Consider the following 144,179-nt stretch of genomic DNA (forward strand, 5'->3'; position numbering starts at 1 on the left):
CCTCTCTTCTCTACCTGCTTCCCATGGCAGCCAACAATTTGATATAGGTTGTACATGTACAATCTTTTTCAACTTATTTTCATATCAGTTATGTTGTGAAAGAAGAATTAGAACAAAGAAGGAAAAAACAACAAAAAGAAAAAACATAAAAGAAGTTTTAAAAAGTGGTCATAGTATGCTTTGCTCTGTATTAAGGATCCATAGTTTCTTCTCTGGATATGGATGGCATTTTCCTTAAGGGATCTCTCAGGATTGTCCTTCAGCACTGAGCTACTGAGAGAAGTTGCCTCCATTGTAGTTGATCATCTCACACTGTTGTTAATGTAAACAATGTTCTTCTTGTTCTGCTCTCTTCAGTCAGTATCAGTTCATGCAAGTCTATCCAAGTTTTCTAAAGTCAAACCTCTCATGATTTCTTACAGAACAAGAGTATTCCATAACATTCATATTCCATAGCTTGTTCAGCTATTTCCCAATTGATGAGCATTATAAGGAATATTTCACAAAATTTCATAAATACATCTATTAGACTTAGCTTTACAATGTCTTCCTCTTTCCTTATCACTTCTAGTTAGATCTATTTTTGCTTTTGTTTTGTCTGAGATCAAGATTCTACACCTTTTTTTTTAAAATTTCAGCTGAGGCATAATATATTTTGCTCCAGTCTTTTACCTTTACCCTGTGTGTATCTCTCTGTTTCAAATGTGTTTCTTGTAAACAACATATTGTAGGATTCTGGTTTTTAATCCATTCTTCTATCCACTTCTGATTTATAGAAGAGTTTCTGATTTATAGAAGAGTTTATCTCATTCACATTCACAGTTAAGATTACAAATTCTGTATTTCCCTTCATCCTTTCTTTACCTTCTTTGTACTTTTCTTTCTCCTTTCCTCTTTTCCCTCCTCACCAAGGTTTTGCTTCTCCCATTCTGCTCTCCAGCCCTCTTCTCTTTTCTTCTCCCTTTTATGTTTCTTTAAAAAAACTTTTACTTTAATAATTTATTTTAACTTTGTCCTTTTCTTTTAGTAGCTTCACCTTCTTTCTTTCCCCTTCCCCTCTACTTCCCTGTAGGGTAGTATTAATTTCTAAATCCATTTGGGAATTCATGTTACTCCTTTGAGCCAAATCTGTTGAGAGTGAAATATTTACTCAGTGCTCATACCTTCCCTTCTTTCCCTATACTATGAGATCCTTTGTGCCTCATCATGTGGTGTTATTTATCCTATAATGCTTTCTTCTCCCAGCATGATCATTTTTTTCATGTCTTGTTTTATACCTGTCTGGTACCCACATCATCTGTCAAAGTATATTCCTTTTATCTGTTCTGATAGAAGTACATTTCTCAAGGATTGATTGATAGATGGTTGTATAAGCTTCATTACATCATATTCACTTCATGCCAATACTCTGTTCAAATACCCTTCCCTCAACCATCCCTTCCACCTGCCCTTCTCCTCCTTCTTATTCTAGCATTCTTTTTTCTTTTCCCATGTCCTAATTGTTTTATAGCTGTCTTATATCTACTTCCTCTATCAAAGTATACTACTTTCAGCTTTCCTGATAGAAGTACAATTCTCAGGAGCCATACTCATCCTTACATCATAATCAATCAATTTAAATCACAGCCTCTTTTCAAGGACAATCCCTCCAATTATCCCAATATAAATACAACTCTCAAGAGCTAAGAGTTTGACCACATAGCAGTCAATTTATAACCATATCCTTTGTCTGAGTATGTTCCTTTCAACTGTCCTAAGAGAAGTACAGTTCTTAAAAGTTACAAGCATTGTCTTGCCATATAAGAATGTAGACAGTTTAGTCTTATTAACTAACATTTCCCCCCCACCCTCTTCCATTTACCTTGTTATACACCTCTTAAATTTGTATTTGAGAATAAACTTTTCTGTCTAGTTATGGTTGTTATTAGATAAATTTGAAAGTCCTCTATATTTCATTGAAAGTTCATCTTTTCCCCGAAAGAATATGCTGAATTTTTCCCTTGCCCATTCTTGATTGTAATTCAAGCTCCTCTGCCTTCTGGAACTTTTACTTTAATATCATATTCCAAACCTTCTGATTTTTTACTACTGAAGCTAAATCCTGTGTAATCTTGACTAGGACAATCTGGTATTTAAATTGCTTCTTTTGGGCTTCTTGCAGTATTTTCTCCATTAATTGAGAATTCTGAAATTTGGCTACAATAATCCTTGGAGTTTTTATTTTGGAATTTTTCAAGGGGGGGGGGTGATTGGTGGACTCTTTCAAGAACCAGTTTATCTTCTTGCTCTAGGATATTAAGACAGTTTTCCACAATAATTTCCTGCATGATAATGTTCAGACTCTTTCTGATTGTGGCTTTCAGGTGTAAATTATCTCTTCTGGATCTATTCTGTTTTTCTAAGAGGTACCATATTTCCCTATATATAAGATGTACCTTACTTTTGGGACCTGAAATTTGAAAAAAATAATTGTATTACATAAAATTATTGAACTCAAGTTTTATTCATCATGAAATTCAAGCTTTCAGGCATCTTTTGGGCAAGTCTGGTGTATGGACACATACTTAGTCCATTCCATTTCATGAACCTGAAACACCAATTGTGTTCTCCTTTAAAATCAATTACCTCTTTTTCATCAGCAGTTCCTCTGGCCTCATGCTGAACCATCTTTGTGGACATAGAAATTCCACCTACTCTTTGCTCTTCAATCCCTGGCTTCAATTCCCTCTCTAATTCAGGCCATTTTGCGGACTTGCCTCTCATGGCCATCCTCTGCCATGCAATTTTCAGTAGGGTTTCTTCTTCCTGTAGCCAGATTCAGATTGTTTTCTCAGTTGGAGGAGGACCAAAATAATGTTCAGCAGCATGATTTCCAATCACTTTTGCAAACTGGATCACTTTGAACTTGAATTCTGCACTATATGAAAATCTTTTCTGAGCTATTTCTGGACAGAATGTGGCAAAATGTAACCTAATATAACAGTAACAACTACAAATCCATGAGTGCAAAGACAACAAACATGAAAAATCAGGAAATGCAAGTAGAAAAATCTACAATCACTGAATTAAGATACTCCTAGTTTTTAGAACCCAAATTTTTTGAAAAAGGATACTTCTTATACATGAAGAAATATGTTAATTTACATTTTTCTATTTTTTTCTGCCTTTCAGTTTTGTTTGATAGAATCTTGGTCTCCTACAGAGTCATTTGTTTCCATTTGCCCAATTCCAGTTTTTAAGGTTTTATTCATTTGTTAGCTTTTTTGTTTTCTTTTCTAGTTAATTAACTTTATTTTTCAGCAAGACAATTTTACTTTTAAAATTCTTTTCTTCAGTTAATTTATTATAATTTTCCTTCATGACTCTCATTTCTTTCCTTCATTTTTCTTCTTCCTATTTTCTTTGGATTTTAAAATCCTATTTGGGGACCCGACGCCACTCCTTGTCTGCGCCAGCGGGGCCGCTGCTGGACTGCTGCATCTCGCATGGGGGCCGGGCGGACGGACAGACGGACAGAGCGTCCATGCGGACAGTGATCGCGGCCAGACTGTGTCTGGGGCTCCTGCTCCTGGCGCTGCTGATCCCCACGCAGGTTTATTCTCAAAATGGAACTGTCGCACCAAGCATAAACAACACTACAACGAGCATTACTGTTTCGGTAGTAACTAAACAGTCACATAACAAGACAGCCACTACTACTAAGGGAAGTAGAAATTCACTGCAGGCAACTGCCAGCGTCTTCCTCCTCTCACTCTCTCTTCTACATCTCTACTATTAAGAGACTCAATCAAGCCAATAGCAATGCTTCCCTAACCCATCTTCCTGAACCATCTGAGATGGCTACATCTACTAGTCAGTGTGACACAGAAGGAAACAAAACCAACACTCAGTGTCTTGACCCCACCCACTCTAATTCCACATCTTTAAATTTATTGACACATTGGTTCCAGAGAAGGTCCCAGGCTAATTTTCCCGTTGAATAAATAATATGAGAAGGTTTTATATGATTTCATGGGAATGACTGATGTTGGACTTTTTAGTTCAGTGTTTAAACCAGTTGGAACTTTCAAGAACAAGACTGGAGAGAGATGACATCCACTTACAAGATTAAAGATGCACTAAATATGATCAACAAGAACTCTACTTTGGGAATAAAGGGTAGATTTTTTTGTCTCGATCCAGAAAAGGAAAAAGGTTGTGGAAAAGAGACTTGGTTTTCATTTTGGTTCGTTAGCCATAAAATGATTATATGGTATAAACAGCTTCCATGTTTCTATTTAAATGGATGGTGGAAGAAGCATCATCAGGCTTTGGGTAGTAAATCCTTCGTGTGTTTCAGCAGTACTAATTTAATGCCTATATACTCTAGATAAGTTTTAAAACATTAAGGTATCACTATTCTCATAAGAGATAAATTATTTACTCTGGGGCTTTGGATTTGACATAGCATTTAAATTGCTATATCACAAATGACATTTGCCAATGCAATGATGGATTGGAATCTCCCCACAGTGAAAGCAAAATGAGTAAAATTGGCTTTCCTAATATTCTGTAGAAAACTAGACATTCCCATTATTTCCTCATCTAATAAAATGTTAGATTTCATTAGCTACTTTGATTTTCTTAATTCCAAAGACCTTTGAAGTACACGACCTCTTGAATAACTTTCAAATGCTGTTTTTTATTTCTGCATATGTCAAATAACTAACAGTTTTGAAGATGATCTATTGTGAAGGTTGATTATTTCAAAATTTCAAAATTAAGAGGCAAACGTGTAAAAAGCCAAACAGCAAGGTAAATTGAGTATTTGGAATGTAAGGATAGGGAGCTTACTTGCATCATTATAAGTTCACAGGATCTTTTATACTATTTCTGTAAATACTTTTTTAAAAAAAATCTTTGTGAATCAGAGTAGCTTACAAGACTTGTCATTCAATATTTTTAGATATAGAACCTTGTATTAAGCCTAAAGCTGGCCTCGTTCAGGGAAGCAAATACTTTTGCTTTCCTGCTTTAAAAACAAAACAAAACAAAACAAAAACTGCTGCAATGTTGAAATCTTTTAAAGAAATCCTTTTTTTTCTTTTGTTCACATGGTCACACACTGTTGCTTAGATTTGACATATCCAATATGACTATAATGTTCTGACTTCATAAAAAAAAAGCAAAGAAAGTTTGCTATCCTTAGTAGCTAACCAAGGAACTTCCTAATGCAAAAAGCATCACAAGCTACTGTGTGTGTGAATGAACACTCCTTTCTGCTCTATTTTCTATGCTGTACTTTGTTTGGGGTTCTTGTATATCGTGTTTGTGTCTTCATGCTTTGATTCATAGTAACTACTCTTGTTATGGAATTGATTTGCATTGAACACAAACTATAAATAAAAAGTAATAAACCCCCCAAAAAAATCCTATTTGGACTCTTCCAAAAGGGTTTTCTGGAATTGAGACTAGTTCATCAATCCCTTAGAGGCTTCACATATTGGCATTTTGTCCCTGCTTTTCTTTTCTGAGATGGGGTTTTTATCATCCCTATAAGAATACTAGCTGGCAATTGTTAGCACTTTTGGGGGGTGGGGTTGGTCCTTTTGTCAATTGGGCTCTGTACCTGTGGTATAGGATGTATAGTTCCAACCTTTTTTTTTTTTTTTGCTGGGATCCAGAGTTCTGGTCCATGGATTTCTGGTATTTCTGGTTTGCTCCTTGTGCTAGGGTAGTCCCATGCTGAACCAGCTTCCCAGGGCTTAAAACTGCTCTCTAAGCTGGGATTGGGATCCTCATGGCTGGTGGAGCTGCACTAAATTCTTAGCTGTACTGTGGCTTAAAAAGCTCTTGCTGTTGGGGTGGCTAGGTGGCATAGTGGATAAAGCACCAGCCTTGGAGTCAGGAGCACCTGGGTTCAAATCCGGCCTCAGACACTTAATAGTTACCTAGCTGTGTGGCCTTGGGCAAGCCACTTAACCCCGTTTGCCTGGCAAAAACCTAAAAAAAAAAATCTCTTGCTGGCTTCCAGCTCTCCTACCTGTCCTGGGCTATACTGCCATTTTACCCATGTGACAGACCTTTTCCTGAAGTTCCTCCAAAATATCTTACTTTCAATGCTTTTTTTTTGGTGGGTTCTGTTGCTTTAGGATCTGTTTAGAGTCATTTCACAAAAAACTCTAGGAGTTTCCTAGCTTCATGCCACCCCAGAAGTCCAGATCTTGTCTATTCGCAATCTTCAGTTCAATTTAAAAAGCACTTATTAAGCACCAACTATGTTCAACTACAGACTTACTAACTAAAAGTTACATAAAATTTAAGCTAGAGCAGAAATTTGTATCACTAGTCAATTGTTAGGGAATTGCTTATCCAGGGGGCACAAACAATTATAGTTTTTATTAAGGATCAGTGGTTTTATAAACTCTCTAAACTAGCAGAAATTCCATGTCATACCAGAATTTCTTCCTTCAGCTACCTGAAATGGAGTTCCATCTTCTCTCTCAAAGTTGGAAATGATAGGCACTAGAATGATGAGTCTCCAAGAGAGTACCCTGAGAAGTGAAGTTCTGAGTTTCTTTTTTTGTTTTTGCCAGGCAATGGGGTTAAGTGACTTGCCCAAGGTCACACAGCTAAGTAATTATTAAATGTTTGAGGCTGGATTTGAACTCAGGTCCTCCTGACTCTAGGACTAGTGTTCCATGCACTGTTCTACCTAGCTTCCCCTGAAGTTCTGAGTTTCTTAAAAATTCTGCTCCACCCTTCATCCTCTACCAGCAGAGCCTTCATCTCTACCAGTCAGGAAAATGTCCCATAACAATAGGCTTTGAGATAGGAATTCCATTCTTTTCCTGAGCAGAAACTCTTTGTTGTCCTTTGCAAAGATCAACAGGGACAAATCCAAAACCTATGGTGTATACTTATATAGTATAAGTCTTCAGGATATATCTACCAATATAAGTGTAAAGAAAGAATAACAATAGAATTGCTCTCTTGACATTCCTTGACATTCACTCAGATCAGTTCCTAAAATCAGCTCCAATGAAGCTAACTCTTTTACAGGTGGTGAAAGAGGATGTCAAAGACTAACTAACAAACTTAAATTTGTAGTCTAGTGTTGCGATGAGCAGATTGCTCAGCCCAGGCATTTTATGACTTGCAATGAATAGGAGTAAGGGGTTAAAGTTAGCCCTTTGCAAACTATGAAGGAGGTTGAGGGAGGGATTAGAGAAGACTAGGAAAAATGGCATAGAGCTATGACAAGGGAAAACAATCAAATCAGAACTATGGACTGAACATATAACAGTGACTTCAGTACAAGGTCTTTATTTGTCAAGAAAAAGGAAACTCAGATTATCTTCAATAGGAAATAGCTCTCTAACTAGGGGGACAGAGATCTTGTCCTGGTGTCAAGAGGACTTGAAGTCAAATTCTGCTTCAGACACTAGCTGTATGACACTGGGCAAGTCATTTGCGTCATTTTTCTCAATTACAAAATGAGAAAAATAACAGTACCTACCTTGAAAAGTTGTTATGGGGATCAAATGAGATGATATCAATAAAGCACTTAGCACAGTGCCTATCATATAGTAGACACTTAATAAATGCTTCTTTTCTCTCCTTTTAAAATAAAATTTTATTTTTACCAATTATTTGTAAACAAAATCTTAATATTTATTTTTTAAAAATTTTGAGTTTCCCCTTCTTTCTTTTTATAATTAGATTTTATTGATTTTGAGTTTTACAATTTTCCCCCAATCTTACTTCCCTCCCCCACCCCCACAGAAAGCAATTTGTCAGTCTTTACATTGTTTCCATGTTGTGTGATGAGAGAAAAATCATATCCTTAAGGAAGAAACATAAAGTATAAGAGATAGCAAGATCAGACAATGAGATATCAATTTTTCTTCTAAATTAAAGGGAAAATAGTCCTTGAACTTTGTTCAAACTCCATGGTTCTTTATCTGTATACAGATGGTATTCTCCATTGTAGACAGCCCCAAATTGTCCCTAATTGTTGCACTGATGGAATGAGCAAGTCCATCAAGGTTGATCATCACCCCCATGATGCTGTTAGGGTGTACAGTGTTTTTCTGGTTCTGCTCATCTCACTCAGTATCAGTTCATGCAAGTCCCTCCAGGCTTCCTTGAATTTCCGTCCCCCCTGGTTTCTAAAAGAACAATAGTGTGTTCTATGACATACACATACCACAGTTTGCTAAGCCATTCCCCAATTGAAGGATATTTACTTGATTTCCAATTCTTTGCCACCACAAACGGCTGCTATGAATATTTTTGTACAAGTGATGTTTTTACACTTTTTCATCATCTCTTCAGGGTATAGCCCCAGTAGTGGTCTTGCTAGATCAAAGGGTATGCACATTTTTGTTGCCCTTTGGGCATAGTTCCAAATTTCTCTCCTGAAAGGTTGGATGAGTTCACAGATCCACCAACAGTGTAATAGTGTCCCAGATTTCCCACATCTCTTCCAACAATGATCATTGTCCTTTCTGATCATATTGGCCAGTCTGAGAGGTGTGAGGTGGCATCTCAGAGAAGCGTTAATTTCCATTTCTCTGATAAGTAATGATATAGAGCAATTTTTCATATGAATATGGATTGCTTTGATCTCCTCACCTGCAAATTGCCTTTGCATATCCTTTGATCATTTGGGGAATGGCTTGTTGTTTTTTTAATTTGACTCACTTCTCTGTATATTTCAGAAATGAGTCCTTTGTCAGACATACTAGTTGTAAACATTGTTTCCCAGTTTACTACATTTCTTTTGATCTTGGTTACAGTGGTTTTATCTGTGCAGAAGCTTTTTAATTTAATGTATTCGAAATCATCTAGGTTTTTTTTAGTGATGTTCTCCATCTGTTCCTTAGACCTAAACTGCTCCCCTTTCCATAGATCTGACAAGTAAACTAGTCCTTGATCTTCTAATTTGCTTTATAGTATTGTTTTTTATGTCTAAATCCTGTATTCATTTGGATCTTATCTTGGTAAAGGGTTTTAGGTGTTGGTCTAATCTAAGTTCCTTCCATACTAACTTCCAATTTTTCCAGAAATTTTTATCAAAGAAAGAGTTTTTATCCCAATAGTTGGACTCTTTGGGTTTATCAAATACCACATTACTGTAATCATTTCCTGCTATTGCACCTACTCTATTCCACTGGTCCACCACTCTATTTCTTAGCCAATACCAGACAGTTTTGATGACTGATGCTTTATAATATAATTTTAGATGAGGTAGGGCTAAACCTCCTTCTTTTGTACTTTTTTCCATTAAATCCCTGGAAATTCTTGACTTTTTATTTCTTCATATGAATTTACTTACAACTTTTTCTAACTCATTAAAGTAATTTTTTGGAATCTTGATTGGTAGGGCACTAAACAGGTAGTTTAGTTTTGGTATTATATTAGCTCTACCTATCCATGAGCAGTTGATATTTACCAAGTTATTTAGATCTGATTTAATTTGTGTGAGAAGTGTTTTATAATTGTCTTGAAAAAAGGTTCTGAGTATTCCTTGACAAATAGACTCCCAGGTATTTTATATTGTCTGAGGTTACTTTGAATGAGATTTCTCTTTCTAGCTCTTCCTGCTGTATCTTGCTAGTCATATGTAGAAAAGTTGAGGATTTATGAGGGTTTACTTTATAAACCAGCAACTTTGCTAAAATTGCTCATTGTTTCCAGTAGTTTTTTTGGATGATTTCTTGGGATTCTCTAGGTAGACCATCATGTCATCTGCAAAGAGTGAGAGTTTTGTCACTTCCTTCCCAATTCTAATTCCTTCAATTTCTTTTTCTTCTCTAATTGCTGAACCTAACATTTCTAATACTATATTGAATAGTAACTGTGTTGATAATGGGCATCCTTGTTTCACCCTTGATCTTATTAGGAATGCCTCTAGCCTCTCCCCATTGAATATAATGCTTGTTGATGGTTTCAGATAGATACTGCTAATTATTCTAAGGAACAGTCCATTTATCACTATACTCTCTAGTGTTTTTAGTAGGAATGGGTGTTGTATTTTGTCAAAAGCTTTTTCAGCATCTATTCATATGATCATATAATTTCTGGTAGGTTTGTTGTTGATATAATTGATTATACTAACAGTTTTCCTAATATTGAACCAACCCTGCATTCCTGGGATAAATCCTACTTGATCATAATGTATTATCCCAGTGATAACTTGTTGTAATTGTTTTGCTAAGATTTTATTTAAGATTTTTTGCATCTATTTTCATCAGGGAGATAGGTCTATAATTTTCTTTCTCTGTTTTAACTCTTCCTGGTTTAGGTATCAGCACCATATTGGTTTCATAGAAAGAGTTAGGCAGAGTTCCATCTTCCCCTATTTTCCCAAAGAGTTTATATAGAATTGGAACCAATTGTTCCTTAAATGTTTGGTAGAATTCACTTGTGAATCCATCAGGCCCTGGAGATTTTTTCTTAGGGAGTTCAATGATGGCTTGTTAAATTTCTTTTTCTGAGATAGGGTTGTTTAGATGTTTAATCTCCTCTTCATTTAACCTGGGCAACTTATATTTTTGTAAATATTCATCCATTTCACTTACATGGTCAAATTTATTGGCATAGAGTTGGGCAAAAGAATTCCAAATTATTATTTTAATTTCCTCCTCATTGGTGGTGAGTTCACCTTTTTCATTTAAGATACTAGAAGTTTGGGTTTCTTCTTTCTTTTTTTAATCAGATTGATCAGAGGTTTATCAATTTTATTGTTTTTTTTCATAAAACCAACTTTTGGTTTTATTTATTAATCCAACAGGTTTTTTGCTTTTGATTTTATTAATTTCTCCTTTAATTTTTAGAATTTCTAATTTGGTATTTAATTAGGGATTTAAAATTTGTTTCTCTAATTTTTGTAGTTGCATATTTAGCTCATTGATTTTCTCTTTCTCTTATTTATTCATGTAAGCATTTAAATATCCCCTGACAGATGCTTTGAGTGAATCCCATAGGTTTTGGCATGTTGTTTCATTATTGTCATTATCTAGGATAAAATGATTAATTCTTTCTATAATTTGTTTTTTGGTTCAATCATTCTTTAAAATGAGGTTATTCAGTTTCTAATTGTTTCAGATTGCATATGACTTTTATTGCATTGTGATCTGAGAAAGATGTATTCGCTATTTCTGCCTTTCTACAGTTGATCATTAGGTTTTTATATCTTAGTACATGGTCAATTTTTATATAAGCGCCATGTATTGTAGAGGAAAAAGGTATATTCCTTTCTATCCCCATTCAGTTTCCTCCATAAGTCTATCATATCTAGCTTTTCTAACAATCTATTTACCTCCTTAACTTCTTTCTTGTTTATTTTTTTGTTCAATTTATCTAGATCTGATTTCGGGAGGTTGAGGTCTCTTATTAGTATAGTTTTGCTGTCTATGTCTTCCTGTAGTTCTTTCAACTTCTCCTCTAAGAATTTGGATGCTATCCCATTGGGTGCATGTATATTCAGTTTTGAAATCACTTTATTATCTATGGTACCTTTTAGGAGAATATAATTTTCTTCTTTATCTCTTTTAATGCTATCTATTTTTGCAGCTGCTTTGTCTGAGATAAGGTTTGCTACCCCTGCTTTTTTCACTTCAGCCGAAGCAAAATATATTTTGCTCTAACCTTTTACCTTTACTCTCTCTATATATATGTATCTCTCTGCTTTAAATGAGTGTTTTGTAAGCAGCATATTGTAAGATTCTAGCTTTTAATCCAGCTATTCATTTACATTTTAAGGGAGAGTTCATCCCATTCACATTCAAAACTATTTTAATCCACTCTGCTGTCAGATTCATTTAAAGGAAAGTCACCCTTTTAAGGGAGAGTTCATCCCATTCACATTCAAAACTATAATTACTAATTCTTTATTGCCCTCCATGCTATCTTCCCTCTGTTTGTATTTTTCTCCTTCCCCCCTTATCCATATTCCCCAGTATTTTGTTTCTGAATACCACCTCCTTCAGTGTGTTTATCCTCCTATATCCACCCCTCCCCTTTCTTTCCCCTTTCCCTTTTCTCTTCCCTTCCTTTTGTTAGTTCTCCTTTTTTCTCCCCCTCCCTTTCTCCATCCCCCCTCCCATTTTCCCCTTGTAATACTTGAGAGGTTAGATGTTTTTTAAGTTAACTGAGTGCATGTATAGGTTGACTTTAAGCCAAGTCTGATGAGAAGAAGATTCAGGTGTTTCTCATCTCCTCCCTTTATTATCATAGGTATTATCATAGGTATATTCCCCTTTATTATCATAGGTATTTTGTACCTCTTAGTGTAATGAGATTTACCCCATTCAATCCCCTCCCTCCCTCCTGTCTCCTTCCTGTCCCCCCCCTTTTAAGGAGGAGGTTTTTTTAATCATTCTATCTGAGTCATAGAAAATTCTGAGTATCCATCACTTCTAGCTAAGTACATTCTATCTAATAGAGTCATAATTCTTGAGAGTTATTAGAGTCTTTCTTCCAAGTAGGGTTATAGCCAGTTTCATCCCATTGGATAGCAGTCTCATGAGTGTCCATCACTTCTGGCTAGGTGTATTCTCTCTGTTAGAGTTACAGTTCTCTAGAGTTATAACCATCTTTTTCCCATGCTGGGATATAGCCAGTTTCAACTTATTGGATAGCAATTTTTTTTCTTTACCCCCCCCTTTTTTTAACCTTTTCATGTGTCTCTTGAACCTCCTGTTTGATATCCAAATTTTCTATTTAGCTCTGGTCTTTTCACCAGGAATATTTGGAATTCTTCCATTTCTTTAAATGTCCATCTTGTCCCCTGAAAAAGAAGGTTGAGCTTTGTGGGATAGTGGATTCTTGGCTGCATTCCAAGCTCCCTTGCTCTTTGGAATATCTTGTTCTAGGCCCTTCAATCCCTTAATGTTGATACACCCAGGTCCTGTGTAATCTTTACTGTAGCTCCTTGGTATTTTAATTGTTTCTTTCTGGCTGCTTACAGGATTTTCTCTTTTATCTGATAGTTCTGGAATTTGGCCACAACATTCCTTGGTGTTTTCATTTTAGGATCTCCTTCTGGAGGAGATCAATGTATTCTTTCAATAACTACTTTGCGCTCTGGTTCCATGATATTAGGGCAATTTTCCATTACTAGTTCCTGTAATATTAAGTCCAGGCTTTTTTTTTTTCTCTTCAATGTTTTCAGGAAGTCCAATAATTCTCAGGTTGCCCCTCCTCGATCTATTCTCGAGGCCAGTGGTTTTGCTGATGAGGTATTTTACATTTTCTTCTATTTTTTCTATTTTTTGATTTTTTTTAACAGGCTCTTGCTGTCTCATGAAGTCATTAGTTTCTGTAGACTCCAATCTTTTTTTTTTTAGAGAGGAGTTTTCTTCATTTACCTTTTGCATCTCCTTTTCCAATTGGTCAATTCTACTTTTGAAAGAGCTTTTCATTTGACCAATTGAGTTTTTGAGAGAATTATTTTCTTTTTTTGCATTTGCCCAATTGAGGATCTGAGAGAATTATTCTCATTTTGTGTTTGTTCAGTTGAGGATTTGAGAGATTTATTCTCATTTTGTATTTGTCCAATTGTATTTTTCCAATGATTTGTTCTCTTGTTGCAAGGTGTTAATTGTCTCTTCCAAATTTTCCAATTGATTTTTAAACTCCTTCTTGATTTCTTCAAGGAAGTCTTTTTGTGCTGGAGACCAGATCACATTCTCCTCAGAGGTTCTAGGTCTCTCTGAATTAGGGTCTTTTCCTTCCAAGAATTTTTCTATGGATCCACCTTTCTGTTGAACTTTCTTCATTTTGCTAAGAACTTGAGTTGGGGAGGGGTTGGTTCACAGAGGTTTGATGTTGGGATCCCTAGAGAGGCTTTACTCACTGAGTGCAATTTCTCCAGCTGGCCAGTAGGATGTGCTGTTTGCTTTCTCTGGAGTGTCTGTGACCTTGATTGAGGCCTTCTCCCTTAGCCTGAAGGGAGTGATTGAAACTGTTAAATATTTTTGTCTTCAATCAATGGTGGGCTTTTCCTTTCTGGTAAGGTATTTATATTCAATTAATTGTCTGATTGACAGTCTATATTCAATTAACTGGCTCTTTGAGCCAATAATGATGAAAATAATACTGGAAGTGATGCCCACTGCCCACCTTCCTATCTTTCCTTCCAGTATAATTAGATTTTTGCGCATCTTCATGTGAAATAATTTACCCCATTCTACCTCTCCCATCCTTCTGTGTCCTGTGTACTCTTTCTCATTATTAAATTTTTTAAAAAAAATGTCATTCCCTCAGATTCATCCATACCTTCTATCTACATATATTCCTTCAGGCTATATTATAGTTGTACAATTTTTAAGAATTATTAGTATCATCTTCCCATGTAGGAATGTAAACAATTCAGCTCCATAGAATCCCTTATGATTTTTTTCTCTTTTTACTTGTTTATGTTATTCTTGATTCTTGATATTGGAGATCAAATTTTTTTGTTCAATTGTGGTCATCTCCTTATAAAAGCTTCTATATCATTGAAAGACCAATCCCCCCTTTAAGAATTATGCTTAATTTTGCCAGTTGGGTAATTTTTGGTTGTAATCATTGCTCCTTTCTCCATGTTACATGACCTCCAGATTTTTAATGTTATAGCTGCTAAGTCCTTTGTCTTCTTAATTGTATCTCTTCAGTATTTGAATTCCTTCTCTCTGGCTACTTGCATTTTTAACTTGATTTCTCAAATTTGGCTATAATGTTCCCAGGAATTTTTATTTTGGAAATCTTCTTCCTGAGGTTATCAGTAGATTCTTTTCAGTGCCTATTTCGAAATCTGGTTTCAGGAAATCAGGGTGGTTTTCCTTAATAATTTTTTTATTATTATTATTTTTTATTTTTAGGTTTTTGCAAGGCAAATGAGGTTAAGTGGCTTGCCCAAGGCCATACAGCTAAGTAATTATTAAGTGTCTGAGACTGGATTTGAACTCAGGTACTCCTGACTCCAGGGCCGGTGCTTTATCCACTATGCCACCTAACTGCCCCCTTCCTTAATAATTTCTTGAAAGATGCTGTCCAAGTCTTCCTTTTCATTATGGCTTTCAGGTATCCAATGATTCTGACGTTATCTCTCCTGGATCTGTTTTCCAGGTCAGTTGTTTTTCCAATGATCTATTTTATATTTTCTTCTGGTTTTTTTTTCATTCTTTTGAAGATCATTGATTTTTGATGTCTTATAGAGTAATTAGTTTCCACTTGCTTAATTCTAATTATTAAGGAGTTGTTTTCCTCAATTAGCTTTTGTATTTTATTTCCCTCTGGCCAATTTTTTAGGGACAGGATTTTTTATCTTCTTTTCTATTTAGTCAGTTTTACTTTTTAAGCTCCTGTTTTCTTTTTTCCAAGCTGTTAATTTTTTTTCCCCCAGAATTCACTTGCATTAGTCTCATTTCTTCTCCAAGTTTTTCTTCTACCTTTCTTATATGATTTTTAAGCTCCGTTTTGAGCTCTTTCAGAAGTTCTTCTGGGCTTGAGACCACTCTTCATTTTTATTTGGGGTTTTGCTCATAGGTAATTTAACATTGTCGTCTTAATCTAAGTTTGTGTCTTGATCTTCCTTGTCATCATAATAACTTCCTGTAGTCATAGTCTTTTGCTGTTTTTGGCCTTTTCCTTTCTTTTAAATTTGAGGTTTGCTCCAGGCATGAAGGGGCACTGTCTCAAGCTTCTTGTGTCAATGGCTATAGGTCCTGGTTATTTTCCTGGTGTTGCACTGATATTACCCTGAGATCCATGTGGGACCCTCCTGTCTGGTGCTGCCCAAGGGAAGTGAGGTGGGGGGAGGGGTTGGCTGGTGTTGCTGGAGTGTGTAGTGGATTAGCACCATAATGGTAATATCAGGGATGTGTTGAGGCTGGTAGGGTGTTTTTTCCTTTCCCCTAGCTACACTGAAGCACATAAAGATCTGGCCACTGGATGCTCTTTGCAGGGCTACACTGAAATATGTGGAGGTTCTCAGTAATGGAATCTGCCATTCTCCTGGCTATACTGAGGCATATGGGAATCCTGGCATTGGCTTTTGTTTGTACAGTGGGACTCAGGATCTTCCTCCCACTGATTTGCTGAGGTGGGGTTTGCTGCTGACTTGTAGAAATGCTTCCTGTCTAGAATGAGACAGATCTTTTTTTGCTAATTTTCCAAGTTTCTTGGGCTAAAAGATTGTTTCACTTCATCATTTTGCTGGTTCTGCTATCCAGGATTTGTTTTGGGATGCTATTTTTTATGGTTATTTGGAGATGAAATGGGAGAGTTAAGTGTTTTACTGCTTAGTCTCTCATACTGGCTTCAGAAAGTTTCAAAAATTTTAATTTGACAAACATTTATTAAGTAAGGCATCAGGTGGGAAATTTAGAGGCAATAATGAAATAGCCCCTGACTTTAAGGAGCTTATATAATGGTATGGGAGGAAGAAGAAGTTAGGAATATGTGCTCAGATAAATATATGTAAGTCATTTGAAGAGCACCAACAAAGCTGTGAGTTAGGCAGTGAAAATGTGTCCCATTTTGACTGATGAGGAAACTGACACTTAAGATTTAAGAGATTTGCCCCTTGTCACTCAGCTAACAAGTGTCCAATAGAGTTGGGATCTGACTCCAAGTCTTCTTTAAGTCTAGCTTTACTTTCATTATATCATAATGCCACTAACTTTTGCAGTTTTACCTCAGGCAAATCATATTACTTCCCTGGACCTCAGTTTAAAAAGTTGATAGATCTTTTCAGGTTTCTCTTAGGATGACTTTATGAATCTTTCTTTTTTAACTTAAATTTTTAAAAATTTTATTCTGAACTTAAGAAATAAAAACAAGCATTTCCATAAACAAGTAGAATAAAAAAAATGAGTATTCATGAAATTGTAAATCTATTACATACAACTTGCTATTTCTATAAAAAAGTTATAGCTTTTCCCTTTTTTCTTTTTTCTTTTCTTCCCCCCCTCCCACCATAGCAATAGCTATTACACACACACACACACACACACACACACACACACACACACATATATATTTATACATTTTTGAGGGATAAGCCAACTATTTTTCAGAGATTGGTTTCTTCATGATTTATTTACATCACATTAAATAGCACACAATACAAAGAATACTCATTAGAGATTGCATATATGCTGAGGCTACTCCTCTGGAAAGTAATTTTACAGGAAATATGCAGGCTCTCTATGAGGGTCTAGAGAGTACCAACTTGCATTTGTTGTTATTGTTGCTTATTACTCTAAATAACCAAACTTAAAAAAGATGCTACAATTTTCCCAGAAGATCTAGTACTAAATACCCTTTAATGTCTTGAACTGCTTTTTAATAGCTCCAAAACTGAAAAACATCCAAGCCTCCCTTTGAACACTATTTAATATTTCAACTAGGTCACTATATTTCATCTCAGGTTTACAATATGGGGTATTTATGTTTTAGTTATATAATTTGTCAAACACAATATCCATTATTTTGATAAGAAGACATTGAAATACGAGTGAGTGTACCTTTCTAGGTGCTATAGACAGCTCTGAAAAGACTCAAGTAGCTCACTTGATCAAGGAATCCTTACTTTTCATTCTGCACAGGTCTAAAAAGTCAAGCAAGGGGCAGGAACAACTAGGAGGCACAGTGGATAGAGCTCCGGGCTTGGTGTCAGGAAGACTCATCTCCCTTAGTTCAAATCTGACCTCAGACACTTATTAGCTATGTGACCCTGCTTGCCTCAGTTCCTCATCAGTAAAATAAGCTGGAGAAGAAAAAGGAAAATCACTCTAGTATGTTTGCCAAGATAACCCCAAATGGAATCAGAAAGTTGAACATAACTGAAAAATGACTGAATAACAGCAAAAAACCTAGAGTTACTTCTCCAGTAAAATGACTGTTGTAACCTTCCTAATTCCTAGATCATAGATTTAGTGTTGGAAAAGAGCATTAAAAGTCATCAAGTTTAACTCCCTTTCATAGTGGTCAAGTGACTTGCCCTGACTCAGAGGCAGGATTTGAACTTAGGACTTTTTTTTCTGTTTTTTTTCCCCCTCAAGGCAATGGGGTTAAGTGGCTTGCCCAAGGCCATATAGCTAGGTAATTATTAAGTGTCTGAGGCCAGATTTGAACTCAGGTACTCCTGACTCCAAGGCCAGTGCTCTATCCACTGTGCTACCTAGCTGCCCTGAACTTAGGACTTCTGACTCCAAGTTTAATACTTCTTTTACTGTCCCAAACACTTCTGTAAAATAAATACGTCCATATGGTTATCTAAATGTATAGATGTGACTTGTGTGTAATATGGGTAGATAATTTAAAACTTGTCCAGCTCCTATTGAAAAGAAAGCTAAGGACAATGCCTTTACTGCTAACATGCTAGTTAGGTGGTAAAGAATTAGGGAAAGAGAGAGACAAGAAATTCCCAAGGGTACCCCAAGTCACTCTTGATATATATGTGTGTGTGTGTGTGTGTGTGTGTGTGTGTGTGTGTGTGTGTGTATAAGGCCAGAGTATAAGGCTAGAATCTTACAGTGGTTTACACAAAAGACCATCATAAATAGAGAATAGTATGTAAACTCATTTATCCAAAGAGAAAACAGAAATCTGAAAAGTTATAAAAGTTTGAGTATGTAAATGAATATGTGAGTAAATGAACTGTTTAGCTCAGAGTAAGATGAGATCTTGGTTCACACCAAAATCAGCACTCTGACCTAGGGAAAGTCTATTTTAGCAGTTTCTAGAATTTCAAGCAAGTTAGAGACATGATAGGGCAGCTTCCTATGTCTGCCAGATATTTCTAAGCCTTTACTCCATCTTCCTGGAATGTTTTCTGTTCACTTTTCTCTTTGAAGAAATTTTGACCTCAATTCTAACTTTATACAGATTTGAAATATTGTGTTGTGTTCAGCACATAGTCCATAGTTGCATCTCTCATATACTCAGCAGCATGAAAAATGTCTCAATCCTGTTGGGAATCAGATTGCTAAAGGAAAATGAAGCTTGGAACAGGGGCTAGTGAATGTTCAGGGATAGAGTACCAGCCCTGGAATAAGTAGGACCTGAGTTCAAATCTGGCCTCAGACACTTAATAATTACCTAGCTGTGTGTCCTTGGGCAAGTCACTTAACCCCATTGCCTGGAAAAAAAACAAAAAAAAATTGCCATGGCACAGCATTTGGAAATAATTGGGCTAAACAAATTGTGGCATATGACTATGATAGAATATTGCTTTTAATAACTGGTGGCTCTGAAGAATACATGGAATCAAGAGAAAATAAGAACTGATACAGAGTCAAGTAAACAGACCCAGAAAATGATATACATAAATACAATAAAGATGTAGAAGGAATAATAACAAAACTGAACACAGTGTACTTATAATGACCAAGCCTGGATCAATCTTGGAAGAGTTATGAGAATACATCTACTTTAATCCTTTACAGATAAGGGTGACATATGAAACATTAAATATACTGTCAGACTTGAAATATTGTTTGTTTTTTTCCTCTTCTCCTCTCTCCCTTCTTTCTTTCTTATAATTGTTGTAAGGGATAATTCTTTGAGTGGCAGAGAGGGACAGACTATATTGGAAAATGAAGTGATATAAAAATAAAGGATGATAATAAAATGGTTATAATAAAACAATAATAATAATAATGATAATATAAAGGATCCTCCAAAGTAGCCAAGTATAGTGGCTCTAAGAGAAGACTCGTGGATTAGATTTATAACTGAAAGAGACCTTGAAAATCATCTAGTTCAACCCCTTTGACTTACAGAATAGGAAACTGAGGCTCTGAGTAGTTTTCTAAGACTAAGTTCATAGTAGTAAGCTGTGAAGCTGGGCATCATGCTCAGGTACTCTAGGTCTTGGTATAGAGTGCTTTCTATTATACTATTGTCACATCCTATTGTAATATCTTGTTTTATTATATATTGTAATATCTTGACACTATGCTATCTTGTCCCCCCTCCTCCCCCTGAGTGAGGCCTATGACCCTGCCTCTTTACTTCTGATTTTTTTTTAAAATCAAGAAGACAAAGAACATGGGGTGTTGGGGGAGGGAAGCTAGACCCACAGAAATACATTATAGAAATGGTCTTCACGCTCCAGACTTTTCCACTGGGACTCTGTTGCCTTCTCCCCTTTGTATGTTCATCTCAGAACCTCCATTTTGAGGCCATTAAGAAATGCTTCTTCATTTGCTATAGGACTAGCCAGGAGTTCAGTGGGATAGAGACAGCTGAGACAGTGTTCTGTTTGTGGCCTAAACTCAGAAGGCTGCCTTGAGGAAAAAGCTGGGGGGGGGGGGTGAGGAGGGGAGATGCCCCAACCAATGCTTGCCCCTGGATAAAACCTTGATCATTTTACTTTAGTTATAGTTGGTGGGCAGCCTGGTAGACTGACAAGAGCATAATACTCAGAATGAGAAGACTTAGACTCAAGATCCATTTAAACATTTTTATCTCTATTTTCCCAAGAATGATAATTTTTGCTCTTTTACTTCAAAGTACTGTTGTGAGTAAAGTCCTTCGTAAATCCTAAAATGCTATATAAATGTGTACTAATAGAATTGCTAAGATTTAGGTGGCCTGTCATGTTGGAGTTCTCTATCTTGTAGCAAAACAAAACTCCAAAATTTTAAATTATATTACAATAGACCATCTTCCCATAAATGTCTCTGTAAATAACAATAATAATGATAATAATAATAATAGCCAATATTTAAATAGTACTTCTATGTGCCAGGCACTATGCTAAGATTTTACAATTATTATCTCATTTTATTCTCCCAACAGTACTAGGAGATAGGTGTTATTAATTATCCTAATTGTTCAGATGAGAAAAATGAGGCAAACAAGTTAAGTGACTCACTCAGTCTCACACAACTAGTAAGTATCTAAGGTAGGATTTGAACTCAGATCTTCCTGACTTCATGCCCAAGTCTCTGTCCCCTGAACCACCCAGCTACCTAGCTACTCATAAAATATGATTTGAATTTTTAGGACCACTGAAACTATAAGAAAAACTCAGTAACTTGGCATAAGTACAGGAAAATGCTAGAAAATATATACATAATATTATATAATAAAATAAGAATAATATTATTAGCATATTTTAATTGTTTTTATTCATAAAATTATTTAATATTTTAATATATTTACTAAATTTGAATATAAATAAGCATAAACATTACAATAATAAGCATATACTACTATGTAATGAAATGATTTAAAATTTTTGTTTTAATATTATCAAATTATTTTACTATATTTTTTTGTTTTGGGTGGGGAGAGGTTTGTTGATTGTTTTTTAAAGCAGAGGAAAGAGAAAGATCAAAGTGATAGGACCAGTTTGGAAAGGTGAATGATGCAATGATAATAATGGACCACAAAATCAGAATTAGTCAATTTTAATTTTGTCTCCATTTTATCTGATAGGGAGAATAATCTTTAGACCATAAAAGTGAGATTGATAATAACCAAGAAGTTATCTGCTAAAATCCAAGATAAAGAGGTAATATAAGGGCTCCTAGCTGACCTTATTGAGTTCTAGCCATTGGACCCTGATCTGTTATATTCCAGGATAACTATAAGCAGTGGTGGAAGGGACTTTAGGTTTCTCTCAGTGATTTTTGAAAGCCTAGGTGCTGCATGACTGAAGAAAATTAAAGTCCCAATTTTCAAATAAAAGGTGAGTAGCAGAGGGGCTGCTAGGTGGCACAGTGGATACAGCACTGGTCCTGGAGTCAAGAGGACCTGAGTTCAAATGCGACCTCAGACACTTAATAATTACCTGTCTGACCTTGGGCAAGTTACTTAATCCCATTGCCTTGCAAAAAAAAAAACAAAACCAAAAAACCCCAAAACAAAAACAAAAGGCAAGTAGCAGAGTCTAAACTCTAGGTTTAGGGATTGCAATTTATTAGTTCTAGACATTCTAGACCAACATTCTATGCTTGTTATTTATAGTAAGTCTACTATTGTCTAGATAGAAGTGGATACAATCATTAGTTACAATAGTTAAAGGCTTCATCAAAACAAAACCTTATTTTTTTCTTTTGTCAGGATCATTGGTCTAGTATTTCAGTCCTAGATTCAGGACAAAATGACCACTGGGCATGTCAAAGCCTCTAAGATTTTAGACAGTTCTTTGCTGTGTGACTTTGAGCAAGTCACTTAATTGCTGTTTGCCTCAATTTTTGTCTCAATTATCTCCATAAAATGGGTGGTTTTGTGGGTTTCGATAAAGATTTCCTTTTTTTTTTTCTCACTCAGGCAGAGTTAACTGTTTTGGGAGGTCCTAACATGGCCCTCATGTTCTACTTCCCTGGCATAGCTAATGAGATAAGATGAATAGTATCTGTTGGAAGGCAGGGAAGGGTCCTGGCCCTTCCATTGGTTGAATAAAGTATTGGGTTTAAAGTACGGAAGACATGAGTTTGAATCCTGCTTCTGACACTAGTTATATGAGCTTGGGCAAGTTACTTCCTTAAGTAATTCTCTAGGATTCATTAACTAATATGTTCCAGTTTTCATTAATAGAGGGAAATCTCATACCTGAAGTATCCTAAACTTGTTGATGAAATAATAGATCTTTCCATACAGTGAAATGGTAGGTTGAGGGTAGACTATATATATAATGAATCATTCGACAAAGTCTTCCATGTTATTCTCGAGGAAAATATAGAGGGGATATAAGCTTGATGAGAATATGGCTAGGTATCATCAAATTGATGGAATGGCTGGACATAAAGACATCATTAACAATTCAATGTCATCTTGGAAGGAGGGAAGTATTTAGTGGAATACCCAGTATCATATTCCTGGCACCATTCTATTTTAACACTTTGGTCAATGACTTGACTAAACTCTCAGATCAAATTTAATAAGGCTAAATGTAAAGTTTTATACTTTAATTTGAAATATGGAGTAGGAGAGATATATCAAGTCTAGATAACTTCCCTGAGATAGATATGGGGGTTTTAATGAACTATAAGATCAATTACTCCCAGTAAGATATTACAGCCCTGCAAATTAAATGTAGTTCTAGACTGTGTTGAGAAGAATAGCATATAGATGGAGAGAGGTAACAATGCCACTGGACTCTGGTCAGTCTCACAAGTGGAATACTGTTTTCAGTTTGGAGGCTACATTTTAGTTTTTAGATAGTCTCTTATTTATCAACCAGAATGGAAGTCCGTCCACAAGCATTTTATTAAGTACCTACTTTGCGCCAGGCATTGTGTTAACCAATAGGGGTAAAAATAGAAAGAAAGCTAAAAGACAGTCCCTGCACTCAAGGACTTCACATACTAATGGTGAAGACAACACGCTGATAACGCTACAAAATAAACTGAATGTAAGCACCAGTGAAGATTTACTAGCAAGATGTCATCCAAGGAGAATCTGTTAAAGGGACTAAAAGTTTTTAACTTGGAAGAGGACATAAAGGGAATGATGGAATTTGTTTTCACACATTTAAAGATCTATGAGTTGGAAAAGGGATTATATTTATTCTGTTTGGGGGGGGATTGGGAACAATGGGTGAAAGATGCAAAAAAGAGCAGAATTTGGTTCAAAAATAGGAAAAAAATCCTAAAAATTAGACTTATCAAAAATAAGGAACAAAACATGAATGTCTACCTCTCAGGGTTGCTATAGATGAGATTCTTATTTATGGCTGGGTTGGACTACAACAGTGATTCTTAGCCAGAGGCTCATGGACTTGTTTATTTTTATGACCATATTGTAATATAATGGTTTTCCTATGTCTTTTATGCCTTTAAAAACATTATCCTGAGAAGAGTCTATAGGTTTCATCATACTGCCAAGGAGTCCATGACACCAGAAAGGTTGAGTTCCTGTACTAAATATATTCTGTTGTTTCTTCTAACTCCGAAATTCTGTGCAATTGCATTTCAGTAGGCTTTAGTGATAACTAGTTATTGGTCTATTTTGAACAAAGTTCTTTTTATATAATTTAGACAAAAAAATGGTTTTTCTTAATTTTTGTAGTCTTTCTCTGCATGATTTTTTTTTCAAAGCTCCAAATAGGCAAAAACTAGTGGAACAATTTATTACTTGGTCATTGCAACATCATGAGAGAAACAAGCTGCTCTTTTAATCGGATTCTAATAAAAACTAAGATATAGGAATTCTTACCTTGGTATTCATATGTTTCATGGGGTTCTTGGATGGGAAAAAATTAACCCTTTTCACTCCATTTATTTCTAACTGAAATTAAGCATTTCCTCCAAGTGTAAACCAATGTTTATAGATTTTTACCAAACTGGCAAAGAAGTCTGATACAATAAAGGTTAAGAACTCCTGTTCTCATGTGATAAAGTAGAGAATCATATGATCATAGGTTTTTGTGACTTTAGGGCTGGATCTTAGGAATTATGTAATTCCAACTCCCTCATTTTACATATCAGGAATCTGAGTGTAGAGAATAGACATGAATAGACAAAACTAGGAATTTGAATTCAGGTCCTCTGACACCATTGACACAGAACAGAAGATGAGATGGGCCACCACTTCCTAATAAGTGTGTGTGTGTGTAGGTATATACACACATACAAGTGAGAACAGCATTCCAAGATGTATCCTATCCTCCTACCAAAAATTAGCCCAAATGATAGGGTAGGCACAAGACCACTTTTATTTTAATTTTTGCAACACATGGGTACTCATACTCACAAGAGAAATAAGCAAATCAACACAAATACTAAGTTCCATTTTTCCATTGAATTCATATACTTAAAGAGTAGCGATCAAGAGATAAACAATATTTTTCAAGCAGATATTCTTAAAAACAGTTTCTGACAGAATCTACAAAACTAGGTTTTCCAGCAAGAAAGTGACAAGCAGATACTACCATTGACCAAAAAGGGGAAGGACAATCTTAAAATACATATTTTTTTTCATCATTTGTGTTACTGGTCAATTTTTATAATTTATGAAAATAGTTTCACCTTCATGATCTCCTACCCAGTGCTTAAGACACAAAGGTGAAGAAGGGGTGAGTTGGTGTGCGTAGGGGGAGGGTGGGTGAGAAATGAATGAATAGAAGTGGGATTATACTTGAAAGCTCTTTTATCATAAGTGTTAGGTTTGAAAAAATTGCTTATTTATGGTTTTATAAAATGCTTTTTCCCTAAAGACATCAAATTCAGGAGCCAAGTTATTTTAAATTCACCACTGTCTAAAATCACATTTGATTTAGATGAGAGAGTCTTTTTAATCTGCTCTTAGCCTTTGAACAAGACACCAATTATGTATCAATTAACTCTACTCAACTTAAAAATAATGTGAAGTTACTAGCCTTGGAACATTCTATAACTATCAAGGAGACAGGGTGGTGTGACTGAAGGAATATTGTCTTTGAGGTTAGAGGTCTTGGGTCTGATTCTTACTTTAGGCAAATCACATAAGTGACTTCAGTATCCTCATCTGTGAAATGAAGAGGGCCTTGAAAGGTCTTTTCTACATTTATCTCTGTGATCCTATGATCTTTATAAGTGAAAATAGCTTTAATCTTGGAAAATCCCAGAGTTTGGGTAATTATCAATTAATTAATTAACACTGCACCCTCATGAAAGGCATCCTGTTAGGATGCATCTTATATAAACAGCACAATATGCAATGAACACAATGTGCTTTCCTGCCTTTTGGAATAAAAATCCTAGAGAATCCTCTTGGGAGGAGAAGGTAATAGAAAGTTCCAGGAGGGAGTGAACAATCAAAACACACTGAAAATCACACATTCCTAATACTGACCTTTCCCCACAACTTCTGAAAGCAGTTGTCAAAAAACCCCTCACTGAGAATTATGAGGTAGTGTTTCTCTATCACAATGGTGACAGAGAATAGAGAATGTGAATAGAAATGTTAATAGTGTGGAATTTCTATTTATATTAGAGATGCTGTTGGGTTGTACATCTGAAAGAATGACTTTGAAAAGGTTAGGAGATATACTCTTCAATGTGCTCCTATATTTTCTATTTCAAAATCTGTTACATTTAAATTTAGAGAAAAAGCTGAAGATGAAATATTAGAAAAATCATAAAACAATTCAATAATTCATTACATTTCATCACCTTCCCACCTGTTTCTCTGCTCAGTCTATACATGGGCTATAAAAAAATAATATTTGTATTCTCTCTAATTTGTCTGCCATAAATCATATTTTCCTTTAAGTTGAGAAGCTACTAAAAAATCTATGCTTTTTCATGGAAACTTTCTCTTTTACATTCACTTTTAACCTTTTTTTCTTTTTCCTATCCCAAAGCAACAATAATTAGCAAAACACAAGCAATTCTTGGGTAAATTACGTTGATAGGATTTTTTCTTATGCATCAAGCTCACATTCATAAGCATTTTAATCCACTTTCAACACAATTTAAAAAATGTCCTTAGCTTTACATTAAAAAAAAAAATCTTCTGCCCTCCTGAATTTAATCTTAGGTTTGAGAGGCAGGGGCTAAGATAGAAAGGCACATGTGAAAGCAATCAGATTTAGAATCATAGAGTTGAAAGGGCCCTTACTCATTATATAACCTCTTCATTTTATAAATGAGCAAACTGAGTCTCCATAAGGCAGTGGGACTTGCCCCAGGTCACCTCCTTAGTGGAGACCCAGTGCTAGAAACATGGTCTCTTGTATAGAATATATAGTGGGGGAAAAAATCACTGCTTCTGGATTCAGAGGACCTAGTTCAAATGCTGCTTTGGACATTTATTATCTATGTGACCTTAGGCAAGTCACTTAACCTCTAAAAATGAGGAGGTTGGATTAGATGGCTTCTGAGGTTCTTTCTAGCTTTAGATGCAAACTCCTTTGACCCCTTGGCCAGAGGTCTTTTCACTGCCCCATACAGATTCTCAATTCTTTATTCTGTATGTTGTTTCTTTTATTATTCCAGATCACAAAAGAAGCCTTGGCTATTTAATCTGTTTTCATATTCTGGTTGCTTTTTGTTGAGGCTAGAGCAGTGTGATTCCAGAAAAGTATATATCTGATTAAAAAGAGGTCTAGTGACTCTCCAGTTATATACTGATGTGCAATTTGGGTGGAACAGTGGGGTTGACAATAAATATTTAATTTTCAACAAGACTTGCTTAAAATCAGTGTTAAACTCTTTCCTGCTTCTGTCAGAAAGGAAAACATTTAACATAAAGTGACACCTCAGATTGGCTCAATGTGTGACCATTCTATGATTCATGAAAATTTGTATTATTATATAGTTAACCTAAATTAGGAAAAGAATGTTTCTAAGTTCTAAGAACTTCACTTTCTGCACAAGCAATGTACAGTAACTTTTAAGTAAAACATAGAGTAACAAATGCTGGGAATGCAGGGAGGTCAAAGAATATTAATGTTACAAGCAGGATCTTTTAAAAACAACAACTCCATACACAGCATGATAGTATTGGAAGGAACCTCAGATCATCTTTTCATATTACAAATAAAGAAACTGAGGCATAATTTGATTAGAGCCACATAGTAAGTGATAAAGCTGAGAATCAAATTCAGGTCTCTCAACTCTAAATCCAGTGTTTCTTCCACTATACTATGCTGGTTTTAACATACCAACTAGGCCAGGCTTAAGATTTAACAGGTTCATCTTTTTTTTTTCTATATTGTCATTTTTATTACATGCTAATTCTAAATATCAATGAAAGTCAATGATCCACATTTAAATTCCATTTATAATTCAGACACAGAAGAAAATGAAGTGACTAATAGCCAGCAGTGGTTAGGAATATGGTGCTCCTGCTTAGTGACAAATTGTTTTATCTCCCATTAGCACTCATTAGCCTACTTATCTTCCTAACTAACTTTAGCTAGGAGTTATGAACTGGAGTCAGGGGCAAACTCCATTTTACTTCTTTTGAAATTTTGGAAAATCAAAGATTTATTGAGCTAATCAATATTTCCAAATGCTTACTTGGTGACAAATGAACTACTTATGGAAGATAGAAGTCTGAAATCAGACAAAATATGATGGTTGGGTAGAATAAGATGAATATATTTCAAAGATATTTCCAAAACGGGAGGATTTTATTGATGAAATTATATCTTTAGTTACATACATGTATCTAAAGTTCTTTGATGTCAAGGGTTGTAAAAAAAATTAGCATATGTGTCCCAATCAGGTATTTGCTTACTTGGAATACTGAGGCGATTTTTGGTTTCTTCTTGGCTATTGTGGTTTCCAGAGCCAAAATGGACAAATATGAAAATGTCATAATTTTTGTAAAATTAGCAATGAATTTTATCATGACCAGTAATACTCAAAGATTTATTACAGGAGTGAAAACTGTTTCCAATTCTAGGATACAGCTAAGATCAATCTATTAGTAAATTCAAGTTGCTCTTAAAGTTTTTGCATCCTTTGAAATATGCAACATTAGTTAGTCAACCAATCAATAAGCATTTATTGTGCTAGGCACTGCTATACACTAGGGATAAAGAAAGTCAAAACAGACAAACAAAAAATCAGTTCCTGTCCTCAATATGGAATAAATCCAATTATAATGAAATTTAAGATGGTATCCAAGTTATTTGGTTTTAATTAAATTCTATTTATTGAAAATTTATTAGAGTAAATGGGAGTAGAATATTTCCAGCAAAGGGTTGTTTGCTTTTATGGGAAAGGGGGTCTTTTTAATGATATGCATTAAAAGAACACATGAGATATATTTCAAAATATCAGCTATTGCTTAGAATCAGTCTTTGAAAAATCAATTGTGACTCGTGTGGATAGAGCTTGTTTTTAATAAATGGAACCTTTTTTCAGGTAAAGCTTCGATCAAAACAATTTTAATATGTATATGAGATGAGAGATCTTTGATGACGTCCACTAGTCTTCTCTACCTTTGCAGTTTCCAGCCTGAAGCCCTATGGATAACATTACTTCATTCATTCTGCTTCCATTTTATTTCCAATAATATAATTTTAATAAATAACTATGTTGCATGGTTATAATTTAAGGTGTTTTCAAGGTACTAAAAATACTCTTACTTGTGCCATGTAAGTGCATTGGTAATAGTCCTAAGAGACCTTTAAAAAAACCATTTTCCAGCTTTCGACACATTTACAAGCACAAAACTATCTTAATGTAACATGTGGCATTTTGTTTCCTAAGTTCCATCCAAAACAAAGTCAAAGAATAACAGCAAAATATCTATGAAGTGCAAATTTCAGTAAGTGCAAATTTCCAAGCACAAAGACTTGCTCTGAAACCACATTCTAAAATTCCGCAAGGTCTCTCTTAAAATTTGTGTGCTCGACAAGTAATTTTCAAACATGATTAACTAAATGATCTTCAACATTTCTTTTCATACTCTTTTTAAAGACTTCTTTCTTCTTTAAGATATCCCTAACTAGGCAATTTGTAGTTGAAAATTTTCATGTATGTTTGATTCATTTTTATCAGAAAGAAAAGCACCTCTATCTGTCCTTCTTAGAATTTCCATGGAATTGCTTTCATGTTTCAAATTCATAAAGTTTATTTTTGAACATCACCAAAAAAAATCTCAACAGCTCAAAGGGTAAAATTTTCATATATATGAAAGTCACCCAACCCAAGAACCTAAAATTATTCCCAGCTTCCCTCTGGTAATTTCTCAAGTGGATGCTCTAATTAGACACAGAAACTTAGTAGTCATTCCGAACAAGAAGATACTATATTTTAACCAACATTTTCCAACTCCGCCTGGGCTGAAGAGAGATGCAGAATCATCAGTTATCCCAGGAGAATGTCTTCAGAAGCCTAGTGGACTTATACAGAGCTTGAAAATGGAACCACTTGCTTGCCGCCCACATACACTTCATCAATATTTCGATCATCTCCTAAAACAAGAATTAGTCAATTAATGCCTATTATTGCCTGGTGTTGGACTAGATGCTAATGGATATATAGAGATGCAGATTACACCGTCTTTTGTGTTACTTCCCATGAGATGGTAATCAGAATTAAGTTCAGCAGTGCTAGGCTTTCAGCATCATTTATGACTTTGGAATGGCAAAAGTCATAATTTGGACTGATAGACAATTGTGAGCTGTCTCTCTCAACCAAAATGTGAGGTGAGGAGAGAATGAACCTCACACAAATACTGCAGGAACAATAGCTACTTCTTGTATTTCAACTTCTACTATGCTGTTTCAATTATGAGTCAGTTTGGAGCAAAGTAAACCAGCCCATATTGTGTTATATGACTGCTTTTTGGATATACATATAGCTTGATATTCACTTCAGCTATTCTCATTAAACTTTGAACTATGATGTAGCGAATATCAGAGAAATTTCCAGTTAACAACTTGTGCCCCCTTCAGTTCTTGAACTCAGAAGCACCCCAAACTCCTAATCCTGCTTATCATCTAGTTGGGGAGATAAGACTAAAACATACATAATCATTAGAAGGAAAAGTGTGAAATAGACTATTTGATATAATGAATTTAGAAAAGGAAGAGTTTAGAGTAGAATGAAGTAATGATATAGTTCAGATGAATTACATCTTGAAAAAGTAGTAAGTAGAGATTTTTTTAAAAAAGGAAAAAACCTATTTATACAAAAATATTTATATCAGCTCTTTTTGTGGTAGCTAAGAATTGAAAATTGAGGGAAGGATCATCAATTGGGAAATGGGAAAATAAGTTGTTTTTTGTGATTGTAATGGAATATTATTGTGCTATAAAAAAATGATGAGCAGGTTGGTTTTCAGAAAAACCTGGGAAGACTTCTATGAACTGATGCAAAATTAAGTGTAAAACCAGAACATTGTACAGTAACAGCAATATCATATGGTAAAGAACTGTGAATGACTTAGCTATTTCTCAGCAATACCTAAGTAAACCCACAGGACTCATGATGAAAAATAAAAATGCTATCTCCTCCTCTAGAGAAAGAACTGAGCTTACCTGAGTACAGACTGAAGCATACTATTTTTCTTTTTCTTTCTATTTCCCTCCTCTCTCTCTCTCTCTCTCTCTCTCTCTCTCTCTCCCCTTTTTTGTTTGAGACTTCTTGCACAACATAACTAATGTAGAGTTATTTTATATGATTGCACATATATAACATATATAACTTAATTATTAGATTCCTTAGGAAGGATAGAATTTGAAATTCAAAATTTTAAAAATGAATATTTAAAATGTTTTTAACATGTAATTGGGGAAAAATAAAACATTATTTTTTAAAAAAATAAATGAAAGAGAGCACTGTAGGTAACAAAAACTGCATGAGTAAAGGCATTGAAGCCATATTGAGGCTGAGGGGGAAAAGAACAGAGACTAAGTAAAAACTCTGAAGTAGTAGGAAATAAGGCACAAAGATCTTGAAAAGAAGAGATGTTTGAACATGATACATTTGATAACAGGAAGTCAATGAAGGCTACAAAGTAGGGACAAGCTATGATGAAAATCTAACAGAGAGATATACAAGAAGAATTGGAAAGGAAGAGTCTAGAGACAGAGAAACTAATTAGGAAGTTGTTATGATAGTACAGGTTAAAGTTAAGAGTGGGATATAAATTTGATGATGTGTGCCCTAAATCTTTTTGTAAAACAATTAAAGTCTGGCAGCAGTCTCCATAATGGGACTGGAATGAGCTAATATTAAAATGAAATTTATATAAACCTCTGGTATAATGATAACAATGGGAAAATAAATACCAAGGATGAGAGAAATCTAGGAACCTACCTAGATAGAAGAACTTCTGGATCACAGCCTAAAATGAACAATGAAAGGCAATTATTAGAAAGCAGAGTTTGATATTTTCTATAAAAAAAGACATAGGGAATCATAAATTTAGCATGGAAAAGGACTTTGGAAGCCATCTAGTTGAACCTCCTCTCTTTATAGATGAGGAAACTGACACCCTAAGATGCTGTGATTTGCCCAATATCATACTATTAGTATATAGTACCTAGGAGGTACAGAGGATAAAACTCTGGGACTAGAATCAGGAAAACCTGAGTTCAAATTCAGTCTCAGAGAGCTATGTGGTCAAGTCATTTAACTGCTGCCTGCCTCAATTTCCTAATTTGTGAAATGGGGATAATTATAATATCAACCTCCCAGGAATTGGGAATATTAATTGAGATAATATTTATTAAGTGCTTGGCACCCAGTAGGCACTTAATAATCTCTTATTTTGTTCCTTCAAACTTGATTTTAAACTAAAAAATTGATTCCATATCCAGTGCTTTCTACTTCACCAATACACAGACCATAAGCAATTAGCAAGGCAAGGAGACAAGTTTTGTTTTTGGCAATTAATTTTACTTCCAATTTAAAAAAACAACAACTAGGAATAGAAGGAATCTTTTGCTTGAACAATATTTACTTTTAAAGTGTTTTATAATTCTTTGAACTCATCAGAGAAAACACGCTCTAAAGGTTTAAAAAGTAAGTATGATAAAAAATAACTGACCTATTACAAAATTAATGTAATATAACCCCATGCATTGGATGACATTAATTGACACTAAAAATAATGAATCATACCAATGGCAACTCAGATAGATTTTCTTTAAGGAGTTCAAAATATGTTATAGTAATTTTAATCCAATTTAACATGCCTATGAAATGGATTAATTCATGTGATACTTTATAAAAGTACCAATCTCTTATCATTGATTACCAAAAATTTACAGAAATTTTATTAAACAAAGATGCACTGAAATATATAAATACATATGTATAGGCACATGTATATATGATCATAAGTGTATATTTAGTTATGGTGAGGCAGCAAGTTAAAGGGAACATAGGACCAACTTTGGAGTCAGTCAGATCTGAGTTCAAGGTTTTCTTCTAAAACATACTAGCAGTATTATATTCCAAGCAAATCACTAACAGCCTGATTTTTTTTATTTTTATTTATTTATTTTTTTAACAGCCTGATTTTTTAGGTGATTTTTTTAAGACCCGGAATTATAAATGAGTTGAAAAATCTTCATTGTTGGAAGAAATTTCCATATTGGGAGTTCCTTACTCCAATTAAATTAAGGTCCAAGCCTCCCTCTGCCCCGCCCCCCAAAAAAATTTTCTATATGGAGGATATCATATTAAAGAAGGAATGTGACTTTCTTGTGGCTCTCTCCTTTCTTAGCAGTTACAATTGGTTTCTATGTATAATTTCTGCCTTATGAATGCTATTTATTCATCCATTCATTCAAAAACTTATTAAGCATGCATGTTTATTTGTATATATGGAATAGGCCTAGGGAATAAATAAGGATAAATTCTCATTTCTCATTCTTGGTTCTGTCTTCAAGGAGTTTATAATCCAGTCATTCTTCTATTATTATGATTAACAAATACTAATCCATTATTATCTCTCCAGGATCTTCCTAATGCAAAGATTTTATCATGCAAATTATGCTTTGAATTATTTTTTTAAAATCACAACTGGAAAGTTTTAATAGCCAATGCTTAAATTAAGTACAGTATTTAACTCTCCAAAGACTTTTTCTTGGCTTACCTCTGAAAGCTCACCCATCATGTCTCCAGAGAAGAGATCAATGGGAGAGTCTGAAGCCTTAGGGTTGATCAGGAGGGCATCAAATTCTTTGCCAACTTCAAAATTTCCAATCACATCATCTAGTCCCAAGGCTGTAATGAGGAGCACAGCAGTGAAGTTTATGGCATGTTTGAAGTCCCAGAATGTGCAAGTGTCCCAAAATTTATGTTAAATTTGTGAAGTCTGTTGATATTTATATCAATGTGGGGGGCAGAAGCAGCCAAATCAAGCATAAAAGAAGTTAACTTTTGTGCATCCATTTCGGTTAGTTAGAGATACAAGGTGGGTTAAATACATTGAAAATGAAATCTAAGAATGAAAGGTCTTGGTCCTTTTTTCACTCAAAGTGAACTAACTGGCTGTGATGCTGGGCACTTAACCTTGGCCTCAGTTTCTCCACTGTAAAATAAGGGAGTTGGATTTGATGACCTTTAAGGTCCCATTTACATCTAAAATGTAAGAAACTACGTTTTTAAATGTAGTCCCCTTGAATTGTACCAGGTTGGTTTATTTCCTTTTGCTAAACACACACTACCACCACCACCACCACCACCACCACCACCACTACTACCACCACTCACTACCTAAAATTTATTAGCCAACAGTATCCTTCTTGCTATAAATTTTCCTAATTTTTATTTCTCTACTTTTCTGTCACATACTTATCATTTTGATCCTAAGGTCCATTTTCATGGAAGTGACATCTCTAGATACAGTGTGAAATAGTAAAAAAGATGTTGAACCCAGAGTCAGAACACTTGAGTTCAAATCCTACCTTTGCCACTAGCTGTGAGGCTACTGTTTCCTCACTATTATATCAAGAAAAAGCCAGTAGTATACACCTCACAGGATGGTTGAGAGAATAAAATCATACATATAAAGTGCTTTGTAAAATTTGAAGCATTATATAAGTGTCATCTATTATTATTATTATTACCTCTAAAAATCAAGTAAACCATTACTTATATATGATGCCATTGAGGCATCTCTGAAAAGAAACAATGTTTGTCAGACAAAATAGAACACATTATTTCATGACTTGGGTATCTCAACAGAATGCTTAATACATTGACCCACAAATTTTTCTGGTCCTTAAAGTAAATCTAAGGTTTAGGGAAATATGAATCAATCTGTAATGTCCTTTTTAAAAGCAGAAAAGAGAAAAATTTTTATTACTGAAAGAAAAAACTTGTCAATGAAGATTCATTTTCTTCAGAGAAAGTTTCTGTGTTCCCTCTGTATTTGGATATGTTGGTTAACTGGATGTGGAGTTTGAGACTGTCAAAGAGGCTGCCAAGAACAAAGCCTCCTGGGAAAGTAATTGGTGGGGTTACATAAATTGAATCTGATAATATGTGCAGCATTTCTCATTCATTATCCCCAACCTCTGCAAAGAAGGAGGGACTTGCATTTTCTTCCTTTCTTCAGAGACAAGCTTTATCAATATCATTGAGGAGAATGACTGATCCTTTCTGATGTCATCCTTTCCATTAAGGAGAGTGTAGCTAATGCATTATTATGTTTGAAAATTAAGGTAAACTGAGAGATAGTCTAATTTGTTAGTCATTCCAATAAATTGAAACAATGGCCTCTCTCCACAACTAAAGACCTCTGTAATGCCTTTTGGTGATAGGTACTAAGCTTCATGTCCAAACAACCCTCACTAACTAGAGTTTATCTTGAGCCTCAAAATATAGTTTTCTAAAATATGGTTTTCCTACCCAGTGAAAGTATTAAGTTCATATTTAGACCTGAATGAGACTTTAGAGATGCCATCTAGTCCAACTCCTTGTAATTTAAGTAGTAGAAAGAGGAACTAACTTGCCCTGGGAGAGCCAGGATTTGACTCCAGTTCCTTTTACTACAAAATATAGTGTTCATCTCACACTGCCAAGTTGCCAGGAGCCACTCTGTAACAACAATCTACAGATTGGTAAAGATGTACACATCAAAATAACCAGAGAAGTCTGAATTTTAAAAGAAGTGAGCTAGTTTATTTCATTTGTAAATGTGATTCCAGGAAACCAACACCCTCATAGCAATGTGTAACTTGACTTTTGATCTCCAAGTGCCCACAATTGACTGAGAAGAATTTTGGCAAAGTTACTAGGTACTGACTTCCAATTTTTCTTTTTTTTTTTAATGATTTATAGAAAGGTAGCTCTTTCATTTTCAGAAAAAAAACACCTATAAGCCATAGAAATATCCCAGGGGGAAAAAATGGTGCTAGGATAATTAGAAATGGCCATAGCTAAATGACTTCAAATTAGATTTTATTTTTGTATTTTGTTGGAGTGGAGTTGAAAGTAAGAATGCTTGGATAACTGGATAACTTGCTAATATACATTACATTGGCCTTTTGGATTCTAGAAGTATCTGTCTAATACACAGAAAAATAATACTGTATGTCAAGATAATCTGTAAAGGTTTTAGACTCAAAAAACCAGTAAGCAAGGATAAGGATATTTCTGGTTATATTATTTGGATATTTCATTAATATTTGCATGAATCATCTATCCTTATAGATTTGGATGTGGTTAAATCATCTCTACATACAATCAAAAAATTCTTTTAAAAAAGGATTTGATAGGTTTCACTGGATTTATAAATAGATTCAAATCCAGTTGAATCAAAAGGCATTTATTAAGTGCCTATTGGAGGGTGGGTGCTATAAGATCTGAAAGGTATACAAGGGCTGGCAAATAATCCTAATCCATTTATAGAACATTCCCATTACCTGTTTTAGTAAAAAATTATTGTTTTCTGAAGAAACATCTTAATTCTTTGTCTGTATGTATAGCTGATATAACCATATCCAAATCTACAAGGAATTTTTAGCATTGGGATGCAAATAAATCAAAACACATTCATTAGCTATCTGCAGAGGTATATACTAAAGCTGGTAATAATTCACATCCATTTATAGAAAACCTTTTTTTTTCTTTACTGAAGAGTACTGCCCTCTGGAAGAAAATTTGGATTTTCTGACTAAAGGCATAGTTGGTTTAACCACATCCCCATCTATTAGGGAAATTGAGCACTGGAACAATGGCAAAAAGAGTCTACTCTTAAGAAGCACAATTGCTTCCCTTTACCTTTATTTTACTTCAAACTGTACTACAGAACAACCTAGGAAGAAGACATTCAACAATGGTCATATTGGCCTAAGAGGCAAAAGTGAGAAATACATAAAAAGTCAGAGAAATGATCTGTGTATACCCCATGCTGGCCATCTCAGAAAGTGTGTAAGTCCCTGAAGTATCATCACAAGGAGCCTTGAGGGAAACAAGCATCATTTAAAGTAAATTCAAGGGATGGCTAGGTGGCACAGTGGATAGAGCACCAGCCCTGGAGTCAGGAGTACCTGAGTTCAAATCCAACCTCACACACTTAATAATTACCTAGCTGTGGCCTTGGACAAGCCACTTAACCCCATTTGCCTTGTAAAAAAAAACAAAGTAAATTCAGTCATACAGTAAAATTGAAAACCAGTCAACCAATTTAAACTGAGATTTTAAAAATATGATTAGTAATAACTAATTAAGACATTAGGTTAAGCTGAAATTTTAGATAATGAATCAACAATTTCATTCACAATTGATTGGGAGGAAAATTAAAAAAGTAAGACCTTTTTTCCTTCAAATGTTTGTCATGATTTTTCTGTATTCCAAGACATTAATGGAGTGGAAATTAACAATATATAGTTCTGATGGTAGTCACTGACCCTCTACCATTGTCCACCATTCGGACTCAGCACAGAAAAGTTCTTGCATTTATTTATACTTGTTTATCAATCAGATATACAGCCTTTCCTGAAGGATAAGATCCCCACCTTTTTTTCCCCTCAAAATGATCACTTATTACTTTTAGAATATCCTAAAAGGTTTGACAAGGCTGAAGGAATAGTAAGACCTTCCTGATATCACTTTCTTCTTCTAAGATGAAGAAAACTTAAAAAAAATAAGACAAACTTCTTCCTTCTATGCTTTATTTGAGGACTTTCAAGTCAATAAATATTTGTTAATCAAATACTGTATCCAGAGAACTGTGCTAAGATACCAAAGGAAATACAAAGTTTAGACAGAGTTATGTGCCTGCCCTTGTGGATATTCTAGTTCATAGGAGATATAAAATTAGATAGATATGAAATTCCCATTACCTTGGCTTCCTCCAAGAGTTGCTAGTCTGAATACTTCTTTAAGAGTCAGGCTTTTCTCATTTATTTTTTTCATGTAAAAGATGTTGGCTACCATGATTGTTTTTCTGATAGCATCAAGCATGGAAGATGAATAACCACCAGCAACATCTATGGTAGATTAAAAAAATTTTGATAGTAAGCTTGTAGAGATAAACAGGTGATTAATTACATAAACAAGGGACTTGAAATCAGAAGGTCTGGTTTTGAATCCTGGCTCTAGTTACTCCCTTTGGCTTCCTAAACACCATCATCATTGGCTTGTCTGTACCTATTCAGACAGTTAGCTCCTTGTAGTAACTGGATTGTATTCTAGAGCACTGGGATGCTGGACACCTTCACCACCACCACCACCACCACCACCACCACCCCTTTTCCCAATACACACTTCTGCTTGATGTCCTGGTACAACTAACCCCAGGCCAAACATCTAACTGAACTCATTACTTAAAGATTAACTACACCCGACCCAGTGAGCACTTGGCTGCCAGTTTTCAAACCCTCTTCTTAGTCCCCTACTGATATCTCTCTTCTGCCTTTTATAGCTAAACTCCTTGAGAAGGTTGCCTATAATTGGTTCCTTTCTTTCAGCATATTCTCTTCTTAACTCTCTGAAGACTGCTTCCAGTCTCATTCAAATGAAACTACTCTCTCCAAGGTTATTAGTTATCCTTTAATTATCTAATCTAATGGTCAGTCTTAACCTCTCTGCAGTCTTTGACATTGTTTATAACTTTCTCTTTGATATTCCCTTGACTCCAGGTTTTCATGACACTGTTCTTTGCTGACTTTTTGCCTACCTCTGTAACCACTCCTAAGTCTTCTTTGCTGGATACAAAATGTGAGTAATCTTCCTACAAAGTTCTGTCTTGAATCCTCTTCACTATTATTTCATTTGGTGATTCCATCAAGCTGCCATAGGTTCTATTATCAACTCTATATAGATGGTTCTTAGTTTTATGAGTCCAACCCTGATCTCTAGTCTTGCATTATTAACTAACAGACATAACCAACTAGATTTTCTGCAAACATTTTAAATTCAACATAGCAAATTTGAATTTATCTTTCCTCTCTCCTCAAGCCCTTCTCTTTTACTAACTTTTCATTTGTCCTGTTAACCTGGCTTGCCACCTATGTGTCATCCTTGATTCCTCATTCCTTCTTATCCTCATATTCAATCAGTTGCCAAAGCATGTTTATTTTACCTTCATAACATATATTCCCCTTTCTCTCCTCTGACCTTTATTCAGGCCCTTATCACCTCACCCCTGATTACTGTAGTAGCCTGCTAGCTGTTCTCTCTGATTCTCTCCTCACTTTAGTCCATCATTCAGTTGTCAAATTAATGTTTCTAAAGCAAAAGTCTGACTATATCATCCTCACATACCCATTTAATAAGCTCCAGTATTTCCCTATTGCTTCCAGGATCAAATACAAAATCCTGTGTTTTAAAGCCCTCCATAACCTGACTCCTTCCTTACATTTCCTATCTTATATTTTACAATTCACATATACTCATACCAATGACAATGGTTTCCTTGTTTCTCATATACAAACAATATTTCATATCTGACTTACAAGCATTTTGACTGACGCCATGCCTGGGTATTCTCTCCCTCCTCATTTCTTCCTTCTTTAGCTTCATTCAAGTCTCAGAATTTTATCTTCTTCAAGAAACATTTCCTACTTCTTAATCTGAGTACCTTTTTGTTGTTATTATCTTCAATTTACATTATTCATTTTTGTACAAAGACTTCCTGCTTAGATAGTAAGCTTCCTGAGAGTCTTTTGCCTTTCTTGGTATCCTAAATATTTAATATAATATCTGGCACCTACTAAGTACTTAAATGCTAGTTCCTAACTGACTCAGTCTCAGGATTTTGAGTAGTAAAATGGAGATAATACTTAGACTGCTTCCCTCAATGAATTATTGTGAAAGGAAACACCCTGTAAACCTTAAAAACACAATATAAATGGGAACTGTTTTTATTGGAGATATTCTTGAGTAATACGTCAAGCTCTGATAAATTCCTATTCTCAATACATTGATAAAGAAATAAAATCAAAATTCTATAAAGTTAATTTTCAAGACTATTTTCTTTGGAAATTAGTATATTAACTGCATATTACTGACAAATATCTTTTTCATATATGCATTTGCATTCTTATTTGACAAAAAGTATTTAAGTTATTAAAGCAAAGTACTTTAACACAAGTTAAACTATATTTGAAAAAATTATTTAAAATGTCATTTAAATTAGTTTAATAAGTAAATAGCATAAAGTTATTATACTGTTGGTGAGAAGAATATATAAGGAAAATGAAGTTTGCTTTATAATTCCCTTTCTTCTACAATTACTCAAGTGCCTTCCTGTGTCATGGAAATAACCCTGAGATCTCAAAGATACATACAAATGACAGGTCTCAAAGATTTTGTTTTTACTTGTTTCTCCTTTTGTAGGGGAAAAAACAGAAAAAGTAGGTGATAGCAAGTTCTGAGAAAAAAAAGGTTAGATGGGGAAGCTCATGTTGAAAGTTAAATCATCTGCTGGATACAGATTGTGGAATTGGGAAAATAAGGCAAATCTTGGAATAATTATTCTGGGAGAAAGCATAAGAAGTTAGTAAGAGTAGGGAAGAACAGCATGTCAAAGAACAACACATGTTTGACTGAGGTTGGTGACCAATTTGTAGTGAATGAAAAGAGCCAAACTTTCTTCAGTGACAATGATCAATGACTGAGGAAGAATAGAGAAATTGGATGGTAGGAAATACCCAGGGATAAATTCTTTGCAAGTCAAGAATGGCAGATGTTTAGGGGGCCAAGGGATTGTAGAAGAACTAGTAAAATAGTTATTGAGTAATGCAGGCAAGTGACTCCAAAGTGGAAGAGATAAACTCAAAGAACACAGAACCAGAAGGGCCAAGAGTAAATTTAGTGGGAAAAGTAGAAGAAAATATTACAATGACTACAATACTTAAAATTCTTATATCTCAAATTGGTTTTTTTTTTTTCTCACAGCAGGATTTTATAACCTATCTTGTTTCTCTTTTGTCCTAACTTTGTAGATATTTGTTTCTTTCTCTGTTACTCCCTGAACATGTCTTACTTTTTTGCCTTAGGTTAAATCACATCACCCACTCAAGACGTTCTTATGTTAAAATATCAAGCCTTTCAACCAATAGGCTTCCTGTCACCTAAACTCTTTAAACCAGTATTAAACAGTATAAAGTGAAGTGTATTGTCTGTTAATTACTCACTTAATCACTTAAATGAAAAAAAAATTAAAAACAAAGACCCACTTGAGTTTGTTATTTTTTTTGACATTTGGGTGGTACAGTGGGCAAGAGCCCCGGACTTGCAGTTAGGAAGACCTCAGTTCAAACCTTGCCTGGACTCTTATTTTCTGTGTGACCCTGAGCAAATCAATTTAATTTCTGCCTCAGTTTCCTCAAGCGTAACAGGGATTATAATAGCATCTACATCACAGGGCTGTTGTAAAGATCAAATAAGATAGCATATAAAGCACTTTGCAAACCTAAAACATCTATAGAAATGCTATACATATAGAGTAAGAGATAAATATTAAGAATGATTGGATTTGTGAGGTTATCAAGGACCTGAAGTCTTCTTGTCCACCCTTCTCATTTTAGGCAAGCTAAAAGTATGAATTGGAGAAGGCAGGATCTGAACCCAGGTCTTCTGACTCCCAATGATAACCCAAATACTACATGGCCTTGCATTTAAGAATGAGAAGCTTTCCTGTATATTTGTAGATAATCTACAGAGGATTTGCAGGAAGGCACAGACAAGAATCACAAAGGATAATAAGACATCAAAACGGTTGCATTTGCAGGAATGGAAAGACTCTACCCACATCAAAGCCCAACAAAGTTTCAGTATAATTGAAATGTCAACAACATAATGGTAATACTATTAAGTCTAATTGCTCTCTGTAGAGATTTGGGTTAGACAGAAAAAGTTTGGATAAATATCAGCAGAACAGATCCTAATGGTTGTATGTATCTGAATAACAAATGCTTCCCCTCCTACTCATTCTCATTATAGGTGGTTGGAATAGAACACAACATTTTTTAAATCCTCCATGCTTTTTTCTTCCTTACTATTTTTTGGAATCATTTTCAATTGTAAAATTTTCAGTTTAAAGTCATACAGAGTAAGACAAAGAGGTGTCATTGCATTCTCTGTCCAGATATCTGGGCATGGCACATACTTTTAACAGTTCAACACACAATTTGGAGAAACAATTAAAACGTATTATTCAAACCAGGAGGCATCAGTTAATCTATTCACTACCTGGAAGGCCTTATCTGAATGCTGGGGTATTCTGCAATGCTTGTTCATTCTGAGAGACTCAAATAAAACAACTTTGATTTTTCTCAAGTTAGTATGTACCTAGACAGTGTCTAGGCACATTGTTTTTAATTTTTTTCATTTTCTGTCCAAAGTGTCCAGATTAAGTGATTTAGTAGCTAGACAGCTACTAAAATAATTTTTTTTTCTATCTAGCCTGGGTTGGAAGTGAAAAGGCCACTAGGCCAGATACCACTTCTGGTGGGCATGGAAGTTCCAACCAGAGTAATTCAACCCTCTTCTCCTAGGGGCTCAGACTAAGGGTGACCACCAGATTGCCTTAACTGCTCTTCAGAAATTCTGAGTTCAATCAATCCAACAACCTCAGGCTCCCTGTGTAGCAAGGATTTTAAGCACTGGCTACAATGGCTAGCTGAAGTGTCATTCCCTTTCAAATAGTAGTGTGAAGCCAAACATTTACAGGTACTGTGGTACAATAGACAGAATCACTGGACCTAAACTCAGGAAAACCCTAATCCTTCCTCTTTCACCTATGAGCTATAGGAGGATGGGCAAATCCTTTAATCCCTCTGAGCTAGTACCAACCTTACAGGATTGTTGTGAGGCTCAGACAAAGTGATACATGGAAAGTATCAGGGTTGGTGACTACTAACCTGTGCCTAATCCAAGTTTCACATTATGTTTCAGAACATTCAACACATTTAGTAATCCACTGGAGATCCTAGAGACAGAGGAGAAAGAAAGTATAAGAAAAGAGAATCTGTATATAGTCTTCTTTCCTTTTTCTTTTTACTATCCTGTTTTTTCCCTTTTCTTCCCTCCTTTTTCTCTTCCTCCCTTACTCTCCCTTCTTCTTTCCCATTCAGTCTCTCTTCTTTCCTCTTCCTCCTTCCTAACAATAAATGGAGGAATATAATAGCTTAATTTTGTTCTATCTTGGCCCTTGGACCCTGAGGGTATTATTAGATCACCTACTGTTGATGATTTAAAGTGAATATATAGGCTTTAGTTGTAGAGACTGCAATGGAGATAAAGTTAAATGAACTAAGGCCTGTTTTAGGGCAAATCCTATTTAAATCAGCATCAAGAAAGGAGAGCAGTCTTCTCATATTTGATGGATTGTTGGGGAGGAATAGTTTTTATCATATTTGCAAGCTTATTTGTAATTAAAGGGAGCCAGGTAGCACAATAGGTAGTGCTGCAATCAAACCCTTCCTCAGATAGTCACTAGCTGTGTGACTTTGGGCAAGTCACTTAACCTAAGTTTCAGTTTCTTCAACTCTAAAATGAGAATAATAATAGCACTAATCTCAAAAGGTTGTTGTGGCAATCAAGTGAGATTCTCTTAAGTATCTCAAACCTTAGATACATATTTGCTATTGTGAGTTCCTGACATGTATATTGAGACGTTTCACATTTTTCTATCACTCTCCTCTTCCCTCTCTCCTCCCCTTGGCAGTGACCAATCTGGTAAAAGTTGTATATGTACAGTCGTGTTTAACATATTTCCATATTATTCATATTGTGAAAGAAGAATTAGAAATAAGTGGGAAAAACTATGAGAAAGAAAGGAAAAACATAAAAAAAACTTTAAAAAATTGACCATAGTATGCTTTGCTCTGTATTCAGATGCCATAGGTTTTTTCCCCTTTTTTTTTCTGGATATGGATGTCATTTTCCACAACAGGTCCTTCATTGAACTGCTGAGAGGACCTATGTCCATTATAGTTAATCCATCTCACAATGTTGCTGTCAATGTGTACTTTGTTCTCCTGGTTCTCACCATCACTTCAGGCAAATCTTTTCAGGCTTTTCTAAAGTCCAGCCACTCATAATCTTGTAGAATAATAGTACTCCACAGCATACATATACCATAACTTGTTCAGCCATTGACCAATTGATGGAAATTCTCTCACTTTCCAATTCTTTGTCATTTCAAAAATAGCTGTTATAAATATTTTTGTAAATGTGGGTCTTTCTCCCTTTTTATGATCTCTTTGGGATATAGACCTGGTAGTGGTATGATTGGATCATAGTTTTATTGTCCTTTGGGTATAGTTCTAAATTGCTTTCCAGAAAGGATGAATCAGTTTACAGCTCCATAATGCATTAGTGTCCCAGTTTTTCCCCACATCTTCTCCAACATTGATCATTTTCCTTTGTTAGCCAATCTAATAGTGAGAAGTGGTATCTCAGAGTTGTTTTAATTTCAGTAATGATTTGGAGGAATTTTTTATGTGCTTATAGATATCTTTAATTTCTTCATTCAAAAAATGCCCGTTCATATCCTTTCACCATTTATCAATTGGAGAATGACTTGTATTCATATAAATTTGACTCAATTCTCTCTGTTTTAGGAATGGATCCTTGATCAGAAACACAAGTTGTGAAAATTGTTTATTTAATTTCCAATTAATTTTAGTTTGTCTTTCCATGGCCTTTTATTATATATGTGTTTTATTGCACCTGATCTGAACATGAAGCATTTAATAGTTCTGCCTTTCCACATTTGATTGTAAAGCTTTTATGTCCTAATATGTGGTCAGTTTTTGTATAAGTGCCATGCACACTGAGAAAAAGATATATTCCTGTCTCTCCCCATTCAATTTTCTAAAATTCTATTCACCTTAACTTACTTATTGTTTATTTTGTGATTAGATTTATCTAATTCTAAGAGAGGGATGCTGAGGTCCCCACCTTGTCTATGTCTTCCTGTAACTCATTTAGTTTCTCTTCTAAGAATTTGGATGCTATATCACTTAGTTGATGTCTTTTTTTTTTTGCAAGGCAATGGGGTTAAAGTGACTTGCCCAAAGTCACAGAGTGACTTTGTATTTAAGTATTAAGTGTCTGAGGCCAGATCTGAACCCAGGTCCTCCTGAATCCAAGGCTGGTGCTCTATCCACTGTGCTACCTAGCTGCTCCCCATATATGTTTAATATCGATATTACTTCATTACCTATGGTAACTTATGAGTTTCTTGTAAATAATATATTGTAGAATTGTGGTTTTTAATTCACTTTGCTATCTACTTCTCTTTTATGGTAGATTCACATTTATAGTTATGATTACAAACTCTGTATTTCCCTTCATTATATCTTCCTTCTGTTTATACTTTTCTCTTTTCTTTCTCCTTTGCTTCAGACTGCTGCCTCTTTCAGCTCTCCATTCTATCAGCCCTCTTTTCTTTCCTTCTCCCTATCCCCTTTGATTTTTTTATTTTTATTTTTTTAGGTGACTTGCCCAAGGCCACGCAGCTAGGTAATTATTAAGTGTCTGAGACAGGATTTGATGCACCACCTAGCCGCCCTTCTTTTACTTTTTAAAAAATTTTGGTTTAACTTTATTTCCACTTTTACCCCCCCCCCCCCCACACACACACACTTTTCCCCCTTCCCCCTCACCCTCAAACTTCCCTGTAGGGTAAGATAAATTTCTTTATCCGATATGGAATGTATGTTATTCCCTCTTTAGGCCAAGTCTGTTGAGAGTAAAGATTTACTTAGTTGCTCACATCCTGCCTTCTTTCCTTCTACTATAACATGTCCTTTGTGCCTCTTCATGTGGTGTTATTTATCCACTAATGGCTTACCTTCTCCAAATATAATTTTTCTTTTCATGTCTTAATTGTTTTATAACCCACAACCACCGTCAAAGTATACTTCTTTTATCTGTCCTGATAGAAGTACAAATATCAAGAGTTGATAGATGGATTGATTTATAAGCATCATTACCTTATAATCACTTTATTCCCAACAGCTTCTGTCCAAAGACTCTCTCCTCAACTGTCCCATTAGAAATACAATTCTCAAGAGCCATAAACATCATTGGATTATAATCAATTTTTTAAAAATTTAAGGCAATGGGGTTAAGTGACTTGCCCAAGGTCACACAGCTAAGCAATTATTATGTGTCTGAGGCTGGATTTGAACTCAGGTACTCCTAACTCCAGGGCTAATGCTCTATCCACTGCACCACCTAGCTGCCCCAAATTATAATCAATTTACATCCACACCCTACTTCCAAGTACATTCCATCCAAATATCCATAGAAACACCACCCTCATGAACTAAGATACGGTGTAAAGCAGAATCACTTCATGATTCATTTGTACACTTCATGACCCATTTATACTCCCTCCTTCCCTCCAGCTATTCCAACAGAAATAAAACTTTCATGTGATAAAGTGTTTGCTAAGGAATCATCACTTTCAAGATCAATCTATAACCACACCCTCTTTCAAAGTATGCCTTTTTTTAAACTACCCTAAGAGAAAAATAGTTCTCAAGAGTTACAAGTTACATTCACATATAGGGATGTCCACAATTTGATATTAATGACTAGCATTTTCCCTTTCAATTTACCTTTTTATACATCTCTTGAGTCCTATATTTGAAGATTTAGTTCTGGTCTTTTAATCAGGTAAGTTTCATTGAAAAGCCATCTTTTCCCCTGAAAGAATATGCTGAATTTTGCTGAGTAGTTGATTCTTGGTTGTAATACAAACTCTTTTGCCCTCTGGAATATCATATTCCAGGTACTCCAACCCTTTAATGTTGAAGCTGATAAATCCTGCATAATCTTTACTGTGGATACCTAGTATTTAAATCGCTACTTTTTGGCTGCTTGCAGTATTTTCTCCTGTAGTTGAGAATTCTGAAATTTATTTCCTAGAGTTTTATTCTGTGATTGCTTGCTAGGGGTGATCAAGATCTTATTGTTTTGGGATATTAGGGCAGTTTTCATGATAATTTTCTGAAAGATACTGACTGGACTCTTTTTCTGATCAATAATCTGTACATTATCTCTCCTGGGTGTGTTTTTCAAGTTGGTCATTTTTCCTAAGAGGTATTTTACATTTTTCTTTTATTTTTTTCAGCCTTTTAGTTTTGTTTAATAGAATCCTGGTTTCTCCTTAAGAGTTTCCATTTGTCCAATTCTAGCTTTTGGGGCTTTATTTTCTTCAGTGAGCCTTTGTAATTCCTTTTCCAATTGGTTAATTTTACTTTTAAATGAATTAGATTCCTTTCCAATTAGTCCTTTTTGTTTTTAAAGGAGTAGTTTTTCTTTTCCTGTTGATCAACTTTACTTTTAAAGTTTTCTTTAGTTTTCTTCAGTTAATTTTTTATAATTCTCCTGTACAATTCTCATTTCTTTTCTCCATTTTTCTTCTTCCTCTCTTCTTTGGTTTTTAAAATACTTTTTGAATTCTTCCAAGAGGTCTTTTTGGATTTGAGACCAATTCAAAAACCTCTTTGATACTTCACATGCAGTTATTTTATCACTGCTTTCCTCTTCAGAGAGGGTGCTTTTTATTGTCCTTATCAGAATAATAGCTATTTATAGTTAGTACTCCAATTTTTTTCTTTTTGCTCATTTTGATAGTTGAGCTCTGCTCCTGGGGCACAGTGGAGTATAGTTCCAAGCTTTTTGTGCTGGGGTCAGGGGTCTGGTCCCTGGCTTACTGCTTGCCTATGGAATTTCAGTTGCTCAAGGTTTGTTCCCTGGTTTGGGTTGCCTAACCCAGTCATGCCTATTTCACTATCATTCTTGGACTTGAACTTTGTCTTTCCAGCTGGAATTGGAATCCTCACTATTGGCTGGCTATACCACTGGCTTGCTGAGCCAGGAACTGAGCTTTGCTGTGGCTAAGAGCCTCCCAATGGCTTCTCAGCTTTCCTACCTATATTGGGCTATATTCCCCCTTTTATTAGCTTGAGACTTATTTTTTCTGAAGTTCTTCCATGACATCTTGAGTAGAGAACTTGTTTCACTGGTTTTATTTATTTTTTTTTTTTTGTGGCTTCTGACACTTTAAGGTCTGTTTAGAGGCTTCATTAAAAGATTTTTGGGAAGAATTTCAGGAGTTTCCTAGCTTTGTGCCACTATCTTCAAGGCATTTCTTTAAAGTAATTTTGTGATCTTGCCTCTCAACCTAGCAAACCTCAAATCTTGCAAAGTATTTCAAAGTACGTTCCCATGACTGAGGACTTGGGGAGCTGCATATCCTTATGAAATGTTTGTTTATTTACTAAGAGAATTTAAAAGCTATTTCTTTCTTATTCATTCATTCTCTCCATTAAAGAAGCTTTCATTTGGAACTAGGAGTCTGTGCTAGGTTAGGAGAAAAGGGAGCCAGTGCATCTGATGATCAAAACAGGGATGAACCAGGGATTAAGAATTCCAATTTTTCCCCATGAGGAAAATGTATAGTAGCAACTTATAAGGACGGAAGACCAGATAAAGCAATACATAGGCTAGATTCTGGGAGTTATTACCTCCCAGAAGTGTGATATTTATAGTTTTTAAGAGGATAAAATATATAACAAATATAATCTTTAATTAGAGAAAACCTGGATAACTTCTTGATATATGATGGCTGCAGGGTTCTGAAAGACATTGAGTTGACCTAGATAAACACAATAAATTCTAAAGTCTTGAGCAAATCAGTCCAACAGCATCATATACAGTATTGCCTATATTGTTCCCACACAACATTTTCTGTCTACATAGCCTTATACTAAATTAAGTAACATTGATTAGTACCATTGCTTTTAATTTTAAAAAAATATTTTTCCCCAATTGCACATTAAAAAATAATTCTTAATTTTGAGTTCCAAATTATATCCCCTGAACCCCCTTCCTGATATGGTAAGCAATCTGTTATAGGTTATACATGTGTAAACAGAATTCTATTACTCCATTACTTTTGGAAAGAGTATGGCAATCGACTAACTGCCCTGGGGCTCTAATCAATATTCCTCTAAACAGATCTCTTTGCTCCAACTCCCCTGGAGTTTTGTCTCTCTTCTATTAGAATATAGATTCCATGAAGGCAGGATATGTTTCACTTTTTAATTTGTATATCCAGCTCCTAACAATGTGTATTATATAGTCAGTTTTAGGAAATGTCCTTTTCTTTTATTCATAAGCCATTCATTCACTCATATATATAAAAATAAAAAAAGATGAATTAAGCACCTTTCTTCTGAACTTAGAATTCCTCAAAAATATACTCTCATTTACTTACGATAAGTTTGAATTGGGACAGTGGGAGATTGAAGCTCCGCGCTGTTGAAATACATTGAGCTCTTCATCAGAGAGGTAGCAGCCATGGGCCATCACAGTCTAGAGAGGAAAACAAATGACCTAAGATTTTCCTCTTAGTTGTTGTGATATTAATATTTACCAATTTAGTCCAGCTATATGAGATGAGTTCCTATTTTTATTGCTATCATGCTGGCCAGAGTATGTATAAGTTACTTGCACATATTAATATGGAATTTTTAAAGTAATTTTTTTTGGCTAAGTCTTACCTCATAATAATTCTACAAATTATGACAAGTGACTGAAGGCTTCCTCATTTGTGAGATTATGAGCAGGATCAGAAAAGTCTGAATTCTAGGATCCAATTATCTCTATTGTTATATTGATAGGCTCAATTATTAACCCCAAATGACAAAGTGAATTCTTGCAAGACTTGTGGGTTTCTTTTCTTAAAATGGGACTTTCCTTAAAACAAAAAGGTCGCTAATCAGCAAAGTTATCCATTAGGCCATTAAAGAGTCATAATTTGATTTCATTTCTTCATTTTGCTTAAATTAGGTTTCAAAAGTCTTGTGATATTATTCCACTTCATGCTTTTAGCTGAAAATAATTAAATTTCTTGGAAAAAAAACACATCATGAAATGAATTCTATGATATGCATCCTTTTGTTTTAATTTAAAAGAAATCTTTTTCTCATAAAGCAGACCCTGTATAGTGTTTGAAGATGCTGCTTATCTCTACAAATTCTTGTAAAAATCAGTAAAATTTTCCAGAACAAGCTCTTTCTCTTTAACAACTCTTATAAGAACAAAACCTACATTTTTTTTAACTTTATCACAGTGTAATAAGTCTAAAAGTATTGCTGCAATGATCCCACAATTTACATGTAAGGAAACTACATATGCAAATTGGAAGTTTAATTTGGGAATCATATAAAAATAAATATAAGAATGTAAGTGGGGCTTAATTCAAATTTGCAAACTTTATGTTACTAATAGCAAAAAAAACCCTAGTCTTTTGTGTTTCAATGTTCACGTTCTCATAAATCTTAAACTGCCATTGAGTTTTTGTTTTCACTGCCTAAGAAAGTAAAGATTTGCTTTGTGGATTAAATGATACTTCTTTTTCTTGTGATTTAAACATATTTTACCTAGTTTGCTAAATGAGTTTCCACCTGGGGAGGTGAGAAACATTATAGTAGTACTCAGGGTTATTTCAATCTATTAATCAATAAACATGTATTTAGCACCTATAACATGTAATATTATATAATTATTATATAATAGTTAAGATACTGAGTTAATAAAATCTGGGGATAGAAAAAGAAGCAAAAGTCAGTTCCTGTCCTCAAGGAACTTACAATCTAATGGCAGAGACAACATATAAGCAAATATATACAAAGTAAGCTAAATACAAGCTATATATAATCCTATATAAATTGGAAATAATTAACTGAGGAAAGACACTAGAATTAAAAGGGGGTAGGGAAGGTTCTCCTATAGAAAGTAGAAGGTACTTAAAGGAAACCAAGGAGGCCAGTAGTTGGAATAGAAGAGTTCACTATTCAGTAAATTCCAGTAGCTCCAGGATCAAATATAAAACCCTCTATTTTATTTTTGAAGCCCTTCTTACCTTTTCAGCCTTCTTATAGTTCAGTGATTCTGGCCTCCCAGCTGCAAGACACTTCTCTGGCCTATAGAAATTTTCACTGACTGTTCCTCATGCCTGGAATTCTTTCCCTCCTCAATTCCAGCTACAATCTCATAATAAACCTCTTCCAGTTCCCGCTAATATTATCTCCAATGTATCCGAAATCAATCTTGTTCACATACAGTTGATTTCATGTTGGCAAATGTGAGCCTGAGAGCTCCTGGAGGGTGAGATCTGTTTTTGTCTTTCTTTGTATCCTCAGCACTTAGTACAGAGTCTGGTACATAGTAGATGCTTAATAAATGTTTGCTGACTTGTTTTTTCTCTTTTACATTACTTTGGAGAAAGTATGAGCAAAATATGTTTGGCTATTTATTGAACACATGAACTCATGTAACTGATAATAAATCATTTTACCATGTACCATAGTATACTTTGGGAAACAAAGTTTATGTAGCCCCCAAAATATTAAGTAACTTTGATTTAAAATTCTGTTATTGTATGTAGTCAATCATCCATTAGATACATTAACAGCCATAACAGAAGCAATCTAAAACATCATAATAAGACAAATTTTGCTTTAGATCCAAGTATATGCCCCCTTCTTTTTTTTTAAACAACAGTAATTTAATCCAATATTCAAATTACTTTAAATTCCCACTAGACTATAATAATAATTAGTAGTATACAAATTCGGAAATATACCGCTTATCAACAATGTACCAGGCTATTACTTAACATTTGCAGATAATCCCTATTTGGATTTTTGAGACTTGACTTTAGACCTATGCCACTCAACAATAGATATTTAATTTCAGAATAATATAATGTTCTTATTTTTAATAAAACCATAGATCTAAAAATGGCATCACAGAGTTTCACATAAGGCTTAAAACGATAAGGCTTAAAATAAGGTGTTTTTTTTCCTCCTGGTTAAGTCTGCAAGACAGGTAAGTTATATTATTATCCCGATTTTACAGATAGAGAATTTTAGTATTTGAGAATTTAAATAACTTTTCCTCAATCATGCTGCTAGGAAGTATTAGGACCAGGCCTCAGGTCTTCTAAATCCAATGCTCTTTTTTATCTATATGGTTACTTCTGAGCTTAATTTTTTTATTAAGAATCATTTTCCATAAGGAGGGAATCTGACAAGAAAATTTCAGATCAAAGTGTCTTAATTTTCTAGTCTGAAGAACATAAATATTTAAATTGCAAGGATCACAATGATTAAAATTTTCAACATATTTATTCACATATACTACTATGTCACAAAAAATCAATTTTTTCCATTACCTTGTCTGTCAGAAGACTGTTTTTGTCATATACATCTGTGTAATTTTTATAATTAGGAAATAACTTTTTTACAGCTTCAACTTCATCAGGAGTCTCACTTATGTGGCTCTACAAGAAATAAATGATGCTTTCAGGATTTTTTACAACATAGATAACAAAATTAAACTTTTGGTACAATAATGGTAAGGATGGTTTAAGCTATGAATATACAAAAGGGTTTTCTGGGAAGTCAGTTGATTAAAATTATGACCTTTCATAATCATCTAATAAAAAGTAATTAAAACTTCTTCAAAATTGAATGCCAATCAAATATTCTGAAATTCAGAAACTTAGCAAAACAAGTAAAAAAGTTTTCCTGAAGATAAAGAAACACCTTTTTCTGATGAATTGCCTTCCCAACAGTGAATAGATTGTGTCCCAAATATAGGCAACATTATTATTTGAACCAGGCACTGAAACTAGGAGTCCAGAGATCTGGATTCAAGTCTGTGCATTTTCTCTTTCCTTTTAATAGTCTTTCTAATTCTAATCTGCTGTGATTCAGTGGTCCCTAAAGTCTTTTATTTACTCCTTTCTGGGGAAAAAGGTTTCAATCACTTGTGATAAACTTCCTACCTTCAACCCCTAGTAACTCTCTATATGTTTGCTTTTCTCTAGGGTAGAAGACAATGTAAACCAGACCTTGCACATTTCTTAGGGAAGGAGACTGTTGTGCAGTCTCCAGACTAAAATAAAAGTAATCCTACCACAAATGGTGGTGGGTGTGTGTTATGGGCTAATAACCCAGTAAGCAGCTTAACAATTTCAAGAATGACATTGTGGCATCCCTTTCATAGATAGTATTTATAGTGTGCATAGTTATATCAATGAAATAATGAGTGAGTGAATGAATTAACTAATTCCATTTTCATCAATGTGATTATTCAGTAAATGCAGAACCTTCTCTCTAAGGAGATTCTACAGAGAAAGAGGAAAGAGAAATAAAAGTTTTTATTTGTATTTTGACAGATTAATCCATTTTCCATAGCTGTTTTGGTGCTGAGCATTTTTTTCCCAGGCATAAATGTAGCTAAACAATCTCTCTTATGATCTGTCTCACTGGTGGATTATGAAAATGTCTTTGTCTCTAAGAGCATGGTAGGTGTATTTCAGGCTAATAATCCATCTAACAGATCAACAATTCTAAGAAAATACTAGTGGGAAGAAGGATAATAATGAAAATTCACATTTAGACTGTGTTATAAGGTTTAGAGTCTCATCAGGGATATGAGAGAGTTGAACTTAGATGATCACTGGTCTTCTAGCTCTTAATTAGTAAGATTCTATGGAACCCTGAAAGAATTGAGAACTGAGCCAAGGATGTGCAGAAAGCCATTGTTAGAGGAAAGGCCACAAATACCTACCTGAACATGCAGTTTGTGGTCTTTGACTATGTCACCAAGTTTATGCATCAAAGTCTCAGAGCAGGAAAGGGCAAAACGTGGTGTCACTATTGGCTTCACCCTAGTATACTGGAAATAGCCAAAAGATTTGATATGAAAAACATGTGGACCTGGTCCATGAAAATGAATCCAAATTTTAAAACTACAAAATAAAAGGAAGCTGACTTAAGAGTAATATAGTTTCTTGTTTAATTACAAACCTTGATTTTAAAATGTGTTTATAACACAGGGTAAAGTATAGACATTACTGAATTATAAGGCTCTAAAATACCTAATCTCAGTGACATTCCTCCCCTCCCCCCATTTAGGTTGGTAAAAGTATAATAGGATAAAACCATCCATCTAACCAATGGCTATTTTTTTTTACTTAAACATGATTCATTAAGAATAAATTATACCAAAGACTCTATTAATGAAAACCAAAACCAGAAACACTGCATAATCTTGGAATTCAAATTAATATGATTTAAAGAAAAGTTGTTAACTTTATCAAAGATATAATCATAAAAATGCTGTTTTACAGCATTACTTACTTCCTTTTTTAACATTTCGTCAACAAACCTAAGGCAAAAAAACAAACAGCATATTAGAAAATGCAAAAATTCACAAATAAGCCTTATTCTAAAATGGCAATGGGTCTACATGCCAATTTTATGCCAAAAAAAACCCTCTAACTTCACATAAATTTTATCCCTGATAATTAAAGAAAGATAAGTGGTAATTACTATGCTTTTTCTTTGGAGCCAAAAGCATGCTGAGTAAAAGCAAGTGAAAACATAATTATATATTCTAACAATCACAGAAAAGTTCTTCTTCCTTTGGGCTGTTCATGAATATTTCCATAAGACTAAATCCATTCTAGTATTTTAAGCACTATTTTTGGAATGTGGCAAGACATGATAGTGATAGTCCACATATAACATGGTAGTAGAAATTTAATCATAGGAGACTCAGAAGTTTCTATTTTCCAATCACATCAAGTGAGTGGACACCTACTACTCAATTTCTTAGTAAATCTCTTCACAGAGATGTAAGTTGGAAAGCAAAGTACTTATATGCAAAGCCTCAAAGACAATTGCAATTTGATCTCAAGTCTAAAAAATCCTCTTGGAAGAGCTCAAAAAGGATTTTAAAAACCAGGTTGGATTGTGGGGGGCAGAGCCAAGATGGCAACAAGAAGGGATCAAGTCTTAGGAGCTCTCTGATAAAATTCATCAGCTCAGGACTCTAATTAAACTTTCGAGAGACAGAAGCCACAAAGGGACCCAGTGAGGCAGTTCTCCTACTCAAGGTAACCTGGAAAAGAGCAGAAAGGCTCTGCTCCCCGGATCGGAGGGGCTGCCCACCAGAGCCAAAGAACTTCAGCCTCCAGGAGGCAGCCCCAGGGCGCTGGGAGTCTCAGCTCACAGCAGTGGGGGAGTCTCCTGAGCTACACCCCAGGAAGCACCAGGCACAAAGTGGGGGAACAGTGGGGGACCTCTGCCAGAGCGAGCAGGTAGAACCCAGCCCTCAGGGAACACAGCAAGCAGCTTGGTCTTTTCCCAGCCCTGATCTAGGAAACAGAAGCAGGTGGAGTCGGTAAGCAGGAGCCTCCAGGGCATGAGCCTATTGAGCTGAGGGAGGGGAGTGAAGAGAGACTGTGAGCTCAGTCCTCTGACCCTGGAACAGGATTCTGGGGCTCTGACCACATTCAGATCCTGATCAAAGTCTAAGCCCCCCCATAGAACAGCAGGGCCCCCCCCTACCTCAGCCCCATGGCAGAGGGAGGTGCTTATGGTCATTTACAGACCAGGAGGGAGGACAGAGCCTCACACACTGAGACCCTTGTGGGAGTGTCCCAAAAGCTCAGGAAGCACCCCAAAACCAGGCCCAGGCTGGGAAAATGAGCAAGCAGAGAAACAAGAGGAAGACCATTGAGAAATATTTTGCCTGTGAGCCCAAGAAGGATCAAAATACTCAGTCTGAAGATGAGGAAGCACAAGCTCCTGCATCTAAAGACTCCAAGAAAAAACAGAAATTGGGCCCAGGCAATGACAGAGCTCAAAAAAGATTTTGAAAATCAAATGAGGGAGTTGGAAGAAAAACTGGGAAAAGAAAGGAGAGAGATGCAGGAAAAACATGAAAATGAAGTCAGCAACTTAGTCAAGGAAATCCAAAAAAATGCTGAAGAAAATAACATGCTAAAAACCAGTTTAGGTCAAATGGATAAAACAGTTCAAAAAATTATGGAAGAGAAGAATGCTTTAAAAAGCAGAATGGGCAAGATGGAAAAAGAGATAAGAAAACTAAGGAGAACAAATCCTTCAGACAAAGAATAGAATTCAGGGAGATTGATGATTTAACAGAAATCAGGAATCAATACTTCAAAACAAAAAAATGAAAAATTAGAAGAAAATGTGAAATATCTCATTGAAAAAACAACTGATATGGAAAACAGACTTAGGAAAGATAATTTAAAAATTATTGGAATACCTGAAAGTCATGATCAGGAAAAGAGCCTTGACATCGTTTTCAAAGAATTACTACAGGAAAATTGCCCTGATATTCTAGAAGCAGAGGGCAAAATAGAAATGGAGAGAATCCACCGATCCCCCCCGAGAAAGAGATCCCAAAAAATCAACCCCTAGGAATATTATAGCCAAGTTCCAGAACTCCCAAGTCACAGAGAAAATATTACAAGCAGCCAGAAGGACACAGTTCAAATATCGTGGAGCTGCAGTCAGGATCACACAGGACTTAGCAGCAGCTACATTGGAAGCTCATAGGGCTTGGAATACAATATACCGGAAGGCAAAAGAGCTTAGAATACAGCCAAGAATGAACTACCCAGCAAGGCTGAATGTCCTCTTCCAGGGAAAAAGATGGACTTTCAATGAATCAGGGGAATTTCAAAGGTTCCTTTTGGAATGGCCAGAGCTGAACAGAAGGTTTGATCTTCAGATACAGGACTCAGGTGAAGCAAGGAGATTGGAGGAGAGGGGGGAAATATGAGGGACTTAATGAGGATGAACTGCATGTATTCCTGCATAGAAAAATGGCACTGATAATACTCATATGAACCTTCTCAGTTAATAGAACAGGTAGAGAGAGCTTTTATAGTTGAAGCACAGGAGAAAGCTGGTGTAAAAATGGAGTCAATAGAAAAAAAGGGAAATGGAATGGGAGAAAGCAAAAGGAGAGGGGGAATAGTCCAAGATATTTCACATAAGATTTTTTTTATTACAATGAGCTATTGCAATGATATGGAAGTGGGGAGGCAAGGGGGAATGAGGGAACCTTTGCTCTCATCAGAGATGGCTCGGAGAGGAAACAGCATATATACTCAATGGGGTATAGACATCTGGATTAAGAAGGAGTGGGGAGCAGGGGGAAGGGGTAGGGATGTGAATAAAGGAGGAGAGGATAGACCATGGGGGGAGAGTGGCCAGATATAACACACTTTCTTTCTTACTCCTTGCAAGGGGCTGGGATTGGAAGGCCTGCCCAGGACCACAGGGCCAGGTGGATTCTGGGCCTAAGGGGTGGTATGGAGGTTCAGGGCTTCTTGGCCCCAAGACCAGGGATCTCTCTGCTGCGCCACTCAGCGACCCTACAGCAGAGTCAGAGTGAAAGGAGAGAGAAAATAGAATACATGGTAGTGGAGAAATAAGAGAGGAGGGAGTTGCAATCAGCAATGGCAACAGTGGAAAAATATGGAAATAACTTTTGTGATGGACTTATAAAGAATGAGATCCACCCATGACAGAGTTGTTGGTGTTGGAACAAAGACTCAAGCACATTTTTTGTTATTATTATTTGGGGGAAGGTGCAGGGCAAGTGGGGCTGGATGGCCTGCCTGGGGCCACATAGTGGGGTGATCTTTGGGTGTCTGGACCCAGGTGCTCCTGGCTCAAGGGCCAATGCTCTGTCTGCCACCCAGCCACTCCTACTATTATTACTATTTTATTTTATTTTGGGTCTTTTTTTCTTTTTTCTTTTTGGTTTTTGCAGGGCAGTGGTGTTGGAGTGGCTTGCATGTCACACGGCTGGGTGATTGTTGGGTTACGAGGCTGGATATGGACTCCGGTGCTCGCGGCTCCAGAGCTGGTGTTTCGTCCATTGCGCCACCTGGCCATACCTACAGTTATTACTATTTTTTTTATTTTAATTTTTTTCTCTCCCCTTTACTTTTTTCGCCCAAGCAAGTCTATCTATACTCATGGGGGAGAAGGGGTATTTTGTTTACTTGTAAACAAGAATATTTTATTAATGTAAGAAAACATTTGTACAAAATGAGAATAAAAAATAAATTTAAAAAACTATCATTGTATATAGTTGGAAAAACAAATAAATAAAATATTAAAAAAAGAAATAAAAAAAAAACAGGTTGACAGAAGAGAGATAGAGAGATAGAAGAAAAATTGGGAAAAGAAATAAGAATTATGAAAATTTGGAAAAGGAATACAGAAAATGACTGAAGAAAACAATACCTTTTAAAGTAGAATTGAACAAATAGAAAAGGAGATACAAAAGCTAAAGGAAGAAACTAAATCCTTAAAAATTAGAATTGGGCAAATGGAAACTAATGATTCTATAATTTATCAAGAATTCATCAAACAAAATCAAAAAAATGGAAAAAATAGAAAAAATGTAAATTAGCTCCTAGAAATACTGACTGAACTGAAAATAGATTTAGGAGAGATAATTTGTGAATTACTAGTTTCCCTGAAAGTCAATATCTTTCAGGAAATTATTGAAGAAAACTGCCTCAATATTCTAGAACAATTAGATCAACTAACCTAGTCCTTGAAAGAATATACCAATCCCCTCCTGAAAGGGATCACAAAATAAAAACTCCAAGGAATGTGGTAGCCAAATTTCAGAATTATTAGCTAAAGGAAAAAATACTGCAAACAGACAAAAAAGAAACATTATAAATATCAAGAAGCCACAGCAAAGATTACACAGGATTTAGCAGCTTCCACATTAAAGGATCAAAGAGCCAGGAATATGCCATTCCAGAAGGCAAATGAGCTTGGATTACAACCAAGAATCAACTACCCTGCAAAAATCCACCATATTCTTTCAGCAGAAAAGATGGACTTTCAATGAAATAGAGGATTTTCAAACTTAACTGATAAAAAGACCAAGATTGAACAAAAAAAATTGATCTTCAATACAAGAGATACATAAAATGGTAAATGGAAAGAGAAGAAAGTTTTTCAATAAGACTGAACTGTTTACATCTTTACACAGGAAGATAATACTTGGACCTCTTAAGAAATTTATTTCTATTAGGACAATAGGAAGGAGTATACACAGAGGGTGTGTGTAATGAAAATGATATTAATAAAACAAGACATTAAAAATGGATTATACTGGAAAAAGAAGGGGAATAACATACACTCCCAAATAGGTTTCGAAATTTATCTTTACCCTACAGGGAAAGGGGAAAAGGGGGAAGGAAAGGCTGATAGAAGGGAGGTCAGATTAAGGGAGGTGAGCAAAATACTGGTGAGGAGGGATAGAGAAAAGGAAAGGAAAAAGTATAAATTGCAAAAAATAGGATGGAGGGAAATATCACAATAATAATCATAACTATGAATTTGAAAGGGATGAACTGTCCCATAAAACAGAAGTGGATAGCAAAGTAGATTAAAATCCAGAATCCTACTATATATATATTGCGTACAAGAAACACATTTGAAACAAAGATCTCTGTGCTTTTGCAGAGAGTAAAGATAAAAGGTTAGAGCAGAATATATTATGCTACAGCTGAAGTAAAAAAAAAAAGGAAGGGTAGCAATCCAGATCTCAGACAAAGCAAAAGCAAAAACAGACCTAATTAAAAGAGATAAGGAAGGAAACTGCATCTTACTAAAAAGCACCATGGACAATGAAGTAATATCAAAAGTAAATATATATGCACAGAGTGGGGTAATATCTGGATATTAGAGAAGTTGAGTTACAGGAAAAAATAGCAAAACCATAGTAGTATGGGAATTTAACTTCCCTCTCCCAGAATTAGATAAATCTAAACATAAAATAAACAAGGAAGAAGTGAAGGAAGTAAACAGAATCTTTAAAAAAGTTAGATATGATAGATTCCTGGAGAAACTGAATGGAGATAGAAAGATATATGTATACCTTTTTCTCAGTAGTATATGGCACCTATACAAAAATGGACTATGTATTGAGCATAAAAAAACCTCACAATTCAATACAGAAAGGCAAAACTATTAATCATGACACAATAAAAATTACATTTAGAGCTGGAAGGAAACTTTAGGGGTAATGAAGCCTATATCCTATTCATTTTACAGATAAGTAAAACATATCAGAAGTTAAGTGACTTCCCAAAGGTTACAATGGTATTTGTAGTTGAGATAATATTTGAACCTACAATCCAACACATTACCGCTCTACTCATTAGATTTTGTTTGTGAGATGAGATTCAAGGAACATTTTCTTCTTTAAGAAGTCATCTATAAATAATGTTTATGAGAATAAATAAATATTAAATAAATATTAAATTAAAAAATAACCTAAAGGGGCAGCTAGGTGGCACAGTGGATAAAAAGAGCACTAGCCCTGGAGTCAGGAGTACTTGAGTTCAAATCCGACCTCAGACACTTAATAATTACCTAACTGTGTGGCCTTGGGCAAGCCACCTAACCCCATTGCCTTGCAAAAACTTAAAAAAAAAAGGTAAGAAATAACCTAAAGACTAACAAACTGCCTTCTATGGGGGTGGGGGAGGGAAGCAAGATTAGGGAAAAAAATTGTAAAATTCAAAATAAATAAAATCTTTCCTAAAAAAAGAAGTAACCTAAATTTACCTTTTAGGGAAGGTTTTTCAAACTATTCACCCTTTATTTCTGTTTTTAATCTGTCTCTCTAAAGCCATGAAAAGATTGACTAAAAATTATTGAAAACTAAATAACCTAATCCTAAAGAATTAGTAGGTCAAACAACAAATCAAAGAAATAATCAATAATTTTATCCAAAAGAATGACAATAAGAAGACAGTATACCAAAACTTAAGGGATGCAACCAAAGAAGTTCTTAGGGGAAATTTTATATCTCTAAATATTTACATGAATAAAAAAGAGGAAGAGGATATCAAAGAATTGGGCAAACAATTAAAAGAGTTTGCAAATGAACAAATTAAAAATCCCTAATTATATATCAAATTAGAAATCCTATAAATCAAAGGAAATTATTAAAATAGAAAGAAAATATTGAATTAGTAAATAAAAGTAAGAATGGATTTGTGGGGGGGAAGCAACAAAAATAGGTAAACCTTTGATTAATTTGATTAAAAAAAAGAAAGTGAAAACCAAATTACCAGTATCAAAAATGCAAAGGGTGACCTCAATATCAATGAAGAGGAAATTAAAGGAATAATTTTGCCCAATTGTATACCAATAAATCTGATAATCTAAGTTAAATGGATGAGTATTTGCAAAAATACAAATTGCCCAGATTAGCAGAAAGAAAATTAAATACTTAAATAACCTCATTTTAGAAAAAGAGATTGAACAAGTCATCAATAGATTCCCTAAGAAAAAAAATCTCCAGTGTTGAATAGATTCACAAGTGAATTCTACTGAACATTTAAAGAATAATTAATTTCAATACTACATAAACTACTTGGAAAAATAGACAAGAGTCCTACCAATTCCTTTTATGATACAAATATGGTGTTGATACTAAAACCAGGAAGAGTTAAAACAGAGAAAGAAAACTATAAACCACTTTCCCTAATGAATATTGATTGAAATATTTTAAATAAAATATTAGCAAAGAGATTACAGCAAGTTATCACCAAGATAATATATTATGGCCGGATGGAATTTATAAAAGGAATGTAGGGCTAGTTCAACTGGAAAACTATCAGCATAATCAGTCATATCTGTAAAAAAACTTTCAGAAATTTCATGATTGTCTCAACAGAAGCTGAAAAACTTTTTGACAAAATAAAGCACCCATTCTTATTAAAAACATTAGAGAGCACAGGAATAAATCAATTCTTCCAAAAAATAATAAGTAGTTTCTATCTAAAACCATCAACATGCATCATATGAAATGGGGACAAGCTAGAATCTTTCCCATTAAGATCAGTGATGAAACAAAGATTCCTGTTAACATTATTCTTATTCAGTATTGCACTAAAACTGCTAGCTTTAGTAGTAAGAGAAGAAAAAGTAAATTGAAGGAAGTAGAATAAGCAATGAGGAAACAAATTTCTCACTCTTTGCAGATGATATGATTGATGCATACTTAGAGAATTCTAGAGAATCTACTAAAAAACTACTTGAAACAATTATCAACTTTAGGAAAGTAATTGGTTGCTGAATATAATAAAATGATACCCCTTGACAAATCATCAATGTATTGTGGTGATAAGCTTTTTTTGGGAAGGCAGCTCCTCTTTTAGCAAACAGGGTGCTGTTCTCAGAGGGGGAAAAACAAACCAACCTGGGTTTAAGATCTGCCCTCTATTGTCTACCTGTGAGACCTTTGGCAAGTCAGTTAACCCCATTGCTTTAAATAAACAAAATTTTAAAAAATTTGCCTCTGACTCAGGTTGGCAGGAAAACCCTGGACAAGTCACTAATTTCTCATTGCTACAGGCAGTCTTCTAAGCATGTAAACTGTAGAAAAAGATGATGACTTTAAGTAGGCAAAGTGAATTTCTTTATTCAGGAGATTTCTATATCAATGAAATCATGGTATACCTATTACTTTCTCTACCATAGGCACTGGAATTAAGGATATGATTAAGGATATGTTGAGGGGATTTTTATGCAATCCAGAGGGCACATCAATATAATCAAAAAGTAGAAAATTATACAAAATTTGTTATAAAGTGTGGCAGGTATATTAAGTTGTGGTTGTTTGGTTTTTTAAGTTTTATAGAAATCAAGAATTTTAAGACCCACATTTCCAAAAATGTATACCTGTGCACAAAGAGGCCACAGAGCCAGAGGGATCCCTAATACACTAAATATCCACCCACAAAGATCTTGAAGGATTAGTGCATTTATAAAATATGTATATGGTGATCAGTTTTAAAAGCCTGCTTTCCCCACCACAGTAAGGAGGGGCTGTTTGAGCCACTATGTGCATACTAACCTTATATGCATAGAAGGTTTATCTAGACATGCTTTGAGAGAAGCAGACAAGATTACACCTCCTCTTGATGAACTCTGGCTCTGGTGAGCAAGCTCTTGTCCCCTTGCTTAATATCCTTTACCAGAAGCCTTTGGTATTGCACCAGTTATTTAGCTGAATGTTTGTGCAATGCAAAGCCCTCTCCACCCCACCCATCCCACCCCCTAATCCTTCCTTAAAAACAAGGCATCTGGACTTCAGTATCTTAATGAGTCTGAAGGACTGAACTGAAGCTGTTTGTGTCCTTCTGTGTCACTTGTCTCTTATCAGTACCTAAAAGACTTAGCTGTTTTTAAAAGTGGAGGATTCTGACCTGACAGGTGGATTTCTTTCATTTATTGATACCACTTATATTCAGAAAATAACTCCCTTATCTATCTCTTGTAGCCAAGAATAGATATTTTTCTCTAACAAGTATATGATTCTTTTTATATGGCCACCTGTGTTTGATGAATAGCTATCTTCTCTTGTTTCACACACTGTTACTTTGAATAATGTTTAGTTTATGAATGCTTCCCTAAAAATATGCATATCAGAACACTCATGTCAGGTTCTGAGTAGATCGCCAACCATCTTGCAATCTTCCCCTGCCAGCTGAAATAAATGGGCTACTTGCCCATATTTACTTCTACTCTTAAGTGACTCCTTACTGCTATTATCCATCCCTGACTTCAAGAACTCAGATTGGTGAGTGATAATTGTCTTAATCCCTAAAAAATAATTCCACTACAATATATATTGTTGTTGGTCAGTCATGTTAATATTGTCTGATTCTTTGAGATCCCATGAATACAATGTCCATGAGGTTTTCTTGGCAAAGACACTGAAATGATTTGCCATTTCCTTCCTTATAGCAAACAGAATTTAAGTGACTTGCCCAGGATCCCACAGCTACTAAGCATCTGAGACTGTGAAAAAATAATTTTTTCTCTTATATTTAATTACAGGATCAAAAGCAAGGTTTTTCTCCTTTTCTAATTCCTCAATTAGAAATTAAAAATTAACAAGTAAGGGAAATTAATTAGAAATTAGAATTAGAAATTAAATAGTAAGGGAAATTTCTCTTAAAGATTTACCCAAATCAAGGTCTTAAGAGACAGTAAAAGCAATTCTAAGTTTGGGCTAACAGTTGTATTCCTGCTCATAGTTTTTGCTCTTACAGGTAGACTAGATGGCACAGTGAGTGGAATGCCTCAGACACTCACTAGTTGTGTGATCTCAGACAAATCATTTAACCCTGATTGCCTTAAATACAGGCCTATCTCCAGTTGTCCTGATCCATTTCTGGCCACTGGACCCAGATGGCTCCAGACTGGTGATTTAGCACAACCCTACCTCACTTAAACCCATTCACATGCATATCATAGCATCACCTCCCTAATGTCATGGTCTGTCTTATTTTAGAACAAAGGACAAATATTGTTTACTCAACAGGTCTGGGGAGGTATTAATTCCCTCTGTTTTCTTAACAAGTGATATGGAAACTGATATCTCTATTAACCAAGATTTGAATGACATAGATCACATACCCCAAAGACCCTCATTTTAATATGTAACCCACTTCCCAATCATTCCAATCATAACAAATCAGAATTAATTTTCACCCTGAGGTGACCCTCTCTTTCAAAAGACTTTATAAATATCAAAGGCTTGAGGGGGACACAGACACTTTTTGTTAACTGCTTTTTTTTTGTTTTTAGGTTTTTGCAAGGCAAATGGGGTTAAGTGGCTTGCCCAAGGCCCCATAGCTAGGTAATTATTAAGTGTCTGAGACCGGATTTGAACCCAGGTACTCCGACTCCAAGGCCAGTGCTTTATCCACTACACCACCTAGCCACCCCTGTTAACTGCTTTTTAGACATAGTTAATAAAATTGATCTTAATTTACCAAGAAACTCGGTCTCTCAGGAAATTTTTAACCTATCCCAAGGTCAGATTTGAACTTGAGTCTTCCTGACTTCAGGCTCAGTGCTCTATCCAGTGTGCTGTCTCACAATCATATATACTTTATTTACATATACACACATACAAACACAAACTACATATACACATGAATATGTGTATGCATGCATAAACACATGTGTGTGTGTATAGAAAGTACAAATATTTGTGGATAGATAAAACTGATATTGAGAGGCTCTCCATCTCAAAACAAAACCAGCATTTTACCTTTCAGTTTCTTTAACTGACTCCTCAGTGGTTTCCTTGTACTCTGGAACGGTGTCATTTATATCCATGCAGACTTTGCCCACAAATGCTCGCTGCCCAAATTTATCTGCAAAGTATAAACAAAATAAAAAGTTCAGATTTTCTAAAAAAAGTTCAAATCTTATCTAGTTCAACAATCTGATTTTTGAGTATTAGAAGACATGAGTTATTATTGTAAGGTAAGTTATTTAATGCCTATGAATGAGTCTCAGTTTTCTCCCCTGTAAAATGGAAATGATCCCTGAACTACTTATCCCAAAGGGTAGCTGTAAGGCATAAATAAGATAATGCTTTTAAAAGTGCTATAAAATATTAAGCAAATCAAACTATTTTTAACGTCCCAATTACATGTTATCAAGAACTGATAAGCAGACTATGATCTGAAGGATATCTAAGAGGATCATTGATCAAAGTTTTCATTGCACACCATGGCACTTTTTTTCTTTTTTTCTTCTCAATTTACTATTAACATCTATTCTCTCACTTCATTTTCCCCTTCTTCCTTTTTTCTTTTTTATATAGGTTATCAGTCAATTGTCAATGGCAGATTCAGTTCCATGGATGGTTCTAAAGAGGAGACTGTAAAATAACAGACTATATATCCCTGATTTTAATAGAATTTTAATTTTAGCTAGAAATCTAAGTTGCAGAGAGGTATATTTTTTAAAGTGTCACTCTATTGTTTGCAAAAATCTTCCTTTTATGGGGTATTGAGAGAAAAATTACTTTCTAAATATTCAGGTGCTGGAATCAGTTCAGTTCAAGAAACATTAAAGGCCTACTGTTTGCAAAGTAAACTATTAGCTGTTGTAGATACAAAGGAAAGTCTGAAATAGCTTCTGTCCTCAAGGATCTTACATTCTACTTGGGGTGGGCAAGAGAGACACATCAGGGGTATAAGAGCAAGTTTTTTGTTTTAAATCTATTTCTTAGACATTAGATTTTTTTAAGTCTTGGAAATAAAATCATTTCAGAAGACAGAAAGTGTTAATATCTGGGGAAAAGAGGAAAAAGATGGAAGGATGATCAATAAAATATTCCTAAAGAAAGGGAACTATTTGGACCACTTCTTATAGGAATACTACAAGGAAATTGCTTTGAAGGAAACCAGAGATTCTACAAAATGCAGAGGTAGTATATTTCAGACATGCAAAGGATGGACTGCCTTCTATAAGGAATAGCTAGAAGGTCAGTTTGAAAGAAGTGAGTGATGGAATGGAAATAATGTGAAATAAGTCAGTGAAGGGACATGAGGGTCTTCAAATGACAGTTTAAAGATTTCATATTTTATCCTGGAGGAAAATAGGGTGTCATGGAGTCTCTCTACCTTCAGTCTCTCCCCCTTTTTGCAATCTACTGCTCTTCTGCTCAAAATCCTTCACTGACTCCCCAGCAAAGAATGAATAAGGCTCAATTCAAGTTCCTTAGGCTGACATTCTATGCCATCTTCAATATGACCCAAACCTGGCTCTCTTGCTTCTCTCTTTATCCACAACATTCACCCTGCCTGGAATGCAGCCCTGTGTTGCATATACAGAATGTCCCAAAAGTCTTAGAGAAGTTTTAAGATTTAATAATTTAGAGACTTATCAATAGCTCTAAGACTTTTGGGACAGTCTTTACAATTCCAAAGAAGGAAGGAGTGCTTAAGTGACTGACCCAGGGTCAAACTGCTTCTAAACATCTGAAACTGTTTTTGAACCTAGATCTTGTTGAGAATAATTTTGGGGCTTTATCTGTTACATTAAATATAATCCTCACTGGGAATACAAAGAAAAAAATAAAAACAATTACATACCATAATTGCTATAGGTGTGCCAATGATTTTTTGGTTTGTTTGTTTTGGGTTTTTTTTGCAAGACAATGGAGTTAAGTGACTTGCACAAGGTCACACAGCTAGGTAAGTAGTACGTGTCTGAGATAAAATTTGAACTCGGGTCCTCCTAGCTCCAGGACCAGTGTTCTATCCATTGTGCCACCTAGCAATCCTGATAATTTTTTAGTTGCCATGTCTTTTTTCAATCCTCATCTTTCTAGATTTCTCTACAGCATTTGATACAGTTGACATCCGTTCCTTCTCGATACTTCTCTGGGTTTTCATGACACTGCTCTCTCTTAGATCTCCCTCATCAGTCTGAACACTCCTTCCCAGTAACCTTTGCTGGAACTTAATCCATAGCAAGCCCACTTACCACAGATGCTCCCCAGGGCTTTGTCTTCCGCAGCCTCTCCCTTCTCTTTATACTCTCACTTGGTGAACTCATCAGCTCTCATGGGTTCAAAATAACATCTCTCTGCAGATAAATCCAGAACTACCATTCTAGGTCTAATCTCCTTTCCTAGTTCTTTATTCTGCATCACCAACTGTTCGCTGGACATTTTGAATTGGATATCTTATAAGGTATCTCAAATTCACCATGTCCAAAAATGGAATTTAAAATCTAAACTCCTCTGGCATTTAGAATTATTCATAACCTAATTTCTTCCTCTTATATGAGGGCTAGGCCACCAGGAGTTCTTGTCTTTTGCAGGAGGTCTGAGAGAGCAAAGTTATTTTCATAATATTACAATGTTTGAATTTCTAGTATGGAAAATGTCAAAAAAAAATAACCCATGTAAACAAAAGTTCTTTGAGAGGTCAACAATTTTTTAAGAGTGTAAAGAATTCCTGAGACCCAAGAGTTTGAGAATGCTGATCTTCAAATCCAGGAATGGTCTATATAGAGCCAATTCCTGTGGCAGACTTGTGAGGCTGCTTTCAGGTGTGTGTAATAGACCCTTCCCCCTACTTTAGAACTTGCACAGTTCTCCTCTGTTTCCTGATGGTTTACAGCATGGTAACGAAAAGCATTGTCAGTTCAGCTCAGCTAGAAATGGGGTACAAACAAAAGGTTTGAGCAGGCATTCTCTTGTTCTTCCTTGACAGCTTTTGATTTGGAACATCATTCAGCAAGCCTCCAGGTAGAGAAAAAAGTTGTTTCTATGAACAAATGCCTGCTTTATTACTGTGTGTCCCTTTTTTTCCTGTTGATATGTGATTGAGTGTACTGATATGAGAATGAGTGCCATGTCAGCATCTTGGAGTACAGGGTGGAACAGTTACTGTTAAGCTAGAGACAGGATTCAAACCCACATCTTAATTCTAGGTTAATAGTCTCAGAGGCAAATCACTCAACCTTTCCAATCTCCAGTTTCTTGAGAAAGGCACTTACCACAAAGAACTGTTTGAGGATCAAATGAAGTATGTATGAAAACCCTGGCACATCCTAAAGTGCTAAGTTAATAACAGTGATGATTATTACCTCCCTTAAACCCAGAAACTTAATGTTTGCAAAATTGATTTGAATGTGTTTAACATTCTGTTTGTTCTGCTTTGTGCTATTACTTATCTATTTCTGAAGACTCCTTCCAGTCCTCCAGGAGGAGGAAAGATATCTTAGGGGAAGGATATTCCAAAGCCTAATAGTCTCTTTGTAGATGTTCAATAAATGTTTATTGAAAGTGACACTATCGGAAACATTTATTTAGGCAATTAAAATGCTTCTAAAAATTATTAACTGAGAAAATTTGAATTCAATGTGACTCAAAAGCCACAAATGTAAAATAATGTTTTTTTAAAAAATCATAGGGACTACACATGTATCACTTATATCAGATTGTTATTCTAAGGGAGGGGAGAAGGGAAAGGAAGGAGGGAGAGAATTTGGTACTCCAAATTGTTTAAAAATCAATATTTAAAATTGTTTTTAATGTAATTATATAAAAAGAAAATATTAATATTATTAATAAAAAGAAAATACAAAAAAAATCATAGACCATTACATTACATAAGACCTTACATTTTATTAATTACAAGAAATGTATGGCTGAGATTCTTACAATTAACATCTAGGACTCTTCTCAGGTACACATCCCAACCTGGGTGAAGACCAACTGGCAGCTTCCATATGACATACCTTCTCATTATCTGAACTTCTTACCTGTAATATCAGCAAGGCGGAGGGTTGAGTCAGTGTGGATTGTTCCAAAGTAACATGCTGTGGTTGTGCCATTCTTTAGAGTTCTTCTCTAAAAATAAAACCATAAAGCCATAAAAAAAAAACCAAGGTTCACTTGTGTGATAGATTTCATTTCAATTATTTTTATTTCAAGCTAATTTCTTGGGAGACAGAATTTAACCAAGGTGTTAAAAGGAATATGAGTATATTCTACAAATATCAAATGAAGAAAAAACAACTTCCCTGGGAACACAACAGCTTCAATAGAGTAATTAAATAAAAAATCTGGATTGTTGTCACATTTTCCTATTAACCATTGCACAAGTACCCTATGCCACGTTTTTATTCCTCCTCAGTATTGTTTCTCCGGTATCTCAATGATGTGTCAAATATACCTAAAAAATGTGTCAAATGAAAACCCAATATATAATTAAGATGTGGATGTATTTATACTACTGTATCAAAACTTAGAATTTGCATTTACTCTTTTTCAAGGCTTAAACTGTGCAAGACAGCAGAAAGTCTCTAGTTTCCTAAGTATTTCTATATAATGAATGACCTTAGAAGAAAATTTTTCTTTCACTATTACAGAATAACTGTCATAAGAGAGAAAAGTTTTTTAATATCCTTTTTTCTTCCTCCCCCTCTTCCAAGCTCTCCCTTTCTTATCCCTCTCTAATTGTAACATCAGGCAGCAAGGTACTGTAACTGATAGAGCACTGTACTTAGAATCAGGAAGAAACATCTTCATTTGGCTTCAGGCACTTACTAGCTGTGTGATCCTGGGCAACTTAACCTTATTGGTCTCAGTTTCCTCATCTGTAAAATGAACTGGAAAAGGAAATGGCCAACCACTCATCAAGAAAACACAAAATGGGGTCATAACAAAATCTCAGTATCCATCTCTGCTCAAAAAATCTGAAGGTGTTTGAGATAAACTATGAGATAATACAGAAACTCCTTTGTTTGGCATTTAAATCTCTCCACAGCCTGGCTCCAATCTACCTTTCCATCCTTCTTTATATTACTCCCCCTCATATGTTCTACTTTTCAGGGAAACCACTCAACTAACTATTCCCAAATATTATCCTTCCCTCATTCTGCATCTTTTTCTTTTCCATAGAACATCAGTATAATATTATGGAGCCATTTCATTTTATGAAGATAGCTGGCATGAGAAGATACCAGATACTGAGGTTCTTTCCCAAGATAAACTGCCAAGCATTTCATCATTCCTACAGAGAGTACAATTATGCTGGGCTGGGCTCATTGTTAGAATGCCAAAATACATTGCCAAAAAGACTATTTTATGGAGAATTCACACAGGGCAAGCACTCACAAGGGGGTCAGAAGAAACAATACTGGGAAGATCTCTCTTAAGAACTTTAGAATTGGGGCGGCTAGGTGGTGCAGTAGATAGAGCACCGGCCCTGGAGTCAGGAGTACCTGAGTTCAAATCCGGCCTCAGACACTTAAAAATTACCTAGCTGTGTGGCCTTGGGCAAGCCACTTAACCCCATTGCCTTGTAACAATCTAAAAAAAAAAAGAAGCTCATTTGACTTCTCTGAACCTCAGTTTTCTCATATATCCAATAAGGGCAATAAGACTAAATGATTTCTAAGATCCTTTTTTGTCCCCAAATGCTGACTTCTTTCAATTGAATATGATAGTATATAGCATGCATATACTATACCTATGATACTTACAACCATTCGAGTATAGACTTCTTCAGCAAAATCTTTATTGCTGAATTTGTTTTCTGTTGGAAATGTATACTGTGTTAACCATTCCAGAAGGGGGAGATCAACATTACTTCCAGCAAACACATACTGTGGTGCATGGATGTGTGTGTCAACCAGCCCAGGAATGAAGAATTCACTGGAAATTAAGATGAGAGAAAACAGGTTAGCTGTACATGAAGTTGCTTTCCAGAAGTTGCTTTTCCATATGCTTTCCGATTCTCCCCCAACAATATCCTAAATAGCTGTATATAGTATTGATTGACAATCCAGACAATCATTGAGGTATGAAATACTCTTATATAAATGAGTTCTATTGTTAGAAGGGTTGATTTTAAAGCAAAGCAAACCATGTACAATGAATATTCTATAAGGAGAACAAAGAAAACATCTAAGAAAAGCAGTATAAAAAAATTTGAGGAGAGAGATCACTTTCATTTGGTAGTGAGATTGGAGAAGCAAGGAAGACTTCATGGAAGAGGTGTCACCTCATCTCCAGGCTAGATTTCAACAGGTAGAGATAAAGAAAGAATGTATCTAGGGTGCCCTCTGCAAATTAGAGAGACAGAACAAAAAAGGCAACAACATACACATACATAGCACTTTAAAGTTTACAAAATGGATTATGTACCTTATGTCCTAATCATCCCTATCAAAACCCTATACAACACTATGAGGAAGATAGTGGAAATATTATTGTATATATTTTATAAACAAAGAAACTGACTGAGGATTCACACTTTGGGTTTCTGACTCCAAATCTAGACCTTTTTTTTCCCACTTCCCCACTGTAATATACCACAGCCAACAATCTAGAACAGCTGGAATACATATTAGGAGAAGTAGTGTGAAATCAGGATAGAAAGGTAGGTTGGGGTCAGATTGTGAAAGACTTTAAATATGATGATGCTTTTATTTTCTTGACAGAGATACTAGTGTAGTTTGCCATTTCATTTTCCAATTGGTCTGATCAGCCAAACAGGGTTAAGTGATTCACCCACATCTATTAAGTGTCTGAAGTTGGATTTGAACTGTAATTCTCCAGACTCCAGACTCAGTGTTCTATCCACTGTGTCACCTAGATGCCTGAAATGTCATGACTAAGAGATTTTATTTTATCCTATTGGTAATAAGGAACCACTGTTTAGAAGTTTTTGAGGATGAATCAAAGGATCAAGACATCTCTTCTCACATCAGCCTTGGCCAAAACCCTGTAGAGACTTCCTAGGAGGATAAAGTAAAAAGCTCTTGACTCCTAGTATTTTAATGCCCTGAACAATTTTGCTCCACTCTTATTTCAAAAATGTAGAGCTGGAAGAGACCTCAGAAGTCATCTAATTCAACCCTGTCATTTTACAAATGATGAAACTGAAACTTAGATAACTTGCCTAAGATCACATTGGCTTTAAGTATCAAAATAAAGATTTGACCAAAGGGATTCTAATTTCAGGACTAGTTCTCCTTCCACTGTTACAAACTCATTCCTCCGTATTTTCATTCTGCCCTCTCCTACATCCTGGATTTTTTTGTTGGTTTTTTTTTTAGGTTTTTGCAAAGCAAATGGGCTTAAGTGGCTTGCCCAAGGCCACATAGCTAGGTAATTATTAAGTGCCTGAGACCAGATTTGAACCCAGGTACTCCTGACTCCAGGGCCCGTGCTTTATCCACTGTGCCACCTAGCCACTCCGATCCTGGATTTTTTTGCAAGTTGTCTCTCATGCATAAAAATATTCACTTCCCTCCTCTCCATGTTGACTTTTTGATAGTTTTCCCTTCTTTACAAGTCCCAATACAGTGCAATTTCTTTCTTGAATTTCCCTAGCAAAAGTGATTTCTTCCAAATGAACTATTCAAGGTTATTCTCACTTTTCTGATGCAATTAATCATTTTCCAGCTTCTATAATAGTTACGTATTTCACTCATCACTAAGCTGTTAGGTATGTAGGGGTTGGGCCAGTGTAATTTTTCATTTTCATTTTATATAAGCTGTTTAATAAATATATAGTGAATTGAATTGAAAACATGTGATATGATAAGATTCTATTCATAGGGGCAAGCCACTTAACCCCATCTGCCTTGCAAAAACCTAAAAATAAAAGATTCTATTCATAAAGCCAGCCACCTGAAGGTAACTAGCACAGTGTTGGCATGCTGGTTCTCCTGCCACTAGTATACACTACAAATCATCCACACCTTCACTTCTTATATGACTCCTGAAAATGTGCATCCAGAGAGCCTTTCTCTTGAACCATAATATGGGAAGTATTTTATCCTTCCATTATGCTATATAAGACTTTCTCATTACCTTTTCAGATGATCTCTCCTTTTTTTTAGAAAGATTTTGAGTTTCACAATTACCCCCCCAATCTTGCCTCCCCCCACCAGAAGGCAATCTGCTAGTCTGTACATTGTTTCCACATACAATGAGCTAAGTTAAACGTGATGAGAAAGTATATGCTTAAGGAAGAAAAATAAAGTATAAGAGATAGCAATATTACATAATAAGATAATTTTTTTTCTAAATTAAAGGTAACAGTCTTTGGTCTTTGTTCAAACTCCACAATTCTTTCTCTGGATACAGATGGTATTCTCCATCGCAGATAGCCCAAAATTATCCTTGATTCTTGCACTGATGGAATGAGTAACCGTCAAGGTTGATCATCACCCCCGATTATCTCTTTGATGACACTTTTACATCATTCTCTGTGTCCAACTGATCACTGATAACATATATAATACACATGTTCCCTTATATATGAGCCACTCTCTCCCACTGAAGGTATGTATATTTGTAAGAGAATGTGCCAATTTTATTGGGGTTCTTCTTACTATACTATTTCATTATAAATGTCTTTCAACAAAGTATGAACTCTGGCTGCCTAGAAAAAAGTAAACACATCAGTGAAAGCATATGAGTTATAATTTTATGATATTACAAGTTATGAAGACAAATAGCATTATTAGAAGAATATTTTTATTAAAAATGTGGAGTTTTCTTTTAAGGAGAAGGTTGGAGTCTTTGAAAGCACTTCATAATTCCCAATTGTAATCTACTTCTTCTATTCAATTTTGGATCCAGGTCATCATCCATCTCTAGTATCCTTCCTAATTAGACAATTGTAAGGGATGCCCATCAAAATGTATTGCATCATTTAGGCATAGTTATTCTTTTATCTATTTGGCTTTTTCAGTGTGAAAAAAATCTAGAAATGTTTTGAAAAATTCTTTTAAGTGATTGTGAATTTCATTTAAGAGACTTCAATTTTCTAGGATTGGTAAAATTACCATATCATCAGCAAAAGGATTTATTTGGCGATTTTTACAATCTCACATTTTAGCTGAATATGTCTCTCTCTTCCAAATTTCATTGGATATTTATAGTCATAGATAATCAAAATTAAAATTATTGGGGTATCAAAGGAAAGCTGGATGATATTAACATAAACCCAGCAGACATTTTGTTGGAGGAGAGTCTTTAAGGGAATATTTTGTCCTATTGAATTAAATACTTAATAGTCAAACTGTTTATAAGCTTACTGTTTATCTTTCAGTCTACCTTTCAATCAATTATGTGACTATAAAAATATGCTGTTGCAGAATACTATTTGAGAATGCCTTCCTCTTTTCTTCTCATAGTTTCATCAAATGACTTTGTAAATTCTCTCAAAAATTTCATAAAGATCAGAAAGTAACTGTATGTGTCAAGAGTTCTTGATATTCTCTCAATTCCCTTTTGAGAAAAGTCTTTTCCTATCTTCCATATTTTCTGAGAAGTTGAGAATTGTTTGTCTAAGTATCATCCCATCTCTACCATAATAATGCTGTTTCCAGAAGAGATTTATATATGTGATCTGGTCCAACTGCTCTTTCCATCTTGGTCTTGTTTATTGTGAATTCTACTTCTCCACACAGTATATTAGGGGTCAGAATGACAGATTCCAAAAGTAGTGTGGGTAGCTCTACTGTCAGTGAAGGATAAAAGAATTTATAAAAGAAATAGTGACAGATCTTTTCAATTTTATGGTCTCCTTTGCTCTCAAAATGATTTGGCTTAATTGGGTCTTACATCAAGTTTCCCCTTTGCTCTTTATTGTTCTTTTGTGAGGTTATACTTTTCATAATTTTCCACCATTCAAATATAAAATTTTATATAAATTTTTTATATAAATTTATTTTATATTTAGTTTATATAAATTTTATATAAAATTTTACAAAACAAAATTTTACAAATAACTTTATAGTCTAAGTTGGTGTTGTACTTTGTTATCATATCTGTCTTCTTAGCAATGAAGTATTTGTTGGCTGAGATGTTTAGATTTTCTTGATATTGTTATCATACTTCAGTAAAATTTGTATAGAAAATGGTAGTAGTTCACTTAGATGTCTGTTCCTTCCCATTTTTTTTTAGCTTCAACAGCTTACTTAAATAAGGTCAGGTTCAAATTCTTTTGATTGTATATCACATCTCATTTTTATTCTCTTTTTAATCTCATCTAATATGTTGATGGTATGAATTAGAGACAGATAATTCAGAAAGTACATATTTTCCCGTGTATAAGATTCATCTTAATTTTGGGACCTGAAATTTGAAAAAAAGATACTAAATAAAGTTATTGAACTCAAGTTTTATTCAATATGAAATTCAAGGACCTTCTGCTCATAACTTTGAGGCATCTTTTGGGCAAGTCTGGTGCATGGATACATGCTTAGTCCATCCTGTTCCATAAACCTGAAGCACCAGTTGTGTCCGTCCGTCCGTCCTTCCTTCCTTCCTTTCTTTTTTCTTTCTTCTTTTTTTATTTTTTGCAAAGCAATAGGGTTAAGTGGCTTGCCCAAGGCCACATGGCTAGGTAATTATTAAGTGTCTGAGGCCAGATTTGAGCTTAGATACTCCTGACTCCAGGGCTGGTGCTCTATCCACTGTACCACCTAGCTACCCCCATGTCCTCTTTTCAAATCAGTTACTTCTTTTTCATCAGCAATTCTCCTGACCTCCTGCTGAACCATCTTTGTGGACACAGGAATTCCAATGGCCCTTTGCTCTTCAATCCAGCTCTTCAATTCCCTCTCTAACTCAGGCCATTTTGCTGACTTGCCTCTCACAGCCTTCTTCTGCCAGGGTGTTTTCAGTAGGGTTTCTTCTTCTCATAGTCAGTCTCAGGTTGCTTTCTCAGCTGGAGAAGGACCAAGCTTACATTCAGCAGCACAATTTCCATTCACTATTGCAGACTGAATCACTTTGAACTTGAATTCAGCACTATACAAAAAGCTTTTCTGAGCTATTTCTGGGCAGAAGTGGCAAAATGTAACCTAATATACTGGTATCAAATGTGAAATAATGAATGCAATGACAACAAGCATGAAAAAGTGGGAAATGCAAATAAAAAAATCTACAAGCACTGAATAAGATACTTCCAGTTTTTAGACCCCAAATTTTTTGGAAAAGAGTACATCTTATAAATGGAGTTAATATGATACTTCTGTGTCTATATATAACCAGTTATATTCTGTCCATTAAGATTTGATCAGTTTCATTTTTGTAAACAATATGGATGCCCCATATTCTGCCTTTCTTCTTGAAAAAATATTCATGATATATAAATTTGTGGCTTCTTTGACATATACAAGCCTTTGACTTCTTATTTCTTGGTTTTCAACCATATTTTCCAACATCTCTTTTATCCATCAATAAAATGCCAACATTTGAAGTGACCATGTATATGCTGATTTAATTTGGAGATTCTTACTTTAAGAATTTCTCTACTTCTTCATTTTCTGTAATTGATTACATAATTACATACTTAAGCTATACTTAAAAGATTTCATAAACTGTAATTCTCTTTATATTGATCTTTTTGTTTAATCTCAATGTAAATACATACCAGATGACTAAGTATTCTATATAATGATATTACTTTTTGCTTTTGGACTCACAATGACACTGACTCTGACATATTTGCCACTCTAAGGAAAACTTGTTACTCATCCTTCCATTTGATATCAGCATCTTTGTGTCTTTGGTTTCTGATAGGGGGGTCACACATGGAGACAGGAAGAACAGGGTTCAATATCACCCTCTTATGTCCCTGGGAAAATCACTTCCTGTGTTCTGGGAAACTCTCTAAGACTATAGGTATCAGAGAAAGTGCCAGCTTGCATTGACAAAAGAAATTTCTTCATTTGGAACCGCAAAGATTAATCTAGAAGGATATACAGGATAGATTGGAGAGAACAGACCCTGGAAGCTGGAAGACTCACTGGAAAGCAGTTACATTTAATAATATCCATGAAATCACAGGTCAAGTCATTGTCACTTTTATTCTTTTAGTGAGAATATCAATACTGCTATGATTCAGTTCCTTCTGCAGTCAGATGACTTGATAATCATTATCCAAGGGCCTCACATTTAGAGTACAAACAGTGAAGTTTATATTTATAACTAATCTAAAAAGTGACGCTATTTAGTACCTTCTGCTCCCCTTTCAGTCAATCTGCCACCATGACTGTGGAAACAGAAGGTGGCTGTGTAAAACTGAGGGCCATTTTGTATTTTGTCTTGTTTCATGGGTTTCCATAGCTGATGAAAAATCACTACAAAGAAGACTATGTGTTATGAGCCTTTTTTTCCTTAATCAAGGCTGATCCCCACAAAATACATTTGTTACTAGTCCCGTATCCAAAGCTTTTTAGCACATAACAGAACTTGCCAGAGCTTGTGTCTACTGGCATTATATTTGACATCTCAAAGTCCTCTGGAATAGGACTTCAATGGAATTCAAAAAGGAATTTAATAAATAATTTTTGGCCTGGGCAACAAGGTCACAGAACTAGGTAATTTATAAGTATCTGAGGTCACATTTGAACTCGGATCCTCCTGAGTCCAGGGCCAGTGCTTTATCCACTGTGCTACCTGATGCCCTGGCAATTTACTTTTAATCTAATACTAACCCTAAATTTTTTCCAAACAGATCTGCTTAAATATTAGCATGTAGTCACATTTTCCAAGACAGTCTAATGGAATAACTTAAGCTATTTAGGCTTGCACCTTAACAAAAGAAAAAAGACTGGAAAAATATTTATCAATTCAAATATATACTATTTGAAGGAAAGGGAAATATGGAGATTGACAGTTGTGAAATCTTAGCACAATGATTTTCTTTTAAAACATACCCTGCCATGAATGACAGAATTATGACACAGCTGATAATTTAACCAAAAAAAAGCTCTAGATACAAAGTCTGTGTTTATCTGCGAATGTCTTATAAAGGAAGTAATAAATGGTACCAAGAACAGTGCTGAGAGTCATAAATACTTGAATTTTGCTGGATAAGACTGAAAAGGTACTTATTTGCATTCCTCTGAATAAAGATGAAAAGTAATAGGTTCTGAAAAATCTAGGGATATAAATGCCAATCTATCATGCTGTCAATGGAAGGTCTTTGAAAGCTTTTGAACAGGAGTACAATATGAAGGGAATAATGTTTCAAAAAAATTAATCTGGCAGGATTGTGTAGGATGAATTGTAGGAAGGAGAGTCTGAAATTTGGAAGACTCACTGGACAGTTGCATAAACCTAGATATGAATACATATGGGTCTGAATTAGGATGTTAGTAGGAAAGGAAGAGAAAGGACAGATATTAAAGAGATCTAAAAATATATCTTGAAAAGAAAGGACCTTTACCCATTCATTTTCACTCCGTTCCACAAATGAGATAAGACCTAATTCACCTGATAAGGAAGAATCTTTAGAATTTTATTGTACTAACCAAGAAAGGAGGGGGTTTTTTTTGGAGGGGGGAGAATCAAAGACAAAACATTTTAAAGTCTTAGTGACTGGAAGAATGATAGCTGAAGATTCATTCTCTCTCTCTCTCTCTCTCCATATATATATATATATATATATATATATATATATATATATATATATATATATATATATATATATATATATAAAATTCATCTTCATTAGGAAGGGCCAAGAAGATACATAGTTAAGTTTAAGATATGGTATGACATTTGAGATTAGGTGATTGGAGATGTAGAAGTCAGTTAATGAGATATAGACACAAGTTTATCACTGATTGACAAACATAATTCTTGAAGTTCAGTTAAGTGGCAGTAGGGAGAAGAAGAGCCAATGAAGAATGAAGAGAAATAGAAAACAAAAATATTTAATAGGATGAAGACATCTCCTAAAGTCTACGGGAAGGGACAATTTCAAGAAGTAGGGATCTGCTTAACACTATCAATTTCTGCACAAGATCTAAAAAAAAACCAAATGAATTCAGGTATTAAGAGATTTGCTGATGATTTCTGGGGAAAGTAGTTTTGATACAGTGAGGCTGTGAGCAACCACTGTGGGGATTTGACCTGGAACTGTTTCTGCAGTTGCTGTATAACTCCTGCCTCCTCAACAACCATAGCTATTGAAAATATGGAAAAGAAAAGTCGTTGTCACTAAGGAACTTGGCAAATGGTTCCACATCAGAAACATACACATGCACACATGGTTTTATCAGTGGGAATAACATCAAAGAAGATGAATCATTACCATTCTCTTTGTTAATGTTAACTAAGGATCATGGGGCGTTTCCAACTGACTTGAGACTGAAATCTCCTATATGAACCTATTGTCTTCCCCTGTTAAGATGAGAACAGATTTGTTTTGCTTTTCTATCTTGTCTCCCTAGCACTTATCCCTGTGATTTGCACATAATAACTACTAACTAAATGTTCTTTTCATTCATTCATTCAATAAAGAGAAAATGGGTGGTGAGGTTAGAAAGGCATCAAACAGATGTACTCATCAGGCTATCCAATGAAAGGAGGAAGAGACATTGGATTTAGAAAGATCAGGATCAAGTGAAGTTTTTTCTTTTTTTCAAAGACTTCAGATACCTGCAGATGTATATTGATAGAAGGAAAACCAGGGGAAATGTTCAAGATTCTGGAGAGCAAAGCATAATTGAATGAGCTATGTCCTTGAGGGGGATAGAAATGATGAGATGCATCCCTACAGTACTGCAAAAGGCACCAAAGACAGAAGATATCTTAGCAAACAGAAAACATTGTCAAAATACTTATTAATATGAAACTGAATAAATAGCATTCTACAGATTTTGTATATTCATATTTATACATTTATACTTTATGTATGTATATTTTCATAAATATTTTATATGTACTTGTTTACGCCATAGCTTATAAGATTTCTATGAGCTGGAAGGGTTTTATCCTTCAAACTTGTATCCCTAGTACCTAGCACATAGTAGGTGTTTAGTAAATATTTGTTGGTTGATTGATTTAAATAAAGGTTTCCAACTGGAAATACTTTGTCTACATCCCTGGTTTGTGGTATGGGGTGGGTTGGCAATATCAGTCTTCTCTAAGTGGATTACAGAGTGGGTAAAACTGGGGCATGTGTGTCTTTGGATTTTCAGTATTTGCCCATGAGGAATAAAGCAACCTTAGTGTTTGAAAGTTGTATTATGTTTAAAGTTTTTGCCAGGTTGTGTCTCATGTTGGAGCAGAATGATAAAGAAATGGAGACAAGTGGGAGCTGAACTGAAAAGCAAGGGAGATGATAAGGGCACTGTATAAGGGTGCTTGTCTCATTTCTGCTGTTTTTGTCTTTGAAGTAGTTTAGTTTTCAACGCAATCCTCCTTTTATAAAATTAGAGCTCTAGAGTTAGAAGGGACCTTAACAGAAGTCTAACGCCCTCATTTGAATGACGAATCTGTAACCCAGGTGTGACTTACAAGCAAGTGGCAACACTGGGATTTGAATCTTGGTCTGTGACTGCCAGTTCAGCATTCTATTTATTAAGTTTCCATTCAATACTAGGTACTATGCCAGGTACTGGAAATTCAAGTATGAAAAGTGATAAATACCTCTGCAAGAAAATGAAGAAGGCTGCAATCCACTCCTGAAAAAATTCTGAATTTATCAGACTCATCAGACATTGAGTGAGGTCCAAAGTTAAAAAATGACATAATCTCTACCTTTATAGAGTAAAGAGTGAAATAAACATGCCCATGATTAAGTGTGCTGCAAGGGAGAATATGGATAAAATTACAAATAATTCCTGAAGGGAACAAGATTAGGCATTATGCTGAATTGTCACTACTTTAAGCAAAAAAAAATCCATATTAATAAGCATCTTAACTACATTTTCTATCTGTTAAAACATATATACTATCTTGTAGTAGATGCCATTAGCATCTACTACAATTTGGGAATACATATGATCATTTCCATCCCCCTCAAGCACATTGTTCTCTCAATGCTTTGATCACTAACATCTTGAACTTCTTCACTGGCTTCTGCATACATCCACAGATGTCTGAAGTCTTTGAAGACATAAACTATAAAAAGGTCAAAAACAAAGGAAAAGACCCTAAATGTATTTATAATATATTTATAAAGTACTATCTGAGGTAACAAAAGAAGTAGATGTTTGTTAATTGAGGAATGATTGGACAAATTATGGTATATGAATGTACAGAATATTGTTACACCTAAGAATGACAAATATGAAATATTCTAACAAATATGAGAAGATTTCTATGAATTGATGAAAAGTAAAATGAGCAGAATTTACACAATGATTATAACAATATGAAGAAAAACAACTCTGGTACACTTCTGAACTCTAATCAAAGGTATACTAATCCTGACTTCAGAAGACTATTGTTGAAGAAAATACAGGGAAAAAAAGGAGTTCAGAAGGGAACATGAATAGAGCAAATTTTAACCTTGTCAAACTGAACTTATGAAAAATAAAGAGAAAGTCATAGTTGCATAAAATATATTTTTCTGTTCTTTGGATATTAAAATATCTACTCTTTTGGCAAAGATGAGAATAGACAAGAATTGAACTGTGATTTCATTGATAACAAGGAACTCCTATTTGAACAAAATTTAGCATTAAGAGGTTAAATGATTTTCCAAGAGTCACATAACTACTATGTAACAGAAGCAAATCTTGAAACCAGGTCTTTCTAGCTTCAAAGCCAGCTTTCTGTCCACCAGAACAGTGGTGTCAAACAGAAACAGAAAACAATCCTTGCAAAATTACTTAGAAAACCACAAATTAACCTTAGCTGTTTTATTGTTATTTTCATTTGTTTTGTTAATTATTTCCCAATTATAATTTAATCTGGTTCTGGTCAAAGTCAGTAGTTTTGTGAACTGTGTGTTGCAGGCCAGGAGTTAGACATCTCTGTACTGTATCATACTAGTTTCCTAAAGTACAAAAAAAGACATTTATATGTAAATATACATCATATATACATATACATATACATATACATATATATATATTAGACATGACTGATGTGTTGATTTTATGTTGCTTCTATTTGGGCAGGAAGGATAGTGGATAGTAATAGAGATGAAAAAAATTAAGAGATTAAAATACAGAGAAAAAAGGAATTCAGAAAGGGTCATAAACAAGACAATTTTAATTATTACCTTATTAAACTGACCCTTATTAAAAATCAAAGAGAAATTCATTGTTTTGTAACAAATGCTCTTTTTTTGTTCTTTGTATATCATGTTTGTGTTTGTTGATGATTAAATCCATAATAAACAAGTTGTTATGAAACCAAGATAAGTCTCCTGAGGAAATGACTAGCCCAGGTTCAAGATACCTTGTGGGCTTGCACTCCTAAAGGTATAGCTCACAAACTCCCACTCACACACTTACATTCAGTAAGTAAATAACCATTATATACAATTAGCTCATAGCAAAGGTATTTATTGAAATGGCATCCTAAGAGCCATAACAACAAAATATTCTGTTCATGAATCTGGGATTTACTCTCCCACATCCATACTCAGTTTCAATAGAAAAGCTGATGTACATTTAAAATACTCTAGGAGGGAGGCCTGCCCCTAAAAATCCACTCCTACATGTGCCATGCTGGGGGCCCCAAACTCTTTTCCATTTTGGTGGTCATGCTTCTCCCACTGGATATGGCATCTCCACCAGACAGGATGCTCAGCTGAACCCTAGTGCTTGTTTTTCCCCAGAGCCCAACTCCTGATTGCCAGGAATGGCTCTCTTCTTGACTTACCAGTCTATTCCTCAGAGCTTTCTGTTCCACTTGACTCTGCCCTACAGAGTATATTGTTTTTTAAGGGGCATGGCCACCAAGACCAGTGGTTAGCCTCCCTTTAGTGCTGTTGCTTGACTGAAGGACTTTTTCATGCCTCATAAAAGGGTAATGAAGCCTCTTCCCCCCACCTCTCCTTTTTAAGGCTTCAACACTATTTTGGCTCTGTTACCAGCCCCTTAACTTCTATAATTTCACCCACAGGGCAGGAGGGAAATAAGTTGATCAAAGCAAGATGGATATAAAGCAACTGACTGTGAGTCAAGAAATCAGGAGTCATGCCTCAGATACTTAATTTATTAGGAAGCTACTTAGTTATGTGGTAAGTCACTCAACTTCTCTTATGGTTCAGGTTTTTCAACTGTAAAATGAGTATAATGATAGCATGCACCTCATAAGGTTGTTGTGAGAGGTATATACACACATTAATATATGAATTAGCATACATACATATGTGTATATATAATGTTTTGCAAACTATACAAATGCTAACTATTATTATCTTTGGCCCCCTACTTCAAAAGAAAAAAAATTAAATTATTTTAAGCCCACTGCTGAATTTCTTTTAGATCCTTGCTGTGTTGTACTGAGGTGGCAGACAATCCAATTTAATTTCATATGGATTGTCTTTTTTTTCCTAGACTTTGTCAAGTTATGATCTTAGCCAGAATCATACTTATTCTATATATCTATTGACTCTTTTAAAAGAATTCCTGGAAGGAAAATAATGGGCATAATTCATGCTGCCTTTAAAAACATACTTCCTTAGAAACAAGAAGAAATAGATTTGTTTTTATGGAAATAAAAAATTAGTTACGTTCCAAGAGTAATGTGGAATTATGCCAAAAAGGCAATAAAATTATGTATACTTTTTTATCTAGCAATACCACTACTAGCCCAAAGAGATCATAAAAAAGGGGGAAAGATGCACAGTTCAAAAATATTTATAGCAGCTCTTTTTGTGGTGGCAAAGAATTGAAAACTGAGGAAATACCCATTAATTGGAGAATGGTTGAACAAGTTACTATATATGAATGTTAAGGAATACTACTTTTTTTTTAAGAATCATAAGACTTTAGAAAAGCCAGGAAAGACTAGCATGAATGATCAGACCCAGGGGAACATCATACACATTAACAGCAACATTGTGAGATGGATCAATTATAAAAGTTGACAACAAATGACAACCCTGAGAAACCTACTGTGGAAAATGACACTCACATCCAGAAAACAAAACAAAACAAACAACTAAAGAGTCTAAAGGCAGAGCAAAGTATACTATGCTTACTTTTTAAAATTTCTTTTATATTTTTTCTTTTTTCAGGTTTTTCCCCTTAGTTGTAATCCCTCTGTCACAACATGACTAATATGGAAATATGTTAAACACAACGTACACGTACAACTTTTGCAAAATTGTTAGCTGCCATGGAAAGGAGTAAGAGAAGGGAGGTTGGAAAAAAAATGTGGAACTCAAATTTGCAAATAGATGAATGTTGAAAACCACGTTTTCATGTAATAGGAAAATTTTTTTTTAATTGAAAAAAAAGATCAATGTATTTATTCAAGGAGATTGTAGGTCAACCATAAAAACCTCTTCTGAAAATTAAACCAAAAAATCATGATTACAATTATAACCTTTGGATCAACAAAGAAATGTTTAACATTATTCATGAAAAGATCCCAATATTTCATGCTGTAGACCAATAATTCTCAAACATTTTTATCATTCGACTCAATATTCTCTTCTACCCTCTTTTCTCAAAAAAGGTTCTGTGTCCCAAGGGACACCAGGGAAGATTTCCTGTAATCCAACTCGGATTAATGGCAACAAATCAAACCCCATTTATAAACCCCATTCTTTTCACTGATTCTAAACTAAAGAAATGTTTGCAACCTTTAAGCTCTCTCTAGACAAATAGGCACCTTTGAAAATTAAGTACTCTCTTTTTCAAATCACTGGAATATATGGAAGGAAAATAGAACATGTCTCAAAAATTGTTTTACTGCAATTTAAACATAAAAGTGCATCAAGGGGTGGCTAGGTAGTCCAGTGGCTAGAGCACCGACCCTGGAGTCAGGAGTACCTGAGTTCAAATCTGGCTTCAGACACTTAATAATTACCTAGCTGTGTGGCCTTGGGCAAGCCTTACAAAAACTTTAAAAAAAAAAGTGCATCAATTGTCTCAATTTTGTAATTATCAAAGAAAAACCCAAATTATCCATGTCCAAAAGCTGTCTTGTGCCTCTGTTTTTGAAATTTCAGAAAAATTTCTGAAGGAAGAGGACATAAATACTGAAATACTGAAAAATATTATTTCTCTTAAGATTTCTTATCAACTTTTCCATGTCTTAACCTTCCTAAATGAAAAAGTTTCATGCCCTCCCATCTTGACCATATTTCTCTTTCCAATCTTCCCTGGTTCAAGATAAAATGGGCTCAGAATACCTGAACCCCAAGCAGCAGAATGAATCCACCAGGGACCTTTAGAATAGGTGATAGGAGGTTTAATTGTTCTAGATAAAAGAAGGACTTACTGGATACTGAGTTCTCTCACTTCAACTGGTGTAAAGCCCCATTCTTTGGCCAATTTTTCTTGCTGGGAAGCTTGTTCCAAAAACACTATCTTTAAGGGAAGAAAGAAGAATCACAAAGTTAATGAAGTTTTACACACACACACACACACACACATCTTTTGAAATGATAATTTAGTTCAGTGAAACTAAATTAATAGGCTAGGAACCCAAGTGTCAAGGACAAGAGTAACCCAACCTTCTGGCATGGGAGATAAAGTCCTAGAGGGAGTCCCAAGTACAGTCAGGAACTAGGAGAGAAATGAGACATGGCTGGCTTGGATGCCTGCCTTAAATGGAAGTTCTGGTAGGAGTCAATCATTTGGTTAGTATTTATTCAGGGCCTTTTGTGTATCAAGCACTGTGTGAGTTGTTGGGGATTTAAAAATAAAAAAAAAACACCACCAAAATAATCTCAACTCAAAAGGAATTTATTTTCTAATGTAAACAAATATACAGCAAAAAAATGAGGTTAATAGATACTGTTGACTCCTAAAAACTAATCTCATTGTATCATGGATCACTAGGCATGCTAACATGCTAGAGAAGGAAAATTCACATTTGTGGAGTTCAAGGCATTCCTGATAAGGCAAAGACCCTGGGTTTGGGAGAAGTCATCCCTCCTGGCATGTCTTCCTGAACATAACTCCTAGTAGGTGTTACCTGATATGCAGCCCCAACCTAAATTGAGGGCCACTCCCTTCCCCCAGGAAGGAGTAGCTTTTCAGAACCCTCCTTCTGACAGTAAAGGTGTATTAAAAAGAACCCTTTCCTAAATTGTGTTTTAGGGGTTTGTTTTTCTAGCCAGAATAGCCTGCCTGAATGATCAGTGAATTTAGAGAAATATCTTAACTTAATTCTCTTTTGCTCTTTCTTGAAGCCACAACCCTCAAAATTGATATTTGTCCCTTATTAGGACAAACTTTGAAGGTTAATATACATTTAATCTAATTATTATTTTTAAAGCCAAACTCAGAGGTCCTCAATACAAGTGCTGGGCCTACAGTCAGGAAGACCCCACTTCCTAAGTTCAAATGTAACCTTAGACACTTGCTGTGTGGCCTGCCTCAGTTTCCTTATCTGCAAAATGAATTGAAGTAGGGAATGTCAAGCCACTCTAGTATCTTTGCCAAGATAACAACCAAATGGGGTCAGGAAGAATCAGACATAACTAAACAACATGAGCATTTGCACTAAGATGGTAGCTAAAGATAATTATATTTCTGATAGTTATATCTCTGGTTTCCTACCTGGATTGTTAGCCATTAAAAGCACCAGAAAATCACATTCAAGGATTCTTTAGGAAAGGCCAATTAAACATTTAACAAATTTTTTTTAAGTAACGTTGTTCAGCCCTGGTTTAGAAGCCAAAGGTCCTGGGTTCATATCCCAGCTCTGATTAATGACCTTTGTGATCTTGGACAAATCGATATCCTCATCTGTAAAAAGAAAAGTTGGACTTCTGAGGTCTCTCCCAGTTTAAATCAATCATTTAAGATCTTGTGTTAGCTTTATAATCTATAAGACACAAACTATAGGTTGTGGTCCCTGCCCTAAAGGAATTTACAATGTTGTTGGGGAGGTAACAAAGACACACACAGACACATATACACACAAAAAACCCCTCAGTGAACAATACAAAGTAGCTGATAATAAACACCACTCAACAGTAACAATTTGATAGAATTCAAAATACAAAGATCACTGTGGCTTAGAATGCAAGGCACACACACCTTGGAGGATGGCTGGGATTTGAATGTGTAGAGAAGTTGGGAAAGGAAACAGTGTTGTTCAGAGTCTGAAAGGCAGGGTTTTGATAAGGCAAAATTAATGATTTATATTTATATAATGTTTTAGGGATTGCAGATTCATTATCTCATTTGATCCTCATATGAATCCTTCAAAGTAAGAACTATTATGTCCATTTTACAGTGAAGACTTAGGTTTCTTGCCTAGCATCACTCAGCTAACATGTATATGATGCAAGTTTTGATTTGTAAGGGCAAGGAAACACTTCATGGATTTTCTGTCATCAGCAATATATTATTATACTTGGGAAATAATAGTAATACATCAAAAAGCAGCATGGCATTGTAACTAAAAAGCTGGCTTCTAAACCAGGAAGATCCAAGCTCAAGTCCTGTATCTGACATATCTCTAGGCAAGTCATTTAGCTCCTTTGATATAGGCAATCCCCTAAGACAGTCAATTATTGAGTAGTATTAATAAAATGAGTTTCCTCTTTTTGAGAATTCTGTATCTGATCCCAATCAATCCAGCATTTATTAACCACCTACTATGTGCCAGGTCTTGTACTTGGGTATATAAATAACAAAGAATGAAATAATCCCTACTTACAATGAGCCTATATTCTAATGGAGGAGACAGTTATAGAACTATATGTATGTATTTATTTGCATATATGTAGCTAATAAATACAAATATAGAGCAGTTTTATATAAAGAAGAGAGGAATGGCAGTTGAGGAGAAGGGAAATTTCCTGTTTTGGGTTAGGCTTTGGGTAGATGATGGTGCTTGAAGTGTTTCTCCAAAGAAAGAAAGACAAGAATAATGAGGGAGAATTGGGGAAGGCATGTATTCTAAACATGAGAGATTGTCAGGGCAAAGAAAGGTATGGAGAAGGAGGCTGCCTGTTGTGTGCATAAGAAACAGGGAGAAGGTCAGACTGCTAGACCAGAGTGGGAGGAGGAGTAATGGATATTCCCTTCAAACAGGTAACCCTGCAATTACTACATCAAGCCAACACCACAACAGGTCACACACAGTCCTACTCTTAAAGGTCTATGCCTTTTCTTTTCCATCAGAGATGCATGTCTTTAGACAGCCAAGTTATTCTCAAAACACATCCATTTGCTCTAAAACTTGAAATTAAGGATATTTGGGATGAACAATAATGAAAATGTCAGAGATCTTAATGCCAAAAATAAATGAGTAATGGCTGTTGTCTAAGGACAGGATCTTTGGAAGATACAGCTTTGAAATACCAGATGGAAGCACTGGGTACCTAGCTTGTTGCTATGGAGTAATGTACAGCTATCCTCAAGCCACAATTTCACTGTTAAAATAGTTCCACTGTCAAATCCATCCTAATAAATCTGCCAGAAGAGTCTGAGAAGGTAAGACCAGAAGGATTAGTGAGTACTGTAAAAGAATAACAAATGCAACAGTATACCAGTTCACATCAAATGATTTAAGACAAAACCAATCATAGATTAAAACTCTCAAAGGAACCCTGGAAATTATCAGTCTTGTCCAACCATGGACTTGGGGTAATTCAATCAAGTAATCTAAAAAGGATAAAAGTATCCTATGGATAAACATTAATAATTGCATTGATCCAGGAGCTGAGAATACAAGGACAAAAATGATATTTCTGTCCTCAAAAAGCCTCCATGCAACTTGGGTAGAATATATGAATATATGAAAGATATGTAAGTGCAAATATACCTCTTTAAAATATATCTCTTTAAAATACTACATAACTATAGGGGAAAACAAATACTAATAATTAGGGGGGGAAAGGGAAAACACTTGAGCTGAGTCTTGAAGATAGCTAGATTTTGGAGAGAGAAGTGGGAAGAGAAGATGTTCCAAGAATTGGGAACATGTTGCCAGTGCAAAGGCATGATGGCAGGAAACAAACTATATATATATAACTGAGGAATATCAATGGGCCAGTTTAGATAGAGTATGTGAAAAGTAATGTATAATAAACACTATGAATAGATAGCTTGTAGAGGCTTGAAATTCTAAGCAGTATTTTATCCTAAAAATTAATGGGGAGCCATAGAAATCTTAGGCTGGGAAGTGACAGTCACAACTATGTGACTTTATGACTAATTCTGATTGGGTAGCTATGTAAGGAATGGAAAAGACTATTGCTAGAAGCTAGAGACTATTACAGTATTCCAGGTGAGTAGTGTTAGGAGTCTGATTGTGGTAGTGTGGTGTGAGTAGAGAGGAGATGGATGTGTGAGAGAGATGGAAATAAAATTGATAAAATTTGGCTAATGATTATCTAGTTAAGAATGAAGAGTTAAGGCTGACTCCAAGTTGTGAATTTGGGTTATGGGAAGGATAATGACAATCTGACAAAGACAAAAAAATTAGGAAGACAATTAGAATGGGGGGGGTAAAGAGCAAGGTGCTGAGTTCTGGTTCTGATAAATTGAGATTAAAATGATTACAGAACAACCAGATGGAGATACTGAGGAGAGATTGATTACATGGTAACATAAAAAGATCAATATTATCACAAAGCAAGAAGAATACAAATGAGAAAGAGAAGTAGCACACAACTAATATAACCTCCACAGGACCTATTGCTTTTGATGCTAAAAACAGGAAATGGATGGAGGAAAAGACATTGATATCTAGTATGAAAATTTCCCACATTAGTTTAATGAATATAAATCAACTGCTACTGCAAGAAAACTAAAAACTTTTAAAAATCACCTCAGTAAAATGCAAAGAAAATTGAACAAGAAACAATATTCAATTGTCTATATCTGAAAACTTTTAATTATTTGCTGAATGCCAACTCCTGAATGAAAAATGTATATAATGATTGTAGCTTACCTGAAACTAAATCTTCTTTCTGACAATTCTGGGGAATTAATGTGATTTTAGTCTTTAAGTACATAGTTGTTGATGTATATATTGGTCTTTTGGTTCTATTTTTTTCAGTCTGCAGTACTTAAATGCAAGTTTTCTCTTGCCTTTGAATTCCTCATGTTTCTTATTTATCACAGCAAAATAATATTTCATTATCATGTATAATTTGTTCAATCATTCCTCAATTACTGGGCACTTAGCTTGTTTTGAGTAGTTTGCTCTTATCAGTAAGGTTGATCAGAATATTTTTGCATAGATAGGTCTTCTTTACCCTACCTACTCCAAAGAATTAAGTTAAAAAACATGTTAATATTAAACATTCTTTTTTTTGAATTTTTTAATTTTTCACCTAATCTTGCTTCTCTCCCCCACCCCCCACAGAAGGCAGTCTGTTAGTCTTTACATTGTTTCCATGGTATACATTAATCTAAGTTGAATGTGATGGGAGAGGAATCATAGCCTTAAGGAAGAAAAATAAAGTATAAGAGATAGCAATAGCAAAATTATGTAAGATAATTTTTTTTTAAATTAAAGGTAATTTTGGTCTTTGTTCAAACTCCACAATTCTTTCTGTGGATACAGATGGTATTCTCCATTGCAGATACCAAAATTGTGCCTGATTGTTGCACTGATGGAATGAGCAAGTCCATCAAGGTTGGTCATCACCCCCATTAAACAAACATTCTTACTCTAAACATACTGTTTTTCTGAAAGATTGAACCAATTCACAACCCCAGAATCAGTGCATTTTTGTGGCTGTTTTACTGCTATACTGTTATACTAGAACTGAACTTGATCATCTTTCATTTTTTCTGAAAGAGGCAATCGGGCACAGTGAATGGAAAAACCAGTCTCGAAGCCAGGAAGACATGGGTTCAAGTCTTAGCTATAACACAGACTTGTGCCACCCTAAGCAATTCACCTAACTTCTCAGTACTCAAAGCAATTTGATAAGACTTACAAAAAATGGTGCTATTTATCTGCATTGGTAGAGGGAGTTCAATGAAATCACTGGTACAATGTCCAGTCCTTATCCCTTCATTATCTTTGCCAATTTGATTAGGGATAGCTAGGTGGTACAATAGATAGAGCAATAGGCCTGGAGTCAGGAAAACTCAACTTCCTGAGTTCAAACCTGTCTTCAATCACTTACTAGCTGTGTGACCCTGGATAAGTCACCTTGTTTGCCTCAGTTTCCTTATCTAAAAAATGAGCAGAAAAGAGAAATAGCAAAGCATTTCAATATATTTGCCAAGAAAATCCCAAATAAGGCCATAAAGAGTTGGACATGACTGAGTAATCAACAATAATAGATATATAATAGGGCTTCTTGGTAATGCAGTGGATAGAGCAATGGGCCTGGAGTCGAAAAACTGAGTTCAAATCTAGTTTTGACATTTCCTAGCTGTATAATGGGGACACATTGGAGAAGAAAATGGCAAACCATTCCAATATCTTTGTCAAAAAATAAATTTAAAAAAACCCAGGCACAAAAATTCATGAAATGGCATAGGGTCGGATATGACTGAACAATAACATGTCATAATTATTTTCATTTTAAGTTATCCAATTAATTTAGAGCTGTAAAACAATTCATTCATATGCATTCAACTTATTCATATCTTTTGAACACACATAAATTCATATCAATTCCTTGTAGATTCAGGGATCTCTTGTCAGAGATAATTAATTAACAATTTTCCCCAGACTTTTTGATTTCCCCTTATGTTAGATATATGACTTTGTGGTTGTGAAGAAGATTATAAAAATTTATAATCAAATTTGTGCTTCTGAAAAAACATTCCCTTTAAGAATTCATACTCTCTACTATTGTTCTGTAAGAAATCAAGAGGAAATTAACTTCAGAAAAGCCTGGAAATATTTACCAGAACATGCCAAGTGAAAATGTACACTTCAACAGTAACAATGTGAGATGATTTACTATGATGGACTCAGTTCCTCTCAGCAGTTCAGTGATCAAGGTCAATTCTACAAGACTTGTGATATTTAAAATGCCATTTCTATTTAGAGAAAAAAACTACAGAGTCTGAATGTAGAACAAAGCATACTATGTTCATATTTTTAAAATTATGTTTTTTCTTTCTATCTCATGTTTTTTCTCCCTTAGTTCTAATTCTTGTTTCACAAAATGACTAATATGGAAATATGTTAAACATAATTGTACCTATGGCTGACTGCTTGCTGCCATGGGGAGGAGAGAGGAGGGGAAAGGAAAGTGATAGAAAAATGTGGAACTTAAAAGCTTACAAAAAAGATGAATATTGAAAACTATCTTTGTGTGAATTTGGAAAAAATAAAATAATGGGAAAAAAAAGAATTCATAACCTCCCCATAATTTGAAAATTTTCATCATGCTCTAATTTTTAATTGTTTTAAAAATATTTAGATTCATGTGAAATGTATTGTATTGAATAGTATATAGCATGTTTATTATTTACTCCAACTATCTGATATATTGCTGTGTTTTCCAAATAGATTTTTAAGAATGATTACTGTCTCCACCCTGCCCCATACACCTTTTTTGTTATCTCATGATTTAGAGCTATTTATTGGAGAGATTAAGTGAGCAGTCCAGGATACCACAGATGGGTTAGTGACAAAAAGATCTGACTCCAAAGTCTTATTATACACTACATACACTGTATCTGATTAGATAATAATGTTACAATCCATTTCATTTTTTTTCCCCAGGCCTACTTCAGATACTTTGGACAATCACTGCTTCATATTAAAAATAAGAATGTAATTCCCCTTCTACCTCCTTCTGTCATCCCTTCAGAATTTTCTTCAATAAGCTTGATTGACCTTGTTTTTAAAATATGAATTTTATTATTTTGAATGTCTATATTAATGAAATATGGTGTTAGTATTTTGATTGGAATAACATTAAATATATTAATTTAATTAGTAGTATCATATTATATTAAGTTAATCTACCAAAAGCTGAATCTCCAAATAATAATAGTGAAAGTTTGTGTTATAAGTGGCAAAAATTCTAACATATCTCTGTTACATGTAACATGTCTCTTTGATTCAGATAAATGCAATTAATTGTGCTAATTTTAATGTTTATAATACAAAATGGTATTGTATTATACCAATGGCTTTTATTTTTGCATCTACTAATATAGATTATTGATTGTTTATATGATTGTAGCAGTTTGATATAGTTGTCTTTGGCATTAGGAAGGCCAGGGTTAAAAGTCTCTCTGATACATACTAACTGTGTGACTTAACTTGTCAATTCCTGCAGGAAATTCTCTAAAATTGAATTGAAAAAGGATATTTCCTTACTAGTAGTTTCTTAACCTAATGAAATCATGGATCTGAATAATAACAATAAAATGATATATGTATTCCTTGAATTTGACCATACTTGTATTACTTGGAAAAACCCAACTCTTTTTGTGCATTGCTCTGCATCTAGCTCATTTTTTATTTTACATTAAATTTTTAAAAAATGTTTTATGCTATTAAATCACCATAATTTTCATTAATCTACTACATCCCACATTGAACTCTCTCATGCAGTAAAAGAAAATAGTTCCACAAAATTAGCTAATCCAGAGACATGATCCTACAGAATGATTTATGATCTGACATTCAACATTTATCATGTATGACATTTCAGTCATGTAGTATTCTATTCCTCTATCTGGAGAAGTACAGTTGTTTCTAGTATCAGTTCTCTAGGACAAAAATGGGTCATTATAATTAGAGTGAAATGACTTTGTAGTATTGTTTTTATTTTCACTACTGTAATCATCATATATGCTGTTTTTCCTAGGGTTACATTCTCTATCAATTCATATATATCTTATTTCTTCAAATTTCTTTTAATTATAATTTCATATAAAACACTATTCAAATACAGTCACATATCGCTTTTATTCAGCAATTCTACCAATCAATTGACTTTGAACCAAGTTCCTAGTAATTCCCATAATATGCTTGGTTACAAATATTTGGTTATATATGGAACTTTATTGTCATAATTACTGTTGATGTCATTCATTATAGTTCACATTTGCATAACATTTTATGGTTTTCAAAGCACTTTACATATATTATTTCATTTTCTCTTCACAACTCTTGGGAGGTAGGAACTTTTTTTATAATTCTCTTTTTACAGATGAGATAAATGAAGCACAGTGAGATTAAATGACTGGCATAGGGTTATACAGTTAGTAAATATCTGATGCAGGATTTGAATTCTAAACTTCCTGAATCCAGGTCCAGTTCTCCAAACTAGAAGCCACATCCCTCAACTTCCCCACAAAGTGGACAATCTTCTTTTCTTATGGTACAGTTCCCTGATAACATCTCTTATTCCTTTGAGTTCTTCCTCCTCCTAAATTCTAGACTCAGCACCTTCCTCCTCTACAGAGTATCCATTTTCTTTTTTTGCAAGGCAATGGGGTTAAGTGGCTTGCCCAAGGCCACACAGCTAGGTAATTATTAAGTGTCTGAGGCCGCATTTGAACTCAGGTACTCCTGACCCCAGGGCCGGTGCTCTTATCCACCGCGCCACCTAGCCGCCCATCCATTTTCAATTCTCCAGAAATCTATTTTCTACCTCTTCTAGGTGTTAAACAAAACTCAGGTATAGTTTTACAAAATGAGCCTTTGTTTCCAAGAGTAACTGGAAGTCATTAAGGTAGTTTTGCAATTTCAGAAAGACAATTCAGCTCATTCTCTTCTTCCCGTTTAATTCTGGGCCCAACACTAGTTGTACCATGGTATATGATATACAAAAGAATGATTTTAACATGAGTTTTTAGACTAGTAGCTGGGAAATCTATCATCTCAAAGTTACATGGAGCTATTATTTTATCTTAATCTTACTGTTGAGAAGAAAGGTTCTTTTTATTTCTCAGAGCTAGAGGATATATTTCACCCATTAACCCTCAACTCCATTTCTTTGAATCCTTTTATTGAATTTGAGGGCATCTCTCATTTCAATTTCTCTCTGTCACGTTAATTACAAAGTTATTCCTAGTCTCTCCCCCCCCCCCCCCCCCAACCAAATGTTTGGCAGAATCTAATTCAATCGTGTGCTCACAGAGCCTTTTTTTGGATCTTTCTTGACTGTTTTCAAGAAATTGTTTGAGATGATAAAAAAGGCAGGCTTTCAGTCCTAATCTGCATTTGCCAAACAAAACCAAGGCCTTATTTCTTTAGTCAGGAAGAGCTTCATAAACAAACTTCATAAAAGTATGGTACTAGTTTCCAGGTTAAATCTATAAAGTCTGCCTCTAATAGTCCATTTCATTCATTCAACAAATATTTCCATATAAAATACCTTTATGTAGTAGAGGAAATATTAGGTAGCTATAACCATGCTAAGTAATTCATCCATTTCTCTGGTCATGTACTAACACTATAATACGCTAAATAGTTAATCATTTTTCTTTCTGAGCTGGTCTTACACTAAAACTGTCCTCCATCCCATTATTTATAGCTAACTTATAGAAGCCTGTCTGTATTTTCATCCCATTGATCAAAGCTATCTTACCAAAAAAGGGAGGCTTGAGGGAGGGTTCCCTTCCAGTATATCTTGCTGGCACTTCAGAGGTTGCCTGCCCAACACCAAGGGCACATAAACCCACTCAGATAAGAGATCATCCTGACTCCTCTCAAATTCTTCCCAGAATAAACATACACCTTGCTACTTTTAAAACTCTTTGCTTTCATTTTTAGTCTTTGCTTATTTTCCCTAAATCATCCTCTGTAAGCCACCCTCTGTCCAGATTTAAGTCTGGCTTAGTTCACACTTGTCCAGAGTGCTAGTAGTAGGGTAGTCCTGTAGTAGCGGTTAAAGTTCTCCCCACTTTGCACAGGGGATAGGTCTTGGGGGAGGTTGTGTAGTAGTCATCTCAGAGATTTAACTGATCTTTCTGAGGAGTGCCACCCTTCCTACACCAAAATTGAGCAATCCATATCAGAACACTCAGGATCTTTTGGAAAATCCCCTACCACACTAGTCGTAGGATTCAAATAAATTAATAACCAGTTCTCTGCCCTTGTGACCATTTTAAGTATACAAAAAGATATACCAAAAGGTGATTTAATATTTCATGCATTTAATATTCAAATAAGAACAATAAAAGAGTTACACAAAACTAGATTATACTATTCAAAGTAAGCAAATTTATCTTTCACACTTTATGGACAGAAAGCAGCCATGTGATCACAGCAGCCAATGTTGGAACATATGCAGAACCAAAACCCATTCTACCTACTCTAGCTCTATTTTTCCTTCTACTTCCATGACTTCTGAAATGGGTGATCATCCTTGAAATCTATATTCCAATTGGTTCATTGTGTCCCAGCTTCCTATTGCTTTTATTGTTCAGGGCAATTTTGGGCATAACACAAAGTGGAAACAAATGACAACTTGTCACTCCCTGGTTGTTTGGTACCTTTTAAAATGTAGTATTTAATCAAAGGTATAATTAGTTTTGAGAAATGAATACATATATATTATAATCATAGTTCCATCAACTTTTTTCTACCTATGGACAGAATTATTATGGGTACTCAGAAAATGCTATTGAGCAGATGAATGTTAAAAACGAGTAAGGAATGTAAATTTGTGATTTCCACATTAGGCAATGGTTTGCAGAACTCAACATAAATTTAGGTATCAGTTCTGCCAAACTGGTGTGAACTGACTGAATCCCACCACTGACCATACTCATCCAGAATCTCCTTTCTTGGACTCTGGGAGCCATAAAACAGCCAGCTTCGACAGCTGCTTTAAAACTTATGGGGTGGGGGCAGCTAGGTGGGGCAGTGAATAGAGTACTGGAGTCAGGAGTACTTAAAATTCAAATCTGGCCTCAGACACTTAATAATTACCTAGCTGTGTGGCCTTGGGCAAGCCACTTAACCCTATTTGCCTTGCTAAAATCTAAAAAACAAAACCAAAAAAACTTATGCAGGCAGTTACAGAGCAGGAGCAGGCTGTTGAAAAATGTGAACTGGATTCAAAAATCTTCTAATCCACTCCCACACTTTAGTAGCTCCCAAACCAGGAGCAGGATTCTCTTCTTCCCTAAGACTCCTCCAGTATTGTAGTGGCACGGGGGGGGGGGGGTGAGAATGTAAACTCTATGTAAACCTTTAAATGCCATAAAAATGGTTGCTATCATTATCACACACAAAAAAATAGATATAGTACTGCTGTTCCAAACCACTTTTAGAGGACAGTTGGATGGTAAATTCAAATCCTGTTAAATGAGATGTAGATAATTGACTTAAGCCTTTGCTGCCTCAGTTTCTTCAGTGTAAAATGGGAATAATAATAATGATAGCGACTCCTTTACAGGACTGTTATGGAATGAAACTGAGATATACATAAAACATTTTGCAAACCTTAAAGTGTTATATAAGTGCTAGTGGTGGTTATTGTCATTATCTCAAAGACTCCTTCCATCTCTAAAATACTCCATAAGTAGTCCTTAGTTATTTTTCTGGGATATTGTCTAAATCTAATGTTATTTCTAAGCATTAAGTTTTTCCCTTTTTTTTATTTTGAATATTTTGATGGACCTACAATTTTATGTAAGTGGGATAAAACCCTTCACCAGTGCAGATGTCCTCTCATTTTTATGATTCTTGTCCATTTTACTTGAAATAAAGCTGACATTTCACTATAGGCATTTTCTTTCTTAGCACTTAACTGTCAGTACCTAGAGAAAATTACTCAACAGAAGTCTATTTATATAAAAATTGTGGTAAGTTTGGCTTCTACAAGCTAGAATAAACTTCCCTTGCATAGAGAAATTATTCAATAAGTTAAGTTTTTAGAAGAGTCTTAGACAAAGCAAAGAACAATCCAAGTATGCATTCTTTATACAATATCAGATTGTCAATCCATCTCCAAGAACACTACATCTTTGTTTTTGGTGCAAAGATATTCATTTCATTGCTTGAAAGTGAATTTTCTGAGATTTTTTAAAGAAAACTTCCCCAGTGCAAATAATACATTCATTTTTAATATATAACCACTAGAAAATTTCCTCAATGAAAATCTGACTTGTCTGTCATACCACAAATAGGATGTGTTCAAGTCTCAGGTTTTCCTAAATCTAAGCCCAAATTTATATCCACTATGAAACACTATCTCACTCTAGAGGAAAAGAGGTTGAAATATTTATTAAGATAATTTTGGGGAGTTGATTGGAGTTAAATGACTTGTTGAGAGTCAAATTGCTAGTAAATGTCTGAAGTCAAATTTGAATTCTGATCCTTTTTTACTCTTAGGGCTGGTTCTTTATCTACTTCACCACCTAGCTGCCACCCCACCCCCCATGAAAGTAATTTTAAATTTTTCCTTAGGATCTGTCTCATATACTAAAATACAGAGAGGTATCCTGTCATAATAGAAGTCTTACAATCAGAAGACCTGAGTTTGAGTTATGGTTCTGGAGAAATCACTTTGAGAAGCAGTACATGAATGATGACTTGGTTTTGTTATTACTAAATTTATTTATTCACCTTTGGCATTAGAACAATTTTTATGCAAATTCTAATAGATATTAACTAGATAAAATCATTGAAGTTTGGAAAAGTTGAGGAACTCTCAATTAGGGGAAAAAAGTAAAAAGCAACAAGAATATGAAAGATGAGGGCAACTGTGTGGCTCAGTGGATAGAGCACTCACTGGTCCTGGAGTCAGGAGGACCTGAGTTCAAATCCGGTCTCAGACACTTAATAATTACTTATCTGTGTGACCTTGGGCAAGTCACTTAACCCCATTGCCTTGCAAAAACCAAAAAAAAAAAGAAAATGAAACATGAAATTGAGGTCAGCAAATTCATAACAAGCAATATATACTGAGTTTATGTGTTTCTAAATAGATTGGAACTTAATACTGTGTTTTTCTTCATAACAGCATATTTTTCTAAGAGCTGAAAAGCAGTCAACTACTGAAAAATAGTCAACTACTGATCTTCAACATACATATGCAGTTATATAAAAGTAATAAAATATAGTCTATATATAGACAGTATTATCTTACAACCAATGCTGTTGCTGTTAAATCAAATGTTTTGTTCAAATTACCTGATTCTTTATGACCCATTAGGTATTTTCTTAGCAAAAATACTGGAATTCTTTGCCATTTCCTTCTCCAGCTCATTTTTATAGATGAGGAAACTGAAATAAACAAGAATAAATGACTTGCCCACAGTCACACAGCCATCTGGAAATCAGGATGATGATTCTTCCTGATTTTTGATCCAGGAATCTATCCACTATGCCACCTAGCTGCCCCTACAGCCAGTGCTAGAAACCCTTATATCCCCTATCCACTTCCCAATAGATAAAAATAGAGGCTTTGAAAATGTCATTGTTTGTATTGTCTCTAACTGTCTGATGGAATGGTGGATGGTACTCACCAGGTCAATAGTCCTCTATTTAATTTCAAAGGACTTACAAAACACCAACTGCCAAGAAAGAATTGAAATATCTTTGAAAACAATCACATACAAATAAAAATACAACAAAAACTAGTTCTAATGGTATACAGAAATAGATGGTATCAGGTTTCTAGGCTAGTGATGGCTCCCATGTACTTAATGTTTTAAGGTTTATATAGTACTTACAACAACCCTATTCAGCAGAGTAATTATTATGACCTCCAATTTAAAGATGAGGAAATACTCTAAGATAAGTCACTTGCCATGCTATACACCTAAGAGTCAGAGCTAATATTTGATCTCAGAGCTCTCCTGGCTCTGGATCTAGTGCTCCAGATCAGGTGTCAAACTCCTCAGTGAGGGCAAAACTCCCAAGTAAATTCTGAAATGGATTAAAATACATTTGCGAAATGTTTAACAAAATAAAATATATTACAACACAGATAATGTTAACTTGTGATTTTCTAAGTAATAAGCTCCCTACAATAGAATAATTTCTAATTTCCAATAGAACGATTTCATTTGGAGTTTAGACCAGGCAGTCTTTACTTTTCTTACATTACCTTCATTATCTTCTACTTTCCTCACTTTTGTCAGTTGTATCCTACCCACTTCTCTCTGTGGTAATTATAGTTAATCATTGGATTTAGTTAAAGGAAAAAGGGAACCATAAATCCTAATTAAAGTGTTCTGTTTCAGGGCAGGAATATGTTTCTCAAAGGAGAGAAATTACTGCATCTCCCCATAACAAAACACACAAAAAAATTGAATTCCAACACTGGCTACTTTAAAAAAATGTTCTTAAGTGACTAAATTCAGTTTGACTAGTTGCAGTTTATGAATTTTTAGAAATGATTCTTCATGTGTAGAAAATGCCATGCAGTTTACAGCTAAAATGGTGAGGTTGGGGGAAAGATTGGTTCAACTAAAAATGGAATTTTATCAAATTAACCTTAATTCTGTTGTGATATGAGATCCCAGAGTTTTAATATTTTCACATTGCTTCCCTTCCTTGTGATTCAATCTATTCCACTATGAAATGAGTGAGATTATACTATATGCCTCTGAGATGCCTTCCAACTTTCAACTTGGTAACTTGATAACCCAACTCTGTTTTCATGAAAGAATCTGGCTATTTACATAAAAATCCTTCCACCTATTTCAACACTCTTACCCTACAATCCTTACATTCAGATTACTGAATACATCCTGATGAATGGAGGGCCAGGAGGGAGGGGTAATGTGAAGGGGAAGGAAGGGCTGGTTTAGAATTCTGTGTTTTAAAGGCTAAGTTCTCAAGCAGGAAAATGTCCACGAACTTGGCCAAAACATGAATTGGATACAACCAAGTATCTCAGAACTACATCTGGAGAACCAACTGAAAGCCTACTTATCATATCCTGAAAGCTTTTAAGGGAATGGAGAAGACATTGAATGTCTCTAAGTGAAAAAGACAGTGGGTACTACTGAATGCCAACCCTTTTCCCTGATGGGAATCCTGGTAAATTCTGGAGAAAGGGTAAAACAGGTGAATCCCAATTTACTGGTGATACATCTATGCAAAGTGTCTCAAAAGTCTTAATGAAAATTTAAGTCTATCTATTAAAGCTTAAAACAGCTCTAAGACTTTTGTGACATGTTGCATTTTATGTTTTGATAAGGAGACAGTCTTTCAGGGGACAGGATCCCTAATTCAAGACAGTCCAATTGAATATTTTGTCACAGTCTACTTTGGTCTGATCACATCTAGAGTATTTTGTTCTGATTACTGTGAAAGAATCTCAGAAACTTGGAAGAGACAAAAGTTAGTAATTCAAATCATACCCCCAAATGAATTCTCAGTAATATACCTGTCCAGCCTTTACTTTCCCTACAAAGAAGGGGAAATCCACTACCTCTTAATACAGCCCGTCTCACTTTGGTGAAGCTCTAATTATTACAGTATATTTGGTCTTTTGTTTCCCTTGATGTCAAGATTAAACTGGCTTTTGGGCAATGTTTTTTGGTTCTGTCATCTTGGGTCAAAGAATCGAATCACCCTTCAAGTGACAGGTCTGGAGGGTGTCAGAGATGGATAATCAAGCGGCTGAATGGTTCTCAAAATCCTGCAATACAAAAATTGGTTTAAAAAACTAGGAATGAAAAGAAAAAATCAAGGGAGAAATGATAGCTCTCTTCAGGTATATGATAAACTATCTCATGAAAGGGGCAATAGCTTGTTCAGTATAGTCAGAGACAAGAACTAAGGTCAGTGGAAGAAAAACTTCCTAGAACTCTCCAAAAGTAGAATAGGCTGCATCAAGAGGTAATTAAATTTCTCCTCAATGGAGGCATTCAAGAAAAGTCTGGATGATAAGGTGGTACAATATAGAAGCGGGGGGTGTGTGTGTGTGTGTGTGTGTGTGTGTGTGTGTATACATAAACACACATGTTTTTATAATTTTTGTAACCATATACTTTTTGTGATTTTATAATTTTTATAATCATATTTTCATTTTCCAGACTGATCAATTCAGTTTTATCTTTGCATTGAGTAAATGGTAGCTTTGAGAGTTCAAAAATTTTGAACAGCTTAAAAAAAAACAGTGTATTTAAGCTGAGATGGTATATTGTAGGTATGGGTGCTCTTTCCATGAAAAAAAATAATAACCCTTCTAAAATTTATAGAGATTCTGGAGCCAAAAATCCATTAAACTGCTAAATCTCTGAAATAGGTTAAGCTGTCTTTTAAGTTTGTTACAAGGCCCATGCTCAGGGCATTCCATCTTGGCAAAATCTAGCAGATAATCTATTCCATCAATCTAACTTTCAAGAACTCAGGGTCACTTCCATGTCATTATGAGGCAACAAAGAAGTTCTTCAGTGTCAGGGTGAGCTACATATTTCAAATCAGTGTCATCAAGGCTCTGAATTCAAAGGGTAATCCTTTAGAAATTGTAATGTTCAGCATGCACAGAATTTTTAATAGATATATGAATGGAATGAAGTTTCTACAAATTCACCCTTGACAATAGAATGTTCATCTCAATGAAACTGAGTATAGAAGGAAAAAAAATCCATCAAAACTTGTCACCAAAGAAGTGCTAATTTTAACTTTCCATCCTCTTTATTACCTAGATCAAAATCCTTCTCTTTTTACCAATCTCCAATGCATGTTGTCTCCCCATTTGAATGTAAACTTCTTAAGACAGGGACTATCTCAATTTTTTTAGCACAATGTCTAGAACATATTAAGTGGTTAATAAAAAGATTTTTCCACTGATCCATTCAAGAATATTTAAGTGATTAAAGTGTGACAGGTACTATGCTAGAGCTTCCTTCTCTCTCTCTCTCTCTCTCTCTCTCTCTCTCTTTCTCCCCCCTCCATATACGATATCACATAGACAGGGAAGATGCGACACGTAGCCTTGGCTGAAAAATTATATGTATTGAAGAATCATCAAAATAGAACAGGAGGCAGAATAAGGTTCTTAGAAATTGATGAGGGGTGTGTGTGTGTGTGTGTGTGTGTGTGTGTGAGAGAGAGAGAGAGAGAGAGAGAGAGAGAGAGAGAGAGAGAGAGAGAGAAGACAGAGACACAAAGACCCAGACAAGAAGAAGGGACAGAGCCAATCTAGCAATACCAAACTTCTCCATTCAATTATACAAGTCAAGTTAAAGGATGTGGCATTATTAATCAGATAGAGATCAACAAATAAAAAGTGATACATTAGACTTTAATAATTAGAGACTTACATAAACATAGAGAGCTGACAGGGAAAAAAAGGAAGAAGTAAACTCTCTACTTAATTATGTAACACTAGATAAAGGGCAATGCAGCTGGGTAGTTGAGATAGTATTAGGAACCCTTATTCTATCAAAAACAAACCTGGATATAGAAACTGAGAGGGGGAAAAGGCTATAATTCAATTCAAGTCAATTTAATAAGCATTTTGGTACCTATTACGCCCAAAACAGTGTGCTCTAGTAGGAAATCAATGCAAACACAGAAACAAAAAAAAAATCCTCCTTGAGGATCTTATATTCTGTCATATGCAACATGTTGCTTACCATCACTATCATCTTGGACAAGTAAGTTATCCTCCCTGAACCTCAATTTCCTAATCTATAAAATAAGGAGCTGGATTCAGTGGTCTTCAAGGTGTCTTAAATCTGCAAGCCTATATACACAGAGATAAGTAAATCCAAATTAATTTCAAGAGGGAGAGAATACTAACAATTAGAGAATCAGGAAAGTTAAGCATAAGAAGCTGAAACTTGAAGGAAGATAGGGGATTTTAGGAAGCAGAAATGAAGGAATACATTCCAAACTTGCACCAGAGCCTGTACAATGGCACAGAGATAAAAGATGGAATGATGAATTAGGGAAACATCAAGGATAGGCTGGCTGGAAGGGAAAGAAAATAAACTAAATCTGGCATGGGTGGATAGGAGTCAGATTGTAGAGTTTTTGAAATGCCAAACTGAGGAATTTGTTGTGAAATGTAGGGGGTGAGATTTATTGTGATATGAAATAAGGCAGGAGTGAGAAACATCCAGCCCTTAGGTTTATATAAGGCCCTCAAAATCATTTGGTCTGGGGCTGCTGCAGGAGGCATTTGAAATTCAATAAATCTGGGAGTTTATTAGGGGTGAATTAATTAAATGTTTGACCAAATACAGCAAGTTAATTTTTAAGTTGATAATTTTGTATGGCCCTCAAATACTGTTGTATAAATATACAAAAGGCCTTGGCAGAAAAAAAGGTTCCCCAACCTGTGTTAAGGTAACAGCACTCAGGAAGTAACTAGGTAATTTGGAGGATAGAACACCTGGCCTGGAATCAGGAAAACCTGAATTTAAATGGGGCCTTCAGGCACATACTGTGTGACCTTGGGCAAGTCATTTTAACTTCTGTTTGCCTTTAGCCACAAGGAAAGAAAATGGGAAACCATTCTAATATTTTTGCCAAGAACAAAACCATGAAGGGCATTGGTGTGCTATGGTGCATATCATCAGGAAGATTGGGACATGATTGAATAACTCAAAATCAACAAATGGTTCATAAAACATCAGCCTTTGAATTAACAAGAAACAAACTTAGCTTATGTAACTTTGGGAGGTAAGGAAAAACTTAAAGTTGGTGTAGTTATGTCTCTGTTCAAGTCTTCGATGTACCTAGTGAATAATAGTCAGATTCCTTTGATTGACATGTATTTTTGATATGACCCTGCCATTTGATACATCAACTTATCTTTCTTTTTAGCCTTAACTCATATACTGTACCAACTCTGCACTCTAGGCAAACAGGACCAATTGATGTTCTTTGAACACATCCTGCATTTCCCTACTACTATACCTTTTAATCATTCTATTTCCTATGCCTACCCTCCTCTCTTTGTTTATTGACCCATTCTTTAAAGCCCCGTTCAAATGTTATGGGTCATCCCAATTGTCTTAACTTTTAAAAGTCTTACTATTGGGCTCCATTGATTCTGGAGGAGAAATTGATGCTGCCAACTGCAAAGCTCTGCCTCACTTAAATTCAAAATTTGCTCAAGTCAATACATCACCCTCATAAGGTCATTGGTCCTCTTCAAGAATGAAGGACAAACAATTCAAATGCTACACCTTTCATGACATCCTCTATCCCCCTTATTAGACAGAATCTATTTTTGTTAAAACCTGTCACTTTATTTTATTCTTCTCTGATATAGTTACCATATATTATTATGTATTACAGTTAGCTTTGTTCATTTATCCTAAGCTTCAAGAAGACAAGCTCTTATCTCAAAATTTTGTGACATTCCCAAGTGTTTAGCAGAGACAAAAATCTAACAAGTGTTTAATAAATATTTGCTGACTTGAATGTGGGTCATCATGTTAAACATATTTTTTTTTCCTTTAGTGTAATTAGCCATTGTAAATGTAGTGCAAAGAAACCATGGGCTCTTTTTCCCCTGGAACTTGTATGTATGCTTGCCCTCCCACCTGTGCCTCTCTCTCTCTCTCTCACACACACACACACACACACACACACACACAAACACACAAAACACTCATGCCTTCCCTCATCCGAAGGGAGGAAGCCAATCCACAAAGGTAGCCAACATGCTGAAGAGGAAGGTCAATCCTGCAGATGGCAAAGTCAGGAGAGGTCTAAGAGAAAATCAGGGAGAGGGTGAATTAAACAAGTCCCTACAAAAATTGAACTTAAGAAACAACAGAGGAAACAACAAGGGGGAGAAAAGGAACAAAAAGAAAACACATACAAGTGACTGACCAAGAAAATGATTATGCAGAAAACAGAGAAGCTAAAAAACAAAACAAAGTCCTAGTCTCAGATTCAGCTGCAGAGAAACCTAATCCAATTAAGCATCTTACACCAGGACCCTATTACCACTTTCTTGCATATTTTTTTAAAATTACTTTTTATAAGTTTTTAGTAACTCTAGAAATATAACTTTAAGAAGAAGGGAACTCAACCTAATCTATATTTTATATGTTTATATAGATGTAAATGCTTTTTAAAAGAGCTTAAATCATGTACTAGTTGCTTATTTTTTTAATAAAACAGAAATTAATGGAAAGTTGATTACTGTAGGCATTGTCAGGTTTGTGAACAGATTAAACACTTCATAGGCATTTTTTAAATATTACATTAAAAAGTCAACAGGGGATCATGACTGGGAGTCATGACTGGGAATTTTTAAAATCTTAACATTTAATCACTTATCTTCTTTATCTATCTTGTCTTTCAGTAGGACTACTTACTAAAAATGAAATGACTCCCTGGTGTTGAATCTCCATTTCAGAATCATGTGCTATAATACTGTCATCTTTGGGAATATAAGTATAATTGTTTCTAGAAATTTTGCTAATGGGTTCTAAAAGACTGGAAAATATGTGTAGTGACTGGTTTTTATTAAACATAATTTGAGAAACTTTTCTTTGTAAAATGTATGCTGACTGGGAAAAAATGGTTTGACTGGACCCTAACACCCCATTTCAGCCTTTTGCTGGCATGATACTGCTAGGCTTAAAATTTATATTTACTTGCTCCCCATTTAGGAAAATTACTTTAGCATTTTAAAAATATACAACTGTTCATAATGTCTGTGATTTGACTGGTTGACAAGCAAGAAGCCCTAAAATCTTGGGTTATAAAAGAAAAAAAAAACAGGGGCACAGTGGTCCAGAGGGTACTATAGGATTAGAGGACATAAGAGGTTATGGGACAGAGGAAGTTATAGATCACAGAGAGGTAGCATTAAGGTAGACAAGGATAAGCACAGGATGGGGGGGAAAGTAATAGAGGGAAGTTATTTTATTTGGAAGATGTAGACTCTGAACCACAGAGGAAGAAACACAGGGGTAGGGAGTTGGCCAGCTATATATAGCAAGGGAGAAGAATTTATTTCTCAGCACCTCACCCTTGAGGATCTTATGATCACTAAGAACAGTGTCAGTGAGGATTAGACTCTGTTTCATTGTTTCTAAACACAGAAAGTCAGAATTTAAAGTGAAAGGGAGGTGTGTCTAGGGTAAATAACTGTTGCTCTAATCTTGGGGTCAACCAATCCCATTGTCTCATCTCAAGAGCTATGGAAATGAAGGCAATAGAAGGAAAAAATGCATATGGAGCAAGAACTCAACAGCTTGTCTCTGAGATCCTAAAAGGCCAGGTGATCTTGGCACCATAAGACTCAACAGATCTAGCAACTCAAGCATCACCTTCTACAGAAATATCTTTTTTTCTATTATACTTATCTGAGTACATGTTATATTCCCTCACCATCTCCTTAAGGCAAGCTCCTTGGGGTCAGGAATGGTATGACTTTTCATCTTTGTGTGCCCAGGGACCCAGTAAAATGCCTTAAATAGAGTAAATGCTTAATAAATATTTGTGGAATTTCTGCCTTCTTTCAAGTCATTGATAAAAATATTGAAAAATAAGAAAATTGGGGCAGCTAGGTGGCGTAGTGAATAAAGCACTGGCCCTGGAGTCAGGAGTACCTGGGTTCAAATCCGGTCTCAGACACTTAATAATTACCTAGCTGTGTGACCTTGGGCAAGCCACTTAACCCTGTTTGCCTTGCAAAAAAAAAAAAAGAAAGAAAAATAAGAAAATGATAACCCTTTTGTGTTCTACTAGAGTGTCCTTGGTAGGTTTACAAAAATCCATTAATGACTCTCCAGCCCTTGAAACCATCATCCAAGGAATCAGTCCCTGAGGTAATAGAATATAGCAGCTATTTCTGCAGGTGCTATAGTCCATTTCCTCAGGAGTTATACTATTAAAGATCTGTCAGCCAATAAACATTTATTATGGGCCTATTATGTGACAGTGCTAAGCATTGGAATATAAATTAAGATTAAAAAACATTCCGGCCATCAAGAAACTCACAATTCAAAGAAATAATAAAAGGAAGTTAGTTTTGGAAAAGAAAGATTTCACCATCACAGACTTTGACACCATCAAATGTTTCTACATTAGAAATGGATATGATTTCATCAGTCAAAATAACATTATAGAAATTGCATAATCACCTACAGATCAGGAGGCCTTTCCATATTACTTACACCTAAAATCAACTATATGTAAACTATGTTTTCTCTTATTAGAATGTGAACCCCTTAAAAGTAGGCACTGTCTTGCTTTCTTTATTGTATTTTACTGTGCTTTTCTGTACTGTAGCACACCACTTCAGTGATGGAAAGTGCTTAATAAATACTCTTTCATTGACTCATTTATCCATCTATTTATTATATACAGTCATTCAAAATTATAAATTCACTTAAATATACTAATATCAAATAATCTTTCTGTTTGCCCTTGACACAATTCTGAGATATTGTTGTTCAATAATTTGCTGAAATCTAGAGATATTGTCTTGGTATTCCCCCTTCTAGCAGCACTGTTTGTGGTGGAAAAGAAATAAAAACTGAGGGAATATCCATCAATTGGGAAATGGCTTAACCAACTGTGGCATATGTATGTGATGGAATACTATTGTTCTATTAGAAACCAGGAGGGATAGGAATTCAGGGAAGCCTGGAGGGATTTGCATGAACTGATGCTGAATGAGATGAGCAAAACCAAAAGAAAGCTGTACACCCTAACAGCAACATGGGAGTGATGATCAACCTTAATGGACTTGCTCATTCCAACAGGGCAACAGTCAGGCACAATCGTGGGATATCTGTGATGGATAATGGTATCTGTATCCAGAGAAAGAATTGTGGAGTTTGAACTAAGATCAAAGACTATTACCTTTAATTTAAAAAAATGTTATCTTATTAGTAACTCTGCTATATCACATACTATATGTTTCTTCCTTAAGGATATGATTTCTCTCTCATCACATTCAACGTAGATCAATCCATATGGGAATGATGTAAAGACTAGCAAACCGCCTTCTGTGGGGGTTGGGGGAGGGAAGTTAGATTGGGGAAATATTGTAAAACTCAAAATAAATAAAGCCCTTCTAAAATTAAAAAAAAAGAAAATGCAATTATCCATTATTTTGCAGGGGGAGGGGAGGGAAGGAGAGAAACAGAGAAGATAGAGAAGAAAAAAACAAAGAAAATCAAGGTGGGGAAGAATGAAGGAGGGAGGGAAGGAAGACAAAAGGGAAGGAAGAAGAATGGAGGTTAGGTAGGAAGGAAGGATGGATCTCTTTTCTCAAAGAACTTGTTAGTATGACTTGGGGAAAATCCTTTCCCTCAGTCTCAGTTTTCTCATCTGAAACAATCAAGGTATTTGATTAGAAATTCTAAGATCCTTTGCAATTCTAACATACTATGATTCAAGAATGGAGTGCCAAATTGATGAACCCATCTCAAAGCTGCTGAGCCTTGAATTGCATTGTGAAAACAAGGCCACTTCTGCAGAGATAGCCAAGAGTTTCCCAAAAGGTATAAAACTTGTACATAAGTGGCACCTAGCAAGCTACCTTATCAGTCACCTCTATATATCATGATAGATGCAATGTTTCAAAGAATTAATTGAAAAGCTCTTTTCAATCTGAAAGCCTGAATGTCTTTTCATTCCATTTCTCTTATGGACAATTATAAGTCTTTGGAAAAAGCAATCTGAAAGGGCAATCTGACCTGACTAGCAAATAGACATTTCAGAAAATCTAGTTTTGGTGCTTAGAGATAGAGGCAAGAACATCTTAGCCAGCTAATATTAAACTCAATTTCAGAGGTAAGAAAAGTCAGCTCAACCCAATTCTACTCTTCAGGTTGAAGAATTCATTATATTGTCACATTTTTAAATTAGAGTTTCAATACCCAATATTTCTCAGATGGGCTCTCTCTTCTTTCTCAAACACCCCTAGACCTCTTTGGTCTCTTCTCTGTTCTCTTCACTACAACTGCCATCCAGTAGCTGTATGTTTCTAGGTGTTTAAGCTAAGGGAATAATTTTATATTTATCTCCATTTAAGTCTATATTATACTTATCTGACTATTACCTATAATTATAGGTTTATATATATATATATATATATATATATATACATGCATATATAGACTTTTATATAATGTATAATATGTAAATGTATGATGTAAATACATATATACATTAAATATACACCTATAACTGTCTGTCATACATTGTAAATGCCTTGAAGGCAGAGTCAATGAAGAATTAGTCTTTGATAGCCTCAGTTCCAATGCCTTACATACAGGAGCATTTTAAAAATGTGTGTTAAAGTGCCCATCCTAGGCAGAGAGAATGGAAGAAAGGTAGATGATGACAGTCAGTGACTCAGCTGGCATAACTCACAATAGAGAAGAAAGGAAATATCAAGTCGAACTGTCCTCCCCCTCCTGAGGAACATGGGAACATGGTGTACACAAATCCTGCAGCATTATGAGCTTTCATTGTTCAGTCAATCAGTCGTCTGTGACCCTTTGTGAAGCATGGACCATAGCATGCTAGATGCCCTGATATATCTTTTACAACATTTCTGAGAAGTAGATCTTTAACCTCCGCTTGAATATTACAAGGCCATCAATGGGGAATTTACTGTTCTATAAAATTTCTTCAATTCTGAAAGGTAAGAGAGGTAGAGAAGGGATAGTTTTAAAAAGTAAGAGAAGTAGTAGACAGAGAGCCAGCCACAAAGCCAGAAACATTTGGGTTCAAGTCCTGCCTCTTACATATACTATCTTTGATTTTTATTATTTTAATTTTTAATCTTAAAAATTTAATTTTACTTAATTCTGATTTTTAATCCTATCTTTGTGATCATAGGTGATACCACAGTACTCCAGGCCAGATGTGTCACACAGAAGAAGATCATATGTGAACAATAACACTCCCAATTATGGCTGAACCAGATTAAAAAATACAATAAAACATAGATATTCTTGATATTTGGTTTTCTCATTCAATATGTAGCTTACAGGGATCTTGGTTTAGTGACCCCCATTTCTATTTGAGTATATCCTATAAATTTCAGAGAGAGTGCTGACCTTGTTAAAAGTTGTTTTATTATCCGGGAGTCACTCAACTAATGAAATCACAAGTTCTCATCCCATCTAAAAGCAAGAAAATTCTTATTTAAAGTGAGTTGAAATCTGCCTGTCTAAAAATTGTACAATTGACTCTCCTTAGCTCTGTCTTCTGGAGCGACAAAGAATCAGGCTAATTCTTCTTGCACATAGTCCTTCAAATCCTTAAATACCCTTTACAAGTCTAACTTAGTCTTCTAACAATGAAGCCCTTTAATTCATTCTCATGTGACATGGTTTCAATCATCCTCATGAAAATACTCCAGATTCAAGGCCTTTCATACACTTTATGAAAATGGGAGCCAGAACTGAACACAGTACTTCAAATATGGTCTAGCCAGGGCAAAGTAGAATGGCAATATCCCTGCCCTAGATCAAAATATTATCTTTCTACTAAGTCATCCTGAGCTTACATCAGCTTTTTTTGGCTTCTGTGTCCTAATTCCCAGTGACTCATCCTGAACTCACAGTTACCTAAAACTCCTTGAATTGTTATTATTTCCTCCATCTTATTTGTAACTGCTTGTTGGTGTTGAAGCAAAGGGCACAACATTATCTTTATCTCTATTAAATTTCATCTTGCTAAATTTGGCCTCCACAAATCAGAACCTTTCTGGATCCTGATGCTAGTACCTAAAATACCAGCTATATATTTCAGATTTGCAAAATCCACAGACTGTATCATCTACATGTAGTATGCCATATACATATATATATATATATATATATATATATATATATATATATATATGTATATATATGGCTAGTCAATCAATAAATGCCTACCATGTGAAAAGCACCATGCTAGGTGCTTGGGATACAACTAGAAAGAAATAATTTTTACTTTCAAAGACTCTTGTTTACCCAGTTCCAAATTCATCTAATTCATCTCTGTATTGGAAGGATATCATAATAGATTTTGTCAGTTTTCTTGCTGAAATACAAAGATATCTCCTGGGTTTATTTAATTCTCTCAAATCTACTAGGCTTAGTAACCTTAGAAAAGAAGGAGATGAGAGTTCTAGCATGGCTTTTTTTCCCTCATATTGAACTTATGCCCATTCCTAATGTTTAATCCTTCCCTTTCAAAGAACTCACAAACTTAATAACCAGCTCTAGAACTTTACTGGGAATTGATATCACTTTTACTAGTCTATAACTTTCAGAACCTACTAATTCTTACTGCTTGCTATATCTACGATTTCAACAGGTTTGCCCCAAATATTTCTTATCATGACCTCTTGCTGTACTTTTTACTTTAGGAAATACAGTTATGAAATGATGTTTCAAAATTCTTTCAGTAAGATAAGGGGGGAAAAGACAGTCTCTTCTTTTTCCCTTCCTCCCCTTAATTTTTAATGAATGCACTTAAAGAGATTTCTGACCTTTTTGAGCTTTAAAGCACAATTGGGGGGGGTGGCTAGGTGGTATAGGGGTGGCTAGGTGGTGCAGTGGATAGAGCACCAGCCCTGGAGTCAGGAGTACCTGGGTTCAAATCTGGTCTCAGCCACTTAATAATTACCTAGCTGTGTGGCCTCAGGCAAGCCACTTAACTCCATTTGCCTTGCAAAAACCTAAAAACAAAAAACAAAAAGCACAATTGGATGACCAGGGCTTGGCCTCAAGTGACAACATTCAAGGACTACGTGTTTTCCTCCATCCTTCTGCAAAGGACCATCTATCTGATTGGCCTTACTTGCTCACCTAGCCTTGGACTGAAATTCCCAGGGTCCCATGGTTGCCAAACCCCTTTCCCAGGACTGTCTTTTCACCTGACTGGACTGCCCTCAAGTTACCCAATCATTGGGATAAGTATAGGATCACTGGCAAAGGAAGCTTGTGCCAACTATCATCCTTTTAATGGAAGAAATTAGCCTAGAATATGTGAAAGTGACTTGCTTTTACCATAGCCATTTCTTCCAGAGTAAGCTCGGCTCTCCCTTAATCTTTAACACAATTCCCTGCCCAAAGTAAGGTCTCAAAAAATCGTCAATGACTATTACAAGCTGACATGTTTCCCATGTCTACTCCTCTCCCTTATTCTAATCACTGAAACCATTCATTTACCTTCAGTTGTTCTGCTTGTTTGTGTTCCAGGAATATCGTGCCTCAACCCATTACCTGAAATCCCATCATCTTGGAGATTGATGCAGTTTTGATATGAAATACCTCAATATTTTCTGATTTGGAAGGCTGGAGGATAGAGTCAAAAACTCCCAAAGCCTTTCTTTAAGGAGGGTTCAGACTTCAGTTAAACTCATTTACCTTCTCCTTTCCAGTTTCCTTTTATGCACTGTCTTCACCTATTATACTGTGAGCACCTAGCAGGCAGGCATTCTTTTTCTTATATGTACCCCCCATCATTAGGGTCTGGCATTAGTAGACTCCTCATAAATACTTACTTGACTACTGACCAATTGTGAGAGGTTCTACTTCAGAGTCAGGATCTGCAGCTATACTCATACTACTCTAATGGTATTTTGCTTGTTTATTTGTTTAAGGTTACTTAAGACTTTAGATTTGATTTAGCTTCTCTGTGCCTGATCCTTGGGCAGCTAGATGGTACAGTGGATAGAGTGCAAGGCCTAGAGTCAGGAAGATTCAGTCGGCCTCCTAAATTCAAATCTGGCCTCAGACACTGGCTGTGTGACCCTGGACAAGTCACTTCACCCTGTTTGCCTCAGTTTCCTCATCTTTAAAATGAGCTGGAGAAGGAAACTGCAAACTACTCCAGCATCTTTACTAAGAAAACTCCAAATAAGGATATGATGAGCTGGACACAAATGAAACAAGTGAACAACATCAATTTGTTACTCCCCATAGTTAGGAATTCCTGCCCACTTTTTGTATAGGTGGAAAAATACCTTTCCCTTGCTTCCTCTCCCCTTCCTCTCATTTTCAGTTCTCCCTCATCTCTATCCTTCTAGCTCTTTCCTTTTCACTATGTCCTTTGCAATATCTATTGTTTTTTTAAAAACTTTATTTAAGGCAATGGAATTAAGTGACTTGCCCAAGGTCACACAGCTAGGCAATTATTAAGTGTCTGAGGTCAAATTTGAACTCAGGAACTCCTGACTCCAGGGCTGGTGCTCTGTCCACTGCCACCTGGCTGCCCCTTATCATCTACTGTTAACAAAATCAAATTCCATCTCTAACATCTAGCTTTGATACTTTGAACAAGTCACTTAGGTAGGATTAGAAAGTATCAGGGGTCCCTTCTAGCCCTAGAAGAATGCTCATCTTACTCAAATTTAGCTAAGCACTACCTTTTATGCAGTGGGAATCATCCTGATCTATATCTTGCCAGACTATGCAGGAGGAGAAAGTGAGGCTGATTTCTTTTCTTTTCTTTCTTTTCCTTCCTTCTTTCTCTTTCTTTCTTTTGTCTTTTCTTTCCTCCTTTCTTTTACTTTCTTTTTTCCTTTCTTACTTGCTTCCTTTTCTCCTTTCCCTCCCCCCCCCCTCTATTCCTTCCTTTCTCCCTTCCCTTGGTCCACATGGATTATCATATGAATACTCACCTGCACGTGCTTAGCCCAAATGAATGTAAATTTGCAACGTAGAAACCTAATGAGGTAACTTGAGGATTACTGGCTAGATTTCTTAAGAATCCAAACCAGTCTGGCTCTCAACAATTGGCCAACAGTGGTCAAGTTCCACTTGGTCCTTACTTAGGCCCTGATTGGTTCAGAGTGAAGGTAAATAGCAATTGTTTCAGTTTTGCAGAGAAGTCCTGAGGGTCTTTCTGCTCCTAAATAGATTTTTTTTTTTGTGATCAGACAAAAGAGAAAATTCTATGCTTCATTTCTTTCTTACCTAGTTTAAATCACTGAAAGGATGTGTACCCCAATCATTCTGAGAACTGTTAAAAGACCTTAGCTTAAAAAGGCAATGCAGTTGCCTGCATCCAGGCTACCTCCACTTGTCCTGGTCTATATCTTTCCACAGGACCCATATAGCTCCAAAAAAAGTGAGGTTGGTGACTTTGCATAGCTCTCCCTCACTTAAATCCAATTCATTTGCATGACATGGTATCACTTCCCTAATGTCAAGGTTTTCTTTGAGAATGAAGGACAAACAACTACCTTTTAGCACTACCTCCAAAACTTCTCTTTTTCTTCCCTCCTTCCTACATGACTAGGAGGTGATATATTTTCCCTTTTGCCAATCCCTAATGGCTTCCTAATGCCACTTTTAGACCTTTGACCTACCACTGTCACTCATTTTTTATATGAAGAAAAACTTTGGTCCAGACCAGTTCAGTAACCTGCCCAACTTCACTTAGATAGTAATCAGCACTAAGGAATCATAAACATGTTGACTGGTGACTAATTTTTAAATTTGAGTTATTTTTATTTTTTCTTCTTCTGACTTTCCCCCCTTTGGGGGGAACAAAGAAAAACAACCCCCCCATAAAAATATATACAGCTAAACAAAACAAATTCTCATAGTATCCATGATCAGAAAACATGCCTCATTCTGGATCTTGAGTCTATCATTTCTGTCTGTCAGGAGATAGAAAGTGTATTTCAACAAGTGTCTCAGGCTTGGTCATGGCATTACATGGAGTTTTTAAGTTTTTCAAAGCTATTTGTCTGTATAAGGTTCTTGGATATAGCATAAATAGACCTTACCCAATATCAACTGGACCCTTGTGGCAACAAGGAAATCCTTTTATCTTTAGTTGAGTTCCTTATTTTAACCCCCATAAAACCTTCCATACTTTCCCTTCCTTATCCCTCTCAAAAAAGAATCTCACATCTTTACTGAGAAAAGGTCATTCAACGTGAATTTTCTCTTCTCTTCTTGACATCAATTACCTAATTTCTTCTCCAGTCTTCCAGTATCTATGAAAAGACCCTTCTCTATAAATGTCATTGATCTTATTACCCATCCCTACCCCAAGTCTTCTCCAGCAGATTGCAACCCAGGTCACACCTTCTCTCTCCAGCTTTTAACCTCTCCCTATCTACTAGTCTCTTGAAACCTAAGCAAGTCGGGGTTTCCATTCTTATTAAATCTTCATTAGGTCCTACCATGACCTCAAACTAACTCTTCTCTTTCTCAGTCAGACTCCTAGGAAAAGATGTCTATATCTGCTGGCTTCATTCTTTGCATCTACAATATTACTCTCTTTCAACCCCTTCTCTCTACCCACACTGCTACAACCCTCATCTGCTCTCACCCAGATTTCTGCAACAGTCTAATTGGTCTCCCTACATTAAGTTTGTCTCTACTTCAGACCATCCTCCATACTATTGTCAAAGTTATTTTCTTTAAGTACAAAATTTACCATCTTATTCCTCCTTATTAAAATACTAGGGGATCTCCACTGTCTCTAAGGCATAAATTAAAAATTAGCCTCTCAAGACCTCCATGACTTGGCCCCAATTTATCTTTCCAATCTCACTATACACTGATTTGAACTCTTGCCTCTCCCCTGTCTCAAAGATGTCAAGATTCAGCTCAAGCACCATTTTTTACATGAAGCTATTTCTGATCTTTTTCAAGCACCATCTACATAATTTCTTTGCACTTATTTGTATTCTTGTCATATATTTATTCTGTGTATACACACACACATACAATTATTGTTTCCCTCACCTAGGCAGCTAGATGGCTCCCTGAAAAGGGCACCAGGAGGTAGTCTGTCTCTGAGTTTAGCTCTGGTCTGAGACACTTACTTGTTGTGAAACCCTGGGCAAGTCACTTAAACTCTACCATAATACCTTCATCTATAAAATAGAGGTAACAGTACCTACTTCCCAGGATTGTTGTGAGGATCAAATGAGATAGTATTTTTAAAGTCCTTGGCACACAGCAGATGCTTAATACTTGTTGATTGCTGAGAATAAGATTTGAGCTCTGTCCTCTGAGTTCACAATCCTTGCTCCCTCTAAACAGTCTTCCAATTCTTCACTAGTCTCAACATGCTTAATTCCTTTTACCTGTCTTCAGTTTACTTCAACCACAAGCAGAACTGTCCATATGACCCTACCCATCCAATTGAATTTGCTCCAACCAACCAATCACTAAACATACATTGAATGCACTGGATCTGGAGTCAAAGGGCCTTGGTTCCAGTTCCAGTTGTTCCAGCTCTCAAACTGACTACCTATGGGACCTTGGATAAGTTACTTATCCTCCTTTAGGCCTGTTTCTTTTTATGAAAATGTAGGGATAAAATTAGGCCTTTGAGATATCTTCCATCTTTAAATTTATTATAAGCTTACAATCTACTGAGCACTATTTTAGTTGTTTCGTTCTTGGCAAAGATATTAGAGGAGTTTGCCATTTCCTTTTCCAGCTCATTTTACAAATGAGAAAATGAAGTAAAGGGGATTAAGAGACTTTCCCAGGGTCACATAGGAAGTATCTGAGGAATATGAGTCTTCCTGACTCCAGGTCTAGCATTTTAATCACTTCAACACCTAGTTGTTCTACTATTTACGCACTTACTATAAGCAAGATACTTTGCTCATGGTTCCTCAGCTGCTATATCATATACATGTATATGATAGAAATACATATCATATACATATGCAGGATCTATATTATATACTCAATAGGTGTCATACACAAATATTATATACACATAGAAGTATATGTGTGCGTACACATATATACACACATACATAATTTATATCTTATTCTAGAAGCCTTCAATACACACATACCTGACAGTTATAAAATCTGTCTCTGGTTTAGTAAAATATGTAGGATACAAGTATGAAATGTAAGATTTTTAAAAAATTAGTTTTTACTGCTTTGAAATAGTCTTCTAATTAATTCACTGTGAGTGACCTTTAATTACTATGGTGAATCTCTCTTTGGGCTCCATGCAGAGCAGAGATACTTTTGCTCTGTTTTTGTATGACCAGGGTGGAAGGGAGGGTCATAAAACTCTTTCTACTTAGCCTAAAATTGAAGAGAAGAGGGGAGAATAAAGATATATATGACAGTTCTTTTGCTCCAGGTACCTATTACTTTCTGACTTTAAAGGAAACTGAGCTCACAATCAACTCACAAACCTAGCAACTATTCAGTGATACTTACACACCTTCTAGGGATCATTAAAGAATTAACAGATGATGTGATTCAGAGTATTCATGTTTCACTTGGGAAGACATTTTCTAATCCCCAGAATCCTGTGCATTTAAAAAATTAATAAATGATTCATCATAGCAATCCTACAGAAGCAAAGGCATCCAGCAATTTAAAACTGAGGAAAAATACTCAAGATATATAATGCATTAAACACTGTTCAGAAATTCCTTAGCAACAGGAGCTGTGCCTTGAATTTAACAGAATCTTACTAAACATTTGATCCACTGATCAACTATTTTTATGTACCAAACTGTCCAATTCATTCCTTTATTCATTCAATTATTACTTAGCTTGATATAACATTGTAAGCTGTTAAGCACTATCTAAATATTGTTTTGAATTTTAACAAGTAATTACTTGCATTGCTAGTCAAGTCTATCTTTAAAGTCTTTTGAAGAACCTAGAAAAAAGGCAACTTTTCCCCCCATGTATGATTAAATATCTCTTCTCTATCCTCATTATCCTAAGCCTGCCCTATATTTAACCAAATGCTGGGGGGGGGGGGAGAAAAGAACTAAACAGAAGAGCTAAACAGCTAGTTTTGATGGCTCTAGAACTCTAGAGCTGGAAGAGACCTCCAGAGAATTCACTCTTTTACAAATGAAGAAACTGAGGTCCAAGTCAAGGTAGCTTTGAAACCAGCTCCTTTGGTTTCCAATTCAGCAACATGCTGCTTCTGATTCGGTAAATAAACACTTTTACAATAACCATTCACATCTATCTAGACTGTGGAACTTAAAAATAAGATGAGGTTTGGCCTTCATTCTCAAAAAAGATCATAACATCAGGGAGGTAATGCCATGACAAGCACACAAATTGAATTTGAGCTAGGGGCTTCTGTGCTAAGTCACCTACCTAACTTTCTCCTCCAGGGCCATCTGAGTCTAGTGGCCAGATATGAATCAGAATGACAAGAGAGGGTCCTGGATATGAGGCAATCAGGGTTACCTTTTCCAAGGTAGTAAGCTAGTATATTTCAAGTGTCTGAGGCTGGATTGGAACTCCCATCCTCTTGACTCCAAGGCCAGTGCTCTATTCAGTGCCCTATCCACAGTGCCACCTAGTTGTCCCTAGGTAAGGAGGATAAAGTAGTATTATCATTCTAATTTTTCAGAAAATAAGACCCAGAGGATTTTTAAAAAAATTTATTTAAGGCAATTGGGTTAAGAGTGACTTGCCCAAGTTCACACAGCTAGGCAATTATTGTCTGTGGCTGGATTTGAACTCAAGTCCTCCTGACTCCAGGGCCAGGTGCTCTATCTGCTGAGCCACCTAGCTGCCCTTAGTTCCAGAGACTTTTAGTGACTTGCCCAAGGTCAGACAAGTGACCAAATATCAAAGAAGGGATTTTCAACCTAAATCTTCCTCTTACATTTTTTTCAGCTACCTCTTTTTAAACTGACAGAGTCAAAACTTCCCTGAGAGCTTCAGGTCAATTCTAATTCCAGTCTAATTAACAATAGCATGCATAGTTTCAGGGGTTAATTCAATTCTATCATTAATTCAAAAAAGGAAGAGGAAGAGTACCCAGGATATGCAAACGCACTGTACTAGGGTACCCAAAAAATGTCTTTTTCTACACCAATCCAGATGATTCTGGGGTCAAAGATCATGGATCCAGTATCATAAACTTGGTACCCCACCCCCACCCCCAACTCCCTAAAGCAACCAACCATTCCAGGGGAAATGCCTTTTATCTTCAAGTTTCTGGAATTTGTGCTCCATCACCTAGGTAACACAATAGCAAATCTAGAAAGCTACAGGCATGAGATTTTAAAAAATCACCTAAAGAGATGAATATTTTGGCCAATCATTAGATTTCAGAGGCAAGGTTCAAAATGGAAAATACCCTTGTTAGTATTTTTTAGATAAAAATAGTTTCTTGGATTTTATCAGTCATCAAGGTGGTGTAGCTCTCTTTCTGCTTACCACAGTGGAGATAAGGAATGATTTTAGGATATTCCCAGATTCATCTCCATTCTCTGCGGCAAGAGGGAAGTCTTTGCCTGTCAACCCTGTGTGAGGCTATAACATTTAATATCCTATCCCCGCTCTATATCGCAGTGTAACGCATGCACCGGTTGTTGTTTTTTTTAAAGGCAACTTCAAAACAAATACGAAGACATTTTGAGCCTTAAAGTGGAAGTGCAGTGGGAAGCAGTTATTGTTATAAAATAATTTCTTTCCTGGAATTCCCCCGCCTCCCACTTTTTTCTTCTTTTTCTTAATATTGTAAGTTGTTTACAGTTCACAGAAAGCAAGAAGCAATCAGAGCTGGAAACAGAAATAATCGGTCATTGGAGCAATTCGCCCCCCGCCCCCCAGGTTCACACATTTCTTCTTCTGCCAAGGTTAGGTCCCAGGTTTTCTTCCCGCTCCCGCCACCGCTACCTGTCTTCTCGCTCGGAGGACGCAGCCGGGGGAAGGTGGCCGCTCTCAGACCCAGCTGGAAAGGCAGCTTTCCTTCCCGAGCCCAAGCGGCCCGAGGCTCCGCCTGAGCCCGGGCGATGCGCGCGGAGCGCCAGCTGCGGCGCAGAGGCAGCTCTCGGCAACTTCACCCCTGCTGCCGCGCTCACCTCTCTCCAGCTCCTCCAGCCGGCCGCCAACCAGGAGCGAGGTCCCAGTCCTCGACCCCCGTCCCCCACCCCCTCCTGGGGATCTGCCTGTCCCAGCTCGCCTTCTCCCGGCCCCCGGGCCAGACCCTTACTTTGCCAGCCTCGTTCACGCCGAGGATGTGGTCGTGCAGCACCTCCATGGGACAGGTCCAGGTAGAATGGACGAAAGTCCCCTTGAAGACGTGTGCCAGGGGCGTCATGTGGGCAGCGCAGGAGCCGGCGGCGCAGGCTGGGAAGCGGAGGGAGCCCGGCGGGACAGTGCTGGCACGGCTCGCGTCCGGAGCGCAGAGACTGCCGGCGTCGCGGTCAGAGCCCAGGGGCTGAGTGGGCGAGACGCCGCAGGAGCAACACGGGTTTTTTCTTGCACCCGTGTTTTTCTCGCAAGTCTGTGGAACGGCCTGCCCCTTGGAGGCCTCGCCCAGAGATCCTCGATTCCAATAGGCTTCCTTCCAAGCTCTAAGGATTTCCGCGCCCCACCCCCCGCCCGCCTACCACACACACACACACACACACACACACACACACACACACACACACACACACACACACACACACACAGTCTCTCTCCTTCTGTCTGTAAGCCTCTCTCTCTCTCTCTCTCTCTCTCTCTCTCTCTGTCTCTCTGTCAGTCTCTCCCCTCTTTCTCTCTCTGTCAGTCTCTCTCTCTCTGTCAGTCTCTCTCTCTCTCTCTATCAGTCTCTTTCTCTCTCTCTGTCAGTCTCTCTCTCCTCTCTCTCTGTCTCTCTCTCTCTCTCTCTCTCTCCCCCTCCCCTTCTTTTCCCTTTGGGGAGTGGCCAATACAGTAGCAAAGTCCTTTTCTCCGCCCTTCTCTTTCCTTTGCGATTTAACCCTTTGGCCCACCCTAAAAAAAAAATATTCACCTTAAATTTTAGAATTCAGCTTTACAGCGGAAGGCTCAGTCACTGACTGTCTCAGATTAAGGATGCGGGTGAATGAAAGGGGTAGAGGATGAGTTTCCTAACTTCCTAACTTTAGGGGTTTTTTAAATTAACTTAAAAACAAAAACTTTTTTGAGGATTTGCTTCTTGTTCCTCCCTTTTGAAAAAGATCATGCATGGAGAAGATGTAGAATATTTCCTATGCGTGTGACCTTAGGCAACTGCCTTAATTCCTTCTAGTTCTAAATCTGTAAAATGAAGGGTTAAACAAGGTTATTTCTAAGGACCCTCCCAGCTTCAGGTTCTATGAAAGCGGTTCAACCTCATAGATCCAGGGGTTATGATTAGTCTTTCCTGTTTGCATCGTAGAAGTCGAAAGTTCTGAACTTTTGCCAACGGATTTAGGGGCCGGAAATTTAGTTTCACTTTTTTTTTTTTTTTTTTTAGCTTTCAGGGTTGTTTTTATGTTTTGTAAAACTTCTGGTCATAACCATCATATCCAGTGCCTTAATGGGCTTACTCGGGAATATCAGAAAAAGCCCAAACAATTCATTTTTTTCTTTGTCACTTTGGTCCAATCTTTGCTTCTGTTTTTGTGGTCCAAAGCATGTCCTTTTTTTGATGCTATTTGATGAACCAAAATCCTAGGCTTGGGGGTTTGACAAAGAATATTCCTCTTGCAAAACCTCTTTAAAAGACACATTTCCTGATTAAAAGTGTCCATACCCTTTGATCTGTATACAAGAAATATGGTCTTAGGAGGGAGAGAGAGGGAGTGAGAGGGCAAAGAGGGAGAAAGGAAAGGAAAGGAAGAAAAAAGAAATTGCTAGTAGCACTTTTTATAATAAGAAAGAACAGGAAAAAAGTACAAATATCCATTGAGTGGGAACTAACTAAACAAGTAGTAATACACAAATGTACTACAGAGCTGTAAGAAACACTGGCTATATAAAAAGACAGAGAAACATGAAAAGATATATCTGAATAGATGAAGAATGAAGATAAAAAACCAGTAAAACATTGATTGGAGCAATGTAAATAACAAGAAAGGAAAATTGAGGGTTATGTAATTGTAAAGACCTAGTTTGATCCCCATTATTAGGTATGAAGAGACACTCCAGCCTTTCTTTGCATAGGCAAATTATGGATATGGAACACTGCATATAATGCTTGCCTTGTTTGATACATTGGTTAGTTTTCTTGTTATTTTTTCATCTCTTTTTTTATCCTTTGTTTTAAGGTATGGCTCTCTGGAGGGGGATGGAGAGAGGAAAATATAGGAAATTATGGTTAATATATATATAATAAATATAATAATATTATAAACATAATAAATAAATATATAAATTTATATAATAAATTAATAAACTATATAAAGCTATACAATGTCAAGATCCAGAAATGTGATACATATATTTATATGTGTTCATATACATGCATCTATACATATGAATGTAGAAAAATATTCTTGAAATTGGGGCTGTTTTAAAGGGGAAAAAAACAAATGAACCATGCTGAATCTATAACTAAGGTGACCTTTGTCTCATAGAAAGTGGGAAATTTTACCATTCCCTAGGACTAAGCTTTAAAGGATTTAGAGCTGGAATAACCTTTGGAATCCTCTAGGTCAATTGACTTACTGCACAGATGAGAAAACTGAGACTCAAAAAGATGAAATAACACTTTTCTCTACCATTCTCCCTTTTCTCTGGATTCTCTTAACTGGATTCTCTTAACTACCCAACTCTTCTACTGAAGCCAAAATCCTGAAGAGATACTCCCGGAAGGCATAAAAATCATAACAGAAAGTAGAACCTTTGCTCTTTCTATTCATGTTCTTCAGAATAGAAAATGATCTACTATTCCCACAAGTACCTGGAGATAATATTAAAAATAAAAACAGATTCTTGGAGTATATGGGGGGTTGGAGAGGAAACTGCAGATTCTGTTCTTCATAGCCTTACAGACTATATGTTATTCTATTTGTGGATCTTGCTATGTGCACATTTCCCTCTCAGATGACTCATCCCTTAGATTGGATCACAGTTCTGTTTCCATTCTCAATCAGGGGTATGGTAAAGTCTGGAGCACCCAAGAACCCATAGCTTTCTATAGCTCAAGTCCCATACCACTGATTGTGAACTTCAATAGTCCAACTTCTTCCTTTTGCTTGCTTTCTCTACCCTCAGCTTGTGTGCTTCCTTTAGATTACAAAGTTTCTAGGAGGCATTCTCTTCCAGCCAATCCCTCCTACCTTCAATGACTAGTGAGATTTTCAGGTAATAATATTATCTGATATTCACATAATACTTTACATTTTCCAGGGTCCTTGTGAGATCTTGATCCTAGAAAACTGTTGAGGGCTCCCAATTAATGAGCCCTTTCTCAATATTCAGATCTGCTCTGAGTGTCCATGCTGAGAATTCTAACTGACCTAACTACTGACCCTACAATCCCTATTGTCTAAGACCTTTTGGTCTTCTGGTTGTTTGTTATCAGCATCCCCTGCTTACCCTTTAAGTTTAAGATTTAATCATTTATTATCAATACCTGGGGGTCTTCTTTGATATTCAAAAGTCCTTTTTACAAGCATATTTTATAACTTGATTAGAAGTTCTGTCCCTTCTAACTGGCCCTTGGTGGAACCAACTTCTGACACTCAGACCCACTTCAAACAGATAATTATTTATCTGAGATCATTATTCTCTCTTCTTCCTTCTTCTCTCTATATAAATATGTCAGATTTCTCTTTTTTTTCTCAGCCTGTTGTGCCATCACAGTGCCCCCCAAAATACTACTTTGCCTGGGAGAGAGCCAACATCTTATAGATTCCTTCCCAGACATCCAACACCAAACCCCAATGTTTTGGAGGTATGAACCCCAACATTTTGGTGACCCATATAGAGAACCATCTTTAAACTGAACTCTCTCCTAGCCATTATAAGCCCTTGAGCCCCCTGACTGAATCTCTGGGAGCCTAGAACAATCTGAAATTGGGACCTCTGGAGGCCTAAGTAAACTCCAGAGCAGGGGGTGGTCTCTTTGGGTATTAAGCACCCAAAGCAGCACCTGAGCTCACTAAGAAGGATGCTTCTTAGTTGAGTGGGCAACTTTCTCAATTCTTAGTTGACAGAAACATCTCTCCCATTCCAGACATAGAGGACAGAGCAAGTGGTCAGGGGTCATTTATACTATGTGCCAGTTGGCCTTCCCCCCCCCCCACCTGTAACTTTCTACCTATGAGACCTGAGGAGAATCATAGACAGACTAGGACACTTCTGCTATTCATGGCATGCATTCTACTGGGCAATCCACCTCTGACCAGTAAGAAGCAGAATGGAAGAATCCTTATCACTATAAAATATTTCCATTTTACAGAAGAAACTGAGGCTGAAAGAGGTTAAACAATTTATCCTCAGTCACCCAGTTAGTCTAAGATTTTCTGGTTCCTAGGCAAGCTACCCTATTACCATATTTCCCATGTATAAGATGTACCTTAATCTGGGGGCCCAAAATTTGAAAAAAATGTATTACATAAAGTTATTGAATTCAAGTTTTATTCAACATGAAATTCAAGGCATCTTTAATTCTTCTTGCCTCCTGCTGAACCATCTTTGTGGACACAGGAATTCCACTTGCCCTTGGCTCTTCAATCCATCTCTTTAAGTCCCTCTCTAATTCAGACCATTTTGTTGACTTGCCTTTCATGGTCTTCTTCTGCTGGGGCATTTTCAATAGGGTTTCTTCTTTCCATAGTCAGTCTCTGACTGTTTTCTCAGTTGGAGGAGGATCAAGCTTAAGTTCAGCAGAACAATTTCCATTCACTTTTGCAAATTGGATCTCTTTGAATTTGAATGAAAATCTTTCCTGAGCCATTTCTGGGCAAAACATGGCAAAATATCACCTAATATACCAGAAACAAATGTGGAACAACAAACACAAAGACAACTATGAAAAGGTGGGAAATGCAAGTAGAAAAATCTACAACTACCATAAAAGATGCTCCCAGTTTTTAGACCTCAAATTTTTCAAAAAAGGGTGTATCTTACATATGAGGAAATACAGTAAATGTAAGTGTGTTGTACTTAAAGTCTATTATTAACCATTAACCATAACTATTACTAACTTTATTTGACCTAATAGAGTTCTAGGTTTAATGTCAGGCAGATCTATATTTGAATCCCAATCTGATACCAAATTCCATCTTTTCTACCTTCACTTTATCTTTTGTATATATCCCCATCTCTTCACTCACACATCCATATGCCTGATTCAGGTTCATACCTGAACTATTGTGGTAACCTACTGGTTGATCTCCCTGCTTCCAGTCTCTCCCCATTTCAGTCCATCCTCTACTCCTTAATCAAAGTGGTTCTGCTAAAATGTAGGTCCAATTATGTCACTCCTTTACTCAATAAATTCCAGGACTTCCTATTTAACCTTCAAGATCAAATAAATATAAAATCCTCTATTTAGCATTTAAAGCCTTTCACAATCTGGCCCCTACCTACCTTTCTAGTGAGATCTGGTGTGAGGAATGTAGGGCGTTGTTGGTCTTCACCTGGTGGAAGGGGGCCCCTTTGAAATCCATTACAAAGGGGGAATGGTCCCAGCCAATCACAAAACTGGGAGAGTTCTCCTAATCTCATTCCAAAAATGACAGATTCTAGATTAGAAGAAACTAGTCCTTAACCAGTCAAGAGTGACCTAGAAATCTTGACTTAATGCAACTGAGTTTGTGCAATTAGTAATTGAATATTATTCCCCACACCCCCGGTTATGATTGGGGTTCAGTAGCATATCACGTGTCATTTGATGGGGGAGGGGGAATCATATTAGGACATATCATGGGATGGGACCTTTTAGATTGTAACTCAAATTCTGAAAGCCTATGAAAATCCAAGAGGGAGGGGAAAGAGTTTCTGAAGATTATAAATTACCCAATGTTCAAATGCTACCTTGTGCTTCACACTAGGTGAGGTACCCGTATCCTGCAGGATTTGTGAATAAAACCTATAATTTTCTCTTACTCTAGAAGATTTTTCTTTCATTTACAACATCTGGGAAAGACCTTAACTTAAAAAGGCCAAGGTCTCCCATGGCATCCGAGGCCATCTCCAGTCATCCTGATGCATGTCTGGCTATTGGAACCAGATGACTCTGGAGGAGAAAATGAGGCTGGTGACTTTGAATAGTCCTCCCTCACTTAAATTCAATTTATATGTTTGTCATGGCATCTCCTTCCTGATGCCATATCCTCTTAGAATGAAGGACAACAACAAACATTTTTTGATCCAGTGACAATTAATTGCCCTTCTTACTTTTCCTGTAAATCTGTCTTTTCACCAATTATCCCTCAGGTCTAGAATGCGTTCTTTTTTGTCTCTTCCTCCCAGCTTCTTGCTTCCTTCAAGGCATGGCTCAAATCTTACCCTTTGCAGGATGCATTTCTGTCCTTGTCCTCTGTATCCTCCCAATTACAAGGGCCTTCATTCTAAGATTATCTTTCATTTACCCTGTCTTCATCATGAATATACATAGTTCAATTTAATTCAATAAACATATATTAAGTGCTTAATACCTGTAGGGCCAATAATTGTGCAAAATCTGAGTATACAAAGAGAGGCAAAAAGTCCCAGCCCTTTAGGAACTTACAATCTCATGGGGGTAGAAGGAGTTTCAAATCTTACATTGTCTTCAGCACTTAGCAAGCCTGGCACATTGTAAACAATAAATACTTGTTGACTAAATGACTAAGTTTCAAATATCATATCATTTTCTCTCTTTTTTAAACAAAACATTTAATTGTTTATTAAATAGTTTCTGAGGAGATAACATAATATACAATATTACATATACAACATACATAAACCTATTCATTAGGAAAGGATTAGAGGGGGAAGGAGGAGGAAAAGATAGGATAAAAAAGGTAGGGTCCAAAACCTGGGTGAGATCAATCACTGTAAGAAGTTATATATCTTGGAAATCATGTCCTAGGTGCCAGGAAACTTCAGGTCTACCTTGGTGAGCTTTCTATTATCTTATGTTGGATCAGAACTTTCAAAAGGAAAATTTCCCACCAGTGGTTCACACCAGAGCAGCCTTCCCCTCATGTGTCTGTTCTTCTGTCATCACAAGGAGAAGGAGGTTCAGGGCTCTACCCAACATCTTCTTCCTAAATGAGGGTGAGCAACACAGAATTATCTATTGGAAGCTGTTTAGTCCAACTCATAACTGGAAAAGAATAAAGCCTCTGTTTCTAGACCTCTAGTTTAAAAGGAGGAGATGCTACCTTTCAAGTTAGTTCTCCTGCTTATGAAAAGTTCTAATTGTTAGGAAGTTGGTGGTTTTGTCTTTTTTTTCTCCCTGAAGTCAAGGCTAAATTTGTCCTTTTTAGCTTCTACCCCATCAGTCCTAGTTCTGCTTTTCTTGACCAAACAGAACAAATGTACTTCCTTTAACATGACAACTGTTCACAAAAAGACATCTGTCCTGTCTTCCCCAAGTCTTTTCTTCTCCAAGGCAAAATATTCCCAGGTCATTCCCCATTTTAGGGGAAGGCCCTTCATCATTCTGGTTGCCTTTGTTTGGATAGTCTCCAGCTTAAGACAGTGACATCCAGAACTAAACACAATGCTCTACATGTTGTCTGACAAGGGTGAGTACAGTGGGGCTCTGGCTCCTGAATCTCATCCAGTGCAGTCCAAGATGCTCTTGACCTTTCCTGCAGCCATATTACAGTTGACACATAATGAGTTTGCAGTATGCTAAAACTCAGGAATCTTTTTGAGATAAACTTCTATCTAACCACACATATCTTCAAGTAATCAGAAAGATGAAGAAAGGGAACAGGCACTTTGCACAAGTTAAGCACTGTACACATATTCTTTCATGTGATCCTCACAACAACCTGATAAGGGAGTGCTGTTATTAGCTTCATTCTGCACCCTGATGCAGACAGATTAAGTGACTTGCCCAGAGTCATATAAATCATAAGAAAGTTTGTGAAAAAGGATTTGAACTTGGGGCTTGCAGACTCCAGTCCAAAAGCCCTTCCCACTGAACCCTGCACTGTGCTAGTCTTTGCACCATCTTCCTGAGGACCTCACTTTTTCCTTTCTATGTGCTCCCAAATAACTCCTTAGGCCTCATGTACTAGACATAAATGGGGATAGATCCCACATCCTAATGAATACACAAAATGTCATGTTGAAGACAGGAAGAAATGGGGTTCAGAAAAGGGACTTACAATCCTCCTTCCCTCTCTAATCCTTTTCTTACTGAATAGACATACATAGTATATAATATTGTATATTATATTATCTCCTCAGAAACTATTTAATAAACAGTAGATCCCACATCCTAATGAATACACAAAATGTCATGATGAAGACAGGGAGAAATGGCATTCAGAAAAGGGGGTATAAACTCACTAACTCTTAGACTTAGAAGGGTATTAGACTTTAATTCAGTTTACTGCAAAAGTTCACAGGTTATTATAGAAAGTTCGTGGGTTAAGTTCTTTGGAAAAACAGCAAGATAGTGAGTTCTTAAAGAACAGCTTAATCAGCAGAAGTTGAAATTTTAAAAGCTAAAGCATTTAAAAGGAAATAAGGAAAGAAAAGAAGCTAAATTCAGCATAGATCCAGTCCCTTGGAGCTGGGGCTATATTAGCAGTAACAAGTTGGAAGAGGAGCAATCAAGTAAAAAAGGAAAAGGGAGAAGAAAAGAAGCTTAGAGGAGAGGAGAGAAGAGAGAAACAGCAAGGAGTCCAAGAAAGAAAGAAAGAAAAGAAGGAGAAAATATATGAGGAAAGGAGAAGAGGGAGAGGGAATAAAGGAAGGGAGGGAGGGAAGAGGAGGGGATGGGGGGAAAGGATTAAAAGAGAGGGGAAAGGAGGGGAGGGAGGGAAAGGGGGGAAGAGAGAGGTGGGGAGGGGAGAAAAGAGGGAGAGGGGAAGGGGAGGGGGAGAAGGAAGGGAGGGGAGGGGAGAAAAGAGGGGGAGGGGAGGAGAAGAGGAAAGAGGGAAAGAGGGGGAGGGGAGAAAAGGGGAGAGGAGGGAGAAGAGAGGGGAAGAAGGGGAGGGGTGAGGAGGGGAGAAGAGAGGAAGGGGGAGAGGGAAAGGAGGTGGGGAGAGAAGCTTAGATCAGCACAGATCCAGGCACGTGGAGCTGGGGCCATATTGTTCCAGCAGCATGGTCAGACCACATGGATCTGAGTTAAAGAGAGGAAGCAAGCAGCAACCTGCTGGGAGTTCAGGAGCAAAAGATTGAACTTTCATTGAGTGGAAATCCATTCAAACACCTTTCCAGTGGGTGGGACAAGGGCGGTACTTGAGAAGTGGTTTAGCACCTGATTCTAGGTATTCTTCAATGCACATGCCATAGAGGCGGTCCCCTCAAAATGGCTAAGATAGCACTGAATATATACTTTGTTCCATGTATACCTTCTCCTGCCCCAAAGAATCATGACCAAAAATCCAACATCGTTTAGGAAATGGAGATTGCAAATAGTCAACACAGAATGGGGCATGCCTTCCACAGTACAGAAAAGTTGCAAAAGATTACAATTTTCTCTGTACTCTGCTTCAATATTATTAGGTATGAAAATGCTACTTACACAATGAATGTAAACTCTTGGTGAAGTAGCTAGTCTTGTTCTATTAGTTCCCAAAAGTGAATGCAGAGAGGACACAGAACAAAGATGGAAAGTGAAATGACAACTCTTCTGGTGAAGTTTTATCTATAATAAACACCTGTTTGTCCCCACAGCAGATATCAGGCCAGACTAAGTCAGTGAAGCAGTTTATTATTAATGAACTCTTAGGTTGTGAGTCAATGAACCATTTAGATAGATGTATTCAAATCATACTTGGGTCTTCTGAGAAGAGAGGAGATTTACACTGAGTCAATAGCATACCCCTATCTCAGAAACCAGTTAAACTGAAGCTTTTCTTTTGATCAGATTTGTAAGTTTTCTGTTACTTGAAGTTCTGATCCAAAGTGCTTAAACAAATTGTGTTGCACAATCTTTTAAAATAGGAAAACGAGAAAGAAACAAAGACATTCGCCTTATACTTTCTTTGTTGGCTGTTAAAGTCCTCTTGAGCCATTGTGGCATAGGAAAGAAGGATCTGCTACTAACTAGCTATTTGATCCTGGATATACATTGTTCAATCAAGAATTATTTTTAAGTACCAAGTACTACACAAAGACAAAAATAAAACACAGTCCCCGTTCTCAAAGGAAGAGACTTCTACTGGGATTAAAATATGTATGTATGTATGTATATATATATATATTAGAATATAGGGAATAAATGTAAAAGAATTCTGAGCAGTTAAATATGAAATAGTAAAAAAAAAGGAAGGCACCAGAAGTTGGGGGGATCAAGAAAGACTCCATGTATAAAGTAGTGCTTGAGCTAAATTTTAAAGGAGAGATTCAATTTAAAGTGAGAGATTTCAAAATTATAACAATAATGTTCATAAAGAGCTTTAAGGTTTGCAAAATACCTTCTATATTCAAAGAAATAATTATTTTAGCTTTATATTTTAAAATTATATATTTAATTATGACCTAGAGTTTTAAACCCCTCTCCCTCCCTTTCTTCTTCCTCATCCAGAAATCAACCAGTGTGGGAAAATTTGGACAAAATCTTACCTAGCCAGGAAGACTAAAGACAGTAAATAAATTCTAAGCTTAGGCAAATGGATGGATTCCTACTCATAAGGTTTACTCAGACAGATCTGAGAAAATGTGGATTCTCCCTTTTGTTAGATGAGTGATATGGAAACATGTCTCTTTGACTAAGATTTGAGAGCTCAGTGTCACTGTCACTTATGACTGTCATAGAAATAAGTCCAACACTCATTATAATATTCATTTTCTTTCTGTTAACCAGAGTTAATTACCAACCTCTTCCAAGAGCATATGAATTTTAAGTCCATCACTATGATTTGTCTTTGGAATTCTAGAATATTACTGACCCATTTTATTGATAAAATGCTAGCATTATTAATAAAATGATTAATTACCCAGAAACTGTTTCTTTACTCTTTAACTGTCACAATATTTCATCTCACCCAATCCTTGTAATAACCTTGTGATTTAAGGGTTGTTATTAATCCCAGTTTACACGTGAAGAAATTGAGACTGAGAGATATTAATCTCAAAGGCACATCCTTAACAAGTACCTGAGGCAGGATTCAAACTCAGGTCTAAGTCTAGTATCTCTATTCACAATACAAGCTAGCAGCCAGTGAATTCTATAAGGCAGAGGTGAGCAAAGAAACCATCCTAAACTTGGAAGACAGGCAATGCAAAGGGGAAAAGTTTAGTGCTATGTGTAAGGAGTATCCTGTTTAGTTGGACCATAAAGTACGGGAATGACAATAATACAAAATGGAGTTAGAAAAAAATGGTTTTTGGACCAATCACATTCAATGGTTTGGGTTTTTTTCTTAGGTTTTTTGCAAGGCAAATGGGGTTAAGTGGCTTGCCCAAGGCCACACAGCTAGGTAATTATTAAGTGTCTGAGACAGGATTTGAACCCAGGTACTCCTGACTCCAAGACCAGTGCTTTATCCACTACACCGCCACCTAGCTACATTCAATGTTAAACAAAAAGAGTTTATATTTGATCCTAGAGGAGACTGTGAACCACTGAAACTTCCTGAGTAGGATCTACCCTGATCAATACAATAAACCAAAACAATTCCAGAGGAATTCATTATGAAAAATGCTCTCCACCTCTAGAAAGAGATGAATTCTGAGTGCAAATTGAAATTGAAGTACATTTTTTTTACTTTCTTATTTTTCTTGCTTCCTCCCATATAGCTAATATAGAAATTTACATGATTTCATATATATATATATACATATATATAAATATATAATTGATATCATATTTCTTGCCTTCTCAATGGGAAAAGAAAGGAGAGAAGAAAAGAAGAAAATATGGAACTGAAAAAAAATTCGTGTTAAAATAAATACTTTTTTAAAAAAAATAGCCTTGACAGCTGTTTAGAAAATGAATTGGAATAGGGGAAAGACTTAAAGATGCTAATTAGAAAGTTACTGCAAAAATATAGAATAGAGATAGTATAAGCTAGGGTGTTGGCTATGTGAGGAAAGAAAAGGGAACTGGCTAGTGGTTGCTGAGATAGAAATGGCAACATTTAACAACACAAAAGAGTGTGAATGATATTGAGGAACTGAGGATAATCCTCATATTAGAAACCTGGGAAATTGGAAGGATGCTGGTACTTTGAACATAGAGAACTAGAGGGATAGGTTTGGGGGGATAAAGAAATAGGTTGTTTTTGACATGATGAAATGTCTCTCGGAAGAACCAGTTTGAAATGTCAAATAGGTGATACACAACTGGAATTCCAGAGAGAGAGAGAGAGAGAGAGAGAGAGAGACTAAGGTTGGATTATATATCTGAGAGTCATCTATTTAGAGGTGACCTAATAACTGCCACAGATTTAAATCATCACTATGCAGATGACTTCCAGATATATAAACCCAAGGAAGTTGATGAAGTCACTGAATGAGAGAGAAGAGAGAAAAAGAGAAGAGGGTTCAGGATGGTGTCTCTCAGTTAATAGGCCTGATATGAAAGATGAACCAGAATAGGCGCAGTCAGATAGGTAGAAGGCAAAGCAGGAGAGAGCAATATCCCAAAAACCTAGAGAAGAGAGAATGTCCAGGAAGAGAGTTTAGTTAACAGTATCAAATGCTACAGAGAGATTGAGAAAGATGAGGACTTAGGAAAGATCATCAATTTAAGCATTGTTGGTTACTAGGAAAGAAGAGTTCCATTCAAGTGAGGAAGTAGAAAGTCATTGCAAAGGGTTGAGAAATCAATGGGAGGAAAGAGGTGAAGGCAACACCAGTTAAATCATCTGTAAAATAAGGAAATTGGACTACAAGTTCTTTTTTTTTTAAGATTTTGTTTTTCAAGGCAATGGGGTTAAGTGGCTTGCCCAAGGCCACATGGCTAGGTAATTATTAAGTGTCTGAGAATGGATTTGAACTCAAGTACTCCTGACTCCAAGGCTGGTGATGTATCCACTGTACCACCTAGCCACCTCAGACTACAAGTTCTTTACTATTCCTTCCATCTCTTAGAGGCTGTGATTGCAAATGAAGATTCATTGATTTATTCATTCATATATATTTTCTGACATAATGCCATTACAAAACCACTGAACACCAAAACTAAGTGAAATTTCTTCATCTGTTTTAACTACCAAAACATAAACTCAACCATTGATTTTCTAATTTCCCAGGCTATCATCTGTGATCATGCTTTGATCTAAACCTCCATATTGTTACATAAGTAGAGACTGTCATGACTGATTAGAGATGAGAGTAATTTAAGTAAATGTAGGATTTGAATTTAAAATTTTTCTTTCCCTATAATTTCACAGGGACAAGAAATTCTTAAGAAAAGAAACTCCCTTGACCAATGTAGGTTAGCACCAGTTGTGCAATTTACAGTCTTAGGGACAATAAGAAATGAAGTGGCTTACCCAAGGTCACAAAGGTATCAGAGTCTGGACCAGACCAGAACCCATTCTGTTTTGACTCTATCCATTGCACTGCAACTGAGTAGGTATAGCAACTAAAAAATGCAAGGCCTTAACTGAAATCCTGAAGATTGAATAATTTTTGAAAATTATTTGTAAAGCTTGCCAAATTATGTTGCAATTTCCTCCAAGGAACTCCAAGTATTTTACTGATAAATGTGTACTATCACCATTCCTTATTAACAGTCTAATTGGTATGACTGGGAAGGTTATCTGCATTTTAAAAATGAGAAAAATGAGATAACTAAGGACAAGTGTGGCAACTGATTGCAGTAAAGGAACTAAAATTGAACTTCAGGAATTGTGTCCATTAGTTAGTTTTCCAGACCCTAGTTTCTTTCTTGTTATTGTTCTGCATTGTCTCAAGTTTTCTCCTAGCATTCAAATGACTGGATCATAGTATGGTGCATGTGGGTCATTGCATTTTTCTTTCTAAGAAATTGGATTTTCATATCATAAATTCCATCCAGAATTAAACAATGATGACAATATCAATGATGCCTAAGAGACAGGAGCAAAATGGAGCATTAAATGTGGTATTGGGAAGATCTGCATGGGATTTAAGTCAGGGAAACAGGGTTCAAATCCCACATCCATCTGTATGGCAAATCACTTAACCTGTTTGAGTTCCTGTCTCCTCATACTAGATAATCTCTTTTGTCCCTTTCAGTTTGAAAATCATTATTTTTGGTTTCAGATCCTCTCCTGACAAATGTTCAAGGACTGTGTTATCTTGGACAATTCATTTAATTTCTATGTGTTTCAAGGAATTTCTTAGGCCTTACTAGATTGCAGAAGACCTGTAATATTGGAAAGAGTCAGGAGGATTTGGGGAATGATAACAAAAACGTCATTGTAGGAAAAATCTCTACTGTGTAAAAAACCCTGGATACTTTGAATATTTATATTATTCTGAAAATTAATTGTAAAATTAAATGAAAATGAAAGATTGTTTGAATGGCCACTGAATCTCAGCTAGATTGTCTCTATTCATTTGTTCCTATGATATATAGTCATAAACAATATTCATTTTGTATTTTGAGTTGGGTTTTTTCTTTTTCATAGCAAATCACTTTTCAGTTACTATAGGACTAAGTTGAATAATATAGTAGAAATAACCAATCTTTACATGATTAATAATGGACCAGAGGAAATGAGTTTAATACAGACCCAGTTTTCCTCTGATTATGTGAAAGGTTGTCACTGCACTGTAAAATAAATGCCTGCCTATCTTATTTATTCTTCCATGTAGCTAAATCTATCAGTTTCCATGGTGCTCCATGTTTCACCATGGAAACTCTGACAAACTCGTTATGCTAAAAAAAAACACATGCACCATAAAATATGAGGCAATGAGAAAAACTTATTTCCTGTAAAACCATGTTCTACTAGGTGGGAAGCTTTTAAAGAAACAATTCCATAATAAGCCTGATTTTTCAGTTTATATGTTGGAAATCAGGTTTGCATAAATCCAGAAAAATCTGCCTGCCCCAGCTTTAGAGGAAGAAACTTACATCTTCTAGCCGAAAATTAACTAATATGTGATAGGTCCATATTCATGTTTCCAGAGAATGTAGCTGGGCATCCATTATTAGGCATTGTTCAGAGTGTTTTTGTGTTCTCACTAACATTATAGATAAAAACACCATGTCCTTTCATAGCTGAGAAATGAGAATGTTGCCATATAGTCCATACATAGATCACCAATTTTCTAAAAATTAGAACAAGAAATACATAACTGAACCTGATGAAAACAATAATGTGGCACATTATAATGATGCAGAATTAATACAGGATGTTTGAATACTGGAAAACTAAAAAAAAGAGATTAAGACAGGTTGTAAAGAATTTGACTAGATGAATTCAATTCAATTCATCTCAAAAAACATTTATTCTACAGAATACTGAATGAATGCAAGCATGCATACCTGGACAAATGAATGAATGAATGAATGAATATATAAAAAAAGTATTTATTAAGCATATATTATGTCCAAACAGAAAAACAAGGCAGTCCCTACTTTCAAGGAGTTCATATTCTACTTGAGTGAGTCAACAAATATAGTTTTATCTTTTTTTCCCCCAGTAAGTCAGATGGAAAGACCCTACCATCCTAAGGGTAGAGTAGTGACGTTAGATGATAATGCATCTTCTTTAATATTAATTTGGCTAATAAATCCATATCCATTTCAAATTTTGGTCCCTTTGGCAAAGCCAAGAACTTTGGTTGTTGGAATTTTTTTTTCTGTTTTTCAGTAGTTGTGACTGTTGGAAGAGACAGGGCCTACAGTTCTTGTAAAAGGAGTTGCCAGGTCCCATCTTTACAAGGATTGATTCTTTGGACTTTCAGATCATGGCTGCAAGCAGAGCCAGTGGCCTGGGGAGTAAGGTGATAGATCTATGGAGAAAATATTCCCAGGACTTTTGGGCTCAATATTTAGAATCATCTCCCCTGGGAGGTAGTGCTAGAGGTGACTTGCCTGTCCTATAGGTGAGAGCTATTGATAGTCAGTGGGGATGACTGACTCTTCCTTAGGCTTTGCTTCCCTGAATTATGGTTAAAGTGGTTGGACTGAAAGTAGGGTCAATGGTTTGATTGTATTACTGACTCTCTGAACTTTGCCATAATGACTTAGCTGCCTTCTAACCCTGGAAACATATCTCACCCCTGGGATCCTTACCCTGGAACATCTTTTTGATATGATGACTCCCTTCTCCCATTGGCAAGTTCCTCTCCATCTTGTAGAAAACACTAGACCAGCCATGTTTCATTAACCTCCTGGCTGTTTTTCTGACTCCCCGGACTTTACTATCAGGTTCCAAGTAGGTAACTTTTTAGCTTCCTTTTTTAATGTTCTCTTTGTTTAATAGAATATAAACCCCTTGAAGCTTACTTCAGTGCTTAGCCTGGCTCATAAAATGTCTATGGCCTTCTCCTCTTTTGCTATTTCCATGCTCATGGCTTGTAATTGGCAGAAGTTGATATGATGGTATCAGGGATGGTGGTTCCATTCTCCACAGGAGTTGCTCTTCTCAATTTTGTCGCATTTCAAGGAGACTTGCTGTTTCAGCTGATAATATTATTAATATTCAAGGGATTGTCTGGGAGGATTCAGAAAGTTGAACAGTGATCACTAAAAACCATCAAGATCAGTTCAGGACAGACTAGCTTGTTCTAACTCCTCTGCGAAAAGTGGCAAGCTTCAGAGACAAGACGCATTAGAGACATTTCTGCCAATCATAGGCAGAGTGTCTCTGACTCTCCTGAAAGAGCAGTATCCAGTAGAGGGTTCAAGCCAAGCCTGAAGCCAAACTATCTGGTAGCTAGCCTTGTCCAACAGAAACCTCTGGACCTGTAAGGAGTAAACCCAGCCACCGAGCACCTCCTAAGGAGTCTGAAGAGTCCTCATCACTATGAAGAGAAAAAGGATATTAGTCCTACTCTTCTGGAGTTTCTTGAGACCTCCTCCTCTGAAGGTTTTAACCCTTTTGAGTGTTATCTGGGCTTTTGCTTTGTGCCCTTCTCTTGTCTCCCCCTGCTGGCAACTGCATCATCATTGGTTGCAAACACTCATCCCCAACCAAGTTTAGCTAGCCAGGAGCCTTATAGCCTGCCCCTCCCCCAACCTCCATTCTCCAGCACCCAATCCTTTCTTTTCTGAAAGCAATTCTGCTATTATTCCAGGAAAGAATGTGTCAGATTATTCCCCCACAATCCCACTTACTGTTCATGGGTACCCTTCCCTGGACATCACTCCAGTTATATATGGTTCTTGAAGGCAGAAGCAATTTTTGCTTCTGTATTTGTATCCTGGACCCTTAGCATAATTCTAAGAGCATATTAAGAACTTAACAATGGTCATCATTCATTCATGATCTTATAACTGATCTTAGGAAGATATTGCAATAATTCAGGCAAGAGATAATGAACATTTATACTAGGATCTAGGCTTTAAGAATACAGAATAAAGTCTAGATAAAAAAATGCTGTGTATATTGAATTAATGGATTTTGCAATTGCCTTCACATTAGAAGTAAGGGAGAAGGAAAGGTCAAAGAGCAGCAAGGTTTAAAAAGTAGGTGATTGGAAGAATGGTTGTGCCACTGACAATAACAATGAAATCAGAATGACTTGAGAAAAGTTTGCCTCAGTTTTCGATAAAATAAATTTAAATTACAAAAGGCCTTATTTTATATTGCCCAGTGGTATATTCCAGGCCTGTCTTCAGTCAATAAACAAGCAAATATTCAGTGTCTACTATATGCTAGTCATTGTGTAATGGGAATAAGGAGAAAAGTAAGAGTATTCCCTGCCCCCAAAGAGCTTACAGTCTAAAAGAAAGGCAATATGTGAGCTATTAGATATAAACAAGATGTTTACTGGATCAATTGGAGATCAATAATAGAGGGAAGTCATTAGCATTAAGAGTGATCATGAATGTCTTCTTCTAGAACAAACTTTTAGCTTTTCTGGGACACAGAACCCAACAAAAATCCCTCAAAGGAGGCATACAGAGTTTTCATATCCATTCATGAATACAATGCAACCCATATCACCAAGGAGCACAATAAGAAACGCAAAGTGGGGCTGCTTGAATGGATCTCAAGGACCTCTATATGGCTCCTGGGCTGCAGGTTGGACCCATCTAAAAGATAAGCTTTTTATCTGGGAGGCTAGATGAAGAAATGGAGAGAGAGAATTCCATGCATGGGGACTAGTCTTTGAAAATGTCTAGTTGGTAATCAAATTATCTTGTTTGAAGAGTTTAGCAAGGAGTCTGGGGCAAGTAAGTAGTAAGTAGGGAGTAAGATTAAGATGCTAGTAGACTGAAAAGATGTTGGTGAGGGCAAAGTATGAAGGGTTTTGTTAAACAGAATTTTACATTTGAACCTAGGTGACTGGGGGGGACACTGCAGTTAATTGAATAATGGGTTATATGATGAGATTTGAGCCTTAGGGAAATCATTTTAACATTTTTTTAAAGAGGTTCTTGAAGACTGATGCAAAGAAAGTATTATTTAAGAGTTACTTATTCCACTTACTTATGAGGTTGGGCCAAGGTATATGATCTAAGCTGGAACAAATAAATCATTAGCAAAGATAAGTTAATCAGCTCAATTTCCACCATGATAATAAATAAATGAAAGTGGTCATTATCTTCTCTCTTAAGTATGTGTCAGATTTACCTTTGCCAGAGTATCTTCTAACTCTCAGCTCATTGTATCATCACAGTGCCCAACAAAATGCCAATTTGCTTGGGAAAGAGCCCTTATCTTGTGAATTCTTTCGCAGATATCCTACCCCAAATCCCAATATTTTGGGGGTACAAACCCCAACAATTTTATGGCCCATTCAGGAAACCATTTGAGGATTGGACTCTCTCCTAGCCAAGTTAAGCTCCTGAGCCCCTTGACTAGGTCCCCAGAAGCCTAGGTGGGTGTTTCCTTGGGTTACTAGGCAATCAAAGAGCAGCTGTTCTCACAGAGTAGACACTTCTCTTGCTTCTTAGTCAAGTGGACACTTTTCTCCTTTCCCATTCTGGAATGAGTGATTTAGGGAGTCATTTTTACTTTGAGCCAGGTATCCCTCCTTCTCCCTCACCCTAAATTAGGGAACTTTCCACTTGTAAGACCCTGGGGAAAGTCACAGACAGAAGGTGCATTTCTGCTATTCATGTCATGCAGTCTATTAGCCAATCAAGCCCTGACAGTCAGGGACAAGAACTGAAGATCCCAAATATTGAAACAACAGGGTCTCAGATTGCTTAAGTTATTTTTACCTAGTCTCAATGCTATCTAGAGAACCATGAGAAATATTTAAACCTGAAAGTAATTATGTAATTAGCAAATCTAAGCCGGTATAAGATTTTTTCCAGCACTGCTAGAATGCTTCTATCTATTATCTATCTCTGTGCTTTGGTTGATCAACCTAACTCCTTCATCTTTCCTTTCCTAAACAAAGGGGAAGGATGCCTTCTTGTTTCCCTCTCTACATTTTCTTTTCAAATTAGAGATGGGAGAATTAGACTTTCCCAGACAATAGGGAAGGCTAAGGCACTGACAGGTTGTTTATTTGTAAATAAAACACCTTAAAAGGGAAAAGTCTGTTCTCTTAATTCTTAATTCTAAGTTCTTCTTAAACCAAAAGTTCTCTTGAGCTTCCTTTCTTTCTATGGCATCTCTCCCTCAGGAAAGTTGCATATACTGGTTTGACTGTTTTTTTTTTTAAATTTTTGCCAAGATAAGAGTAACCTCAACTCATCCCTCCACCCCTCCCAGAATGGGTACCTGACTTCAATCACATGGGAGGGATTCCCCTTTGCCCACTTTTCCTGACTCTTCTCTGCACAGGAAGTGGGCAAAACTATAAAATATAAAAATTTGGCCCAAATTCCCCTGGTGGCTAGACTCACTAGCCCAGTCAGCATTTATGGCTGCCTCTCTCTCTCTCTCTCTCTCTCTCTCTTTCCCCCAGGCACTCTCACCTAGATCTTTGCAATTCACTCTGTCCCCAAGTAGTTTACCATCTCTCCCAGAAAAAGTTTTAATCTGGAAATTTTGCAGGCTCATAGAATACAATCCTGAGCTTTTCCTGCCTCCAGGGCTAGTTGAGTTTTTCATTTCAAGAAATATTACTTTTATGATGACATCACCAATTTCTCCCACATCACTCTACAAGAGAAGCTTATCGTAGGAAAGTGACTTGAAAATATTTTGAACATTCTGTAACCTATTAAGATTTTGGTAATGATTAAAAAAAATCTAAAAGGTGTATGTGTTTGTGTGTGTGTGTATATGCATGCATGTTTGTGCCCATGAGAGTGCTGTAACTTAATTTAATGGAAAATATAAAGAGAAGGTCAGACTAACCCTCAACTTTCTCTTTTACCAGATCTTAAAATTTACACATCTCCTCTTCTGGGATTTTTCTCTTCACTCCTTAATCTCACTGTGAGAGTCTGGTCGGATCTGTATCTAGTGGTTAGGATTCAGTACTTTCACCACTGAGATCCCTATTCAAATTTCTTATTCCCTTGGTATTCTCACTGTGGGAGCAGGAAAGCCACAGGAGCAGCTCCTATACAATCATGCTACAGTCAATTTTCTGACACTCCACCACTGATGCAGAGAATTATGAATGTAGGAAATTTATTACTAGAAACAAATTCTGTAATCTTTAATGCCATTAGATTTTGTTAATTGTGGAAGGTTGTTTGCTCCTGAGAGATAAACTGACCCTTGTTGTTTGCATCTTGACCTTGCCATTGATACTAGTGTTTCAGGAAATGACATGTTGAACTTAGAAGTCACACACCTTGGGACAAGAAGGATCAGTACCTCACTTCCCATTGGATAATACCTGGCTCAGCTGCTAGACCACTCCGCAAGTGCCACCCCTTGTCCAACCTACTACAGAAGTGTATTTAAGAGGAAGTGCTGCCCTTCTAGCTTCCTCTTGACTCTACCTCCCATCCTGCAGGATGGCTTTCTCCTTTCCCTTCCTGGGCTATGTATTTTAGGCCATGGTGGTTCACCATGACACACGGCCTGGGTTCATACTCTCTCTCTCTCTCTCTCTGTCTCTTTCTCTTTCTCTTCTCTCACTCTCACTCAGACTTCATCATGTCCTAAAGTGCCTGTTGCTTCTCCAGGAGGAGAAGAATTTTAACTTGTTTACTTTGTAATAATGAATAAAAAAAAATCATGAGCAGTTTTACAACCCCAGGGAGCATGCAAATTCTTTCATTTTTCAGTAACTCTTGATTTCTATCTTTAATTAGCAACCCCAAATCCCCAGACCACCACTACCATGAAGAAAAAAGGGAGTTAGGATGAATCTACTTTATACTTAATGTTACAAATCAAAATGTCTGAAAATAGTGTGTAGTTGAGCAGAAGTATCGTGTGTTCCAAGCCTTTCCTATCCCTGGATGGGTGGTTTTGTACCAATATCTAATGGTTCTAAGTATGTTGAATAAGGTTTGAACAAAGTTTGATTATGTTTAAATAGAAAGATGGGATAAGAATGTTGGAAGGGATGTGGGAAATCTGAGACACTAATACATTGTTGGTGAGGCTGTGAATTCATCCAACATTTCTGGAGAGCAATTTGGAATTATGGCCAAAGGGCAACAAAAATGTGCATACCCTTTGATCCAGCAATACCACTACTGAGACTATACCTTGAATAGATTATGAAAACATCACTTGTACAAAAATATTCATAGCAGCCCTGTTTGTGGTGGCAAAGAAGTGAATGTCCTTTAATTGGGGAATGAATGGCTTAGCAACTGTGGTATATATATATATGTGATGGAACACTATTCTATTAGAAACCAGGAGGGTAACAGCAACATGGGGATGATGATTAACCTTAAGGGACTTGCTTATTCTATCACTGCAACAATCAGGCACAATTTTGGGATATCTGCAATGGAGAATATCATCTGTATCCAGAGAAAGAATTGTGGAGTTTGAACAAAGACCAAAGACTATTACCTTAAATTAAAAAAAAATTGTTATCTTATTATATAATTTTGCTATCTCTTATACTTTATTTTTCTTTCTTAAGGATATGATTTCTCTCTCATCACATTCAGTTGAGATCAATGTATACCATGGAAACAACGTAAAGACTAACAGACTGCCTTCTGTGGGAGGTGAGGGGAGGAATGCAAGATTAGAGGAAAAATTGTAAAATTCAAAATAAAGAAATAAATAACTTTTAAAAAAGAAAAGAAAGCTGGGATAAGAAAGTGATTTTTTTTGATAACTTCATTTTGAAAGAATGTAAAATATATTAACTGCTTGGTATGTGAATCCTTTTATTCTTTTGGGTTTGAGGATTAAACTGTTAAATGACTAATTTAAAACAATAATTAACAGTAGTTTATCATCTGAATTAGGTTATCATTATCTTAAGTTTTCAGGGTCTAGCCCCATGCTAGAATGTTTTAAAAGTATAAGTGATTCTTTCTTTCTTTCTTTCTTTCTTTCTTTCTTTCTTTCTTTCTTTCTTTCTTTCTTTCTTTTTCTTTCTTTCTTTCCCCTGAGCAATAGGGATAAGGTCATATAGCTAATTGTCTGAGGCATGAATATGAACTCAAGTCCTCTGGACTCCAGGGTTGGTGTTCTGTCCACTGCACCACCTAGCTGTGGATTTTGATTTCAATCAGAAACCTTCAAAAATGAAAAGTTTACTTTATTTTAGAAATTAGTCTACCAATTTGTCAGGAGATAAAATTTGCAAGCTTTTTAATGAACAGGAGTAGCTTACAGGCTATTGCTCAGTTATATCAGCCTCACTAGCCCTAACATCTAGAGAACTGAATTTTTACATGCATTTAAGAGGAAACTTGCATACTAAATTTTCAATCTGTTGGCTTATAGGATCTCAGAATTTTCTGTTCTCAAAAAAACAGAAATTGGAGGTTTGCCATTACAATGCTATACCAATTAGCTATAGGGTTAACATAAAGAAGCATCTAAATTATTATAATAAATAATAGTTATAGCTCAAGATTCAATTCCAGAAGAATCTTCATTTTCTTCTTGAGAATGATATCAGTATATTTAGACAAAAACATATAAGCTTGTGAAAGAAAAATATGAAATCCATCAAGTTATGGAATTATGTTCCATAACTTTTTTTTGCTTTTGTTCTAAGAAATAAAGTTTCTATATGGAAACATTATATTTATTATATTTAGTGAAGAATAATTCATGTGTCACCTCACTTGGTCTTATTATTTGTTTTATCTGAAATGAGAATACCTGTAGAAATAAAAGTTGCCTAAAATGTTCTCTCATTATTTAAAAGAACTCTGAAAGTAATAGTTTATTGTTTATTTCTATTTGAACAGAGTTAATAACTGAACATGTTTTAGTATAGACAATGTTTTAAAGAATGTGTTTCTATGTGCAGTTTGGATTATTATATTGATACATCCCAAATCTTTTGTTGTTTGTTTTAAAGCTCATTGAAGAAGTACAGTTCTCATTTTCCTGTGATAATCTCTCCCTGATACCACTGTGGAATTATAACCAATATTTGAACTTCTTAAGTTGAACTTCCTTGAAATTCTGAATATTAGAATTTTCTGCTTAAA

The 144,179-nt window shown here is 35.8% G+C and overlaps 1 protein-coding gene across 1 annotated transcript; it reads right to left on the bottom strand.

The window, feature by feature from the left end:
- Nucleotides 1–24,625: 24,625 nt before the first annotated feature.
- GDA (guanine deaminase) lies at nucleotides 24,626–120,844 on the bottom strand. Its single transcript, XM_074201593.1, has 14 exons — nucleotides 120,669–120,844; nucleotides 85,236–85,324; nucleotides 70,550–70,721; nucleotides 68,825–68,912; nucleotides 64,806–64,911; nucleotides 54,014–54,041; nucleotides 53,442–53,549; nucleotides 52,039–52,146; nucleotides 49,075–49,172; nucleotides 42,698–42,765; nucleotides 37,673–37,819; nucleotides 33,475–33,605; nucleotides 31,689–31,716; nucleotides 24,626–29,839 (listed from the first exon to the last, which is right to left on the bottom strand). The coding sequence occupies exons 1-14, from the start codon at nucleotides 120,774–120,776 to the stop codon at nucleotides 29,769–29,771; spliced, it is 1,350 nt and encodes a 449-aa protein (XP_074057694.1). The 5' UTR covers nucleotides 120,777–120,844; the 3' UTR covers nucleotides 24,626–29,768.
- Between the last annotated feature and the right edge of the window lie 23,335 nt (nucleotides 120,845–144,179).

The sequence above is a fragment of the Macrotis lagotis genome, chromosome X (assembly GCF_037893015.1).
Source record: "Macrotis lagotis isolate mMagLag1 chromosome X, bilby.v1.9.chrom.fasta, whole genome shotgun sequence".
NCBI lineage: Eukaryota > Metazoa > Chordata > Mammalia > Peramelemorphia > Peramelidae > Macrotis > Macrotis lagotis.

Bases quoted from the DNA above. Each gene is read 5' to 3' on its own strand.
- GDA (XM_074201593.1), bottom strand. From the start codon at position 120,776: ATGACGCCCCTGGCACACGTCTTCAAGGGGACTTTCGTCCATTCTACC. The intron at 68,913-70,549 runs GTAAGTATCATA...TTTTATTTTTAG, and splicing joins AAGTCTATACTCGAATGGTT to AGAAGAACTCTAAAGAATGG. The intron at 31,717-33,474 runs GTAAGCCAAGAA...TGTTCATTTTAG, and splicing joins TGATGGGTGAGCTTTCAGAG to GCTGTGATCCAGAAGTTCTT.